The sequence below is a fragment of the Poecilia reticulata genome, chromosome 16 (assembly GCF_904066995.2).
Source record: "Poecilia reticulata chromosome 16, P_reticulata-male-v2, whole genome shotgun sequence".
Classification (NCBI taxonomy): Eukaryota; Metazoa; Chordata; class Actinopteri; order Cyprinodontiformes; family Poeciliidae; genus Poecilia; species Poecilia reticulata.
The window spans coordinates 16,078,638-16,182,496 of record NC_088845.1 but is presented as its reverse complement, the minus strand read 5'-3'; the positions used below and the strand labels follow the sequence as shown (position 1 = coordinate 16,182,496).

Here is a 103,859-nt window from a genome sequence, read left to right as displayed (position 1 = left end):
CCCTTATTAGCTTCCAACCTAAAAATAACTCATGGTCAGAAATATGAAGTACATTCACTGCTACATGCTCCGTCTTGTGAGTTCTTCACTCAAACGCCCATTTGATTCATGATCTATGGTAAGAAAAATGCAGAGTAAGTGAATACAGACCTCTGAGTTTCTAAAAGGCACAGATAGTCATAGAGCACTGCCACTCTGTCTGAGATTTAGCTTTGTGATTTGTGCTGCTAAAGCCACGTTTGAAGTGAAGAAAAGTTTCCTAATTTGGTGCAAAGTCTGCAATAAAATTTCTATTTGCCCCCAGAAATTTAGAGCTGACTCATCATTGTGTGTGTGTGTGTGTGTGTGTGTGTGTGTGTGTGCGTGTGCGTGCGTGTGTGTGTGTGTGTTGTCAGAAGTTTCTCCTTAACCACAAAAGTTCTGCCTGCTTGACTAAAACGCCTTGTGTGAATTTAGGAAACGCTTCAACAAAGATCTGCTTTATTGTCACATGTGAAACATTACACTGAGCATTACTGTTTGTTTGTTTTTTTCTCCTTTTTATTTAACTGGATCAACCCCTGTCTGCTCGGAGCTACAGCCGTCGACTTTTGATGATGTGGAAGTTAAATAAATAAAATCATTTCTCCATGGTAATTTTCGTCAAACCTGCCAAACACAGCCTAAATATTTGACATGGAAGGAGAGAAGATCAGTGAGAAGTGAGATCAAAGGGTGGAGGAGGAGGAGGAGGAGAGGGGGTTGGTGGTGGTGATGGGGCATGCATATGTGCAAAAACGTGAGTGCGTGTGTCTGCGTGTGTGTGCGTGTCTGTGTGTGTCTGTGTGTGTGTGTCGGTTTGGTGCAAGTAGTGATGAAACACATTCTGCAGTGTGATATTTTCAACACTGACGAATTCTGCACAGCTCCGCCACACATGGGAGCAATCTAAACTGAAAGCCCCGCCAGAGTGCCTCTGTATATATCTGTATATATATATATATATATATATATATATATATATATATATATATATATATATATATATATATGCGTGTGTGTGCGTGTACGCGTGTGAATTGCTCTCCAGCCACGGGCTGCTATTCTTCAAATTTCTGTCACCCGCTCTTCTTCTTCTTCCTCTGTTCTCCCAAAACAACGCGCACACACACACACACACACACACACACACACACACACACACACACACACACACACACACACACACACACACACACACACACACACACACACAAAAAAAAAACAATTGTATTTGTCTTTATCAGTCCCTCCATTTTCCGCGCTCCTCCTTGTGTTCGCTCTCCTTCGTTCAATATTTCATGCTGCTGAGAGCATATCTATTCTGAGCTCTCTCTTTCATTCTTTCTTTCTCCACTCTTTATTCTCACTCTTTTCCTCTTCAGGAAGAAAAGAAAGTCTTTCTACCCATCACTCTTGCTGTCCTCCCTCTCCTTTTGCACCTTCATAAATCTCCCCCCCTCTCTCTATATCTCATTGCACTCCTAATGTTCTGTGCCCCCATCGAAGTTTTCCCTCCCAGCCCTCCACTCACAATCTCCTCCATCCTGTCAGTCCCTTCCTCTCTCCATCCACTCTGTTGAATAAGTTTGCGTGACTGTTCAGAAGTATCGGCTCCCTTTCTCCTTCCTGTAACCCCCAGCCTCCCAGACCCAACTCCTTCTTTCTCCCTCTTGGATTCCTCTGCAACCAAAAACACAGAGAAAGCCCTGTTCTCTCTCTTTTTGCACTTCTCTCATTTTTGCATCCCAAGCTTCCCCCCCAAACCCCCACCCAACCTCCTCATCCACAGTCTTAGTGTCACCTCTCCCCCCCTCGTCCTTCCACGCTCATCTCCATCTACCCCCTGCCCCCTCTTTCCTCGCTTTGCCCCGGCCTCCTCCTTGCTCTTAGTCTGTATCGGTGTTGTTTTAGGCACAGCAGTGAAAGGTAAACAGAGAAATTGAAAATTCGTGTCAGTCACTCGGGTGAAAGAGGGACAGGGAGGGAGGGAGAGCAGAGGAGGGAGCCGGCAGAGGCGGGCGGTTGTGGGGCGGGGGGAAGAGTGTCAGTACAATTTACTAACACAACAGTGAACAGTGAAGCAGGCCAGGGAAGAGCGCGAGCATTAGGTGGAGTGAAAGAGAGACTCCTGAATCAAGAAATCCATCGGAATGAGACAGATACAAAGGAAAATGTTTCCCGTTCCATATTTAGGAGTCCCGCTGAGCTCACACGTGCGTTGTTTACTTGCTGAGCACAAAGAGAAGAAGCGGGAGCCCAAATCCAATCATTAGTGCCAAGAGAGAGAGCTCTGATTAGATTCCAAGGTTTCGCTCAGGAGCTCTGGACACATGTGCTGTGTGCCAGCTCTGGGCTGAAAATGTCATGAGCGCTCCAGCGACAACGTATGCAGCCGGACCCGGGGTCATTTCTCATTACAACCCCGATACAGACGGAGGTAATCCAACGGTTCTGCTGTCCAGGCCTCAAAAACTTTTGAGGCCTGGACAAATATCTCTGAGTCATCCTGGAACAATATCTGTGAAGTTAAAATAAAAATGTGTTTCTTACAGTTGAAGCCAGATGTTTGCGTGACCTGCACTAATTAATGGGGTGACCCATTTTTCCACATTTCAATCAAACTGAATTTTTCCCGCTTTAGGTCAGTTGGAATCATTTTTGTTTGCTAAAAACCAGAATAATGAGAACAAGGGAAAAAAAATGTTGTTTGTAAATTTGTACTCATAAAAATTATGTTTTGTTTTCTGTCTTTGAAGTCAGAAGTTTATACATACTGGAATTACCATGATTGTCGATTTCGGAAAGCCCAGTTTTGGCTTTGCATGTTTATTATGGCTTTATTTAGAGCAGCTGGGTACAATGGAGGCTCACTTGTTGACGTGTTTCCAGGCAGCACCTCTTTCTTGAGTGCCATCAAGACAAACACCCAGTCCAGTCGTCATGTTGTTTGGGATGGAGTCAGGTTCTGTGACCCGGAGAAGAACGTGTTTCAGGGTAAAATGTGCGAATCAATCGCAGAACAAAAAAGCAAAAGACGTTGTGAAGATGCTGAGCGAAGGTGATGAGGGAATGTTATTATTCACAGTAAAGCAAGTGTTACGCAGACACCGGATGAAATGCCACTCAGTGAAGGAGAAGCGATTAGTTCAAAAGTGGCAAAAAAAAGAAAGTCAAATGACTGTGTGCAAAGCACCCAAGCACAGATAACTGAATTTCTGGGCATGTCCTAAAATGGAAACAATCTGTTTCTGTGAAGAGTTGGAAAATCATGACTGGATGTTTTTGGGATTTATGCATTTCTCAAGATAAATGCCATTATCCTCAAATGACATCATGTTTAAATAATACTGGAGCAACCTGTAAAGACATCAATCAGAGAGTTCAAGCTCAGGCACACATGTGCATGTCGACAAAAAACATTTATCACGCCTGTTGTTGCTCTCTGTGTGTCTCAATCAGTCGCCACATTCCAAGGTGCCCACGGCCTGTATGCAGCCAATCAGAAAAACTGAATCTACTCCTCTTTTCTCCCACTTTTTTTTTAAATCAGAGACGATCCAGTTGCAAACAAACTGTCCTTGTAGATAACACAATATCCAAGCTGAAGAAAATGGAACCAGTCACAGATAAAAACAATCGATCTTGAACTTTGAACTTCATCAAAATCTTCTTTCGTCTGAGAGGCATTCCTCAGCCGAAAAGTCTGACAGGCAAGAGAAAATCATCAACATGAGAATTTTTAAATTGTTAGTCTGCCATAGAGCCTACAAACATAGTCAGGCCTAACATGGCTTCATCATCCTACATTGAGGGCATTAGATTTTTTACAATTTTTGTATTTGTTTTGAAATCCTCCGGTGGAAATCCGCCTCATTATGCAGAGTTGTGTCGCTCAGCTTTTAGAAAAGAGAAATACACCTCAGCTAAGCTTTAAAATAAGGTAAGTTGAGTCGCCAGCTTGTTTGTAGCCGGGGCGATGTGACTGCGATTGTTGATTCTGAATGTAAGAATTTCATTCACCTCCAGCTTCACTGAACCAAAAAAAAGAGAGACGGAGAGAGAGAGCGAGAGAGAGAGAAATCCATGTTTACGGATTTGCCAAACTGAGGGAATGAATTGTATTTGTATTTCACCCCCTGGCACCTGGCGGTCTCCCGAGATATGTACCTTGGGCAAATAATTTTCTCTGGTCTGCCATATTTGAATCCAAGGAAAAACAGTCGTGGTTGCCTGGAATGCGCAACCCAGTCAAAGAGGAAAGGAATGATGGAGCAGAAATGGCAAGAGGAAAATAAGCCGTGTTCATAAAACTATTCCATTTCTCATGTCCAACACTGAGAGACGGAGAAGCAGAACAGACGCGAAGACCACCAGGGCCCAAACACAGAACCAAACTAGCACAGGCAGAAAGCAGGGATCACAACGGTGGGGAAAGGAAAAAAAAGAAAAAAAGTTTTCACCGAGCCTCCCTGAATAAGGTGAGAGGAGGAGGAATCAGGGCGGGGGGGATTAAATGGACAGCTCATGAGAGGAGAGGAAGGACTGGAGGAGACAAAGGGATTCCCCGATGGCATCTCATCTCATCTCTCTCTCCCTTTCTTTCTAGCTCTTCTTTTCCCTATTTCCCTCCTTTTTTTCTCCCAATAAATCATTCTGACTTCTCCTTAACCAACTCATTCCCAGCAGGCAAAAAAGAAAACTGTAACAATCTCACTTCTTTACACCAGTCCTCTCTTTTTCTATCCCCTCTCCTGTCTCTTTTTATCCAGTCTGGCCTTTCTCTCACAACAAATAATACCCCAGACGTGTGTCGAAGGTGATGGAGGTGCCGGGGCTTCAGCGTTCAGTCAACTCATCAGACATCCGATTCCTGCAAATTAAGACGGATAATGAAGATTTACAGACATGCTACAACAGTCGTCTCTGGAAGGTTTTTTTCGCCCCATTTTGCTACTGATGCAACACTGAAATACAACGACTAAAAGCAGATGTGATTCTCTGAGGACATTAGCCAGCAAACAACATAATGAAGACCAAAGGAACACACAGATCGGTCAGGGAGGAAATGGATGAGTTGTCCATGAAAACTCATGGAGGAAAAATACACAGCTCAGGTTAGAGACACTCTCAACAGAAAAAAAAAAAAAAAAAACATTTGTCAAATACTTTCCACAAATCGAGTCTTTGTGGAAAAGCAACAAGTAGAGGGTCGTCGTTGGAAAAAAAGCCAATAAGAGCTCTTGTTTACAGTCATAGGAGAGAGAAGGCATGGGAGATGGATCCTGTGTCAGATGTGACCAAAAGTTTACTTTTTGGTCAACATGCACAATGTGGAGACATGGTGGTTGAAGCATTATGCTGTGGGGAACCTTTTCTTCAGCAGAGACAGAAAAAAAAATAGCCAAAACACAAAAAAGTCATTGAAAAATACCTGCTGCTATACAAGCTGCAACAAACTGAGGACTGGGGCAGAGCTTCACCTTTGAGCAGGATTCAAAACAGGAAGCTATAAATGGTGTGAGTCTAATTAGATGAGCATCACTTTTTAAACATAAAAAACCAGAAAATAGAGACAGACTAAGAGAAGACATATTTTGCTAAGGGAAGCTCCCACTTAGTAAAAAACACCGGGTCTGGGTTGACGTGGAGGAATGGTTGCTATGCTTCTGCCCACCAGCTGTTCTGTTGAAGCCCACCGACAGAAACAGATGAACACAAATACTTTACATATTTGTATCTGTTAAACACATAAACGTCCAAACCGTATCCCCCCCTCTATCCCCCCTTCAGTTTAACAATCGTTGAGGATTTAGGTTGGAAAAATGACAAATGTGAAAAGGTTCAGTGCGCATAAATTCTTCTCTGCGAGGCAGCAGCTTTCAACGCGGATTACTTACAACAGAAGTACATTTGGTTCAGTTTTGTGGTGAGTCACTTTTTCCCAGAGGGATTTCCCCCCTTTATGAGGAGGACTAAAGATGAATAAAACTAACCTACAGTGTTTGGAGGGGAATCGGGATTTTTTTAAAAAAGAAGTTTTTATTTGTATTTTTTTGTTATTTTTATATGGATGTATGTTTTTTTTTATTTTTATTTTTTTTCATCCCCGTCTTTGCATTAATAAGACAACCGTGCGTGCAGGTGTGCTTCACTGCTGAACGTTGATGGACTAAACTGGTTGCAGATGATCGCTGGGTCGCATCAAGAGCGGGATGTATTTTTGCAGCATCACTGTGAAGCTCAGGTACTGAAGGGAACAAAAAAAACAACAACTAACAAACCTTGAAGTCGCTCCGACGTCCGGCGATGTGCTGCATGCAACTCGGCCACAAATCTTGGAGGAATGCGCCTTTTTTTTTTCCTGTCTGTCGCTCGCAGGGGGGGTGGAGTTAGGAAGTGAACGAGTGCTGCCTACCAAACAGAGAGGAGGAGGAGAAGGAGGAGAGCGACGTGAGGGCAGACTGCTCACCGTGCACGATGGTTGTAGAAGGGAAGAAAGCTTGATTTTGTGTTTTGTTGCTTTGCTGCAGCTTTGAGATCGTCTGCGCATTTATTGGACAAGAAGGAAAATAAGCTGCAACAGTTAAAAAAAAAAAAGCACTTAAAAAGAGGAGGACTTTTTTTATTATTATTATTTATTTATTTTTTACTGTTGATCCCTTTTTTTAAAAAAAAAAAAATTTAATTTTTATTTTATTTAAAACAACCTGCACACAACTCTTTCTCGGACTGCTTTAAAGACCCGGAGGAACACCGACCTCCCGCTTGGACCCAACGCCGACCTGCGACACTTTCTCTGGCGGCCTCAGCAGCAGCAGTTCCCCGGTGAGAGGAAGAGGAGGAGAGGGGGGCGCCTCGGTTATAAACACGGACCATAAACCCCCGTTCTTTGAAGCTCTGGGATCCGCTGGTGGAAGAGGAAGAGGAGGAGGAGGAGGAGGAGGAGGTTCGCACAGTCTGGTGTTACAACAGACTTTTCACAACACTTTCTCACCCAGACAGCATCTCTGAAAGTAGCCCGTTTGAGTGAATGCATGCGTGAAGCTTTTTTTTTTTTTATTTTTTTAAATGTTTTTCATTGTTTTTATTGCCTCCTTCTCGCTTGTTAGGCATTGCTGGGATGTTTGAGCCGCGCTGTTTGGTGGGGTGACCGAGAGAGAGGGAGAGAGAGGGAGAGAGAGAGAGAAAGAGAGAGAGAGAGAGTGGCCGCAGAGACCGAGAGAGGAGCCGGGAGCATGGCTCTGGCAGCGCTGTCTCTTTGGGTGCTTACGAGTCTCACCTGGGGCAGCGTGCTCCAGGTGTCAGCCAACAGGCACTCCGTTTACTGGAACAGCTCCAACATACAGTAAGATCCCCGTCTTTATCTCCGTTATTAATACTGGACGGCTCGTTTTACACTTTTAATGTATTTCCTACTCTCTTTGTATTTCTTTCTTTCTTTCTTTCTTTCTTTCTTTCTTTCTTTCTTTCTTTCTTTCTTTCTTTTTTTTTTTTTTTTTGGTATTGCATGCCCATCAATCCCCCCCCCTCTTGATGGAAAAGGTTGCACAAGCCCAAGAAAGAAATTCAGTGGAGCTATTTTTGAATCCTGCTCTGCCAGACCCCCGCTGTGTGGTCAAGGTGGCTCCAAAACATCTTTTCAACACCCTCTGCTCCACAGCTGCTCAGACATATTTATACTCCTGCTCCTTGTCGTCTGCTTGTAACAGTTTATTCCCTCTAAGTTCATGCATAGAGAGAGAATGTGACTCCTCCATCTCTCGCCTCCTCTGTCTTACTGCCTTCTCTTCTGTGTGATTAAATTAGGAGCACTTCTTCATGCTGACCCCATTGTGTTGCAGCAGTGTCACTCTTCAATCTCTCCCTCTCCAAGTTGCCATCTCTTTCTGTTCCTCCCTAACTCCCCTTTTTCATGTTTACACACAGAGCCTTAGTCGTTTTTTTTATCCTCCTAATCCTTTGCTCCTCAGTTCTGTCTTTTTTTTTTCTCCTCCTCTGTTTTTTATTTCAACATTCTCCTCCTGAGTTCATGTATGGCTCTGTGCCACCGGATTTATGAGGAATGCAGCACCAGTCTGCAGTGGGATAGTAAAAATCGTTCATGCAAATGTACATTTATATAAAATCGAGCCCATTTGGATGCAGTTTGTCTCGGAACCATCGAGATATTTTCTGTGAATCTTGTTTGCAGATTGACTTATTGAGTTCACAAAACAATTCAATTACAAAAATTGCCTTATTTTCTCTTACTGCACCTTTTTTTTCCCTTTTTCTCACCGTGGAGTGAGTCCTGTCTTTGTGAATGGTTTCTGGCACTAGGCATCGCTCAGAATACCTTGTGTTTTGTTCTGCAGCATCTACTATTTCTAAAGCTGAGCATTGAGAAAAACAACGATTCTGTACTATTAAGGGGACAAACATCATGTAAGGCTTGAGAAAATATGCTGTCGTTTTTGGGTGGGGGTATTAGGGGGGACATAAACGATTTTTGTCTGCCGGCGCCAACTCCAAGTGTAGGCCAGCAGTTTCTAGCTTACGGCATGAAATAAAACTATTAGAGGCGAGGGAGATTATTTTATAGCTCATAACTGGAGAGTTGTAAGTAGTGGATAAAGTAACAGAAGCGGAAACCACTAAGGTCTTAGTTTGTGACGTGTTACTGGAAGCTTAATTGTAGGAAAATGCTGCACACTTAGTGCTCAAGTGTTTTAGCTGAAATTTTCTTGCTTTTCTCCTCGTAATTTAACATCTCCCCCAACTCCCTTACTTTGAGCTATAATTTTGGTAATAAATGCAAATGAAATTCCACCTTCAGTTTTTATATCTGAGACAGAAGTTGGTTTTTGCAAGGGAATGCTTAAAGGCATAAAGAAAAAGCAAAGGAGTGGACGATCACACAACCAGCAAGGCGCAACTCGAGCAGCGCTAACCCTGACAAAGCGTGCTTTTAGTTCTGTCGTTTGTCCGTTGATCTCTGCTGCACATTCGCAGCCAGAAGATGTATTTTCTTTCCAAGACAAAGAAATAAAAATAATACGGAGCATGCCTAACCTTTAACCTGATGCTCTTGGACCCGAGTTCTGCAAAGCCCAGCAGTTTTTCCCCCCCTCCCTTTCTACCGCTACTGTTTTCATCCCAGAGGCAGAATATTCTTAGCTGGTGCAGTGTGAGTGTCTTTCACAAAGAAAAAAAGAAAAGAAGAGCTGGTTAATTAAAGAACATTCTGATCTCTGTGGACCTGTCTCATCCTTGATCCTCACATCGCAGCCTTTTTTTTTTCTGTACTCGCTGTGCTCAGACACCATGACAGCGGCCTGAGCAGTAAGAAACAATAACTTTGTTTCCAGAGATGCACCGATCAATCGGTTGGAGGTTGAAGCCTGACAATTTATTCCTGATCAGCTCTGATTAGTGATTGGCAAATCGAATGCTGAGAATTTTTTTTTTCTTTTTCAAATAATGCACTGATGCTAAAAATTACAAATTCTTGGTCTTAGAATGAATCAACAAATAATCAGGATTTCATTACACATTTTAGGATGTAATAAAATGCAGGTTAAGAAGGTGTGCTTTGATGCATGAATTGAGATAATGTTGTAAATCCATAATTTTCTGTTAGATTCAAAATTTCATGTCTGAAAAGCACAATGCAAAATTGTCCTTTGTGTGTCGTTCAGAACAAAAAAAAATCAGAATCGACCCATTTCCCCTTGATTGACTGTGATTGGTGATTATCAGGACAAACATTTTTTTCTGATTGGTTAAACGCATTAGAACTGAAAAGTCCCACTATTTGTATTTTATACATTTATCAATAAAATTGTTTTTCAGTATAATAATTAAAAAAAAATTCATAGGCTTGTATATATTAAGAATAATAATCTCTTCTATCTGTGAAGTGATTTAGTCATGGACACTCAAAACCAAGCTTGATTGTAAACTACCTGCTGCCAAACTAACTATGGTACTTTTCTTCTATTATTCGCGCTATTTTTTATTTTTTCTATTTTATTACTTTAAAATGTTCTATCTATCTATCTATCTATCTATCTATCTATCTATCTATCTATCTATCTATCTATCTATCTATCTATCTATCTATCTATCTATCTATCTATCTATCTATCTATCTATCTATCTATCTATCTATCTATCTATCTATCTATCTATCTATCTATCTATCTATCTATCTATCTATCTATCTATCTATCATTTAAGAAAGAAAACACACTCCAGAAGGGCAGAAATATTCAGTTCCTTTTATTCAGACTACAACATGCATTAGTTTCTTTTGGGGAAAAGTAAAACAGTATCAGTAGGGACACTCGTCCCCCTCATCACCCACCAGTACAATTGCTTCCCTCAAGGGGACGCACCACACTTTGAGAATCTTTGCTGGACAGACAAAAACAAGTTTTGAATCAGAAGGTCAGACTCAAAGAAAACCAAAAATCTGTATCCTGCCTGATGAATGCATCTCTAACACCCAGGCATACCATTCTTAGTTAATTTGCAGGCAAAGAGCCACTGATGCCTACATGCAAAAAGACTAAAAAAAAAAAAAAAACTGTCCAATCGCCTCTTGTGAACACCAGAAATATGTATTTATTTATTTTTTTTCTCTGGTTCAGTTTCCACCATTTATTTTAATCTCTGCCAATAGTTACAGGCTTGGCTGACATGCCTTCCAGCCACTGGCGGTCAGCCTCCCTGGAGTTCCTCTAACTCGCAGCGTAGTGCGGAGGCTTGCAAGGCCAATAATAAGCTGTACTATTGCTGTCAGTCTGAGTGGTAAACACATTGTAAAGCCTCGGGATGCTGCAGCTTACCGAGCAGCTCCCAACCTCGGGCCACTCATCAACCACAAGAAACGGGCTAGCAAGGATTAACAGCCTCATGCACTGACACATGCAAACAGATGCATGAAGCTTGGGAAACTCCAACAAGTTTGCACACACATTTCTGGAGGTTTCTCCCTTATTAGGGCATAAAAGTGTCTTTAGATGTGTGTTTTTTTTCTGTGTGGGAGTAAGTGTTTACTCTGCTACAGATGTCTCTGTTCACTGATGGGTGACGGAAACAGAGACAAATCCATCAGTCCGTTAAATCACACATTATCTTCCACCACCTGGCAATTAACCACCGCTGTGAGCAACCATATACATGTGTACGAGTGTAATTCAATAACACAGCCGTTAACTTGATTAGCAATATCTCTCAATTTATCAGTTGCATATTTTGCAAGCGATTACCTCCTGTGTGTTTTTGTTGTTGTTGTTTCTGCTCGTATCGCGTTCAGGCGTTCGTCCATGACGATGTCACCTCTAAGGCAGGTCGTTGAAACGCGGCCCAGCTGTCGCTCGCGGCGTTTTCTCGTCGTAATATTGAGCTTCCATATGTTTAGTAATTGATCTCGAGCTGGAAATTGTTTTATGTTCATGCCGCTCATTGGAGAGAGCGAGGAGAGTCGCATAGGCTGGGAGGGAGACAGTACCAGAGTGAGTGATGCTGCGAGAGGACAGAGGAGGAAAGTCCAGAAGGGTGCAGATGAATTTTGAGCTGAATGACGAAAGAAAAAGGGGGGAAAGGGTCAACACAATAATAGTAATAATGCTCAGCTCTGGTCAGGTCAGATGTTTTTTTTTCTGTGTGTGTTTTGCAAGAGAGAGAGGCCTGACATTCTACCCCTAGTGTATCATCAAACCCAGTTGTATCCCAGATCCACTTAAGACCAAAGTATGTCTGCTCACAGAAAGTTTTAATCCGAGAGCTCCACCTGTGTGCGAGCCTGACACCTGCATGCCTCGCGTAAGGAAAGCCGCGCCATCCGTCCTAATCACATGACTCGAGGATCAGATAATTCATTAGTGAAGAATAATAAGGCCGTGCCGCGTACATGGGTGAATGGATCCAGGTTGCCGGGTGTGAAGATGTGCGTGCAGATGCTCTGCACTGAGGCCTCATTAATTAAAAGCAATAGGGAAGTCCTGCGTGATGGATCACTGGTGTTTGCATAATATGATTCAATGTTGTTGGCTCTCCCATGCTGCTGCAAGCCTCTTTGTGGAAGTAAATAATATTTTTTTTTTCTGATTGGGAAGGTTTTTTGTCTTGTAAATGAGCGAAGGAATACGGGACATGCATGCTAAAAGGGAGCAGGGGGGGAAATTTCTGTCGCGCCTCATTAATAAGTTGGATTTTTTTAGGACTGTGCTCAGGTTCCTCTCACTTGAAGGCCTCTGTGGGAGGTGGTGCTTTGTGGGGTACCTTAATGGGAAACTGTCACATTAGGTTGGTCGGACTTTCCCTACCACTTTAAAATGTGTTTCCTTGCTTTGAGGTCTTGTTTTTCTTTTCTACGGCTACACTTTATTAATGTTCGCGTTCTTTCAGGTATTGACCAAAGCTCTGTTATGCATTGACCTCACAAGCATGCCTTTTCGCTGAATTGAACCAACACATAAGAGAAAAAAAATGCATTGACCTTGATTTGTTTTAGGAAAACAAACCCAGAAATATTGAGGTGATAAATCTGTCTTGGATGTTTTATTTTTTTCAATAGATTTTACTGTAGTGAATGGCCAATCAGGTGCATCGTTGTGGAAGTGGAAGAGAGATTGAAGCGCCGGCACTGATCTAGTTTTGAGACAGGATAGTGCCATGGTTTAGATTCCAAGTAAAGCAGTGAAGACGCATGTATCGAACGGCCAAAGAGCCACATGAATCAATATTTCTCAATCGGCTCTAATCTGACATTGACAGTTGAGTTTAATTTATTTATTCCTTTCCTGTAAATGGAGCAAAATAAGAAAAAAAATGCATAATTTTCAGTCCACAAATGCATGATCAAGCAGTGTGTTCCTTCAAAATTTGGCAGAAATGTTACTGATCAGGATGTTTTTGTTTTGTTTTCAACAAAACAAAACAAAAATAGCAAACTGAAAATATAGGGTTGAACCAAAATTGGTTATTATTTCAAATTCATACAGTTTATTGCAGAGCCAGTTGGACTAAAGCTGTGAATGGATGATAGTATCTTAGGAACAAAACTAATGCTTTCTATGAACTTATTTTTAGTTTTCAATATTTCAAAAGAGCTGACCGTGCAACGTGGTAAATTTAAAAATTAAGAACTGCACCGACGCAGTGGATTTATGCAGGCTTTGTTCATCCATTGAGTGATCTGCTGAAACAAAAGTAGTGCATGAGGCCTCCTCTCAGCTGTAGCCCCTACAAGTTATTAATGGGCCTTGAGTTGCAATATGGAAAATTAGCTCAAAACAGGAGGAATTGCTATTTATTATTATAAATTGAATAATCGGTAATTGTGATTTTTTTGTGGGGGGGATATCTGAGATCTGGTTTCCATTTAGCTTTCTGAACACGTGCTTGTTATCTGGAACCTCATCAAGACACGTGAACGATTTTACAGGACGGCGTAAATTACTTAAAGGTGTCACTGTGAGGGTGAGTGATTGCTTCTCACACTGTGGTGCTTTCTTAACAGTAGGAGGATGATTAAAAGCTTCTCTCTGCTGCTGTCCATGACGCCCAATTACAGCAACGTTCCTAAACCAACAGTCTGACCGATGCACCTGGGCTCTGGCCAGGTGTGCACAGACGCGAAAACGCAGGGAGTTCAAAATGTGGAGTCTTTCCTTCTGTGTTGTTGGTTCAATTGCTGACCACAATCTGCTGCTCTACTGCACTGATAGCTCCTAATCTGATCGCCAGGGAAATATAACACAGAAGGCTAGAGCCAAAACTGGCATCTAAAACCACTTCAGGGACTGCTGTGTTAATCTACTGTCATGTGTTATATGATGGGGGGGTTAGAATGGAGGTAATTAGGCAAGGCAGCAATTTTACTTGATTAGAGATATACTTTTAAGAAAGCTTCTTAGGAAACACTTGAATTAAAACAAGCAAAACTGGACAAGAATCAGAGTGAGACTTGTTCAATAAAAGCTGCGTGGTTTTAATGTTTAGGAATATATGGAGGCAAAAAAAGTCCAACACAACAATACAACACAACCTGGAGGAAAAAAAGAAAATATACTCGGATATAAAAAAACAAGAACCTAAAGAAGCAAAATCTATTTCCTTCTTCACAGATTTCTTCTGTTATTTCTTTGTTTGCACTCATCATCAAACAACTTTTAATACTAGGCCTGATAGCTTTGGTAAATACAACATACTGTTTTGAAATAATGGTTTATATCAGTAAGGTAAGAAATGTATCTAAACCTGTTAAGTTATGAATTATCTGTGATTATTCACTTTTTTTTTTTGGTTCAGTTGTTTTTTTTGCGCAGGCCTTATTACTGGCTAACCAGTGCAATTATTATAATCATTATTATAATTATTATTGGGATCCTGTTTGACTATCTGAAATGGGCCAAAATATATCAAAAATAAGCAACATTATGCCTCGATCTGAGACATTTTAAGAACAGATGACAAATTGGTCAGTTCGGAAAACGGCTATCCTCTAAAGCAGAGAATGTTGAAATAGCAGTGTACTCATCTTGGAGGTTAGTAAAGAACCAAGAACATAATTTAAAGCACTGCAGCCTCCAGAGGATAAAAACCTGTCTGACATATAACAAAAAACCATCTTGTGGATCCTCAAAAATCTTGTAAAAATATTCATTGGACTCAAGAGACAAAAGTGGAACATTTTGAAAGTTTTGCCTATTGTTACATGTGGCATAAAACTAACATTGACATTTCAGAAAAAGCACATCATACTGACATTTAAAGTTGGAGGTAAGGTAAAGGTAATTTCATTTATATAGCACATTTTCAGCAACAAGGCAATACAAAGTGCTTTATGGGAATTAAAAGGTAGTACAAACAAAATTAAAGTTGTGAAGCATTCAGCTTTTGGCTGTTGTGGAGAATGCTGGATAAGAATATGTTGGGCATATTTTCAATAGTTAAGCAAATGATGCCGAACTGGAACACAAATGGATACTGTTCAATTAGTGACGCTGGCCGTAATGAGAAATTATGACAAGGGTTGAACATATCAACTCTCTAGCCTTTGTTTCAAAAAAGTAAAATCCTGTTTTGCAGTTATTCTATCACACACAGTGTGGCGTCACCTCTGCTACTAATATAAAGAATCAATAATGGCTCAAGGCAGTAAATGTTGAATAAAAATGATTATGTGATATTTCTTAAAGGGAGATTGATTGGCCATGCGTTTTCATCAGTGCCTCTGCTTCAATCCTTTTTGTACTCTAGAAATGTCCAACATGGCGGGTTCTACAAACATCATCCATTTTTTGCAACTTGAAATTTCGTCTCATTGAGTGAAATGACTGCGTGAAAATTGTTCTCTGATTTTCCCTCAGTTATAGTAACAATATGGAAGTTTTCAAATAGCAACGTCTCCCACAGCGACCGTGTTCATGAAAACACGCGTACCGTTTCACACATGAGACGTTGTTGATCTTAGTGCTGCCCTGTAAGCTGATGCCTATAAGCTCCAGGAGCGTAATCAGGTGCTAATAACAAGGCTGTGATGTTTACAAGCTGTTTCAAAGTGGGTCAGGCATTAGCGCGCATGAAGTGTGTGAGCGTTTTCATTGATACCTACTCTATTTCCCACAAGCACTGGGGATTTTGAGGAGGAGGAGGAGGGGGGGGCAACTAATATAGACTCGCACGCACACACACATGCAGATAACAGATGCTCATATGGTGTGTTGATATCATGGCTAATGATAGCAGCGTAGCAGCAGTCTGAGGCCATATGCTGAACCCGATCAGAGCAGAGCGGAGCGGCCTAACACTTATAAACTCTACAGATGAGACAATTAGTGCTCTGCTACATAAAGGCCGAGCAGTTTCATGTTAGATGGCTGCTGTTTTCATCAAAAGCACATGTTGAAATTGATTGCAGGCAGACAGAGCGGCTGCACAGGTTTGCTGTAGTCTTGACAAAAATGGAGAAGCCTAGAATGTAACGGAGCAATGATTGGTTTCCTTTTCTGGAAGTGTATAAAAACAAAATTAGTCTGGAAAACTGTGTCCATCCATCCATCCATCCATCCATCCATCCATCCATCCATCCATCCATCCATCCATCCATCCATCCATCCATCCATCCATCCATCCATCCATCCATCCATCCATCCATCCATCCATCCATCCATCCATCCATCCATCCATGTAACGTAACTCCTCAGTGGGCAGAAATTATTGCTAGTTGTTCAGCCTTGATTATGAATAATGTCCACGGTTTCTCTCAAACAGGTTCCGTAAAAATTTATTATGCGCAGAGATGAGAAAGTTTCACATAGTTTGAAGGTTCGATTTAGCAGCTTAAAATTAAAAAAAAAAGGAGCTGAAGAAGATTCCTCGCTTCACCAAACTGCACAGAATTATGCTTCTTCCATCCACTGAGAGAGCGTGGTAGAGAGCGAGCGAGTCTTTAATTGAGGTTTTATCCATTTAAGCTGTCACTAAGAGGCCAACTCTGAAACCTTTTAACCACTCTCCTCTCAGTAATGACACGAATCAGAGAGGAGATGTGTTTGTGTCGGCGATGTGGTGTGATCGGGTGCGCGCGCGCGTGTGGGGGTGTGTGTGCGTGTGTGTGTTGGCGTTTGCAAAGCGGGAGGGTAATTATGCGGAAATTGGGAAATGGCTAAGTGAATTATGACCTTGTTTCAGCACAAGGTTTTAATCAGGCCCAGCCAGGCCAGAGAGGGAGGCAGAAAATGTTTGGCGCAGAGAGCACTCTGCCGCTGATGGCAACAGCGAGCAGCCGGCGAGGCTGACACTCAGCCTGCCTGATGTGTCAGAGGGAAACTAGTCAATCAACACACAGCTCAGAGAGATACTGTCAAATCAGAAATCCGTTGGTGGAAAGTTTATCCTCGCTGAAGAGGCTGAGTGTATTCTTTAGTGTACGTGGCTGTTGTTTCATTTTTTAGTTTCTTTATAAATCTGCTCAATATTTGGAATTGGGACAGATTACTTCAGTGCTTTCCACATTTTTTTTGGCATCCCTGGTGAGTTTATGTGTGCGAAAGCCTCTAAATAAGTAGTTTTTATGGAGACTTGGAGATCCCAGGATGCCACTGTGGCTGCATTTCTCTTTTGAGATTGTTTTTACAGTCCTCCTTACTGTGGGTGGCAGCAAGATTAACTTGTCCATCACCTGTCCAGTACTTTTAACTTTTTAGTGGTGGCTCCGACTGTAGACATGGCCAAGTGTAAGTCAGTAGTTATTTTGCTTTTAACCTGACCTAACTTTCATGTTTTCCACAGTTTATTATGAGATTGGCTTCTGGTTACATCATATGTTTATTCCAGGGAAACAGGACATTAGATTGTCTGATTAGGACAGAAGATTAAACAAATCTTCTGTTGTTCTTTTCTGCCACATTGATGCGCTTAAATTACTGATTGGATTGTTCAAAGAAGTTCAGTTTGAGATTATGCTGCTGTAATTAAAGATATTGGTTGAAGAGTTCTTAATAAGTTTTTACACGGGGGTGTAATCCTGAAGGATGTTGTTTTTTAATTTTTAAAGTTCTGTATTGAGCTGAGCAATGACTGATAAAGAAGCAGTTTTTTTTTTTTTGTCAAACCGGACAAAAGATTTAATTTTAGCCCTGATTTTGCCCTTAAAATACCTACCTAAATTTACTAGACTAGACTGTATCTCAGTTTGTTTAGTCTTTGTAAGTTAATTTTTACATTCCAGTAATGAATGACAAGTTAGATGCACCATCCATGAACGTCTACTAATCTTAAACTTTTAGAGCAAATTCATCCCGTATTCTGCCTTCAGGATATCTGATTTACTAAATTAAACATCTTTTCTGTCAAAAACCGACCTTTGTTGTGTTGATTTTGGCTTCACTGAATGTTTTCATTGTGTGTTTCAGCTTCAGTGGGAATCAGAGGTGCCAGATTTGATTTGTCAGCTTTTTGAGAGTGCCATAACAGAGTAGCCACCAAAGTCAGCATGTGGTTCACAGATCACTGTTGATGCTAAACCAAAGTATTGCTTCAGTCCAGACTACATTTGATCATCTTTCATCTGAGACACTTGAACTAATTATACCTGAGCTCGGATAGCTGCAAAAATAACTGAGATCTTTAAATCAGTGTTTGGACTTTAGAAACCTGTATTCTGTTTGTGAAAGCATAAAAAGCGAGAATTAATTGTAGCACCACCTTACAATCAGACAAACAATAATACAGCAATAAGTAGGCTGGTCGAACCTGTACTCGATACATAAAGCGGCTATGCACCTTTCAACTGAGTGCAGCTGATTCCCACACAGTTATATTCAGGTTGAAATATTTTGACATGCAGTCTAATTCCATCAAGTTACAATAGAGCAGAGTCCGACTCGGCACATCATGAAAGGCCAGTTGTTTTGATGCTTGTGCCTGAGTAGACAAATGGCTTCGCTGCTTTAAGTTCAGACTAATTGATTAATCCTGCTCTTTAGATGTGTGTGGGGTCAGCAGCTCTGCTGCGTGTCAGCCTGCGATGCTTCTGGTCTGGCTGTCTGCTTCTGCCGGTGTTCGATCGATGGCGTCCTGCAGACAATCCACTCTTCTCCTGAATGTTTCAGCCTGTTTTCTCTCTCCCTCATCCAGCCCTCCCATTCTCCTCTCTGCCTCTCAGTCTTTGCTGTCGGCTCGGCCTCGAGGCATCATTTCCTCTCCTCATCTGCATCAGTGTACGCTCTCCAGGCGCTCTTCACTTCAGACAATGAGCTCTCACCATGTGTGCATATGTTTGGATGTTTTCTGGACAGATTGCTTTATTACAATGAATCCCGTCTGCCTTCCCATCTTGGACAGCATGTGGTCAAGTGCTAAATCTCATCAGAAAGAGAAGCCCTTCACTCGTTTTTAAAGGGCTATTGAGAGTGTTTATGAATATATCTGAATCAATGATTATTTTCTAATGTAGAAAACGTAAATTCCAAAATATTTCATTTTTTTTCTCCATATTTTTTAAATCTGGATCTACTAGAAACCAAATTGTCAATCTTAATGATCATCAGCACAATATCACGGAATTTATAATCTGTGTCGATAATTTAAAGTGCATTGTAGCTACACATTTCCACACCGTTTGTAGTGACAGTACTTGGCTTTCAACCTTCAGCTATAATGAAACATAATATGAATGTTTTTTTGTTTTTTTTGGTCTGATTTTACTTAACATGAATTCTTGTGATGGCATTCTGGACTTTACCTTTGTGGTGGTCAGAAATCTTTGTTCCCAGATTTCTGCATAAACTCATCCAGGAGGAGAAACCTGCTTTAGCTGTTTTATGTTAAGGCTGTTAAAAATGTAGAAAACCTAGACTCAGAGAACTACACAAATTATGAAAGAATTCGGCACAATCTCAATGGCAGAAAAAAGTTTTCTGTCAAAGCATCATAAAATATGCTTGTGGAGATGTGTAAGTAATATTCATAAATAGCTTCGGACCAAGCCTTACTTCCTTTTTTTCTGTTTTCATATAGTAATGTTTTTCTACATATTTTTGTAAAGATAAGTCATAATGGCTTATAATAAATAAGATCTTTTCATATACACTCGGGTTGTGCGAAATGGAGTTCTTTCAGTGCTACTTTCTAACTAAAGACAGAAACCGTACCAAAAATTAAAATGACATTGAAATATTTTGAAGAAAAAAAAAATGAAACCATTGATACAAAATTAGTCATAATAACAAGCACGTGAAACCTTTTTCATTCAATTCAGATGAAGCAAGCCTAATTATTCAGATTACATATACCTGTCACAACTAACAGTGTTTAAAACTTACATTATATTGCTGTAATTACTGTCTTTTGAGGACTGTTCATTTATCAGAAGCACCTGCCAAATAAACAGATTAGTTAGGAGCCCTCAGCCTTTCTCAGATCCATGCAGGATGAAACTATGAAGTGTAGTTGCTAAAATTCACTGGAGGAACCTACAAGAGTAACAGACTAATGTAAAGAAGCTTTTAATTCTCACATAATCAAAACTATAGATGGACAATGTGTAGAATAAGTCAGCAGGCAGAAGTTTCCATTTTCCTTGGAATTCACAGAATAAATGAAATTCCAATATTTTTTGAAAGCATCCTTTAAGGAGTCTCAGTAGAAAAGTGCAGCATCAATTGCCCAATCGTTCAATGCTTTAAATGTTTTATGTTAAGGGTGTTAAAAATGTAAAGAACCTAGACTCAGGGAACCGCACAAACTATGAAACAATTGGGTGTTATCTAAATGCCAGGAAAACATTTTCTGTTGGAGATTGCTGAACATCTCAGGAATCTCAATTCAATCAGGGAAATACTTCTCCCATTGTCAAACTTTAACTGGAACTTTACCATTGCCTGAACTTTAGTCAGTTCAGGCAATGGTAAACTTTTCAGCAACAAACACTCCAGGTGAGTTTGGCCATAAAACAAAGGATGAGTGGAGAAACACTCCATGCCCACTATTGGTTGCAGTGGAGAGCATGGTTTCAATAAAACCTTGAAAAAGCAGCCTTGTTACAGTAAAGCATTTTCTGACAACTGAAAATGTGTTATCAAAAGGTGTTTCGGCAGACATGTTGCCAAATCAACTATTCTTCCATAACCATCTCAGCCTGTAGATGTAAATCTTATACAGAACCTATTGAGTGAGCTGAAAAGAGGACAAAAAGTCTACAAAGCTGCTGTTCTTACCTTGCTATGTATGTTGTAAAGTTGTGTGTTACACTGGTCTAAGCATGAGAATGTAAAGGTGATTTTTATGAAGTATCAAGGTCTATCAGGTGTTGAAAGCCTGCAGGACTCTTTTTCACATGGATTGAGATCAATGGTGCCTAGTTAGAGTTCAACTGAATCCAACAAGAGTTTGATGCTTTTTTTCTTGATGACACTCATCTTTTATGGCTTTTCCATATTTAAGGCTCAGTTGACCATATCGGAATCAAAATTCAATGCTGAGTGATCAGATTGTTATTTAAACTGACTTCATGACCTACTTTCAGAATAAACAAGTAGTGTCAGTCAGTGCAAATGACTGGCAATTAGTTTTCACTGTCAGTTTTAAGAATCCATTATGCGCAGGTTGGCATTGCTGCTTTATCTGTATTGTGGTTGTGTAAATAGTGTGGCAGTGACACACATGGTTAGCATAAAGAGCGTGAGAACTACAGCGTTCACGCCCTTACGTTTTTCAACATTTTCATAAAATATCTTGCAGCCTGGCTTAGCTGATGATTAAATAATATATGATAAAAATGTAATACTGAAGTTTGTAAAAGAGGCACAATTACCCAAGGCTGTTATTGAAAGGAAAGATGTATATGCAGTAGTGTGAATAGGATGCCGAAGAATATCCTGGTTTATCTTGTAAGATTGTTCAAAGCGGAATAGTCAAAAATTCAGGTAGAGAGATTTTGTAAAATGTACTCAACTTAAATGTTGGATTTAAAAAAAAAAAAATCTTCTACAGTAGAAGTTTATTTTAGGGCTTTTTGAACATTTTTTGTCTGGGTTTTATGAGTAACATCCTTATGTTTTCAACGTTCCACGACATGACTATTTTTAGGCTCACGCGTGTTTACGGGAAATGCAGATTCATTGCTCTCTCGAAGTAGGAACGTTCATTAAGGGATGACTGAGAGCTAGCAGTTCTGGCTGGCCCCGGTTCCAACACCCACGCTGTCTGCAGGCTCTGCTCTGTGCTCCTACGCTTTGAGGTGCAGAAATATGCTAGTGCTGCACATGAATGAGCGCGTACGATCTTTTGCAGCCCAATCGTCTCTCCTGTTCGACTAGAATGCTGTTAATTAGAGTGTAAAGTCCAAGACAGCTGCTTGAGGTGGATAGGTACGCTGCCGTCTTATTCTGCTGATAGGATAGAAGGGGAGCTGACTGGAGAAGTGGGGGTGTCCGTGGAGGATGTGGGGGTAGACGGGTTCTTGTAATGAATGTACTGCAGTTAAAAAGGATTCTGTGTCACTTCCCGGGAGAGTGGGAAATAAAGGTGGTGGAGGAGGGAGAGAGGAAAATGTGGGAGGAGATTTAGTAGAATAGGATGCGTTGATGGAGTAGAGTTCTTCACAACCAGGGAAATACTCCTCCCGTTCCACCATGTGCAGACACCAGTGTGTTTGAGTATGAGAACTGGTGCCCACGGCCCACGAGTGTCCCACCCACCCCCATTTATCCACCCATACATATGCACATTTCTTTTTTCTCCACCTTTACATCTGTTTTCATTTCTCCCTCTGTATTTTTCACTTTCACGGACGCACACGCTCACACACACGCATCCTTTTCACTAACATTCTGGCGCATGCATATATGTAGGGAAAACTCATTTCACAGGGACAATCTCTGTCATTACCTCCCACAGGTTCCTCAAGGGAGTTCATTGTTATTTTCTGCTAGCCGCAATCAAATGAAATAGAGCAAAGAGAGAGAACACACTCCTCCGCACATAAACAGATAGAAAAACTCACTCTTTCCAGTGCTGTTTGCTAAAGTGTGATTGAATAAAGCATTGGGATGCCAACTGTACACCCACTTCCTCTACGCGTTATGAATAGCTGCTCATATTACTACTACAATTCCTTTATAAAGTATTCATTGAATTTTTAGACATTTTTGTCATGTTACAACAATAGACATCATTTTAACTTAATGGAATTTTATCCATTAAAGTTGTGCATAATTGTCAAGTGGAAGAAAATAGACACATGATTTTCTACAGTTATTTTATAATTATTTTTTTTACAACAAAACATTTAGAAAGCGTGGCTTGCATTTGTATGTAACCCACACCTCTTCCTCCTGACTAATACCATCTTGTCAATTCAGGTGGAAAGCCTGGATAGGTTTTAGCTGTACCACACTAAGTTATTGTTTTATAACCGTACTCTCCTTTAAATGCTTCCAAGCCTTGATCCTTGGCATGTCTGCTGTACTTGGACTTCATGGTGTTTTTTGTTCAGCAATGTTCTCCGACAAACCTCAGAGGCCTTCACAGAACAGCTGGATTTATACTCAGATTAAATTACACACAGGTGAGATTTATTTACAGATTGGGTGACTTCTGAAGGCAGGTGCTTGGTCCATATTTTATTTTTTAGGTTTTAGATTTTTATTTGGGAAAATATATACATACTAACTATGTTAGTCTACAGCATTAAATCCCAATAAAATACTTGAAGTTTTCGGCTGTAAAATGACAAAATGTAGAAAGTTTCATGGTATAATAATTCCCTATAGCTCGTTTAAAGTAAACACTACAACATCTGTGATGCGCCAGGTGTTGCTGTTTTCTGTAAAATCCTTTGACCCAATCAAAAAGCATTGCCACCATCGTCCTAGACCAGTTTTGCTCAGCGGTGTCTGCTGGTCTTTTTTAAAATAGGACAGAATAAGACCTGGCAGAGAAAAGAAACCTAATGGAGGGTGAAGGGGAAGGACCTAGGGCACCAAAGAATAGAAAAAGAGAGGGCATTGCAGAACAGTGGTGCCAAAACCAGGGACAATTGTAATGAAAATGGCTGTTCACATGACCACAATAGCGCCTGAGTGACAGCACTAAAGCAGCGCGGACGAGCTTATCCCGATCACTCAGGGCCTTGACTGGGGAAATCACAATGCCCTGGAGATCTGTCCTTTTTGGGCTCCAAGGATCACAGAGCGTCCACGGTCCCCCAGCCTTGGCCCTGAAACGTCCCCAGCATTACCATATCAATGGCGTCCCGGCTGTTCCGCCAAGGAGCAGGGCGGCTAGCGATAGTGCTCCCGGTTAGCATCAGGAGCTATTCACTGGGATGTCAATGCTAACTCAATACTCTGTGTGTGTGAATGGAAAGACATGTAAGCTCACTCCTGTAGCGTGAACCCGTGTCTGCAGAGCATTCAGGCCTCTGTCTTTGCCTGTATACGAGTCTGTGGGTGTCTCGCTTTCTTGCTTTATCTCTCTGGCTCACTCTGTCCTCACCTTCTCGCAAGCACTTTCAAGGCTTGGATATTTGTTGAATAGTTTTGTTATGCCAACTGAAATGAGTCCCAAGCGTAACAATTCATACTAATTCTCCAAAGCTGACATCCCGTTTGTTTTAAATCAGAGTTTCTCTTATGCAAGTTCTGATCAGACAGTTTAAACTGCTCATTGCTAAAAGTGGTTCAAGGTCACACATCTTTCTTGTAAGTACTGCTGTTAATAATAATAAAAAAAGCAAAATAGAAAACATTTTCCACCATGAAGTTTGGACAATCATTCTGCTCAGAAAAATATAATAAACCACCTCAGATTAGGTCACACCACTAATCCCATCAGATGAAAAAGGCTCTGTCGATAATATTTTTAAATGCTTCGGCTGGTCAGAATTGCTTATATTGTGAGTCACTCACTTTTGTAAAGCCCTTTCTATTTTGGTGATGCCTAAAGATCATCACTGATATAGTCCTCTTTAAAAACTTCCTGGGTACACCCCTGCCCAGCAGTCTTAAGGAGACGTTCAATATATGCAATAATATTCAAGGATAGGTATGTTTGAAATACTTTGAGTGTAACGCGCTAAATTAAAACTCACTTAAGGGTTATGCGCAGTGGATTTGACGTACGCTAATAGCAATCATTACTAATTGAAACTCCACCTCTGCGGCAGAATCCGCTCAGATGGGATGCCACACTCAAAGTCTGGCTTGATATGAAGCCCAGTAGAAATACAGAAACCTGTTGAGGAAAGTTGTGCCATGAAAACTGATTTAAATGCTAAATGTTTCCGCTCTCACCTGCCACTTAAAGTCTCAAGACTGACTCAGCCACTGCACACCTTAGTCACAACGTTATCGGACATGTGCAACGTCGGCACAATACGCCACATGTGCACCGACGAGTTTTAACTTTTTCACTGAACAATATTCATTAATGTTGGTGATGTCTGACTGTCTGACTTCTTTCTGCAGACACTGCTGCTCTTTTCTAAAACAGTAGGTACCAGAGGGATGGGAAACATTAAATTTCACCTCAAGGTATTATCTCTTTAAAACCTTTTCCAGTATCATAACAGGTCATTCTTTCAGCATTATCAGTTGGTTCAGCCTCTGCAAGTTTGAAACTTGTTCTTGTCCTTGTAAGGACGCAGACTTTGCCTTAATCTTTTAAATATATTGTTGGTCTGTACTTCGGGCTCTTTGCAGTAACTTTAAAGATTTCCCTCGGACTTTATTGGTTTCCCTCATTGTTATTTCTGGCCACTCATTCACAATGAAAAAATTCTGAGTTGTGTGTGTGCTTAAAAGAGAAAGGAGTTGCTGTATTTGTTATTTTTTTATTTTTTTTTTGAGTGTTCAGCTAATAGTGCTTTATTCATCACCATTTAACTTACTATTTCCTGTCAGTTAAATTGGATTACCTTTGGTATTTTCAATAGACTCAACAAATAACATCCAAGTACCTGCAGATCCAGTATAAAGCTGATCTTTTGACACAAAGAGTTAAATTTACTTTGTTAGATTGAGTGGACACCAGATACTTTTAGTGTAGTTTTAATAAGTAGTGCATCTTTTTTACTAGACAGCAACACAGTAGGCAGCATTTAGATATATTCCTAAAGATACTGATATTTATTGCTGCTCTAATGTTGCTAGCTGCTCATAAAATCGTTAAAGCAAAAATGCCAACAATACTTTCAGTTTTCACGATAACGATGATGTGATAAATTCCCATTCCTTCTGGCATCTTGCCAATGTTGTTCCCCACCTCATCGAATCACCACTGGAGTTGGTCAAAGACAACATGAGTTTGTGTAAATATAATATAAGGCTTTATTGCTTGTTGGATAAAAGGACAAGATTTGATACTAATCTTAACCTTCCAAATGTCTTCTGTTGTTTTCTGGTAAAACAACAGTAATAAAATGAACTAAGCAAAGTTTTTATATTAAAACTGGAGATCCACCACAACCATTACATTGTTAAGCCTCTAACTTACTTTGCTCACTCCTATGGTCGTTGGAAATGGGTATCCTGTCGCTTTATACGAGGAAAGCAACTTAGAGCATAATTTAAGATTCTTAAGGAACTCTGCATTGTTTGAAAGTCGGCATTCAGGTACAAAATCTGCTCATTCCTCCTCAGAGAGGGTTTGCTTTCAGCAAAAATGACTGAAAGGGAGCGGTTAAACTGGGTTGGAGATTATGTTGTGAGAGCAGGTTATTCCCTCCATGTGTTGTGAGGATATTGTATCACGGGACTCCAGCAGTATATGGCCTTTTATGTTGTTAAAATTGCATTAGAGATAATAGTCAGTAAGGGTACAAGCCACAAAGTAGTCTTAACCTGATTATTACGCAACAGGGAGGAAATGGATGAGCTGAAGAAGAGGGGCCGCTTTTTAAATGTTGCAGAAGGGACGGAAAATGAGAGAGAGAGAGAGAGAGGGAGAGAGAGAGAGAGAGAGAGAGAGAGAGAGAGAGAGAGAGAGAGAGAGAGAGAGAGAGAGATTGGAAGATGGTCTATTGAGAAGAAAATCAATTCAAGTAAAAGAGGATAAACTAAATGAGTGAGGAAGACAGGTAAGATATTGGCGGTATAGATGTCCTGTTTTGTCATTGGAAATTAGAGCCACAGGGCAGGACGCTGATTTCCAACTCTCGTTTTAATCTGTCTGTCTCCACTTGAGATCTGTCACTGAGTATCGGCAGAGAGCTGAAAGGTTATCATGTGGCGTCAGGTAGCAGGCCGACTCCTGGTAGCGGGTTTGTCATTTGTAATTAGAGAGAAAGGTAGAGCGGCTTGTTTCCCCCTTAGCTCTCCTCTGTTCTCCTGCTGAGGGCTGTCTCCGAGTATCGACAGACAAGCGATGAGGCGGACACTCTCACACAAATACATGCACTGATGGGCCAAGTTTGATTCCATTAAGTGGAGTTTGTCAGTTAGTCGGTGCATCGCCAGGCTGAATGCTGATGGCCGTGTTGCAGAATCCCTCAGAGCTGAACAGGATCTGAAGTGGCTTGTTCCAGACACTTGCAAACTGTCTGTTACTACCCAATAGTAAGTCCCGCCCACTCCTCACAACTCTTCGGACTCACTACTGCCCAGTTCTCTGTCTAACAGGTCCGGAAAACCCCCAGAAACTCGGGTCTTACCCTAGCGATAGTTTGTGGAGAATTATCTGTTTAAACTGGGGTCGGAAAGGACTCGTCTAGCTCTGACTACCTTCGATCCAGAAGTTATGACCTTTTACAGTTGGGGGGCAATCCGCTGAGTAGCCCTCACAGCGACATAACCCCTACAACCACTCCTGTTAACGGTAGCTCCTTTCCTAAAATAACGGCACTTGTTAACGGCTAGATTAAATTTAGTGACTTAGATTTAAGTCCCAAGGTCATTATTTTAGTTTTGGCTAAAAGCAACCTATAAAACATTTCTACTTTTTCCTCCCAGAATCAAACCTCATAGCTATTTCACAACCATCAAAGAACTTTAAGGTGACTCATTAATTGAATGTCCACAACATCTTTTAGATTTTCTTAATGCTAATTATTTTATTAGTAAGGCAATTTTGCAAGGGTCAGTACAGCTTAATTCACTAGCAGAAATAATCAAATAAGTAAAATCAATAATCTAGCCTATCTTTCCCTAATGCTGACACTGAGAACTAAAAAAGGGAAACTTTGAGAGAGACGGACAGAGTTTGGCATTTTGAACCCCAGAACTGGCCTGATGATGAAGAAGGTGTTGCAGCAGCAGGAGGTTCCCAGTACAGGAAGAGTACTGACTTAGAGCAGCAGGTCTCGGGCATCAGGGTGACTTCCTCATGCGCGTAGCGGTCCTCAGCTTCTTGTCTTGCAGCTCTGTAGCTCCCTTCTCCTCGTCTCACGATCTTTCTGGTCCCACGGAAGGAACACACCAGTTCTTCCTCTTTGCCTTTGTTCTTTGCCTTTGTCTTTATCTTCATCTTTGCCTTGTTCTTTGGGGGTCTAAACCCAGCTGTTGAGAGAAGTGCGATTTGAAGCCACATGTTGCGGGGCTAACGGGTTGGTCCCCATGTGCAGAACAGTCTTCGGTTCTGTGGCCCCGGCTCTTCTTCAGCTGCAGAGTTCTTTGTCCATCTCCGTCTTGGCTCGAAGCTGCCTGAAGGATCCAACCAACGATTCCTCTGTTGCACCCACCTTATAAAGGGTTTATCCACCTTTTGGTGCGTTTGCATTGGCTGGCTTTGTTGCTGTGCCTGTCTCATTGGCTGACTGCTTGGACAGATGATCTCATATCCATCACCCTGGAGACCTTATGACCGGATCTCTGTTCTAATGTCCCCAAGTTGCTCAACAGTTCCTCCTACCTCTGTTTCCTGCCCAACCTTTTCTTAGGCAAGTTGAAGTTTAGCAATAAGGCTTTATCTTCTCCGTTCTCCTATCAGTTCCTATTTTTGCCCTGTCCTTCCACCTACCATCTACCTCCTACACAACATCAGTGACCTTTAATTACAGTTACAACATTTTACACCTTTTCAAGTTCAATGTCAAAATCACATTTATAACCTTTTAGTTTATCTGATTCAACATTCATTTATAATGTTATAATAACCATAACTTATTAGTTACTCTTATTATAATCATAAGGTGAGTTATTACAGACATTTCTGAAAAGAACCCAATAATAATCCATTATTCTAATTATCTGATACCAAATTACAGTTACTTGTTTCACCTTTAAGTACTTCCACAAGTGTAAGAGTAAGTGTAAATATTCTTATAATCAAACCAACATCAACCACTGGTTAAACCAATATTAATTATTGGCATAATTATAAGTCATTATTTTAAGTATTTTACTCTGGGTTTTATCCAATCTCTCAAAATGTTTAGATTTTATTCTTTAAAAACCTTTAATGCTTTAAAATAAGGAATGGTCTGAATTATTTTTAGACTGATGCAAGAAAGAAACTTCCCCTTTATTAAGGAAATCAGCTTTTCCTGTTTCATGACTTTCTTTCTGCCTGACTATGATTTTTTATGATTAAATATAAAAAAGTAGAATTAAAGCAAAGTTTGCAGGACACAATAACAACACACACAACCAGATTCATTTTATTACCGTCTGACTCTACTGTTGGGTCTTGATGTCACCTATGTCATTAATTTTAAGGTAATTTTATTTATTATTACTATTAAACTAAAATCTCCAGCATGGGGAAGTGGGATGAGCTCGACTTTTCTCGACACCCCCTCCGCGAGGTCAGACCTTTCACATGCTGGGAACCCAAAATCCTCTTGCAGGTCTGCGTCCTCATCTCCTGGAAAGAGAAGATGGCAGTCTGGGATGTGAAGATGCAGATCCTCCATCGTCACCAAGGCCTCAGCAGCCTGGGATGTGAAGATGCAGATTCTCAGTTGTCACCAAGGGCTCAGCAGTCTTCAAACTCCACTGCTCTATGACACCCCCTCCTTGGAGTTTTGATGTCTCTCAGGAAGTGACGAATGTTGAAGAGAACCCAGGTCGCTCTGATCCTTTAACAGTGACAAAAAATCCTCAGCTGAATGAAGCGTTGGTTCTTCAGGATGTGGAAGATTCCTTAGGGACAGGTTGATGGGCAAAAAGCCTCAAATAAAAATAAAAAAAAAACTCTGGATGTTCAGTAGAGCAAAACAAAAAGCATAAGCAGCATGACGCTTTATCCATAATCATAATCCTTTTCCATCGCTGGGGTCGTTAAAGGGTTACTGGAGTTGTCGGAGGCATCGGGACTCTGTCAGGCAGGACTCTGTGAAGTCCACAGGTTGCTTCCAGGTGTTGGGTGTGATTTCAACACTTTGTTGCAGGATTGATCTTGGTGGTTGTCTATGACGCCACTCCTTCCTCACGACTTCAGTCCCTTTTCCTGTTTAATCCATCCTTTTGTGACAGGAGTTCTTCTTTAGCATAATCCAATTTCTTCAGGGCCCTCCTAGTCCTAAGCCTTGAAGTTGTTCTTTGAATGGCAATCATCCTGTAATAGTAGCCAGTCTAACACAGGATGGCATGATGCTTGATTCTTGCAATGTTCTGGTTCGCTTTAGCTAAGAACTGGCTTGAACACTGACCTCGTGGACCCCTTTCTTCATAAGTAATACTTTTTTACATTGCAGTACTTGCTTCACAAAATTCATTCCATTGAATTTTAACTTGATAACCGTGACTACAGGCCGATCTTGATCTTTAATCCAAACTTTCTGTCCTGTTTTCAATGACACTGTAAACTGCAACTTCCCCTTTCCCTCTCTGGGCAAAAAGGAGAAGTGCCTTCGCCTTCCGGCTTTCTGTGACGTGAACGGAGTTCCTCTGCAGGGGAAGACCTGCTCTTTTTCAGCTGTCACTGTTACACCATGTCCATCAGCACCAAGAGGTACTCCTCACCTCTCTTTTCTGTTATCCATGGGGCCTGCTACATCCATGCAGATTGAACCCCCGGGTAATGTGCTCTTGATGAACAACCCTTCCAACCGCTGCCCTCGGCGGCCTGCGTTGTATTGTCCACATACCTCACAGCCCCGTAGCACGCGTTGGACTTGTTTCACTGGGATCCAAAGCTCATGCTCATCCAGCTCCTTACGGGTGGGTCGTACGCCTGCATGTCCAAGGGCTTCATGCACGCTCCGCACGACCTCATCCACGTACTCTTCTGGGACCTCCCGTCCTCTGGGAGTATTGTCCCACTTCTCGGCTCCGACAAAGACAATTTTTCTCTGTTGGACATAACAGTCCACTTCGTCATTTCCACGCCAATGAGCTCCCTCATGCGTGTGCTCAGATGCTCGACCTTGAGCTCCAGATGCATTTCACCACTTCCTTGTGAAATTACTTACATCTTCTGGACGTACGACCTTGCGTCGTACTCCTCGGTCTCTTTGTCTCCGAGTCGCCTATCCCCCAAAGCCTCTCAGGGTACCTTAGAGCAGGGATGGGTCTAGGCTAGGTTGGCTACTGGCTTCCCTTCTTGATGCAGCTGTTCATCTTAAGCGGAAGCTTTTCCCTCGCCTGCACGCTGTACAGTTACTGCAAGGGTCGCGGCTGATAAGCCTCATCAGTCGCTCCCAACTCTATTTCCTAAGAGCTGGTCTCCCAAGTGAGCTATTCAGACCCTCTCGTCTGTTTTTACTGACTTGGTCAAAGTAAGGCCCTCCTACTCATTAGGGTCGGGCCCACCCAGGGACGCCATGTCTGTTACTACCCAATAGTAAGTCCCGCCCACTCCTCACAACTCTTCGGACTCACTACTGCCCAGTTCTCTGTCTAACAGGTCCGGAAAACCCCCAGAAACTCGGGTCTTACCCTAGCGATAGTTTGTGGAGAATTATCTGTTTAAACTGGGGTCGGAAAGGACTCGTCTAGCTCTGACTACCTTCGATCCAGAAGTTATGACCTTTTACAGTTGGGGGGCAATCCGCTGAGTAGCCCTCACAGCGACATAACCCCTACAACCACTCCTGTTAACGGTAGCTCCTTTCCTAAAATAACGGCACTTGTTAACGGCTAGATTAAATTTAGTGACTTAGATTTAAGTCCCAAGGTCATTATTTTAGTTTTGGCTAAAAGCAACCTATAAAACATTTCTACTTTTTCCTCCCAGAATCAAACCTCATAGCTATTTCACAACCATCAAAGAACTTTAAGGTGACTCATTAATTGAATGTCCACAACATCTTTTAGATTTTCTTAATGCTAATTATTTTATTAGTAAGGCAATTTTGCAAGGGTCAGTACAGCTTAATTCACTAGCAGAAATAATCAAATAAGTAAAATCAATAATCTAGCCTATCTTTCCCTAATGCTGACACTGAGAACTAAAAAGGGAAACTTTGAGAGAGACGGACAGAGTTTGGCATTTTGAACCCCAGAACTGGCCTGATGATGAAGAAGGTGTTGCAGCAGCAGGAGGTTCCCAGTACAGGAAGAGTACTGACTTAGAGCAGCAGGTCTCGGGCATCAGGGTGACTTCCTCATGCGCGTAGCGGTCCTCAGCTTCTTGTCTTGCAGCTCTGTAGCTCCCTTCTCCTCGTCTCACGATCTTTCTGGTCCCACGGAAGGAACACACCAGTTCTTCCTCTTTGCCTTTGTTCTTTGCCTTTGTCTTTATCTTCATCTTTGCCTTGTTCTTTGGGGGTCTAAACCCAGCTGTTGAGAGAAGTGCGATTTGAAGCCACATGTTGCGGGGCTAACGGGTTGGTCCCCATGTGCAGAACAGTCTTCGGTTCTGTGGCCCCGGCTCTTCTTCAGCTGCAGAGTTCTTTGTCCATCTCCGTCTTGGCTCGAAGCTGCCTGAAGGATCCAACCAACGATTCCTCTGTTGCACCCACCTTATAAAGGGTTTATCCACCTTTTGGTGCGTTTGCATTGGCTGGCTTTGTTGCTGTGCCTGTCTCATTGGCTGACTGCTTGGACAGATGATCTCATCTCCATCACCCTGGAGACCTTATGACCGGATCTCTGTTCTAATGTCCCCAAGTTGCTCAACAGTTCCTCCTACCTCTGTTTCCTGCCCAACCTTTTCTTAGGCAAGTTGAAGTTTAGCAATAAGGCTTTATCTTCTCCGTTCTCCTATCAGTTCCTATTTTTGCCCTGTCCTTCCACCTACCATCTACCTCCTACACAACATCAGTGACCTTTAATTACAGTTACAACATTTTACACCTTTTCAAGTTCAATGTCAAAATCACATTTATAACCTTTTAGTTTATCTGATTCAACATTCATTTATAATGTTATAATAACCATAACTTATTAGTTACTCTTATTATAATCATAAGGTGAGTTATTACAGACATTTCTGAAAAGAACCCAATAATAATCCATTATTCTAATTATCTGATACCAAATTACAGTTACTTGTTTCACCTTTAAGTACTTCCACAAGTGTAAGAGTAAGTGTAAATATTCTTATAATCAAACCAACATCAACCACTGGTTAAACCAATATTAATTATTGGCATAATTATAAGTCATTATTTTAAGTATTTTACTCTGGGTTTTATCCAATCTCTCAAAATGTTTAGATTTTATTCTTTAAAAACCTTTAATGCTTTAAAATAAGGAATGGTCTGAATTATTTTTAGACTGATGCAAGAAAGAAACTTCCCCTTTATTAAGGAAATCAGCTTTTCCTGTTTCATGACTTTCTTTCTGCCTGACTATGATTTTTTATGATTAAATATAAAAAAGTAGAATTAAAGCAAAGTTTGCAGGACACAATAACAACACACACAACCAGATTCATTTTATTACCGTCTGACTCTACTGTTGGGTCTTGATGTCACCTATGTCATTAATTTTAAGGTAATTTTATTTATTATTACTATTAAACTAAAATCTCCAGCATGGGGAAGTGGGATGAGCTCGACTTTTCTCGACAAAACATTGAGGGTGATTGAGGATTAAGCAGGCGTTAAGGATACAGTTACAGCACAGACTGGAACAAATATTTAAAAGAAGGAAGTATGAAAATGAGCATGGAAAAATGTCTAACAATTCCATCCATGCTCCATTGATTCTCTGTGTATCAATCAGTTTGCTCAGCCATGAACTTGTCGACCCATCTCTCCATCCCCTGATGGTTTTGCAGGTGCCAATCTTAGAGTTTGACTAGAAATATCTGTTATTTACACATAGAGAACGATGACGTTTGTATTTGCTAATTTGGGAACAAAAACGATACTTGAGTAGAGTAGACCCACAGTATTTGCAGGGATTAGGGACCACAATCACCTGTGAGTCGCCAAAATCTGTGAATACCTGAGAGCCCCAGTTATAGCTGCTTATTTTAATAGTTCAAACACAAAATATTCCCTGACATGCATTATTAGACACAGTGGAAGCCACCTTGATGGACTTTCGTTTCTCTGCTCTTTGGAGCACAGCCAGTCAGTACAAAGAATATAAACGGTGCTTCTGGACTGGTGGCTTTGCAAATGGCAAGTCACGTAGCATTGCAGCTTAACATTCCTGCTTCCTAAGATACATTTTCATTTAAATAGCTCAGATCATCTTTAATAAATAATTTGATTATTGTCAACATTTCTGCAAATAATTTCTGGTTATGTTACACAGAAAAATCTGTCAAATGGTGAATCTGTGGGTTTTAAACCACAAATATGTAGGGATCCACAATATTCTAAAAAAAAACAAAAAAAATGGTCTCAAAAAGTATGGATTTTTAAATGAAAATACTTCAAGAACTCTGCATCACATGTTTCACACATATACAAATTGCTTATCTTGGGTTGTACGGCCATATGTTCATGGTAAATGCACTTCTGAGTCGTGGTCATGGTTAATAAAGATTCCTTCTAGAGAGAAGGGTGAAGGGGTGGGGGTGTCTTTGGAGGTGCAGGAGCGAGAGATAATAGGAACAGGCAAAGAGGAAGGTTGGAGGGCTGGACTGACCAAAAAGAAGAGAATGAAAAGAGGACGATAGATGCTGAAGGTGGGTTCTCTGAGTATGAAAGCCTACGTGCCTCCTTCCCTGCGCCCATTGATGTATTCTAATGCTAAGTGTGTAATGCTGGGCCTCGACTGGTCTCCGGGAGAGACGAGGCTTTGATAGACACAGGCGAGCCCTGGGACAGATCCCTTTGCATGCCATTCATATGCATATCTGTGTTTGGGTGTATGTGCGTGCGTGCATGTACAAACTGTTATTTAAGCAACTGTTTTTAGTTGTTTGTGCCAGGGGTAAATTGCTCTCATTTCCATATCAATGTAAGCAAGTTTTAGGCTGTTTTCAGCATCACACACACACACACACACACACACACACACACACACACACACACACACACACACACACACACACACACACACACACACACACACACACACACACACACACACACACACCCTAATCCCAAATTAGCCCCGAGAAGCATGGTGGATTTCTGGTGTATGTCTTTAAGGTTTAGTAGCCGACAACTCTGCTTGTGTGTGTGTTTGAATTTTCCACGGAGGAAGCATTAAAAAGATATCTAGATTCACGTGTGTCCACGCTGTAATAGGACACATCTGTTCGAGTAATTGAACATCTGCAAAAGAGGGCAAAACATCTCACCAGCCTGTCCAGGACCACCTCTTCAGTGATTCTCAATTACAATCTAATTGCCAGCTCTCCATGACATTTGAATGTCAATTTTGGATGTGGAAAGTTGCATCAGCTCACACTACAAATGATGTTTACTGGCAAAATGTGCACACTGTCAACTGTTTGCAATAAACAAATAAAACAAGGCCAATTTAAACAGCTCATGTCTAATATTACGAGGTTACTTGAAGGTGTACACAAAAAGGTCTCCTTCATAGTCTTTAAATTGTTTAAAGACTACAGTAGTCTCGTGACAAGCATCTTTAGTGCTTAGTAGAGCACCCTTTTGCTGTGCAACCTGCTGCAAACATAATGTATCATCATATATCAGCTTCTGGTAGCGTTCATGACGTATCTGAGCCCATATGGGCAAAATGCATCTGGTTTATTGATATTCTTGGCTTGAGTACTATACCTTCTTTTTTTGAATGTTTGAAATATACCACAACTTTTTAAATCGACTTTTAATAGAATTTGATAATAGATTTAACAGACTGTTAATAATTCAGTCTGCATTAACCTTCTTTTTTCTTCTTTTTTTTTTTTCTTCCCTAGAGCAAATTTTGCTAAGTTCAAACTACTGTTGACCACAGATGGTGGACAATAGTGAGGAGGCTGAGAAATGGCTACAACATCCAGCAAAGCCAGAAAGCTTTGCTGGTGAGCTCATGACAAGAATAACAAATGATTCAAGGAATTGTAATTGGTATGAACACACTGTAAATATGCTTTTATATTGAGAATTATTGTTGTGATGGGGAAAAAGAGCTCATGACACGTCAAACGTAAAAATGTCTGCTTCGAGCCAACATTCGCTTGTTTGGTGCATCTTAAGTTTCAAGTGGTGGGTAAAACTAGACGATCCCCAGAAGCGCCATCTATTTACCATTTCCAAAGTCGGACCATTTGAGCAAGAGGTCAGGTATGAACTGAGTTTGCAGAGGAATAAATATTATTTATCAATTCATGGAAATGAAATATGGTAAACCTGGTGTGGAAGTTAATAACTGTCAGCTGCTGTAGGTATTTCCTTGAATAGAAATGTGCACAATAGGATTTGCACCAGGTGTCATTAAAATAAAATCTATGTTTTATTGTTTGGGTTAAAAAGAAGTAAATGTAAATGGAATTTTAGAAGTATAAAGCAACCCCAAGCAACATATTAGACTGAGACTGTCATAAATGTGATGCGTGGTTGGTCTTTTTGTTTGACTTCCTGTTGTTTTTGGGCGGATTGCTTTGTTTGCCATGTGTTGCGCTTCCTAAACGATTACAGCTTGAAACTTCTCACTGGGGAGTCTCACATGTGGACAGATTGCAGCACTTATTAAGACAGCAAAATGAGGGGTCGGGGTGGGTGCTTAGTGACTGTGGAAGACGGAGAGGTTTGGCTGACTCTAAAATGAATTGTCTTATACTCTCAAGTTTACTTTTATGAAAATGTAACATCAGGTTCTGCAAGACTGCCTTCTTGTCGTTTTCCCATCTCCTTTATATCTCACACATAAAGCAATAACAAATCCCATTTCACACTGATCTACACACTGGCCTTTAACGGCCATTTTATGCCATGTAAAACGCAAGCTTATATAGACATCCAAATGCAACATATTTTTTTTACGATTTGTTCATAAACTCATATATTTAGATATGTTATAAGATACTGTGACTAAAATAAATTTGAGTCTGTTTGCTTGCTTCTCATACACTATATTGCCAAAAGAAGTTGTCGCTTTTACACACATATATAACATTTAATAGGGACTTGGGCCTCTATTTGAGGCTATAATAACTTCAACTCTCCTGGGAAGATTTTCACAAGGTTTGGAGTGTGCTTAAGGAAATATAAGACCATTTTTCAAGAACAGCATTTGTGGGATCTGGCATTAAAGTTGGACAGGAAGATCTGGATTGTAGTCAGTATGAGGTTGATGTCATGGCTTTGTACAAACCAGTCAGATTCATCCACATCAAATTAGCTCAACTTCATATTTATGGAGCTGGAAGGGGATATTCCCAAACTATTGCCACATAGTCGAGAGCAGGTAAATCCGCAGCATAAAGAATTTATTTTACTGGCCCTAAGGGATCAAACTTGACCAATTTATAGCAAATCCAGACCATATATCCTTTCTACCAAGTCTTCATTTGGCACAATGCAGTCAGGCAAGTACTATTCTCCCTGCAACTGCCAAACAAAGGACATCTCCACTGCCCTAGGGCTTAGTGGCTTTAGTGGCTTAGTCCCTTTACACCACTGCTTCTTGTGCTTTGTTGTACACCTCATGATCTAGAGTTTTAATGTGGCCACTTGGCCATGAAAACCCTTCCTTGGAACTCTCTACACACCGTGCTTGAGTTAGGCTGTGTGCATATTTCAAGAACTGTTGATGTACTCAGATTGTCTACAGAAAACCATTTCTCAGGTTTGCAGAGAGATGTCCAAAAGAGAGGAAATATCCGTTGAGCAACAGTTGTGTGGATGAAAAATGCATTATTGGTGTCAGAAATCAGAGGAGAATGAGCAGACTGCTTCAAGACGATGAGACAGCAGTAGTCAAAATATCAGCTTGCTGCAGCCATTGTATGCAGGATATTGTCTCTGAATACACAACCTGTGGCACATCTGCATCAAACTTTGATGCAGATGAGCAACCGCAGCAAAACAACAGGAGGTGTGACTCCCATCAGCGAACAACAGAAAACCGAGACTACAATTTACGTAGTCTCCTCAAGATAGTGGAAACATAATGAAATCGAATCTTAATCTATTTCTGTGTTCTGAACATCAATCCCATCAGTGATGCTCCATCCACCTCAGGTCTTCAGTTTGATCTCCCTGACCTGGATTTTGATCTCCTCCTTTACTGCTTCTTCATCTGGTTTCAGTTCCCCTACACCTGCAGCCTCCCTGAGCTGATGTGCACGGATCTTGGAACATACTTCATGTGTTCCATATCTGTTTTTACAGGAGACAGTGGAGTGCGATGGGAAGGTTGTGAAAGAGTCACTGCCTTTACATTTTTGCTCCTTCTGCCGGAAAGTTTGATGGATCTTTCAAAACAAGGCAAAACCTGAACGTCGGTGCAAACCACTGATGTTGCTTCTTCTTCTGCTTTTGAATGAGGGTGTGCGTGCGTGTGTGTACGTGCGTGCGTGTGTGCGCCTGTGTTTCAGGCACTGGAGGTTATTTGATCTCATTGTGTTGTTGGAGAGGCGACTGTTCTCTTGCTTTATGACCCACCCTGTTGGGAGATATTCAGCTTCACCTGCCTCTCCTCAACTATCCATCATCCGTCTCTCGGCAGACAAACGCACTCCACTCATCTTATTACTTTTCTACACCCTCTCAGAAACATTTTAGACTTTCTCTCGCTGGCTTGCACTTATATGTGCTGTACCATACAACCAATGTATTACAGTCAGTGTGGCTCAGACCTCACAAGCACCAAATTTGATAAAATATGCATTTTCAGGGGCTGAATTCCTGCAAAAGAGTGAGATGCAATATTGAAAGACTTTATTTACGGGCTGTGAATGCTTCTAACAAGTTAACGTAACACAAAATACTAAATCAAATTGTCTAAATGACTTGCCAGCTACAAACTCAGATTTTTATTTCATTTTTTTCCCCCACATATTCAGTGTTATTCCCAAAGCTTTTCCCTCTATGAAAGTCCATAAAACGGCTGTTTCATATTTCTCACGAGGGATTTATAGTGGGGAAACATATTCAAAGTGCTGAGACACATTCACAGTAGAGTACTATGAATTATTAACTATATGGAAGTGAATACACAGATATTATCATATGATTTGCATATGTAATAGATGCTTTTGTGGCAATTTGATTAAAATGATTTAGGATAATCCACAACTGGAAAAGTTGAGGAAAAAAAAGGAGCAGGACTATCTGGAGTGCAATGGTGTTACAGACCATGATTGCATGTGTGTGTGTGTGTGTGTGTGTGTGTGTGTGTGTCTTACAGCCTCATATCATTTCTGTGTGTGATTACAAGCCATCGCTGTGTGAAAGCTACGCTGCTTCTTCGTTAAGATGTTAAGTGTGTGGTAAACTGAACGGTGATGACAACTCCTCTAATGACTGTTTTGCACACTTCATCAGCTCGCTCGCCTGCAATATTGCCTTGTATCGCTCTCTGGCAGCATCGGCACCTAATAGTGTGTATGTGTGCGTGTGTGTGTGCACACTGGAGAGTGTTTGTTCATCGCTTCACGACGTGTATTGCTTTGTAGAGCCATTACGGTTTAATAGGCAGAGTAGAATGAGCGGTGCGTTAATGCTCCGGCAACATGAAGTAATGACACAATAAAACAATTAAATATGGTGGAGGAGAATTACTTTTTGAACAAGAAGCACCTTGAGGCAATTTGGACTGTGAATGAATAAACAAAAAAAAAAAAAGAATAATCAAGCTTATTAAAAGCTCTTTCTTTCTCTCCTTCTTCCTTTCTCTCTTTCTTTTCTGCATCTTTATGTGTAATGCAGTTGTACTGCTTTAATTAGCGAAGCATTTTATTATCTGCTTTTGTCTCTTCAGAAACTGAGTTTAATGCAACTCTTATAAGGTGACGAATAATTTACATTTACAGCATGCATGAACGCTACACTCAGCCAATATCAAAAATTTTTTAACCCATTCGTTTATGTAATTTGTAATAAAATTAGACGTATCTTTTGCCATGTCTAATCAAAAGTCATAAAATGTCGAATTTTCAGATGTTTCCCATAGACATTGTGGAAAACCTTGTAACAGAATCTGACCGGTAAGGTTCATGCCTCCACAAAGATTCAATTTGTCAGTTGCGTATGTACTTCAGCAGCCTCCACATTCATTGGCACCTCTGGTGAAGAATATTTAAGGAATAGCCTTCCACTGATTCCAGTTTTGTCAAAAAACAATTTTTGACAAAAAAGAGTTCTGATTACTCTTTGGGAATGAAGGTATAAGAACCTAGTACCTTAATTACTAGGTAATTAACACACTAATTACCTAGTAATTAATTAGTTCAGTTCATATGTTAATTCATTGAATTAACAGATTTTTTCAAATCCTCACCTTTTGAAATTGATTTCAAGTTTTCCTCACCTTTTAAAATTGATGAAGGAAGGAGGAAGTTTTATTTGATATTTTGCAGCTATAATTTAAAATGGGGGAAAAATAGAGCAACAAAAAAAGGTGACTACAAACTGAAACTGCGATAAACAAGGTTGGACTAGGATCCAAGATTTCAAAGCTCAATTGCATAAGATATTTTTTGGGAGTCTATGCTTCTGTGGAAAAAAATAAGCAAAATAAAAAATCCATTATAGGTCCATTTGCAAATGTTTTTTTGTGTGTTCAAGAGCCGAAGTTAATGTGAAGAATGAAGAATTTTTCAGAAAAATGTAAAAAAAAAATATTTGTTTCATTTTTCACAAGTTTGCTTTAAAACTTTTTCTGCTTCTTTATTTTTCCCCATCTCGAGTTGGTCTGTATGCAAACATTTAAAGGAATTTGCTGTGAATTTAAGATTGAAAACCGATTTACAGAGGTTACCTCTGTGTAGTCACTTTATTTATCTTTTGAGAGATGGAAACTTTACCCTTTACAACCTCCCTCACTTTGCCTGTTTTTATTCTCCCGATCCTTGTAAAATACCTCCCTCAAGCTCCTTTACCTGGAGGGTCACATCTCTTCAACTGAGGAGCGATGAGAGGGGAGATAAAATGACGGGAAAGAAATGAGGGAATGTATTATAGAGTAAATGGAAGGTGTATTGGTTTTACCAAGGAATAAAAACCTTTAAAGTGAAGCCACATGTAATAAAGGAAGAGGGAAGAGCCATGTATGTATAAAAAATTATTTTATTCTGACTTGATGCTTTGTCTGTAAAGTGATACATTACTCCAATCATCAAAGACTAAAGAGTGTTCAGCCTGGCTCTTCATAATAGCACAAGAGGAACACAGAATGGAGCGTTACACCGTTCAAGCTGTTAAATACTCCAGTTTCATGATGATAATGACCCATCACATCTGGTGACCAGTTACCAGTTACACTCTCAAGTAACATAACAGCCTATAGTTTCTCCTTATCCTCCTCTTGTTCACATTCACAGAGCAAATGTTAAGCTCCTGTTACACACTTTTCCATCTTGCCATACTGTGGTACTAAATGCAGTTTTAAATTTGTGAAAAAATTGACATTTTATGGACCACAAGGTGCTGTCAGATCCTTGAAGTTTGTGTGTTGCTTTTGATGAGACACACAAATGCTGCTCCTTTCTGAATAGTTGTACTGTTATGCTGTTGTTTCACGACCAGGTATGTTACTTTCCTGTGACATAGCCGTTTGTTTTATTATTATTTCTTTTTATATTAAAAGGGTAATTGTCTTTTTAGAATGAAGTTACAGTACTCTAGAGTTCTCAAAGTGATTAGCTGAAGTAGGAAATTCAGTCCTGCCAACAGTTTCATTGTCATTTCAAGCATTAGACATGCTGAGGCAAGTAAAGCATCTACCTAACCTGGCATGAAATTAATGGGTTATTGCTGCAATATTTCTGTTGCAGTTGAGCTTATGTGTGTTTTAAGAGAAGCATGCTGCTCATTTTGCCATTTCTAAATGGGTTGTAAAGTTATGTTGGTGCATTATTTCCTATGTCTTCCTACTCCATTGAAACCGAGGGCAAATATGCAGCAGTGTAACAGATGTATTACATTTTAAACATGGTAACTTGACTGACATGAAACAAATTGTGTGACTTGACCTTGGTCCACTGAATAAGGTGCCTTGTACATAAAAAAACTATGTTTTATATATATGGCCAGCTTTTTGTTCTTAATACTTTTATTAAAATTTTTTTGATTTGATTCGGATTGCGTTAGACTTCATAAAGGCTTCACGACCGATCGCTTGCTTGTGCACACACTTTCCTTTCACACACACTCTCTGAGGTGATGAGATTTTTCATCACTTGATTTAATGTTTTTATGATCTATTATAATTAATTCTGCACTTGTTAGCACAATCATACCTTAATTGAGTTGGGATTCTATCCCTGAATATTAAAAGCAGTGAATGACTGATGGCAAAAGCAATTTTGGATAAACATTAGATGAAGATGAAGTCAGCATTCCCTCATGTGCTGCAACGGTGAAGTAACTGATGATTGTGAAAACTTTAATAAATACCACAGCAGGAGAGAGCAAGCATAAATGCCTGCTTATTGTTACTCTCCGGATCATTTATACTCCTAATAATAAACAGATGCTCTATTTGACACATCTTCATATTCCCTCTTGTGGATCATTTCCCATTTCAGCTCATTCTGCTCTGACACACAAGCGCTACTATTGTACCTGGTGCATTATCATTGTGTACTCTGACGAGATAATGGGAGGAACAGGTTGGCATAAACATTCCTTCACATTCTCTCCCTGAATGTTTGAAATGTAATGTTTTTCTTCCAGGAGTCTATGAAATACGTTTTCTTGAACTCCATTTGCACAACACATCTCTGCTCTTTGTTTTCATCCCTGCTGTAGGGCTCAAATATAACCGTCTGCTCTTCACTGTGCAGAATCCTCCTGTAGTGGTTTGCAGTCGAACCTGAATTTTAAGTGTTTCTTTATGGGTCATGTATCTCAGGCTCTCGGTGGGGGTTTGTGAGCTCACAAATGACGGGTCCCTGGTTTTTACCTAGTTTTTTTTTTTTTCAGAATACCATATGAGCAGAGTTAGACCACAAACAGATTTTTTTGTTTGATGTAGTGAATCTATTGAAACAAGTTTGGATCGCCTTTCAGGCAGGGATTCCTAATCTTTCTGTCCAAATATACAAATATAATTCTTATGTAAGGTCTTATGGCCGGTGATGCTGGTGATGAGAAATTCTCTTATGCTTACAAAACGATAAGCAATAGTATCTGCACTTGTATATTGCACTTGTATATATATTTTTTTTAACAGTAAAGTGTCATCAACTCATTATAAAAAAATTACATAGCTACTTTTTATCATACATAGTGGTTTAAGAAACTAAATAAACTATGTTTATTTAGCCAGGTTATTTAGGCGAACACAAACTGTAACCTCAAAACGACTTGGGTAAAACACAAAGACAGATAATATCTAATAATATTTTTAAAAGAAATCTTATGTAGAAAATTACTGCCTTTCACTGAAGATCTTTATAGTTTTTCTCACTTTTTTAATTCACACATTTTATAAAGTAAGCATTCTTTAGCTTTAAAAGTGAAAAAAATTGTATAGCTGCTGTCTAACATTAAAAAAATTCAGTAACATTTTTTGATCAGTAATTTAATAGTTTTGTAAAGTTCTTAGAAAGAGCTTTACTGGGCTTTTTCTCAGTGTCATGAGTTCCTCACTTGCATGCTTATGAAATGATCAGCTTGTTGAGTGGAGTCAATCCATCCGTCCATCTGTCCATCTCTGGAAATCTTTATTTTTTTGTAAGATGTGTTTGTTTCGTAAAGGATCTTGTATTCTTCTGTTTGGTGAAAGTCATGTAGTAGATTATATCTTTGGTGTCACTTTTACTGTGAATCTTACCTGGTCACAGTCTCTGTCAAACATCATTGTCTTGTCCCGTATGAAGGAGTTCAGCTAAAGGTTGTTTAACATCTGATTCAGCTAACATGTGTTTCTTTATGCCTGGCTCCATAAATTCAGAGTCGACATACAGATGTGGAACATTTGTAGACGGTCAGACGGAACAGAAAAAAAAAAATCTTTACCCTGAACAGCATATAGAACATAAACAGCTTTCTTAATCAGTTCTGCATTCCTTACTATAAAACATCCATCCATTTTCTTACACCCTTGTCCCTTAGTGGGGTCGGAAGGGTTGCTGGTGCCTATCTCCAGCTAACGTTCCGGGCGAGAGGCGGGGTCGCCCTGGACAGGTCACCAGTCTGTCGCAGGGCAACACAGAGACAGACAGGACACACAACCATGCACACACACACCTAGGGACAATTTGGAGAGGCCAATTAACCTGACAGTCATGTTTTTGGACTGTGGGAGGAAACCGTAGTGCCCAGAGAAAACCCACGCATGCACAGGGAGAACATGCAAACTCCATGCAGAAAGACCCCAGGCTGGGAATCAAACCCAGAACATTCTTGCTGCAAGGCAATAGATCTACCAACTGCGCCACTGTGCACTTATTTATTTGCAGAAATCTGTCCTAATTTGGATTTGGAAAGATAAAAAAAAACTTGTTGGAAATATATTTGTATCAAAGCAGAATTAATTTAGAGGAGAAAAATTGTAAAATATGATTTGTGATTTGGATTTGGTGTGAGTATGTTATTAAATAATGTGCGGTGACTGATGGGGAGCTTGGCTTGAGGATTTATCGTGAGAAAAAAAGAGCAGGGAATGATGGAAAACAGGATTAGATAGAAAACGCCTCAGGGAAGTGGTTTGGCCCTGTAGTGAGGACAACTGTGTGCGAGTAAAGAGATGGAAAGTGTGTATTTCCGTGTGAAATACAGAAAATGTGGAGAGAGGAGGTATAAATGAGTCGTAGTAGTTATGGACTTGATCCTGTCAAAACAAGAACAAGGATTTTTGTTGGAAAAGCAGTGAAAAGCAGTGAATGAAGAAGGCGGTAGAGGAAGGCAGACAGTCAGTGTATCTGACACAAAGCTCCGACCCAAGCTAATATCTTGACTATTAATATCTCCTGCTAATGACTGCCACCCCATCATGGCGCGGCAGAACACATAATCCTTTTTCATCACTTTCTAACTCAAACTCTGAGTAATGCTCCTAACCAAATTCTTGAAACAAAAAGGGGAAAGGACTGATCTATTGTCAGTAAATAAAAAAAAAACACTGCTTAACCCCAATAGCCTTGACCGCCTGGAAGGCTGCCAGAAATTAAGCTTAAAGGGACATTACTAAGTAAAATTGACTACTTTGAGCTTTACATAATGTTATAATATTACTCCCTCATCAAAAATCATACATACCTGGAGTATAGCCTTGATTCCTTCATGCAATTGTGGGTAGCATAGTTGCTTGATTGTATTATGAAATGGTACTATGTGGCTGGATGAGACTGACCATTTAAAATATTGGAAGAAAACGGTTAACGATCAATATCTTTGGGGATTGTAAGCAGAGGTTATGGGCAGTGAGTACCTTAATTGCAGAAGATAATGCCTCCATTTTTCCATAATAAATTGTCTCTTTTGTCAAAAGTAGTCAGAGATGAGCCACTTCCAAAGCACATTCCACCCAGTCATTGACTTGCAGCATTCAAATCTCCTGAATGAGCATGCAGCGACAGGAGGCAATCGTTTGCTTTGTGTCCTTTACTTTATAGCAACCCCTCAAACTGAACATGCATGTAGTGACAGTGGAGAGGAAAACTCCCTTTTAACTGCAGAACCAGGCTCAATACTTTCTGCCTTCTGCCATGTCTGATGGTGGGTTTGAGAAGACGGAGTATATGCACAAAACAAATAGACATAAGAACTGACGTTGGAGTACTTAAAGAAAAAAATAATAATAGCGGTACTATGTGGATGTTGACTACATGCTGTGGAGGTAATTCAGTCATTCCATTCTGGTGGGCTGGACCAGGATGTTACAACTTTTCTCTGTATTCACCACATATTTGCCTTCATAGCAAGTATTTCAATAACTTTTGAATGAGAATGCAGCTCAGCTGAATGGGCGCTATTAATGTGCAACTGGAGGAGCTTGTTGAGTTTTTTTTAATCTTTCATATGCAATCTATGATAGATTGTATTTCCCATCCCACACCAGACTTTCCATTCCCCTGTTCTGGGATACCTCCGCCATGCTTATTTCTGTATTAACTGTCTCCACTTAATAACCCTCCTAACCTTTTACATAAATACCAAAAAGAACAAAGCAGGTTGAAGGTTATATTTATCAGTCGTTTCAGCAGTATTCCTTTCCCTAAGATAACGTTGCTTCATTTCCAACTTTCTAATGGTTCTTCTGTCTTCATTAATTACTTCCTTAATTAGTTATGTGATTTACCCTTGGCGATTATGAAAGTAGCATTGAAGTTTATTTAATTAAGGAAGACATAAAAAAAACAAAAACATATTTTTATTTATAGATTAAATAAATCTATATTCTTGTTACTGCTTGGATACATGTATGTACAGAACTACAGGAAGAACTGTGCTGTACAGATGTACACCTTCTAGTGAAGACAATCATCTTACACAGAACCCAGCGAACTCTTCTGACTGATCAATCAGCATGGTGATCTTTTCACTCTCCAAACAATGTTTTGATGTAAGACACTTGACGGTTGCCTGGAGGTTTCTACTCATGTTTTACATTTTTGATCCCGTTATTGTTAATTTCGTTTTAACATGCATGGTTAAAGGCAATTTCAAGTATGTCTCGCCTTACCTCTAAGGCTCATTAGTTCCATTTAATTACAAATGGCAGAGAAAACCTCAGAGACCTCTAATTCAGTCATAGAAGCTAATCAGTCAGTCTGAATAAGAAGCTAATTATTGTTTCTTTTAAGAGGAGCATCAGAAGACTGGTAGCAAGATGTAGAGCGCTGCACATTGCAAGGTTATCTTGGCTTGTCTTTGTAATTGAAACCTTCAAAAGGCATATAAAAGCAATCTTGATGTACAGCTTGAATCTCTTTTGCAAGTATTTCCTTTTGAGATAAAAATCTGAGTCAGTGTTTGAGAAGGGAGCACAGTGAATGTGAGATTGCAGAAAAACATTACAAGCAGTCGATTACGCATGCATTATTCGCCTCAAAGCGGCGTTTGTTTGGAAATGGTGCTTGTGTCTGAAAAGAGAATTTTAGAAATGCTAAAAGGGAGCATGTAATTTTAAATGTGCTCACTCGGTTAGTGTTTTTGTCTAAAGTAAATTTTATTTGCTTCACATCAAACGCTAATGCAGTGTACAACCTCTGCGATCGTATTCATGGTACAGCTGCATAAAAAGCAATCAAGTGTGTTAAACCTTTACAGAGCGGGAGTGATAAGAGGCAGAGAGAGGATTTTTAGGTTTAGCTTCAGGTTTTCAGTTTCTCTTCTTGGAGGGTTTCTGGACAGTTTAATGCCAAGATGATGCTTAATTCCACTCAGAACTTGTATGTCTATAAAACTTAACATTCAGAAACTTAACATTGAAAAGTAATTTTGAAAAAGTCTTTAAAGTACAAAAAAAGCCGGAATACATTTAATAAAAATGTTTATCACCATTATAGATCTCTGACATGTTAGCATATTACACTCATTAATAAACCCCAAAGCAAAGGAGCAGTAATCCTAAGTTGACCTGAGCTTGTTATATCAAGTTTCAAGATTTGAAAAAGTTACAGTTTCAACCCTGCTAAAATTTCTTGTCAGCTTACCTGTAGTTTAATGTCATATTAATGAGATGTCTGACGGTTTATCCATTGCTTAGGAAGCCTTTTCATGGTCATGATTTAAAGGTTTTGAACAAGAACAGACAAAAGTGTGCATCCTCTGTCTTCCAACTCAGTCCAGCTCTGCCCTCCTGTCTGTCACCCTTTTCCCATTTAGTCCAGTCTCTCTCTTTCTGCTTGTGTTTTTGACGTTTTACTTGCTCGTGCATGCAGAAAACAAAGAAAAGCTGAAACACATTCAGAAATGTCCAGCTGTCTTTCTCAAGTTTACACCATGGGTTATGTAAAATTGACACTCGTTCACTGTAATCACTTGACATGAAAATTATTGTGGATTAACATTTTTTTTTCTTTTATAAATCAGAATGTTTGATGTGGAGAAGTGAGATGTATTTAGATCCTAAAGGCACAGATAACTTCGCAGGAGACTGACATCATATGCTCCTCCTCAACTGCATGCAGAGAGAGCCGTGGGGCAGCTGGGGAGGATGGGAGGAGGAGTGAGGATGGCAGGAAAGTAAATAAGATGAAAAGAAGATTCAAGAGACATGGAGGTAATAAAGGGAATCTGAGGCATGAAGGCTGACTCAGCACAGTTCTGTTCAGTAGGTGGTGGAGAGATATGTGTTGTTTAAACCAAGCAGAAGTGTTTTGCTTTTTTTCCCCCCTCCAGCCTTTAAATCCAAGTAATGATGAGTGTGTACATATAGATGGACATGTATTTGCACGTTTATCACACTTAAAGCCACGTCCATACTGGACCAAGATTGCACCACAGCGCTAAAACGTGGATTGTCTCTGCCGGGTCTAGGAGACGTCCTCTGGGGTGCGTCAAAAAAAAAATCATCCTCATTGAGTGTGACACATTCGCAGTAGTTGTTGGCTGTTTTCAGAATGGACAACAGAATGTGGTGAGATTGTGGGGTTGCACATAGAGTTTGATATAAGTGATTTTCTGGTGGAATAGGACTCCTGTGTGAGAGTAGCACACACACCTCCAAAATGCGCGTGCAAGCAGGTTGGTGGGAGGACACGATCTTGTCTTTACAATAGTACCAGTAGGACTTTTGTGTTTTTTCTACCACAGTAACACAGGGACACTGAGAGTGGAGGAACTTGTTGTGGTGACATTATTTTAGGAATACAACAGGTACGGTATTATGTAAGTATTTTCAAATTGAAGAGAAATGTAGGTCGTTCATGCTTGCATTTAAACTTAAATTGTGTCTTTGTATCTGCCCACTAAGATCTGCTAGAAGTCTTCTAGACGTCAGTGAGCTGCTTGGAGTCCTGAGCTCGCGGTGACACTGCGCATGTGTAGCAAAAATAGTAGTCAAACTCGAAAGTTGCTGACAAACAGGACAAAAATTTAATGAGACTTCAGATCACAAGTGATTTTCTTCTTTTGTTTTCTTATCTTTTAAGCTCACAGTGTATGAACCACCACAGTATTGTCGGAAAACATTTCTTAAATCAGTGTTGGATGCTTTCGTCTGTGTTTCAGCCAAAACACCTGAGCAGTTACCATTTTAAAACAGTCACCTCTAGTGTTTTCTGATGTAATCCAGATACTTTACGCTCACTTTTTGACAATACCCTTCATTTGGGTGCTGCAGTTCATCAAACAACCCACTCCAGGTCCTCCAACGTCTCCAATTAGTCGAACAAATGTTGCCTTGTTCTGTTTCACTCTTAATATTGAGTGAGGCAGTTGGAAAATAAGCACAAGTAGAATTAACATCTACAGGTCACAAAACATTTCTGTAGCATATTGGACTTGAAAATGCACATCTTTGACTGGCATTATTTTATTCTACTGTAGGAGTCTGTTGTCTGTTACAGATGACATTATGTATTGCTTGCAGGGTCGCCTTACACAGGGGGTGATACCAACACAAATGCATGCTCATATGTTACCTGAGATGCATGTTATGCCTCCATAACCACCGTCTTCACTTTGCTCTTCATTTTCTCTTTGACTTATCTGATCTGTTTTTTTTTTTTTTTGTTTGACTCTGACCAATCTAACCTTTCCCCCCTCTTTTGTTTTCATGCCACTATCTTTTTTTCATTTGAGGACGTGTGTGTTTGGCACCAACCTCAATGCACCAACATAGATCAGTGCACACGTTGACACACAAAACAAACAGGCCTTCAATTTGTGTGTTTATGCAAAGCCAGCATTTGCTGCACGAATCAGCAGACCACAACCAATTACAGCCAATCCAATTACCTTCTAACATGCAACACTTGATATGAAGAAAAGTGTGCCCGGACCTTAAAGAACAAAGCTGTGATTAAAACAAGCAGCCGTTGTTGATTGTATGCGTGCGTGTGTGCGCGTGTGTAAGTGTGTGTTTACTGACCTGCAGGTTATTTCCCGGTTGGCTTGTCGTCATGTCTGATTGGCCGCCTGCCGGTTTCATCACATTGCACCAGAGACAGAAACAGACCTCTGTGGCCTCTCACCCACGGGTCTCCATCCTCCTCTTTCTTTCTCTCCCTCCCTCTTTCTCTCGCTGTTTGTCTCGTTGTCCGATTGAGCCAGGCTTTGAGCCCAGCGTTGGCTGACGCTGGTTTTGTCTGGCAGGCTGAGCTGTGGGGAATCACTTTGATTTAAGTGAAAGACAAAGCTCACGCTGCCATCTTTGAAGCAGCTGTCCTGCACAAGAAAACCTAATGGTTGACACATACACACACATACAAAGTACACAAATACATGAAAATAACTGACTCTCTCTCTCTCTCTCTCTCTCTCTCTCTCTGTCTCTCTCTCTCTCTCACACGCACACACACCCACGCACGGACACACACACGCACACACACACAAGCTTATAAAAGACAGCTGTGACACAACTGAACGTGTGTGCAACCTGTCTTCTGCTTGCACATATTAATAAGAAAATATTTTCTTCTTTGAACTTTTGCACAAACACATGAAAATCAGCCAAGCTGCGTTTTGTTAGTTTTATATACTTTGAAGCCTCAGTTTAAAGTCTTTTTATGCTGAGAATAATGTGATTAATCTTTAACATTTCTTAAAAATGTTTATGAGCACAACATATTCCAATACACAGCTACTTTTTTTTAATCTAGTTTGGTGCCTATCTCCACCATTCATTGGGTGAGAGGCAGAGTGCAGGCGAACAGGTTGCCAGTCCATCGCAGGGAAACACAGGACAAACAACCCTACACACATATACTCACACCTGACCTAGAGACTGATTTACCTAAAAGTTTTGTTGTTTGACTGTAGGAGGAAGTCGGACCACCTGGAGATAATCTATACGAGCAGGGAGAACATGCAAGCTCCATGCAGAAAGACCCCCAGACCAGGATTTGAACCCAGAACCTTTTGACCGACTACTTCACTGTGCAGCCCAGAATATGAAATTTAACTTCCTGTCATCCAAGAATAGGTTAAGACAAATATCCACAATTATAAAAGCTATACTCACTATCAATCAGTTAATCAGTTTTATAAAATAGCCAATGATTTTAAAGGTGTAATGTTTTATTATAATGAGGTTAATAAAGGAGTCAGTGCATACATAACCTGGAAAAGAGTGACATTTGTATGTTCTTCTACCTTAACTGCTGGCAGATCTAAAACCGTGGCTCACAAAACTTATTTCTTCAGGCCAAATAAGGAGCTAAAACACTGTGGAAATAAATGATCAAGACATTTGAGACAGACCTTTAAACAGAGGACGCATTCATTTTGTATAGAATTCTTGTTTGGGACTTTGCATCTCCTTTGCACGCACCAAAGAGTAACACAACTCTTGGGTGCATGAGTCAAGTCAATTAAATGTTAAGTGGGGGTGAAATTGAAAGTATTGATTTTTTTTGCCCATCTCTTACCTTCACTGCCCATCGTCTCCAGTTGCTTTCAGTTTTTAACTTAACTTATTCTGATCACTACATTACTAATATTCTCTTGTTCTGGTTCTTCAATAGATGACAAAAGAAGCAAACAGCAGACCGATAAGGAGAATGTAGTGTTTAATTTAGGAGAGAAACAAACTTAGTTGAGAGTTCAGACAGAAATGTGAGTTCTGACTAACTGCTGGTGGTGTTAGCTCAGGGATAACGATAAACATAGCAAAAATAATGGGCGGGAGACTCTGTTACCGTGGCTTCTGATGTGGCTTTATCGTTTCTCTTAACACCCGACACCAGATTGCTCCCAACCTCTGCAGACTTGGATGGGAACGTGCAGTAAGCAAATCGCTGACCGCACGAGCTGCCGGCGAAGCCCGGGTTTGAATTTCAATCAGCGCACAACCAGGAGGAGGGATGGAAAGATGGTTGGAAGGAGGGGAAAGATGAAGGGGTCAGCTCAATGAGATAAGGAAGGGTGTGGAATGAGAAATGGATTATGAAAGTGGAAGCAGATGGAGATATTTTACATAGAGGCAGATAGATGGATGACAGGGGCGAGGGTGGGAGGCTGCGACAAGGGGACGGAGCAGAGAGATAATTACTAAGATAGAGAAGGAAGTAAACCGCCGAAGAGAAAGAGGGGATTACAACTTTCCACCACGGCGGATAGATTGGCAGTAGCAGACAGGAAGACAGGCAGGACAGAGGTGCAGGAGATGAGAGGAACAGGTGATGCCAAGCAGAGGCAGAAAAGACTTGGATAGAGAGTGTTTGATGGTGAGGGATGACAGTGGGTGAGAGAGAGAGAGAGAGAAAGAGAGAGAGAGAGAGAGAGAGAAAGAGAGAGAGAGAGAGAGAAAAGTCCTTGCCAGAGGGAACAAATATGTCTAAAAGCAAACACCAACGATTCATTTTTCAGTCGATTTTCCCTTGCACTTACTACGTTTTTTTTGTGATATGAGATTTGCTTATTTGTATTCTTAAGCAAGTTTATCATCTCATGCGCAGCACTTAGCTAGATGCACGCGCACAAACATCCGCGTATAAATGCTCAATGGTCTCCCAGACGTCTTTTCGTATTCCTGAAATTGGCTGAATCAAAGTGCTGCTAACAAGACAGGGAGTCGGTTTATCAAAAGAGCTCCTCGGCAGCCGAGGTGAGCGGCTAAAACGTGGTTTCAAAAGAGATATTTTTAAATATCCAACCAGGAGGCAGCGGCGCACCGGCGACGGTTCCAAACTCTTGCTGCATTTACATTTTGACAATGTTCATACGCTTGAGGAGAAGAGTATCCCCAGGTGGGAAGAAGAGGAATCGAGTTTAAAAGTGGGAGGAAGTGTTTTGGGCCTCTAGGCTTCTTCGAGTAAAAGTTTGATTTAGTTTACAAACTAGAATGGTTAGGCATCTGTTACTGTTGATAACATGGATGCTGTTACAAACTTTCTGTTCTAGTCTTTGCATGCCTAACAGCTTCTGAATAGGACTCTCTCTTTTGCTTATAATGCAAAAACACTTACCAGAGATTTGCATTTGTGAAGAATGTTACAATTTTAAATACAGAACTTTTTTCCAGGGTCTCCTAACGTGCTGTCACATTGTTTCCTATCTCTCCACATGTTGGCATATTTACAAAAAATGTGTCACAAAGCTTTTATTTGTGGGCGTGTGGCAGATTATGTAGAACATCCTGTCATATCTTTGGAGTAAGTCTGGATGGGATACATAACTTTCACTACGAACATTAATTTCTCGCTTTATTTTAAATGGAAGTAACATCCATTTATAATTTTTGTGAGCGCCTGCAAGTGATCAAATAATTATTAACCGAATTAATAAGAAAGTAGATTTAGGCATCAGTTTTGCTTTCATGTATCCAGCATATAGAGTTTATAACGAGATTTATTAATTCAGTGAATGAGCACATGGGATGCTGGATGCAGTCCATCTTCTACCAGAAGGAAAAGGTTATTGCATGTTGTCTGGTGAGAGTTTAAATTACAAATAACACTTCCTCTAATGGTTTTACCTCTGCAGAAGCACCAACATCCAAACTATCTTATTTAATTTTACTTTCAGGTGAGATTTGACAGCAGAGACAGTATTGACATAGGAATGCAGACCTCTTCCTCTCTGTCTGGCATAATTCTTTAAGGTTTTTCTGGTGTTAGTGGGCTTTTACTTGCATCAAACAAGACAGGAAACAAGTGTAAAGAACAGGGGGGGAGGAGATGCAGCAAAAGGCCCAGATTTGGGACTCAGACTCTGAGGACTAATGGGGCGGCCGCCCTACTTCTACACCGTGCACCGTCCCGCCCAGCATCATTCTTACACATAAAGAGAAACAGCTTTTTAAAGTAGGCACATAAAGTAACGAGAGTGCAGCACCCATTAGCAGACTGGTGTTATGGGAGCACCACAGCTGACAACTTTTAGGCAAAGTGAGGTGGAGAGAAGAAACGACGACCAGCAGAAAGAGCGGAGAGATGAGATAAAAAGGAAAGTCATTTTGTAGCTGTCCTGTTTGTGCACACCTCCGTTTCTGTCTGCATGGATGATAGAATATGACGCTGACTTAGTGTCAGGCTCTTCGCTGACACCTGCTGTAGGAAAAGATTACAGAGATAGGGTGGTGAAAGAGAGGCGATGAAAGAGGACAGATGGGCAGATTTGGATGCAAAGATACTCACTCAGTGGTCATTTCCTGCAAAATCTGAACGAGACCTTACTCTCTCTCTCCTAGATTTATTTATTTTTTTTAGTTCATCTCCATCTCCCTTATCAAAACCTTTTGTTCTCTTTTGTTCTCCTAATTTGTTGAGAGTTCTTCAACATTATTTTATCCAAGCACTTTGTTTATCTGTCTTTGTCTCTCCTCCCAATGTTAAATGTGAATTCCCGGCAGTGGATGGCCGGAAGACCTGATTTTGACAGAGCCTTACAGAGGTGTGGCGAAAACAATATCAAAAGTGACAGTTTAGAGGGTGTTTGTCTGAAAGGCAGACAGAAACAGGGACTATTTTTCTTTACAAAGACAATTCTGACGCGGCAGCCGTTAACGTGCCAAAATGAACGGAAAGATTCCGAGGTGTCTCAGTTTACTTAAACTAACGTCACATCCCCCTCCTATCTCCTAAATGAGCGTGTGCACACCTTTGCTTTTTTTTACTGCGTGCACGCTGTCAGCAAAAAGTTGGTGCTGAAAACTGATAAACCATTATGCACGACGTGGGAGTGCATGTTTATGTGCCATTTGGTGTGCACTTGTGTGCGCGCGAGCAGGCGAGTGTGTGTTCGGTTTAATGATCTTTTTGATGGTTCGCTGTAGCGGATATTGAGATGGATGGTCCATATGCTCTTTATGGGCCATGCATATTTCATATTCCAGCAGCAAAGCCGAGAGGAGCAGGCATTGCTTATATGGCCAGGATGTTGCACTGGGACGTGGGAAGACTTTATGAGGCCTCAAATGCACATCCCACAGCTTTCCTCCTTTCCCCCCCCCTTTTTTTTTTCCCAGTAAATGCCAGAATACAAATAAATACAGCACATTTCTAAAAGACACCTTAACACCAATAAACCATCATTCTGTTTAACGGTATCTGCTTTCTAATGGACTCAGGTGCCCACCTACTCATTGCTGTCATGAGTTGAACTGTTATTTACGCCAAAGAGCTGAACTTTAGCTCAGAGTTAAGCCAATCACAGCTTTCCTACTTGTGATTAAAATTAAAAATTAAAATTTAAAACTGCAAACTAAAATTGTCAAACAAACACCAGATTACGGAGCTTCCTTATTTAGCTTCACTGAAAATTAAAGATGAATTTAATAAATATGCATATGTGTAAAATGTGTAGCTGCAGTGCACACACGTGTTAAATTGTAATTTTTTTATTTACACTATGTTGAATATCAGCAAATGACAAAACAAAATGCTTATATTAAATATGATGCATTTTTTTAAGTCACCCCCTTTTCCGGTTAATTCCCACATAAATCTTCCAATTTGAAATATTTTATATAAGTTTCAACAACTTACACCGTGCATCAAAAGGACAAATCATATACAGCGTGCTTGACATTCATGCATCTCACTGAAAATAAAACGTCTATTTTATTTGCAACACGTGTTGCCATGTGCTCTAAAATATGATCTCCTCGGCAAATGAGCGCACCTTCTTTTGGAGTTATATGATAATTGACAAGTTGCTGTCGTATATAGAAACAGGAGAGCGAGAAGGAATTGGAGTGACAGATTGACAGCTGGCTGAGGAATATGTCTCTCAGGAAAGGACCGTCAAAGATCGGGCCAGAAATGAGAAAGTAAAAGTTGGACAGATGGAAGGATGCTGATAAGCATGAGGAGACATAAGAGAATGGCTGATAGTGGGGGCAGGGTGGATGGGTGGGACCTGAGAGGACGGATGTTTTACTGATACTCTGATACTTTGACAGAGACTGCTCATGTTCAGTGGAGAGAGTCGACCTCATCATCAAGCACTGACACAAACACCGCCTGACATGCCAACAAATCAAGATCCTTCTCAGTTTGTAATCCCTTCAAACTCTGTCTCTGTCTTTTTTTTTACATTAATATTTCTGCTGCTCCGCCGTCACAGGTTTATATTTTCATTAGACCCTGCATTTGTAAACTTAAAAGTTTTTGCACGGGAGATTTACAGTACAAAAATATATTTCTCCTTACAGATTTCTTCTGTTTTGACTTATTTTTTTTGTGACAGTTAAATGTTTTAGGTCAATAAAGGCATTTTAATATCAGGCAAAGACAGCCTGATTAAACATTATGCAGCTTTCAAAATCTGATTTTATCGTTTGAAAAGATAAAAGATACTGAGTTTCATATCGAAAGTATCTTAAACTTCAGCATATATTCAGGATTTGTGTTTCTTTTTGTTTATCCTGCTGTTTGTTTTTTCAGGTACCTTTCAGTTTTAGTTTCTCTTTTATTAGTTATTGTTTGGTTTGTCTGTATTTAGTACACTGTTGCTGCATCTTTCCAAAAAAAAAAAGCTCGATAAATATATGAGGGCAAAAAGTGGAAAAGAAACAAAAGAATAAAAAGTATGCAATCAATCTTACCCCAGGTGAAAAATACATTTTAGTTGCTTATTAAGACTTGATTAACCTGTGAATAATCAGTTTTTTTTTTTTAATATTAGCGCCCCTTCTCTAGGAACACCTTGGGCTGATTCATAGGCAGGTCTATAGAACCAAGATACTGCTTAGACAGAACCTGTCTCACAACATGAAGAAGGCCAAAGATCCCAGAACACATAATGCCTGACTGTTCCAAAACAGATGAGAAACAGAATTAAAGCACACCTTGGTCACACAAAATTAAGGGTTTTGTAGGACGATGTTGAAGTCTGTACTTAAAATGTTGTGCCATGAACCTAAACAGGCTGTTCGTGTTTGAAACACCTCCAGAATATTGGAATTAAAACAAATGTGCAAAGACGAGTGGCCAAAACCCCATAACAGCGTTTTAAAAGACTCATTGCCATTTACAACAAGTGATTGATGGTCGCTGAAGCTGCCAGGTGTGGCACGGCCAGTTTTTAGGTTATGTGTGCAATCACTTGTTAACACAGAGGCTAAGTCGTTTTGTATTTTCTCAGGTTATCTTTGACATTGAGCTCTTATTTTACACAGAGAAGAAATATATGGGGGAACAAATCCTTTTTTCACAGCACAGTGATGACCTGGCTCTAGAACTGACTGAGCGTAATGAGACAAAGCATATGTATTTGTAAGTACAGACTCCACGTGCTATAGATAGATACAGGCAGTTGTTCTGTTCCTTTATAAGCTGCACAAATTCCGACTCTGTGTTTTATTTGTAGGGCTTTGCTGACTTTTATTTAGGGGTTGAAAAACTTGTTTGCTCATTCATTAGCCAACAAAGCCTTGTGTTTGTGTTGTCGCTTTGGCCTCCATGCTCTCTGGAGTCTCTGTGCAAACACATCAGTATGCTCTCTTTGTCTTTTATGTTCCTCTTTGACAAAGAATAAAAATAGAAACCTCACAATCGGGTATACGCTTGATCATTATTGTTTCCTGGTGAGCAAGCTTTCGTTTTTCTCCGCTCGTTGTTTCACTCCATTGATTCAATTTTTCCTAAACGGGTAATTGAGCTCTCATTGTTTAGATTAGCAATGCGCCTCCATCAGCATGCCTTAATTTCAGGCCTTTGTGACCAAGTATGTTTGAATGCCTTTAATTAATTCTCGATGTCAATGTTCATTAATATAAACGTCAGAGCTCAATGTCATCTGTGTGTGTGTGTGTGTGTGTGTGTGTGTGCCATCACTGTCCATCTTTCTTCCTAAGGCTAAGAGAAGCTGTTGCTGCTCACAGGTGATAACATTTATTGTTCTCTTCACATAACCATCCAATAGCGATGGATATCTCTAACTGTGTTTCACTGACTATATATACAACTGGGCAAATGGCATTAGGAAATAAATTTGCTCAATAGAAACATTTTGATTTTACAAAAATCTCACTTTTTTCATGAAAAGATTTTGCGTTATGATAAGGTGATTTTTTTGTGTGTATTTTGCTGAACCGCAATAAAAACATTCGTGCTCGGGCTGTCCTACTTGTTTAATTAAATTATTTGGTCACTTTGCTTTGAGTATTGCTGTAAATTGTAGGAATCACTGAAATATGTCCTGTCCAAGATGTTCAAAATGTGCACCATCTTTATACAAGGTGAAAACCCCGATTTTTACCTTCTGAATACAATCGCAGAAGAGGAAGTCATTAAGTAAATGCCTTCTGCTCCTGCTGCACACCTTGTTTGATTGTAGCTTGATCGATGACAGCAGATTCAAGCTTCTCTTTTCTTCTTTCAGAAGCAAATGTATACAAATAAAGTATTATATTCAGAAAGAAAAAACCCCCCGAATAATATCACAAAAGAAGTCAGACTATTTCTATGTGGCCATTTCTTTATTGTTGATATAAAACTTTTTTTCTTCAAAACTATTAGTTGCCTTGTTCTTTTGTACTTGCGTGCGGCAGACTACATTACTCAGCGGCTTTTGTAGACTTGCTATTCCTGTGTGTGACACAAGTTGAACGTGTCTTCCTTGTCTTTATTCTTCTGGTAATTACTTTTGCTCTTTGAATCAGCCTAAAAAGCGAGACTTGATGTCTCCCCAAATCATGTTGCAAACCCGTGTAGCTTAGTAACTCTTTCCTCCAGTTTGCCCACTACGCATGAAGCAGGATGCTGCGTCTGCCTCATCATCTCACTGTGATGAGAATATAGAAATACGGTGACTATATGTGCAGTTAATGCCAGTTTCAGTTTTAAGAAAATAGCACATTTCGCATTTAAGAGACAGGATATTTATCACTTTCCTTTAACCTCGTGGCACTATTTGCTTGGTATTTTAGTGATGAGCCTAACCGATTGCAGCGTTTGCTTACATTTTCTTTCTCTCTGCCTCTTTTTGAAAATACAAATATTAAGGAATATGTTTAGAGAAACTCTTTTTTTTTAAAAGAACATAGTCTTTTCTTCTGACCATATTTCATCTTGTGGACGTTTCCCCTGGAGGACAAGTGAAACATATAAAACTGGTTATACGGTAAAACAGATTTAGCAACACTTCTTCTCCACCTCACTGCTTTCAGCCTACTCTTTTTGGACCCAGAAGTAATGAAAAAAAAAAATCCCCACCTTAATTTGCCTTAAAACATGTTTTGGCACAGTAACAGCAGATGATTTGTGATAATACAGAATGATAATAAGTAATGCTTAATTGGCCATTAGAGAGAAAGAGGAGTAAAGGGGGGTGTATTTTAGCACAAACCCCTGATGTCCTCCACACCCTCGTTCTTTCCCCTCTCTTTCTGCTAAAATCGAGGACTTCTTTGGTCGTCATAGAGACTAATGTTGAAAGCCAGCTGAGGTTTTGTCTTGAAAGCCCATTAGGCTGGAGCTTAGTTGGCACTCGCCTCGGTTTTGCTTTTCTTTGCTTCCTTTAGAGCAACAAAGGGGGAAAAAAAATATGCCATGTGTTTAACTGCACTCTAATTTAGTGTGAGGGTTAAATAAAAGTTGCAGTTTCCTCTGAGCTGTTGTCTTGCCTAAAGTGTCCCCCAGGTTTTTGCTAATATGTCGGAAAACTTGACCACAGACGGCTGCACAGTTGGCCACGGCACTAACAAGCAGATCGTGGTGTTAAATATATTCACAAGCCTCAATTTTAGGCTTTTACCAGTGCAATTGTTTTTTCTAGCTTTAAATCTTTTTTTTTAATCTGCTTTAGATTTTATGTATTTATATTTAAACGCATGAGATGGAAGGCAGATTCATTGCTTGAACCTTGAGCAATAAAGCAAATGCTAATGCTAAGAGGTGCAAATAATTTTGAGCTCAACTATAATTGGTTATTTTTACCACTATTCTCTCAATTCTTGCAATCCAAGAATTGAGAGAAGTACAAAAGTATTTTTTCCACATATTGGATTGCAACTGAAAAACCCCCCCAAAAAAACAAAAAACAAATATAATATTAAATCCAATGAACCCTTTGAGTTTTGTGAACCCTGCATTTCGTTTTAAATTGTAAGGATGAGGTTAGACCAGATTTGAGTTAATGTAAAGGTACAGGTCTGACTCACAGGTATGACTCAACACATCCTAGAGTCGTGTCCAAATGAGGTTTCTGTGTTGCCTTAGACCTGAAATGAAATCTATCTCAGTGGGAAATGGCAACCAGTGTGGTCTTCTCCTGCTGTAGCCCATCTGCTTCGAGGCTAGAAGCAGAGAATATCATCTCTGCTGTCAGAGAGACAATGTTCTTCCCGTCTTTGTTGTAATTGTTACTTGAATTATTTTCAGTTTCGGATGAAAAGAACAGAGACAGACAGATAGGTAGGTAGATAGATAGAATTGATTTGCTATTTGGGTTAGCAAGGAATTGAACAGGTGTTCCTAATAAAGTGGCATGTGAGTGGGGTACAGAATCGCTTGTGTTTTATGAGGCAGACTCCTCCCACCCACCCTGTAGTTCAAGTGGGTTAAAACAAGTGCATGCGGAAAAAGAGGTATTTGCAAATTCTCCATGACCCAGGTCTGCCTGATGGATGGCGCCTCGTCCCTCCGCCTGGCGAGCCCCGCTCCTTAACCCAGATCCCTCAGTGAAACGGCTCAGCAGAGGGATCCGAGTAATAAAGCTGCTGTTGTAGGGACTGCAGGCTTATCCCTGCGCCGGAGTGGTCTTGATATCCAAGCCTCCAGAAGCCGGCCCAAACACATCAGTCAGCGGGACACGCACTGCCACGTGATTTTGCCAGGAAGTGAGCCCAAGCGGGCTGGTGGGAATGATTGCAATGCAGCCGATTGATCAGGTTTCTCAGTACGCTGCCAAGCGATCAATGTTGAGTACTGATGTTGGTATGTTTTTTTTTTTTATTTATTTTTTCATTTGTGGGCACAAGGGGAGGTCAGGGCTAGTGTTGTATGTTTGGGACAGTGCATGTAGGAATCAATAGCTGGGTCAGAGGGTAATGTCTCACTGAGAGCTGAGTCTATACAAAGCCATCAGAGAGGATCACCATCAATCACGTAGAAGCTTAGTGAACGTACGCTTTCTTTCTCTTCAGTGCGTTTCTTTACCTCTGATGTCCCGAGCGTCTGAGGGGGATCACTGCTGCTCGTGTAAGGGCTTTGGGAACAGAGACCGAGGGAGATGTAGGGAAGCAGAGGGATATAGGAGCCCACAGATGGTTGATGGGAACAAAGTGGCAGGAGAAGAAGAATGAAAGACGGGTTTGTTTTGCGAATATTAAGTGATCGACACAGTGCCCTGCGAAGGTTTTCATGCCTATTTGAAGTTTTTCCGCATTTTCAAACATCACAACTGCAAACCTCTATTGGGATTTTATGTGACAGACAAACACAAAGTAGTGCATGACTGAAGTGAATTGAAAATAGTGCTTAGTTTCCAGTGTTTTTAAAAACACTACTATGTAAAGTTTGACGAGTATGCTTTAAATATCGCCCCCGTTACTCTGATATCCCAAATTAAAATACAGTGCAGCCAATTTTCTAATTGGTAAATTTAGTCCACTTCTGTGTACACAAAAGTATGTTGTACAAATATATTTATATATCAATTGCAATCATTGAAAATGATGGAAATATCAGGAAATAGAAGCACAAGAAAGTTGAGCTTAGCAAGTGAAAGCAACAGTAGTGCCCATGGTCAGTGACCCACCACGCTAAAGAAATGGCTCCAGCAGATATTTGGAGAAACACAATAGATCTTTGTCCAGGAGATAACGAATTGCAGACCAACACAAAATTCAGGTGTTCTTTATTTTCTTTGACCTGATGTACTCTGACATCTCCATTCCCCTTCCTTCATCTTCTGGTCGTGCTTGTGTTCTGGCCTCGCCTTTCTCCATCTGTTTTCCCCTTCATGCTCATTTCCTCCCTGCCAGCTATCTGCGCGTGCGAGAACGGGAACCCACAATAAAAGCACATGTGATGGATGCCTGTGCGAGGAGAACATGCTTATTACCGAGCATAATCGTGCTGGACAGTATGCTTGTTGAATGTGGCTCCACTTTGGAGCCGGACAGCTCGATCAAAGGAGCCAATAAAGCGGGCCATGAGGTTTTGAGGGGACGTCTGAAGGAATAAGAGAGGAAGAGAGGAAGAGAGAGGAAGTAGAAAGAGCGATGCAATAGTGTGCAAACGGTAGGGCAAGAGCAGAAAAACGAAGCAAATGTGGGAAAAGGACGGAGGAGAGAAAAGACGCCCGTTTAATGGGATCATATGTGAGGGCCCTAATCAAGAATCCCTGTTAGCTCTAATACTTTGATCAATTACCGATGATGAACCAACACCATGCGGGGCTAGACTGCTGTATATGCTTGTTAAAGTGTGGGTTTGTGTGTGGAGAAGGGCGAAAAGTGCACTGCTGTGTCAAGAGGCGCTCTAGAAACGCATCGATTTTAATGGGGAGGATTTAGAATCAAGCCGACCATTACACGGCGTCAGACAAACGTATACAAGTTTTTCATCAGCTCCACATGCTCGCTGTCAGGCAATACCAAACAGAAACAGAGGGAGCAAAGAGAAAAGAAAAGAGGAGCAGGATGCAGCGAGGAAGACTCCTGTCTGTGTTTGATGAGAGCCTCATTGATGCTACAAATCTCTGGGAGTCTCCGTTCAGCAGGGGAGCCATTCAATTATACCTACCGCTCCGCTGACTGATTGGAGTCCTCCCGCAACAGTGTTCGCGTCTCTGTACCAAACTGAGATGCGATTAAGATTTTAGGCCCCAGGAGGCAGAGAGGCTTTTAAAAATCCTGATTGGCAATTTTTTGTTACGCTACTGGACAACTTTTAATCTGTCCCAACCTTATGTCCATCTGTAGCCTTGTTTTATCTTGGCATTTATATTTTTATCTTTTTTTTTTTTGGTAGTTTGCTGACTGTCAAACAGCTTCAAACACCCACTGCAGCCTAATCAGCCCCCTGTAGTGTTGTGCTTTGATGGCCAAGTGCTCAGCAGATAGAAATAGTAAACAGAAAAACTTAGACACGTAAATCCTCAGTGTCTGAATATCACCTACTGGGGTAAACCCACTTATCGGGCACCGTGGTTGAGCAGCCTTCCCCTCCCCTTCAACATGGCGTTGGAACGTATCTGCAGAAAGTTGGCAACTTTTTAAAAGTGGAATTGTGAAATAATGTGTTTCATTTTCAACTAGATTCTTCACAAATAATTTTACGATTTTTCATATTGCTACTAAATCAATTGGAAAAGAAAACATACAGTTTATGCAATACTGCACGTATCTGAAGAACCAAGTAAATATTTAGCAGTACACTCCATTGTTGGCTCTACAAATGCAAAAGAACCTGAAAGAGCTAACTTTCTGGGTAAAACCTTAGATCATGACTATTTAGTCTCTTTTTTTATATTTAAAATGTAGCCAAAATTTGATAATTTATGGCTGAATGGGAAGCAGAAAATCTGATTCATACCTTTGTTTCCTGCTGACCAGATTACTGTAATACACCTTGGACGGGCCTCTCACATAAACTCAAAGTGGTAGTTCAGCTTATTTAGGATTTCGCAGCTGGAACCATAACCGAAACCAGAGGGGAAACTTGTTAATCCATTTTTGGCTCCACTGCCCAGGACTTTTAGAATTGACCTTAAGGTATTTTTTCTTACATTTACAAACTCACATCGGCCAAATTAGCTTGTAAACTCTGTATGCGATCAAAGTCACCTAGAACATTGTGATTACCACTGACGAATAAAATAGAAATATAATATTTGCTAACTGTGACCCAAAGCTGTGGACCTTACTTGTTGATATTAAGGAGAACTATCTTTGACTGAAGTGTTGCTATTTCTGCCTACTTTGTTGAAACATTTTCTGTCAATCTGTTTTTTTTTCAACCTGTTTGCATTAGTCTTACTTAACTTAAGCATTAAACAGATCTGATAATTTTTTTTTTTTTTTAACACAAGTTGTGTTTGTATAAGGTGCTATATAAATCTAACATATACTTACCGAGTTAAAATGACATAATTTGCAAAAGTGATCATAAATTTCTCATGATTAATTTATACTAATATAGATCACGTTTGCACCATTACTGTTTTGTCGTGCAGCCCTAGTTTCACATATGACATTTTTACAAGTCACATTAGGAAGTTAGGCCCAGGATCACAATGCTAATGCTCAACACAAAGTGCCTGCCAGGTGGCTGTTATTTGCTACAAAAGGTCTCATAACTGCAGATAGTTGTGTTATTTTTCTGTCCTGTTTCTGTTTTCATTCCAGTATTGAAAGCTGCTTTAAAAGCCATACCTTCTATATATTTTCTGATTTTCTCTAGGCTTAGGCGGTGCCTCTCATTATAACGCGACTCACCTTAATTAAAAAATAAATAAATAAATGAAATCCTTTTGTTATTCTGCTGTATCTTTTTTTTTATGCTGTAGGGAATGTGCAGCTTCCTCCAATACTATCTTAGCCCCAACAGCCCCGTTTTAATGAACAGCAGGAGAAGTAAGACGGTCCTTGAAGCTCGTGCTACAAAACGGGCTGTTTGCGCTCTCTGTCAAAGTGTTTTATTGATGCACGATACTCCGAGAGGCGAGGCAGATAATAGGCAGGCGGGGGGCAACTCTGTGGCATTATGTTGCCTCTGACTGATTTATATCGGCAACATGCCCTCTGTAAGTCTCCCCCTTCACACCCTCACTGATGTGATTTTTACAGTAGTGACATTGATCCAGGCCCTCTTTGATCTTGCTCTTAGCTGTTGCTATCTCTCGCTGCTCCCCAGTGGCCACACTCTGCTGCTTTTTAACCCCAACTACCCCTTGTCTCATCTTATAAGTCCTCCATCTCTCCTGCCGATCCTTCCATCTCTCCATCTCGCTGGAGGATCTGTTTATATATAAGTGTTTGTTGGATCTTGGAATCTGCTGCTCAGCTCCTCCGAGGTGTACTGCTGAAGAGGTGGCTCGTTGCACTGGACTCTTATCTGCTCTAACTGGGCAGGCAGCACTTCAAAGAGAGAAAATTAGTGGGGATTTTACAGTAAAAGAGTGAAGAAAATTCACAATTTAACAGAACATAATCAAATATACAGTCGCAGTCAAAGAGCAAGAGATAAGTAGTAAGTAGCTGCACGGTGCTTGATAAATTCAACAGAAAGTAAAGAATATCCCCATATCTTTGGCAAAATATGTATCTGGATATTTATTTATATTGAGCTTAGAACATTTACAGGCTAAAAAGTGTCTTTTTTTTTTTTACCTTTGATGCATTTTTGAACATGAAAAAAATTTATTTCCAGTGCTGGAAGTGCCAATCACTCAACTGGCCAAATTGATGAGTCCATCACTCTTAATAGAAAATATGAGAATGAAAACTAAAGTTATGACTGCAGAGATTGGAACAATGTGACACAAAGAAATAATTTAGAAATGAGATTTAGTCATAAATAATTGTGCAATTTTCCCCTGTAGCTTGGAGAAAATTGCAAGAACAGTACAATAGTTTTACCAGACTATGACAACTACACTGTAAAGAAAAGAAAAAAAAAATCTCTAGTTTTCAGTAAAATACCGGCTGCTTTGGTTGCCAGAATTTTACGGTAAAATGTATATGTTAAATTTTACTGTATAAAATGTACCGTATACGAAGATGCACCAACTATTGTTCGACTCCACAGACTCTCATTTGTTTCTCAGCAAAAACCTTCAGGTTGCAGTTTGTATCTTCCTATAGAAAAAGAAAAGTAATTTGGGTAAAGTTGTACAGATTAAATGCAATAAGGCTCTACTCTCAGTCATTACAAAGTCCCTTTTTACATACATGAGAAGCAATTTGTTTAAACATCCTTATGCTTAATAATAGTAGCAGATGTATTTTCCTATGCAGATAAGATTACAGGTTTGATATCTGAAATGATTGTCTGAATACATTTTTCATGCGGCTCCTCTGTCCTGCCATACTCCCTGTTATCTAATCTTGCTATTAAATTGGCCACATCTCATTTTCCGACTACCCTTGACATAAAACTACTTTCGCTTTATGCTGTTCAAGCACTCTGATGAGAGTTTAACATGAAATTTCATCAGGCACTTATTTCTTTCCATGTGCGTGTGTACCGAATATCCCCCTTAGATCTCACTGCATAAAATACGGTGTTTGTTTTGTGCATTGTGCAACATCGCATGTACAGTGGGAATCTTACAGCCAGCTTTTATCTTTTGGAAGTCATTTACTTTCAGATTGCTCCAGGATGATGCCCCCAGATGCCCTCCTCCCCCCATTATCCCTTCATCTCAGTAAACTTGCCTTTGTTTGGGAGCGTAAAACACTCCAACCGCATCTTTTTAAGTCTCTTACGTTCCTGCTCTCGGAGTTCTTTCTCTTAATTTGCATTTACACCTCCCTCGTGGAGCGAAACTCACTCTTGCTCTTTATGTTTTTGTTGTTTTTTTTGTCGTCCTGTTTTATGTCTCCAGGAAACATGAACAAAACGTTTGTTGTTCTTCTAATGTTATATTTAAAAAGTAAAAAGTGTTAGCAAATGACATAATGAGGGAACGTGAAGGAAGGTGAGTGGAGAGCAGAAGGTGAGTTTTTAACTGTCTTTGTTACTAAAAGAAAGACATGGGAAAAAAAACAAAAAACGAAGAACTTTGAGAAAAAGGACAAATCCAGGAAGGGTTTTTAAGTGAGCTGAGAAACACAGCAGCAAGAGAGAGAAAGAAATGGAGAGACAGAGACACTGGGAACAGAGGTTCGATCTTCATTTAATAATTGAATAATAATCTCCCTGGAGACGTGACCTAGAACTGGCAAACAGGGAGAGAGGCTAAAGATTACACTCTGCTGCCCCCTTGTGACTTTATCCTGTCACTGATCTAACTTTTGAGCGAGTGACTTTTGAGCGAGTGTGCACAGATGATCATCGATGTGTGTATGATTTACAACTGCAAACGGTCTGTGTCACACAGATATGGGCCTGTGTATGTGTGATGGGGAGGGAAAGGAAGAGGCCTTTGGGTGACAGGAAGGAATCTATTTTACTTTGTCTCACACACACACATACCCACGCAGCTTCACAATCAGACCTTATCTTTCTGTCAAGCGGAGCCTTTTTTAGGGTTGACGCTGATAAATGAGCTGGGAGGATGGAGAGGAACGTTGCCAGGACTTTGACGGCTGATGCGAGCGCAGCATTTGCGCTCCGGTTGATGTACGAGCGCAGGGGTTAAGGGACAATGCAGCGCTGACACCAGGAGGAGAAGCTTGTGGCCCTGGGCCCTTGAGTCCATCCTGAAGAGGAAGCTCTACGTTCTTTAAATACAATAGCCCGGCAGGAACGCAAACACACACCTGCTTTGTGTTATTAATATCTGGATAAGGTGAAGGCATTCCTGCAGAAAGAATGCAAACACCACATTCTGATGTATTTACATCATGTCTGTGGTATTTTAGCAGCTGACTGCATGGCTAACGTGTGTGTAGCTGAAATTGCGCAAATCTGCTGAGAATTAAAACTTTTGTTACTGGTTCGAAGATTGAAAGATACTACTTAAATTAATTTTTTTTAAAAAGGGTGAAACTTTTCGCTCTGATTCTCCTTTAAGTGTTCATAGTTTCATCAAAAATGCCGCATAATGTTATATAATGTCTCTACGTTTTATGAATATGTGCAGTGCATCAATACTGACAGGTGATTCTGGAGCCTCCATGTTTTACGGTGGGGAAGGGATGTTCAGGGTGATTTTCGGTGTTCATTTTCCTGCACACACTTAGAAGTCAGAAAGTTTCATTTTGGTGTCGTCTGACTAGTTTTATATGTTTGCTGTGTCTCCTTCATGATGGTAAACTATAGTAATAGTAGTAAACTTGATTCCGTATCATTTTCTTTTAATGGTTGCTTACCTTTTAATAGTTGGCCTTCTCAGTAGATTCTCCCACCTCAGATCTGGGTCTCTGCAGCAGCTCCAGAGTTACCACATGCCCCTCAGCTGTCTCTTAATTAAAACTATCCTCCCCATGCCTCCATGTTCAAAGTTTAATATTGTTGTATCATCCATATGTTATTTAAGCTTCTCCATAACTTTCTCCTTGACCTGTCTGGTGTGTGTTTTTCATTATGTTTTTTGTTCACTAATGTTCTCTAACAAACCTCTGAAACCTTCAAATCCTTTAAAAAGATGTTTGCAATACTGGTTTATCGCATAAAACCTGACAATATGTAAATATTTTTAAGATTGTGAATGGTCTAATTTATCATGATCTTTGATAGCATTAGTAGTAGTAGTGCATTGGTTTGTAATTTAAAAGAATGGACTGGACTCGTCGAACATCCTGACTGATTAGTTTATCCAAAATAATAATAATAAAAAAAAGGTCACACCTACATAAACTATGGAATAATTTATGTAAATTGACATAATAATTTTATGTAAATTGTAATTAGTAATTTTTACATAATATAGTCATTTTATGTAAATTGACACAGCTTAATGGTAATGTTAATTTAGAATTTCATACACAGTGTTGTGTTTTTCCTGTTTGCACAGTCTCCGCAGGGAGGGTTACACGATGCAGGTGAACGTCAACGACTACCTGGACATCTACTGCCCTCATTACAACGACACCCAGCGCATGGTGGGCACCGGAGAGCAGTACGTCCTCTACATGGTCAGCTACCGTGGCTACAGGAACTGCGACCCTCAGCTTGGCTTCAAGAGGTGGGAGTGCAACCGGCCCCACGCCCCCCACGCACCCATCAAGTTCTCGGAGAAGTTCCAGCGCTACAGCGCCTTCTCGCTGGGCTACGAGTTCCACGTCGGCCAGGAGTACTACTACATCTGTGAGTGGTGTTGAACTAGCAACCTTCACTGAGAAGTATGTCAGTGTGACTGATGTCCTCGGGGTGTTAAAGGAGAGAAAAAAAATGTATGAATTGCTGAAGGTTTGAAGAGAAAACGGTAAATTGAGAGGAAGCAGTTGACAAACACTTAGTTTTAAGGTTCTTTTTCTGTGTTCCCTGATTGGAAAAAAATATACATATCTGAATTTTAATACATGACCAGATGATTACTGTTTACTAGAATTGCCTGACTAGAATTATATTGTTGCATTACTAACTCACTTAAATGCTCTCAAAATCATAATCTGGCTTAGAAACATGATGTTTCTCACCAAAACCAGCTCCAAAATCCAAAATGGCACGTTGGCATCGTAAGAAAAATATTCTGTTAGATTGAAACAAGTAAAATAAAGACAGGTGTATTTTTCAGGCTGTTATTGCTCATTGTGGTTAGCTTTGTGACTGAGCACCGCAATTAACAAATCCCTCCGGTTTTCCAGCATTCAACTGGAGAATGGCTAAGTCGGATCACACGTAGCTCCCAGATCAGACCAAGCAGAACACTGTGTCGTTTCAGGATAACAAATTACTGCTTCACATCTAATCACATCACCTTGCAGTCAAGCAGCCTCATTCATTTTGTTGACTGCTCATCAAATTAACTGGCTGCACCTTGTGCCGAAATGACACAGTGTGAGTAATGAACTTTGGGTCTCGTCAGCAAACAGTTCGACAACGAATGTCATAAACAAACTCCTATAATCAGCGCGGTGCCCGTTCAGCCCACGATGCTTAATGGGAGATGTCTCCAGAACGTTCTGCTCCGCCGCGCAGCAGGAAGAAAGCTGCTCAGCGCCGTCACAAACAGAAGGATGCCTTGGTCTTTGTTTAGTTTTCCACTGGGCGTTGTTTCCAAAAACTCATAACGGACTTAAAATAATCCGATGAAAGTACTTATTTATATATATTTTTTTGCATTTTTGAATGAGGTATTTGGTTAAATTATTCAAATAAAAAAATGTCTAAGCTTTAAGAGAGTATTTGACCTATTCTTACATTCGAAAAGAGACTTTTAGAACATGTTTTATAGATAATTGTAACAGCAGGCAGTGCTGGTAAAGTGCAGGTGCCTGGATGTTATTAAGAATGGGTCTGTAAGCACTGATGCCTGTCAGCCTGGCATTAAGCAGAAACCAAATGAGCTGAATAGATTTCATTTACAATTATTGTCATTCATGCTTGAATTTTCACATGAAGAAACTGTAAAATAATTTACTTTTCCTATTCTCTTTTTAATTATGTATCTATATTTTATTCCTTATTGTAGACCAACAAAGTTATTTTGATGGTTTTATGACTACAAACATATTTCTTAAACGGAGGTGGTTCTTGCATCAATGGTTTCCTGGGCAACCGCTCCTTCCTCCTCATCCCAGCCAATCAAAATCTAGGAAATCCTCTAAATTCTGTGTCAGAACAAAATGTGCTTGGGTCCCATAACATCCCTTTTCTCTGCAGCATGAACCAACACCCTGGTAATCTCAAATGCATAAAAACTACATGAAACTTTTTTAAAGAAGCAACTAAAAGTTTTTTTTATCTGCTGCTGAAGGTCTCAGTAGAACTCGATGACCTACTGAGGAGGTAAATTAGCTTTAATTCACTGGAGTTGACCAGACTAATTTTAGCATACGGCACACTGAAACCTGAAGGGCCGTCCAGATTTAGCTTTTTACTAATCGAGTCACTACTGGCTCTTTTTGCACGTTGGGTCAAAAAAAGATTTTAAAGCCTCAGTTTTTCCATTTTCACCTTCTAAGCAATGCACCTTGTTTTAATTTTAAATATTTCATCTATATTCTCGTAACTGTTGTACTGATTGTAGCACATTAAGGTTTCTATAAATTTAAAGTGCTTTATACATGAAATTCAGTAGTGTAATTCTTATTAAATAGAGCAGCAGTGAAATATGTGGTTTGTTCCCTTGGTATTAAATTAAAGTGACATTTAAACAAAAGACTACCACATCGTATTAAAACTCTAATAGAGGTACGTTTTACTGCACATGACATCTGCAGCTGACAAGGGGAAACAAACCTGCCTCCTGTGTGTTCACCGTTTTGATCCGCTGTTTGTTTTGCGTTGCGCAGCCACACCCACTCACCACCACGGACGCAGCTGTCTCAGACTACGCGTGTACGTCTGCTGCTCCACAGGTATGACCCCCCGTGTTGTGTCTCTGTTTGTATGCGGTTTGAACTCTGTTGAAACGCTCTGACTTTGCTGCAGATTTTTACCTGTGGACCACCATTTACACCTTTTTCAATCTAAAAAAAAATAAAAAAAACACTGCAGGTTCACACAAGTCCCCTCTCTTTGCTCCTCATTGTCGCCCTTCTTCCCTTTATCCCCCTCTTCCTCCTCCACAGAGAGCAGTTTCTGCTTTAAAGACCCCATCACCTCCGCCTCCTTCCTGTCCTCTTCCCCTCTCATTCCTGCTCTTTCACCCTTCCTCCGCCGCTCCCTGTCAGAATCCATTAATTGCTCTGTTCGGTCAGTGGGTGGCTATGTATACGTACCGTTATGCTCCCCCTCTCTCTCTCTCGCTCTCCCTCTCTTTCTCCGCTGCCACCTTTCAGTTTCTCCGCCCGCTCACACACGCGCTCACACACACTCGTGCTCGTGTACACACAGTCTTTGATCCCTAGCCTGTCCGGTCCTTTTAACTTCCACAGCCCTGTAGTATTAACCTCTCCTCCCTCCTTCAACTCTGCAACTCCATCCCTTTCTTCTCGCACACTGGCCCTCTTCAGTTTTGATCTGCCGTCCCTCACAGCCCTCTTTCTCTCTTTCCCCATCTCTTTGTTGAGAGCTCTGCTGATGTTACAGCTTGTCAGTCTGGTCTGCTCTGGGCTTTTTTAACCTCTGCACCCTTGTCTTGCCACTCTCTTGCATGTTCCCCCTCAAGATGTCAGAATGGATGTAATTAAAATCCTTTAGGCTGGAACAGTAGTTTAAACCCCAGCTCTCTGGTCAGCTGTGATTTAGTTTCACACAATTTCTTCTGTTTTCTCTCTCCCTCCCTCTCTCCGTCCCTGCAAGCCTCTGATGTGGATGATGAGCCAGAGCCCACAGAACCAGACTACACGCTGAGACCAGGCCTAAAAATCGATGATATTGGTAAGTGTTTAAGAGCATACTAATGAAGTTAGGTTAGAGTGTGACATACAGATCTGTACTCAATGGCATCTATGCAATTTGATGAAAAATGTGAGTGTAAATTAAATTTGAGTAACATTTGTAGTCTGTAGCATTATGTATAGAAAGATGGAAAGCATAGGGCGTTACGAAGCATGATGAATGAATAAATACAATTGAACTAGAGACAAGCTTATGGTGTGTACTATTAATACCTATATAAATATTGAAAATATAAGTACTATTACAGAAAATGAATAATGGTTTTGCACACGAGTCTCCAGGGTTGCCTGGATTATTATGAAATAGGTCACTGGTATGAAACATCTGAGTGGCCGCACACATTTACCGAGGGTGAAATGTGCCATTTTCCAAAATGACATTCATCCCATTTAACTTCACAGCACCAGCTGGCTTGTCAGGGAACTGATCCTGCTAAGCAACTGCATGAATATTCATTTTACACCTCTTCTGCAGATTTCCAGACTATTTGCAAAGTACACACAGTTTTGTGATTATCACACCTTGAGAATAGTGTTGAAAGAAATCATTAAGAAAAAAAAAAAGGCTGATTCAGATGTAATGTGTTCATCTTTGGCATCCTAAAACACTTTCCCGTTTAACGTAGCTTGGTTTTAGTCCGTTTTAATTGACGACGATTATAGCAAGCCTGTAATTTACGGCAATCGTGTTTCCACGTGGACTGTTTAAATCAAAGATTCAAGGACTGCGTTTGTCGTTGTATTCCTACAATGTCAATTTGTTGACACTCAAAAAATAAGCCAAAGACAAAACAACAACTATGAATAAGAACTGTGAATAAATAAGCTGCGTGAGTGTCAGATAAGCAACCAAAAACATAATCAATAATGAATTAATCATTAATTAATAAAATGTTGAACAGTTTCTATAAGTGTGTAAGAAACTCTGGCGCCATAGATAATAAGGCTTACCGTTTTTATTATGACAACAGCACCTCAACTGAAACCAACGTGTACACCAAGCCCGGATATTACCCAACCAGAGAGTACAGAAGTAATGCAGCTTGTAAAACATGTTGCTCTGTTGATGTGTGTGTGTCTGTGTGCACATTTGCCTTTGTGTAATAAATCAGTTTGTTCTAATAGCCGTCAGGAGAAAACTCCCGACTAGCTGCGGCAAACAGCTCCAGGTCATGCCAGTTTGATCAAATTCCTCCCCGTCTCCGTTTGTCCTCACATCACTCTTCAATCATGTTTTCCCTCCATCTTTTTTTTTCCTTCTTTTTTTGCCCTCTAATTCCCATCTTACATTTTCCCCCTCTGGAGCACATGTAGTGGTGCAGTGAGGAGGAAAGTCACCTTAAATCGGTTTATTCACCTTCTGATGTGTGAAATTGAGTTTTTCCCTTTTAATACGTATATATATATATATATATATATATATATATATATATATATATATATATATATATATAAATAGATGCCGTTACATTTATAAAAGTTGTTTTTCTTTTTTCACCAAGTATTATGTTGTAGGAAAATTTATTCTCTCAGCAAAGTAAATGTTTTTCTTGATTCATTTGGCAGATCTTTTAAAGGATTGGTATATTTGCAACACAAACTTTTTTTTTTTTTATAATTGTGACAAGTCAACAATTTGACATTCACATTTTAAGTTATTGTAATTTTTCTTGAATCCAAATGGGGTCAGATATATAAATACAGGATAAAATATGTACTTCCACCTTTCTTATTTCGGCTTTCAACTAGTTAAAGAGAAACGAGAAAATAAACTGTGACTCCGATCATCCAGCTGTTTATGGGGGAGGTTGAATTCATAGATAGTCTTTCTTCTTTATTATTTAATGTGTTTTAGGCAATGCATCAGTACTAATGCTAGTGGAAAAGTCCCAAATCATAATAATATCACCACCATGGTTAACAGTGTTCTTTGGCTTGAAAACATCTAAATTAGACCTTAAAACATAATAATGCAATTGTGGCCAACACTACTAAGTTATGCCAAATTTTCAATCATCCGACCCAAATTTAACCTGTGACAAATAATTGAATAATCAGTTACAATTCAGCTACATTTTCTTAACTTTTTCACTTTTCTTTTTCTTTCTTTTTTGCTGATGACCTTTTGGTACAGAATAATAAAACTTCTGAACCTGGACACGTGGACTTACGATATCCATTTCAACAATGAGTGCATGTAAAACTTAGAATGTGCACTTTAATTTCCTTCTAAGGTGTTTTTCCCTGAAATGCTGGAAACTGTTGTAAACTTGAACTGCTGACACAGTAGCTGAGTACAGTTCAACGAGGCTTTTATATGGGTCAGTCTCACCTGAAGTTTTATATCCCTCGTTAAATAAATAGCTTCAGAGGCGTAAGACCAAGTTATAAAACCAGGTGGGCATTTTTGAGTGAACTGTAAACAGAAATGTAGTTGTTTTCCCGTTCTCCATCACAACATCACAACTGGTACTCAGGCAGCCCCAAGCAAACATCCCTGAATGTTGTTAAACTCTTTCCCTCATTCACTGCTCGTGGTTTATTTCCTGGGTGCTCAATCAATGTCCACAGCTCAACCGAGTGCCCCCCCCCCCAGAATATGGCCTGTAGTATTAGATTTCATTTAAATCTCATTTACAACACAGATCGCAGCTCCCTGTGCAGCCATGTGATTACTGATGTCTTTCCGTGGGAGGAGGTTCATTTACACATTGTGTTGGCGGAGGTTACTGCAACCGACGATCGAGTCCGACCATCAAAGGCGAAATCTGAGCTCTTTTCTTTAATTCCCATTTTCTCTGGCAATTACAGTTTCTCTGAGTAATTTTTGTGTTTTGAGGTTGTTAAACATTTACCCGTTATTAATGGGTTTTTTTTTTACAGCTGTACTTATCAAAAGTTTTTAACTCTAGAGAAGCACCAATCAGAGGTTTGTGGACAATTTCTGATTTCTGTATCATTTTTAACTGCTAAGTTATGAACTACTGAAGTTCATAGGAATATATTACTTGTACTGGAGTACCAAAATATTTTTGGTGACCTTCCTGCAATGAGTGACCAGAAATGATTACATTAGAAGCAGAGGAGACATCCCACTGTGCGTGACAGAGAGCAGCTCCTACTGTAATACTACAGTAGCATCAAGTTATTCTGTCTTTAGCATCTTATTTTAGCATTTAACACTAATCGTGCTGCTAGCATCATTAATACAAACATCACTCTTCCTTTGTTTCCTCAAGGCAATGCAGACTTTAGCTTTAAAGGGCAGTTGCACATATCAGCTGCATCAGAAAAATACAACCCCATTATTTTTCTATTAAACCACTCAAGCAGCAACATCTGAGCCGCCGCTACACGGTGATCAGAAAGCTGTGCCTCATCTTTTTACCTTAACTGTGAAATGTCCTCGAGGCTGACAACATTTCTAAATCCATCATGTTCCGTTACAGATGCTAAAAGCTCAAGAGAATAGAAACCTTCTGTTAGCTGCTACACATCTGTTTGCCTCGACCGATTCAACAAAACATCCAAAAGCTGGCTCTGAATCGATGGCAGTTTTTGGGTAGAGTACACAAAAACTGTACACAGGTGTAAAATAATACAAAACAATAAACGAAGGCAGGAAAAAAATCATTTCTTATTGCATCTTTCAAACATTTTTCAAACTGAATAAGTTTCTTTTTACTACATACTCCAAACTGAAGTACTGAAGTCATGACTTTCATGAGTGAAGTCATGAAAAACTGACTTCAGTTTTACATGCTGTCATCTTACGCTCCAATTTATTTGGTTGAATCTCAATACCAAAGATAAGACCGCTTTGGTATTTTTCTTAAATATTATTCTAGCATTGATAAGGTGATTCGTAAAGTTTTCTGTTGCAAACATATTTCACACAGTAGATAATCAAGCGGAAGATAAATGTTTTCCCTCGTTCTGTTTAAGACTGTCGCTTATTTTGCAAGATCAGAAGTTCGGATAGTAAAATTTGCTTTATCCTTTTAGTTTTGACGATGCTTCTTCCTTTCAGAAGCAAGTACTGGAGAGATAATTTGTGAAGAAAAAAAATCTACAAAAGCTGAAACAAAGACTTCAGAAACACTGGAGGACTATTGAAGAAAACACTTTAAAGGATAGCATAAACATGGCTTTAAGGAAATACAGTTTATAGAGTTAATGTAGTGTACATAAGCAGATACCTGAGGAAAATATTGTTTAAAATATTATCTGGTAATTCACCTATGCTCTGGTTAAATTTCGACTTAAAATTTAGAGTGTAGTTAGAGAACAGCTGCCCAATGGAAATTGTTGAGAAAACAAATCCCTGGACATCCAATGCTTGTACGAGACCATCTGTTGAAATGATCTTCAGGAGTTTTTATCAGTTTTAAATTGATATTGGAATAAATATAAACACATCTGAAATCTCTCTTCTGTTTAGCCTGTAATTCAAGATTCAAAAAGCTGCTCAGAATGTTTACCACTTTCCCATTGTGTTACAAATCGTTGAAAATCCGTTCTCTTATTTGGACATTAATTATTCAGAACTCAATTTGCCATTTCTTCGAATTGAGCTTAAAATCACAAACCCTAAACCCTTTCAATATAATATTGAAAGGGTTTAGTCATTTAAGGTGTCGACAGAATGCGTTTAATTTAGCCTATTGTGCCTTTCTTTGAGACTCTTTGTAAACTCAAATCCGTCTCATGAACATAAAACATAATTCATGAGCATTGCACTGGACTGTTCACTCTTGCGCATCCCTTTTTTTTTTTTTAGAAATGTATAAGGTATAGTTTCAATATATATTTATTACTGAGTGCTGAGGCCATTGTAGAGGGAAGAGAAAAAATTTATTTGACATGTTAACAAGAAAAAAAAATATATATTTTTTCAAATTGTAAAGTCATAAATAAAAACCTCAGATTTTTACTGAAATCATTAAAAATGTCAAATTAAAAAAAAGAAAACTACCCATGAAGTTGTCCAAGATGGAAACAATAAAGCTATGAGATGCACATGTGACATAAAATTAATATAGAAATGTCTGATTTTTTATTTTTTATTTTTGGTGATAATTGACTTCTCTGTGGCCATGTCATTCGTTTTTTGTTTTTTTTTTTATCTACAATGGCCCTAAAACTCTGTCATATATTTGCCATAACATTTATCTCATGTTAGGACCAAATTTATCTAATATAATGTGTCGTCTTTATATTGATCTACAGGGTGTTGCTCTAAAAGTGTGGGTATTATATTATCCAGTTGGGTAGCATCACATGAAAGATGCTCTGAAGTGCCTTTCGGCTGTGTTTGTATTTATATCTGTAACTCAATAACTGTGAACGATGCCGGTTTACAGACTGCTCTTTATAAGGTCATTTTTAGCTCCTACTTGAGGGGAAGCATCTGTCTCGTGGCTGCATGGTAATTGATCAACATGACACTCTGTACATCTTTGGTGAATAATTAAACATACAACCGCAACACCAGAGCATGCCCTTAAAATAAACGTGTACACAGCAGAGAAACAACTTTTTCTTTTTTTCTTCTTCTTTTTTTAATAAATGTTGGTCTTAAAAATAAAGAACAACACTGAAGCACAAGGTTGATATTACCGGCATTTCACAGAGGAATTAAAATGTAATTTGGAATTTAACTCCTGTGTTAACGTGACTTCACTCTTCCGGTCTCAACTGTGAATGCAAACAATAAAAAAATATATATATTTTCCAGAAACCATGATGGGTTTTCTGGGGCTACTTTTCGCCTCTTGTTGTTTTCACTGAAGTAACAGTTTTGTTATGGAGGCTGCATTTCATACTGGGTTAGTATTACCAATTTTTATTTATTTTTTTCCATTACTGCATGCAGATTTCAGGCCTGATCAGTGGCTTCTAGCTGTAAAAGTGAAGCTGTGCACTGAATGTTTATTGTTCCTCTTCAGGTCCAAAGATTTAGCTTTGTTTCTATTCGACTGAAGAAGGTTACGGCACAGCCATGCACTGATTTATTCTATGCATCTGCTCAGTCCTTGAATGGGTTCATTGTCAGCTAATGACATCGTAATGTAAAGCTAAGTATCATTTGCAAAGCTATGGGAACTAATCTTGTTACTAGTTATAATTTGAGATAGTGGGACCATATTGGTATTGAATAAGTAGGGTCCCGAAATGGAACTTTAAAGAACTTTAAAGAACTTTTTTTTTTTTGCCAGCTTCGATGAAAAGTATTCACACAAAGACGACCCAAGCAGCACACATTCAGGCTCAATGCTGTTTACATCAACAGCAGATCTTTTCACCATTCCACAAGGTCATACAGTGATGCATAGACAGCTCACAGCACCATCTTCCAGTACTAATTTGTTGCCTGCGACAGACAATATGGGCGTACGTGTCAGTGTAATGAGGCATAGAGCCAGATTTTAGACCAGTTATGCAAGATTCTCTCCAGTCTGCTTGTTGTGTATTTAAAGTCACATTCCTCCGTCGGTCAGCTGCAGAGAAACACAGCGAGGTAACAAGAGTGTCCCGACTCCCTCAGCTGCATGCTTGGACAAAGCGTTTAACCTGAGGGCCACTGCTGCATAGACCTCATTAGACGGCCCCGCCGAGCACACCAGAGCAGGCCGGCTCTGAAACCAGGTGTCAGCCGGTCATTACTGTGCTGTTTGACCCACAGGGCAGCTGGAAATATTCTAGAGCTAAATACAGAGCCGGGTGGAGAACAACGAGAGCGTCACCGCTTTATTTCCTTATCTCTGGTCCGCAAACAACCACTAATCAGCCTCAGATGACTTTTGTGCAGACAAAAAATTGTGCTTCTGTCTCGCCTCCCTGCCCATTAATCAAGTGACTACAGAGGGTGTGTTTGGCTGCACATGTCTCAGAGGTGCTGGCATGCAGCGAGATGTCTGCTTCTGTTTTTTTGTTTTTTGTTTTTTTTTTCCTTTTTGTTCATTGATTACACATCAACGGTTGATGTCTAGTCATGAACAAAAGAATACAAACTATTTTTAGATTATCACCAGGTGTAGAGGCCTGGAGCTGGAAGAGGTTCACTGCACTTATTGTGTCTCTGTCTAAGATTATTATAGAAATGTGTCACTGTATTAAGACAATAAAGCTCTGTAACAGCCGCTATTACATATATGGTCTATCTATTAACGTATTTCTATTTGGCAGAGGTTTTTTTTGCCAAACTAATATATTGTTGTTTTCAGATCTGCAATTCTTGCTGCCAATTTACTTCCATCTGATAACAATAAACAAATCATTTTGCACCTATTTACTTATCATTTTCTGACACACAAATGATAAGTGCAAACTGCGTAATTAAATGGTTCATGTAATTGTTTTTTCTTAAGCTCTTATGCTAAACCCTTCTGACACAAGATCAATTAATTCCTGATCAAACACAGTACAAGGAACCACATTTCCTTGCAGGTGAATAATAGAAAAGTATTATAAACCAGCTGGGAAAGCTTGTATGAAATCTCACCAAAGAAGGTAAGTACTAACACAAGTTTTAACACAAAATGTCGCCTTGCATATGGCTTCCCAATCATGCAACCAAGCCTGCCAAAGTGAGAAATGAAAAAAGATTCAAAATCTTTCCGTCAAATTCCTTCAAAACCTTACGGCGGCGGGGTAAGGTTGTTTCAAGATATCGTTTCTTCTTTTTCTATTTCACAGACGAATACAACCCATTTGTTCCCAAACTGGAGAAGAGTGTCAGCGGCAGCAGTCCGTCCAGGGATCGACTTCTCCTGACCGTGACGATGCTCTTCCTTGCCGCCCTCTTCATCTCCTAGCAGCAGGTGTTGCCGTCAGCGTCGCCATGCCTTTCGGGGAAGACGTTCGCCATCAGCGTGTGGGGGAGCTGGGCCGGAGGGAAAAGCGAGGGCATAAAGGAAGCAGGAGGGAAGAGCAGCAGGGTGTTTTTTTAAGCTATACATTTTTCAATTGTCAAAATGCAAAACGAGTAAGTTTGGACAGCTGTTTTTTTTTTTGTTAGGTTTTTTTTTATGGGAGCACCGAAAGACCTCAAGGGACTCGGTGACACAGACCAAACTGTTAAGTTGTGCTAAACACAGCCTGTTCTTGCAGGCGCAGGTGCCGTTGACTGTGTTTTTGTTTCTGTGTGCATCTGCTTGCCTGTGCGTCTGAGCAGGCCGCAGGGTGAGCTTGTTGAATCACGCTCACCCCTCAAAACATTTATACAAGCAGAGAGGAGGAGCTAAAACCTCCACTTAATGGAAGAACTCCAGCCACCCAATTATAAATGATCTGAAGATTTTTTTTGTTGGACCTGATTGGCTATAACACTTTCTTAGGGCTAGTTGCCATAGTTTCTTGCACCAAGATGAAAGGAGCAAATTTCAGCAGAACTGAACTGATATTGCCTTTTCTTTTCTCGTTCCTAATGCTGGGAGCTTGTCCTAATCTGCAGAGGAAAATATATAGAATCCAACAAATGATCTGCGCTGGGTCTGGTTAGGAAACTAGACAGAGTAGCTAATAGTTTATACACACACACACCCAGAAAAGAACACCGCTGGGCTCAGATGCAAGCGTTTCATCAGCCATCTAAACTGTGTCATCCTACATTTATGTCTGATCAATCTATAGAAGGGAAAAGGAGAAAATACAGAGCATTTAAAAGTTGAATCTTTTACTATATTGTAATTTTTTTGTGGGGGAGAAAAGAAAAAAAAAAGAATTTAAATGTGCCATTTACAGAAACTGCAAGGGTTTGTTAATGTTTTTAATTTTCAGAGTTAGAGATTATTTCCGTCTTGTTCGCTAAAATACTCAGTTATATTCCTCTGACGTCTCTGGGGTTAACAAAGCACATGATGGCGACGGAGCAGCCACTCAGCAATACTGCGCCTCCTCACAGCAGACTGTTCAGACGAGAAGAGGAGGAAGGAGATTTCATTCACACGGCCACAAGCGTCACAAAAGAAACAAGTTCCCCGCTGGTCCAAGATTCCTCCATGTTCTCTGTAAACCTTTACATTAGATGTTCTGGTTGTGTTTGAGTGAGAAAATATGCTTGGCAGTTAAAAGAAGTGTTTTAAATGGTACTAACAAATGAGAATCTATCCACATGTGGGTTGTGTTAAAAGTAATGCAAGCAACAAAAAAACAAAACATGTTATAGAGGCAAACTAAGTGCTACGGTGGGGGAGATACAGCAATTCAATTACATCGTTCAGTCGCATCAGAATATAGCATTTCAATAGTTGCTAGCACCTTATTCACCGCGGTCCCCCATCCCTGATGATCCCCCGTAGAGAGAGTGGCTCACTGTAGTTTCTGGTAACACAGATGGAGGTGATGATTATACTGTTGATTAAAAGAATGATGATGATGATGGTGATGATGATGATGGACTGCGAGCTGACGGCTGGCCCACAAGGTCACTCATCGGCTCACCCACCGGCACATGAGGCATTCAGGTACTCGTGTAAATGTCACAACAGACATAGAATGAAATTTACAAAGTCTTGAAATATACAGAAGTGAAATGTGCTGTAAGAATCATTATAAACTTGAAGTTCTGGGGTTTTTTTCCCGTTTTTTTTTTTTTTTGTGATTTGTGTTTTCTTTTCCATTCTTCTGTAGCTGATTAATGAGGTACAGTTGTAACCAGATATTAACACTGTGTAAAAAAGATGTGTGTCCATTTTTTCCCTCCCTGTCTCACATTAAATCAGACAAAAACATTCCTATTTGGGTCACTTAGGACGAGCAAAGTTCCTTCTATCTACTAAGAACTCATACATTTGGAAGAATTATCTTGACTTGGGTCAAACATTTTGGCCATTCTTCTACTTAAATTTCTCTCAATAATTTTCTGGAAAACAGATCCTGACAGAATCGGTTAGAAGTTAGAACCGAGTTTGGCTGCTTCTTATTTGCAAGTGTTTTAACAGGCAACACCTTTAGTTACATGGGAATCGTACCCAAGGTTTAACCAGACTTGTGGAAGTCCACAGCCATCTATCTTCCTGTTATCTTGACTCCAGATTTTTTTCATGATTTCACACAAGGAAGTTTGTAATTTAAGGTGTTGCCTAAATTTCATCAGCACTTAACTTTGGCTGTTCTAAATGACCTAAAAGAAATCAACTTGGACCGATTTATTGTGAGACTGAGAGGAAAAATGGTGGTCTTTTTTGTTTTTTTTACAGTGTATGTAAATATCTATCTTCAAATGTTTATTTTGGTTATGTTGAGCGGATGATCTGGGGTAAAAATTTGCAAACTAAAATGGAAAGAGCCATATGTAAATGTGGGCTGTGGAATATCTCTTTAACTTATTAATTTTTTTAAATAATTTTTATATTTAACAACAGGCCACGCCTGTGTTGTTTTGATAAGGGGTCATATTATGTCTATTCCTCACAAGTCAACCATGATCAATGAAAGTAAGCTATTACACAACGTACATGTGGGGTATGAATACAAGATTTGACTCTTTACCTCTGTAATTTAAACACTTAAGCACCTGGGAAAATGAACTCGTACACAATAGTTTAAGTACATGGGGTATAAAATAGTTTGTAGAAAATGACATGGGCAACAGGGGCAAGAGAATGAAAAGGATCTGATTGGAAGATAGTGATGAATTTAGCCATCATAAGAAACTTTGTGAAATATTTTTGTTTGCAGTTGCTCTTTATAAACTAAGGAAAGAGAACCAAGACAAACTGCTTGGGCATAATCTTTAAAACAAACTTGGTCTCTCGTATTACCTTTGATGAAGAAAAATGATTTTAGAAAAGGTTTTAGTTAAGCATAGCCTACATCCCACAAAGCTTTCTGATGGTTTTATGTCTGGTCAAATGAGTTATTATAGACCTACACATTTCTTTTAAAGATGTGTAAAAACCCCAAAATAGATATTTAATTGTGGTGGCATAATTTCAGCCTAAAAAAATATGAAAAAATCCAACCTTTAACTTTTTTCTTTGCTTTACAAAGTTAGTAATAGACGCATTTTTTTTTTTACTTGAGTCGTTTCTACAAAAAAAAAATCTGGTTTAAGCATTTTAATTTATATATCTTTTAAAAGTTGACAGTGTCTCAGGATTTTGAATGAGTAATCTGTGACTTTCTGTGTCCCTTGTTCATAAATACAGAGGTCCGTCTCTCTTATCCGCTCTTTGTGAAGACAAGAAAACATGTTACAAGTACGGAAGATGTGTGTCAATTCTCGTAAATCAAGAAATGGAAAAAAGAAACTACTCAGCCAAAATTGACTATATTAACAGTCACAGCAATGACAAAAAAAAACAGAAAATTGGAACTCTGTTAATATAATTCTTTAATCTATCCTCTTTTCTGACGTAATTGTGTGCTTGTAGTTAAAGAGTCCATTATTGTTATGAAAGTTTTAAAATCTCTAAAGTCTTGAATTTCTTACTGACGACTGCAAACAACACGTCTGGAGAATCTTAAGTTAAACAGACAAGAGATTGTGCCTACAAACGAATAACAAACTCGATCACAGTTATGTGATGCAGCCCATGTGTACATATGGCTCTCAGTGGAAGAGTGAGGTATTAAAATGTTGGGGTCGGAGGGTTGAGGATCACCCTGCGAGAGCAAATCACTCTTCTAGAAGTTGCACTTAAGAACTCAAGACATGAGAGCAAGAGAGCGAAAGAGTGAGAGGCAGAACCGATTTCTGTTCATCACTGTAAATGTGCGTGCGCGTGCGTGCGTGTGAGTTTGCGTGCGTATAAGTGAACAGGTAAGAGACTGTGTGAGTCACTGTCTGTGTTTTTTGTTCCTTCGCTGTCAGTGAGAATGTGCGACCAACCGTCTGGCAAAGCAAAAGCATTTAATAGCGTTGGAAACAACATTTACAATCATGTTTACCTTTGACTGGAATGACTTTAAACGAACTTGAAAAATAAAATGTAAACTGAACAAACCATAACAGAGGTTATAACGGTGATCAAGATAACAAAAATAATAAGCTTACAAATGTTACTTTTAAACAAACCGTGTTTGCGTCTTTATTTGTCTCACTTTTTAATCCCTCGTCTCCTTCCACACAGTGTCAGTATTTTCCCAGAATGTTATACCAGGTATGAGGTTGAAGGTGTTCCAAGAAATTCAATTCAGTTTTCCGTCAATGATATTGTTTCCATGTACGGATGTGTGATTTTTCCATGTCAAAGTTGAAGCATCAAGGCTGTCCCACAGCAGTAATACCTTTACCCGCTCTAAATAGGGAAGAGAGTCATTTTAATCGCCAGATCAACATGCGAATAGCAATGGGAAACATTATCACGTAGCATCTGGAGTGTCTGAACTGGATAATGAAGAGATAAAGCTGCTCCTGATATAATATTACGGTAGGAAGGATTGTCTGTAATCTTATGCAACAGGTTTTGTCAAACAGGTGTGAAGTGTCTGAGCCCACAGGAAGACATGAGTACAGCACATACAGGACACCAATAGAACATGATGTTCTGTGTTGAGAAGGTGCAGATTAAAAAAACTACAGTTGGAGACAAATTGATGCTCCGGTCAGAAGATTATAAACACACTCCATTGATCCAAATGTCATAATTATTTGAGACTTTTACAGCTTTACTTATTATTATTTTGGTTTTCAAACATAGATAAATGGCTAAATATATGCATGTAGTTCCACCAACATTTAGTTAAATCTCTCTATGAAATAATTTGCACATGATTGCATGTTTTATTACTTTGCAGAGTGAGTGTTTAATTTAGATGGTTTTCTGTCGTGGACCCAGGTTTTAAAAGTTCACAGTTTTTCAATATATTTGAGTTCAGGGCTTTGGGAAGGCCTTTCCAGAAGCCTAAGGTTAGCATGCTTATTTCAATCTAAAACCAGTTGAGATGCGTTTGAGATATTTGTCTTCCTGGAAAACCCACATCTATGGGTTTTATTGTTAAGTTTATGATCCTGGAGGTCATTCTCGTTCATTATTATTCGCCATTTGCTCATTATTGATCATTGCAATACGCCAATGTTGCTGTCAGTGAAACAGTCGATGATGATGTCATCATCACCGTCCTTGACAGTTGATACAATGTACCTAAATTTAAAGCCTCACCTTATCCACTCCACAACATACATTTTGGAGTTATGTCTAAATAGCTCAATCTTCTCAAATCAACTTAAAAGTTTCCTTCAGAAGGCGTTTGGCCAAGCCAGTATTGGCAGCTGCACATTTCAGCTGAGGTAAAGGTGTCAGGCACGTCTTTATCACTCAGTTCTCTCTCGGCTCTTGATGTATCGATGTTCCAGCAGTTTGTTCCTGTAGTCTCTCAGGATTTTATTCAAACTGGTGACATATCTGCATAACTTGGACCCTAGATCTTGACTGAGCTCCACTGACGTTGCTTTTTCAACGAATGTTTGACAATGACTGCTGTCAAAGCAAGTAGTTTATGTGATTCTACCAGCTGCTCTCAGTCGTGATTCTGAAATCAGAAATGATTTAAATGGATGAATTTCTTGTGAATGTGAAGCTCTGAGAGTTAAGTGGAGAAAGAGCTCAGCTGAAGCAGCAGGGTATTATGAAGAAGGTGGGGTGGACTGTCCATGATGGAGAGTCGTTTGAGTCAAAGTTCAGGTTTATTTTCAATTTTCATTTTTAATGAGGTGGAACGGTCTGCTCCCGCATCTGGCGCCGATGCTGCTTTCCCAGCACACTGCACCTGTGCTTCCTCAGATGCTCAGTCGCTTCTTGTCCAAGTTGCTGTTTACTTGCTGCTTGAAATTTTTCAAAACCATTACATCAGATTGCGATGAAACCACAGGTGTATCTTGCTTCTTATTTTTAAGCGAGAATTATAAACAAACAACTCAAAAGCTTCCAATACAAATTTCTGAAATTTACAAAAGTGAATCCATCACCAATGTAGCCAGCCTTCTTTTAACAGGGTTCACCCGTCTATTCGTGAAATCTGACCGTCTCTTGATCAACTTTTTGTGCACTTTCTGATAGTGTTGACCTTCTTAGACCTCACCCTCCCTAATTACACAGATGTACATAACCTGCTAAATCTATTAAACATTCATCCAGCGTGGAGTTAGAAAATATACCTAAAAATGATATGATTAAAATATTCACTTGCTTAATAATTATTAGATAAGATTGAGCCACGCATTGTGTTTTTTTAGTCAGGCATCCTTTTAATTCCCAGTGTAATACTGACGAATGACCACATGGTGCCACTATTCAGTCATAGCTTCAGCTATTAAGAGCTGTTCCTTTCTGAGTGCTTGCCCTCTTTTGGAAAACAAAAAGGCATTAGACCAACAATGGCAGTTGTGTAACTGGAGCTGTTAGATTAAACAGAGATTTATTAAGCTCTGATGATATAACAGTTTGGTTTTGCACATGATGATAAGAGCAAAGCGTTTGGTTTTGTTTCAGCTCCTTCAGAAGTGGAAGTGTTTGTGTGCAGACTGTTAACTTCCACCCTCACAGAGTGAGCGGAAAAAAACAGTGCAATGAATACACATCCAAGGTCTGCAAATGACTGTGTAAACTCAAGGTCTTTCAGTCACGGACTTGAAAGCAGCCTTTCTTGCTGCATTCATTTATCACAATGAGTCAGGCGGAGAAGGAACAGCATTTACGTCTTCTGAGCATCTTTGTACAGAGGGACCAATGTTATGCATGGACAAACTTGTGAATGTGAAGCTGTCGACTGTAGGATTGTTCTGTAGGGGTTGAAAATACATTCACAGGATGTTTTGGAATCTCAAGCATAACAGTTATTGTCAAAAAACTGGAAGTTTTGTACATTTATGCTTTGCAAAAACAACAAAGTCACTTTAGTTGTGCTGAAAAAATGTGGTGTAAGTAAGAATGTATGAAATATAATGAACATTTGCTAAATGAGAGAAAAGGCACTAAAAGGAGTCTGAAAGTGAACCTTAATGATGTTGAAAAAGGCAAGGTAAAAGGGATAGTAATGGTAAGGGAAATCACAAAATATAAACTCGAATACTAATGTGACAGCAGAGAAAAGAAAATGTGGAAACATTTGAAAGCTGGTCCGTGGGAAACTGAAAACAAAACCAATCAGGAAAAACTGATATTCATAGAAATGAAACCAAAATGAGAAAGTGAATATAGCACAATTGCTGATAAAGTTTTGTCACAATCATTCAACACTTTGTGTTGGACTACTATATACGGAACCTAAATAAAACTGGGGTTGAGAAGTATTTGAAAGTTACACATATCAGTAGTTCTGGAAGATATTGTATGATAATATTACGTCAAAAATAAGCTTATTGTTCCTGTTGAGAAAACTGTGTGCAATAAATGTATTAGTTAATTCAAGGTGAAGCCACATGTTAATGCACATTATACAGGCTGGGTTCAATATGTCTTGAAGGTTGAAACTCAGCTCATCACACCTGAGTGATTCCCTGGTAGCATGTAGGGAATATAATTGGGTTTTGTAATTGTTGTGGGGAGGTGCTACGGCAACAGCTAATTGTAATGCAAGCCAATAGCAATATACTTCTCTCTTTTTATTGCATCTAAATACTAAAAGATGTCCAGTTTTAGTTTTAAAGCACAGAGAGTACCTTGTGTGCTGCCTGTTTAATGCTATACAGATGGCCTAAAATAAAAATAAACTTCATTCCGGGAACTTGGATTACATTTTATATGCTTGGCAGAAATTATGAATTTTCAACTGTAGGGGACTTCTTCCCTTTCAAGTTATAGCTCTGTTCCATTTCTAAGCAGTTTTCAACAACGTGGAAACGGAAAGTATATCGGTCTTCTCCAAATGATTAACATTTGGACTCCAAAAACCACGTGAAGTCACTGCCTGAAACAGGTCATCACACAACCTGTAAGATCCAGCTTGTAATCATATAATTTTCTCTCCTGCATCTTGAGACCTCATACACGATGACACACCCCGCTCCCCGTGTTCCCACAAACCCGCCTGTCAGGTGTCGAGCTGTGTGATTTGTGCTAACCACGAGGCCAGGAGAGAGCTCGTACTCAGCCTTGTGCTCCCCCTGCCTAAAAAACCTGCTGCCTGACTCAAGTGAGAACATGCCTCGCTGTATGGCTACCGCGTGTGTCTGTTCGACATAAGGGCCACCCCGTTAATACGCATCACTACTGGCTATGTAACATGCATAGACCCAAATAATAAACGCACGTTTGAGTGTGGATCTCTGAGCATACGTTTGTGCGTGTGCAGGGTGACGCAGTATCTCTGAAAAACCTTTCCAGAAGGTGAGTGCTACTGAGTCACTAATGTCATGTTGCGTCCCCTATAACCAAAAACCGTCAGCCTACCTCATCACCAGCGTGATGTAATTATCAGTCATGTGTTGCAGTTGGAGGCACCAAGGTGAAATTTGTTCTGCTTTCTCAAGAAATAAGTAGAGTAAACCAGACACTCCTGCTCAGCCTCCATCAGTATTATTCACCTATGTATGCATTTTGTTTACCCGTTTAATACTGGCAGAGTTTTGGATATTGGAAACCATCTCCAGTGGTCAACGGGCAGGAAGTGTAGTACGTATTAGGCAGGTCACCAGTCCTTCAAAGTGCAGCGTAGAGACACACAAGTCATACAACCATGCAGACATTTATGTCTAACAGCAATGAAATGAAGCCAGTGTTTCCAAAGTGAACAGACACATTCAGATGGTTTGTATACAGCATGATAAAATTGCAGACTGTGGATAAAAGAATAACCACTGATTTGGTTACAAATTATTTAAAGAAACTAAAATCAATAACCTGATCTGCCATTTGGAACGTGCCTAATTCAAAGTGTTTATTTAGTCATTTATGGCCACTTTAATTTGCATTATTCAGATATGTGTAGCTTAATAAAAACCATTTCTGGTAAAACCAATGTTATGGTCAAGGCTGATCTTTTTAAAGGAATATTCCTGAGTGCCGCTGAGCATTTAACAACTTGGCTGTACATCTTCAACCTCTCTGGAAGTTCAGGCTGGCAGAAATAGCCAGAGGTGTACTTTGATCGGCCATCGTTTCAGTGATACTTCTCAAACACTTGTATTTGCTGCCTCTGGGTGAAAATAAAAGTTTATTCAAAGTTCAAATCAATGGCTCCTACCAGCTTCAGGGGAAGTTACAGTGGACAGAGAAGCATCCTTGTGACTCTTGAGATTGACAGCATGTAGGCGAAACTCTCAAGGAAAGAGCACAAACTAAGAAAGCTGGAAAATTTCAGAAGTTGGTGTAATTTTAATTAAACTAGAAAATGATAGGAGAGAAGTGGATGATGAAAAAATACTTTGGTAAGGATAAAATCTAGTCAGGTCAAGAATAGCAATCAAAAAGGAATACGTTTTTTTTTCTTAAAACTTTCACTCCCAGATGCCAAGACTGATAACCTTTAAGAATACAAAAAAAAAAAAAAACAGTTTGGGTTAAAATTCTTTGTACAGATAAAAACTTTGGGCTAGTAAGTTTTACAACAACATTAACTCAATGATCAGTTTTATAAGGTACACCTCGTCTTTTTAACCGCTCTAATCCTTCATGGCAAGAGTCCAATAAGGTGTTGGAAACATTCCTCTGCTGCTTTATGAGAATCTCAAATGTGACTGTGGAAGCCAATGGCGTACAGTGAACTCACTGTCATGATCAAAAAATGAGTTTGAGAGGATTTTTGCTTGAAGACACGACGTTCGATCCTGCTTGACGTAGCCATTGGAAGACAGGTACACTGGGGTTATTATGGGTTGTATATGCTCAGTAACAACACTGAGGTAGACTGATTTGGTGCTGATACTGAAAGGTCCAAAGTGTCCTAATGAAATATTCCTGTCCTCATTGCACCACAAACCTAAAATTTTACACAGGATTTTTTTCATGCTTTCATGCTGTGCATTCTTGTTTCTGACACTAAAACCTGAATGTTGCAGGTTAAATCCAGACTCATTGAACCGGGTAATGTCTTCATAAGCAGTTACTGTCTAATTGTGGTGACCCTGTGGAAGTTGTATTTTGTGAGTTCAGAGATGACATTAAGCATATACCTTAGTCGTGAGGAGTAGTTATTTACTGCTGCATTTCTTTAATCTAAAACCAATCTGTCTGTTCTCCTCTGAAGTCTAAAATCAACAAAACTCACTCATTATATGTTTTGTTTTCTTGGACTATTGTCTGTGAACCTGGGAAATAACTGTAGTCCCGTCTGCCACTGAAAACCATTGTATGCTGAAAGTTTGAGATATCGGTTTTATTTTTAATTTAAATTTCTTCACTTTGACATATTTTTTTGACCATTGCAAACAGATGATTTTCTTACTGTTCGAGTGTCACTCAGAACCCGATAATGTGCTCCATCTAGCTGTTCATGTTTTTCCATTTCAGGGTTGTTTTTTTTGTTTTGTTTTCTTTTAGCTTGGCTATACCAAGTGAAAATATACCCAAGTACTGTTGTGTGAAGTAAAGGAACAAAGTAAATGTCAGGTTAAGTAGAAGAAGAAAAGCACTTTAGTTATTTTGTATGGACTGGGCATATTTAGTTAATTGTGCACGAAGCATTAAAGCTACAGAGATAATTTGATCTCCTCTTTATTTTGCAATTTTCTTTAATTGGGCATTTTCCTAACCCTAATTCTGCATCCCTAGCTCCCTACTTTAACATCCTCCATCTTTTCTCTCATCCTCCCTCTAAACAGCTGCCAGGCTTTAATCAATCGCCCCCTTTTGTTAGTCACTGCCTGGCCTCTCCCTCATCCGCTCATCATCACGTACCCCCTGCGCTCTCTCTCTGTCTCTCCATCTCTCTGATTCTCTATCTCCAACTTTAGCCCTAATCTACTGTTTTTCAGACAGCATCTATACAGACCCAACAGATAAGGACAATGACATTTACATTGTCTGGTGACTTCACAGCACACATGAAAACAGAAACGCCAAGGTGAAAGACATATCGTGTTCACTTTTCTGTGTAGATGTTTTCCATTTGTTCCTGTGGACCTGAAATGCTCCCACCATTACTTAAGGCCTGACTTGAACTTGCCTGTGTGGAAAATGTCTTTAAATGGATAGGACTTTGGGACCAAGATTCAGATTGACTTAATTAATTTAGACCTAATGGGTTAATCTGATCTTCAATGTTGTAATTGGACCGCTAACAAGCCATGTTCTCCCCTTGCATCCTCTTATCGCCAGATTATCTGCGCTTTGATAAGATTTCCGGTGTGCCAATCTAGTCTCTTTTCTTTTGTTGGTCCCAACAACAACAACACCAACGTATTCTTCTGGTTCAGATGATGAATAGGTGTCAACAAAGTACTAAACCAAAACCTCACATTGTTTACAGATTTTAAATTTAAAAAGCTGATAACTAGCGCAATTGGTAAATGACAGAAAAAAAGTCTAGTGTGAAGGAAAATGTTCAGCTTACTACTAAAATTTAGCCATTAGAGTCCTTACAAAGTATTTGACTGTGTTTTAAATCATTATGTTAAAGACAGATTTAGATTTAAAATCAAACTTATTTCTCTTTTAAATTATCTGAAATGCTTAAATAAATTATGAGCTCCAGGCCTCTACTACTGCCTTCAAACCAGCTCACATGGCTCCCAACTTCAGCTTCTGCCCTTGCTTATTGGGCTCATGATGAGGGAGCCTCCAAAAGCGGCTAAGGCGATCTGCTCCGCATGCCATCAGGACCCGCAGTCTGACTCTGAAGGACAACTGGGAGAGAAACTCTGTTGTCATAAGGGTACTCTAACCCCTCCACCGTGTTAAAGTGGGCATACTGTGGAGGGGAATTCAAGTGGATGAAATTAACCCAAGTCCTGCTGCCCCTGGGCCAGCTGAATTCAGCTGTTTAAATTGAGATGAAGCGCTGCGTAATTATGGAACGGTTTAAAGAATAGCCTCTGCTCTTCTGCATTAAATTAACTCGCTGGAGTAACTAAATATCCCTTCTGGCCTGGGAATGCCTTGGGATTCCCCCCAAATGAGCCTCTACTGGAGAGAGGTGTGTTTGGTTTTCCATCTGGATCTGAAGGATGGATGGATGGATGCTAACATGCACATAAAATATATAACTAAGAGATAAACTGATCATATGTAATTTTGGAATAACTTTGGAAAAAAATATTGCTTTTAATTTTGTCTTTGGCAATTTGTTAGTAAAATCTTTTGATTCTTCTGATTAAGTTCAGTTAAACACTGCTTGTACTCCCTGGACATGGTCTGTGTGCAAATTTGACCACGTACACAATATATATCCAGTGCTAAAGCTGCTAATTTAGTTGACAATAAAAATACAGTTTATTTCTTTTTCAAAAGGCAAACCGTTGCATGCACTTAGGGGGAAACTACTCCCACTTTAGCCATGAAAATTATAGGTGAAAATTTTTTAGAATTCTCAAAGACCAAATAAAAATACCGTCTGCTGAAAGCTGGTGCAACAAGTGAAGATGGACGTAAAAAAAAAAGTGAACCAACTGTGCTTGTGCATACATATGGATGTATGTATATGTATAGATGACGACTAGGCTCAAAGTAAGAAATATGACAATAAAACTGTTTTCCATTAAGAAGTTAGAGCATTTAAATCAGCTTTTAATAGTCACTGCTTTTTATGTCTGAGTTACTTGCTCAGCTAAACCCCTTTTTGATAAAAAAAAGCCTAGTTCAACTAGATCTAAGAAATTATTAGACAGTGTAAAACTAACTGTGTGTCCTGATGAGGACACTGAGGACAGGGGAGGGCAACAAATCTGTCATTCCAGGTCAGAAATAACCTCACTTCAAATGTAGACCAGTGACATTGTTCTTTTTTTTTTTTTTTTTCTTGTAAACTTTTCGATTGTAACATTGTATTTTGCATGTTGATCAAGTTGAACACATTCATTTTGGGAGTTAATCCTTAAACTTCAGCCAGGTTCAGACTCTTTCCCAGAATTTCTGCTAAACTTATGTCACAGCTGAAGATTAAACTCTGCTGTTTTCCAAAAATTGCTGAACAATTCCTTTAAAAAAACAAAAGGATGTTTTAATCCTCAGGATTAGCGGTCGACAATCAAAGATACATTTGGGTAAGTATTTATCTCGGAATGATTTTCTGTGAATTTTACTGTTAAAAAGGAAAATCTCCTGTTTTTCGTCAATCCCCTTTCTAGTAACTTGTTTATTATTAAATGATAAACAGCCCCCCCAAAATGGTTAAATGCTCTACTTTTTTAGTTGCCGTTCTTTGAATAGCCTTTAAAATCCATGACATTTATAAAAGCGAGTTACAGTGAAGTGTTTGGTAATGGACCATGGAGCATATGGCGCCCTCTTTTCCCCCGCTAGATTTCCTCTAAATCTCTCCTGAGTCTCATTTTGTCCAACAACTGTTTTTATTTTTTATTTTCCTTGTTCTGCAAATGAAAAACAACAACAACAACAAAAAAAAAGGACAGGCTTTTTTTTTTACTGCTAGAGCTCTAACCCCAAAGAAGTCGCTCAACAACTTTGAAGCAAACAGCTGAACCATCTGGCCTGCGCACACACTTATAGAAGCTGCTGGGCATGACTGAAGCTGTGAGCACGTTGGAACGTGATAAGTGCTGCTCCGGCCAAATTGAGGATTTAATGAGAAAAATAAATAAATAACAGGATGGCCTGGTGGGACAATGTGTCTGTGAGAGTGAATAGCAGAATCTGATCTCAAATGGCTCTGATATGATGAGCAGTGTGTACTGATGCACAAGACCTTTTATAAATCTTTTTTTTTTTGTCGTTTCTTACAGATCGTGTCGGTTTTGGTTTCTGACAATTGATGATGTTGATCCTTTTCTGAAACTGGGCCATAAAGCAATCCCAAGAAAAATAGCTCTGGTTTCCCAAATCTCTCTAAAGAACTTTAGTAACAAACCTGAAACCCTGAAATGACTCATTGCAGGTGCAATAGACACTTTCCGTTGTTTTACACAAGGGGGGGTGAAGCTACATCAGATTACAAGAGACATGATACATGGTGCTGAGTTTACAAAATAAGAGTTTGGAAAAACTCAAAACTGTCCTCTTTAAAAAAAAAATAAAATAAAATAAAATAAAATTAAGGTCACACAAAATCATGTTGTTTTAAAGCCTTTGTAATGACAACAGATTTCAGGTCTCGGTTTGACCAGCCCCCTTCAGTTTTATGACTGGCTGGTTTTAATGTCAAAGAAGCAACAATTATTATTAAATTAGAAAGTAGGTTCCAACGGGGAGCCACATGGCTCTCTACATACAGCAGTACTTTACATCAACTGCTGAGAAAAGGTCACTACTGCCACAAAAACCTTAAAAAAATGGAGGGGTTTAAAACGTTTGTGCAAAATTTCTCCTTTCAGATATTTTTCTTTATGCATTTGTAGGGTTAGGGACTTCAGCAACTCAATACCCGGGACCCCCTCTAAAACACTTAGCCGCTATCAGAGAAGCTAATTTCTACAGTCTTTTTTTCCACAGAAAAACAATTGCAAATAGGTGATTCTGCAAATATTGAACCACAATTAGGCAAGAGTCTAGTGTACCTCAATTTGTAAAACAGTTTTCCCCTCCTATTTCATCAATCCCAGCAGATATGTTACACCCATGTCCGTGTCAGGTTTTCTGTAAATTAATCTCCATTTGCGAAAAATTTCATGGAACCTCCCACAAAATTTGTTATCGCCAATGAGAGACTTAATAAAAAAAACTGAATTTATTGCAAAAAACATACATTTAGCCTTTTATGACATCTCTGACCTATTCATGTGACATCAACAGCGTAACAGATCAGTTTTACCCCTTTTGTCTCAAGCAAAATAAAGAATAGTTCTCAGTGAATTTTACTTCTCCACAAAATTGCAAAAACGTAACTTTGAGAATGTTAAGTAATTTGTTCTAGCTGTAATTAGCATGGACATTAATATATTAATCATTATTACTATGTACAAAATGCCCAATTCAACTGAGAGCAAACTGTATCACAGGAGTTTCTGAATTACAAGTAGGCATAAACGAAGGTTTGCTCACATTTAGCAACTGCAAATGTCTTCATGAATACGTCTCTAAATATTTTAGATTGAACTGGAAAATGTCAAATGGATTCCTGACTTTTACCACACAAAAAAAAAAAAAAAAAAACGACATTTCATTGTAACAGGGCAACTCGAGAAATGAGATAATTGTTTCAAACTTCGGTCATCAAGCTGAAAGCAGACACCTTCTGACACCCAATATAAGTCGCGCGCTGACAGCGGTACACAAGACATCGTTCACAATGACGCGAAGTGTTGTGTTGATATTGTGATATCTTGTGCCATCAGATCTTGTTACATCCTTATTTTACGCAGTTACTCAGACACCGATCACCAGGCTGTCAGCCGCATAGCTCGGTGAAGGCGAGGACATGTTTGCATGACACAGGAAATGGAAAACAGGAAAAACATTTCATAAAATTAGCACCCACATGTGAGCACGAGCGCATGGTTGGGTTTCGTCCTGCGTCTAATTATTACACGTGTGTTTGTACATGGAAGAAAGAAGACGACGTCAATCTGCGGAGCCACTCCCAGAGTAAGCAGTGCACCGGCTTAAATCATCCTACTGCCTCCTGGACCTCAAATAACCTCTCTCATTTTGTCAAGACATGTGCTAAACCTCAGCTCTTCTTCTTAGCTCGTGTAATTACACTCCAGCATTGGCTTAATGCTGCAAGAGGTTCATGTTTAGCTTTTTTTTTTTTCCAGCGTTGTTCTCATGTCTTAAACTTCTTCTTCTTTTTTTTTTCTATGTGGGTAATTTACCTCAAGTAACCTGTTTGAGTCTAAAATTAAAATTCCAAGTAGGATTTTAGGTTTATCTTTATCTATGCCCACAATCTGAACAGTTTGTACAGTGTATACAGAAAAAAAAGTTTGAGAATAAATGCCAGATGGTATATTATAAACTAATACAAACCGGTTTAAGCCTTCATGCTTTTGTATTTCGTTTCTTTTTGGTAATGTCAACATTATTCTATTAATCTGCACAAATAAGCTGATGCAAGTTCTTTCTTCAAAATGAGATTTCATTTCAAACTTCCTGCTCATTATTTGCTCTGGTTTCATAACCTAATCTATTGACTTTTTCCTTTGCTCCGCCATGACATGCCCTCATCCGGCCTGACCCCGGGCCCTGGCCTCCACCAGATGCCCGACACAAACCAACTGTTTTCATAATGACAATGAAAACTTGGGTATTATGACGACAATTGTATTACACAATTATGGCCATTACTGTGACAAATCTATGTATAAGCTGATGCTTTGAAATGGGAAATTTTGTAATATGGATTGAGTCATTTCGGTTAATATCGGTGATGTCCCATTAAAACAGTGGACTGCAATCTAAGTCCAGTGACCCTGAGGTCAAGTGTATTAGAGGCATCATTTTGTAGGAAAAAATATGTTTTTAATGACCCTCATGACACAGTTGAGTGTTATCTAATTCAAAGTTATGTTATCTAATATTTCAATCTGTCCAATGTAATCACTGCACTGATCCACTGCAGTCAGGGAAGGTCTTAAACTGTGTCAATGCTCATTTCGCTGTACGTCTCACGCAATGTTTGCTCATTAAAAAGTCATTTGTTTCTCAACAATCACAGTTGTGTACTTTTTGCCTGTAATCTGTAACCGTGAGCTGTGTTGTTGAGAGGATGTTGAAAAAAAATGCTGTGGTGTGCGTTGCTTTCCGCTGTGTGTTCTAGATTCATCAGTGTGTAAATCAGAAATCATCAACAGTTCTCTTTCATGAGCCAAAAACCAGAGTATTTGTGCCCGAACACGTTACAGAGACACTGTACCAGTGCTGCTCACACCCTCGGTGTAACTGACATCCTAAAAAAAGCTTGTTTCTTCTCCTCAGATGGTGAGGACCTGGGGCTTTGGGCCAGAAGAAAAACAAAGCACATCGTGTCTTGTGAGCTCTTCGAGTTATGGCATAAGTTTTCACAGCTTTATTTTTTTGTGCTATCCAAACTTGTCGACCCCTTTAAGGTGAGCAGATAACTCTTACATACACGATTGATCCACAAATGGGTCAAAAATTACCTGCATTAGAATCAATGTGGGTGTCATTTCCTTCGTAACGTATTCTGTATTATATTTGTGTCCATGTAAGAATGATTTCAAGGTTCAAAATGATTTTATCTTTAACATTTTTAACATTTTCAAAACGCCTGAAACATTTTGAAAATATTAATTAAAATGATTTTTAAAAAAAATGAAATAGAGATCTTTTCCTGCAGTGGCGTAGTTTAATACTGACGAGTTTAGAAAAATCCAACTCTTCATTTGAATACATTTATTCAGTGAAGGAAAAACATCTCGTTAAGAAATAATTAAAATCACTGATGCCACATTTCTTGAAAAATAAAACTGAAGCATTAGTCAATACTTCACTTTTGAGCTAATCAGAGTGGAATATGTAATTAATAACCTATGACAGGGCCGTTCATTCAGGTATCGGCCACTAGGCTGGATGAGAACCCAAGATTTTATGACCAGAAAAAAACATGAATATAAATCTGTTTAAATGAATTGGTGTCGTTTAGAGAAAACCGTTCTACAGTAAACTATGGTTGCCAAAAAATGAAGTATTCACTGCATTCATCAGCCCAGTTTAACCCCAAGATCCTCTGGATTTATATACAATTAAAGATTTTTCAATCAGATGGAAACTATATTGTCTCGTTTTCTTATAAAAGGTATCTGTTAGTGAACAGAAGTATTACTACAGCAATAAATTTTTTTCAATAGCATTCAATAAAAGTGTAACCATGTCACAAAGAGTAATACTTCTGTATAAGTAAAACATTTAGGCAGAAAAAAAACTGCTGACTGGAATATTTGTGTTTAGAATCGTCCCAGTTTAAATCTCCTCATTTCAAAAACTTCCAACATTTAACCCAGCTGTATATTATTTATTCTTTATTTAAATTTTTGCATCATATTTCATTCTAGGTTATTATGTAAAGCATAATTAAGCACCCCATAAAAAGCTTTATAAATACATGTTTTATTGTCACCATTATGATTATCATCATTATATAAGCTCTCTGGGGCTTGTTCAGATCTACACACCCGTCTGGGGTATGCATGCAGAACAAAATGTCCAAATCAACCCATTCCTTATGGACACTTAACTTGATTCTTCAACATTTTCGTCAATTAGCATATATATCGCTAAGGGTTTAATCCTGGTTTTTATCTAAAACTCAGGATTGTCATTTAAAACCCCACATTTAGGGCTGTTTGTGATAAAAATGACTATGTGTAGGAGTGATGTAATGCATTAGAGACGATTTGATCCGATGTTCCCCGGGTCTTTGCTCAGGATGATCATATTTGGAAGAGCACTCCAGTAAAAAGAGGAACAAGCTCATATGCACAAACAGCAGTGGACACATAATACAGTACGTAACCCACTTAATCCAAGTACAGTAACGGGAAAAGTAAAAGGTATTAAAAATTCAGTTCTTTGTCATGAAAGGCTCACATGTCAGTGTGTAATTTTATTTTATTTTTTTCTGTTATATGTGACTTCATTACAGCTGAAAAACGTTTTTAAGTCATGAATTAAAAAATGTCACCAAACATTGGATTTCAACAAGGCTTATGAGATCCCCTGATGTTATGTTTTATACCTATTTATATTTATTATCTTACAGGATTCAGTTCTTTTTCTGAATGCCAACAATATCATCGGTTCTGGTGTCCCAATACTACAATTTTAAAAAGTTCACACTTGAAAATCTGCCATCTCTTTCCGTTTTTATAGTCATGCAGTGTTGTATTAATAGAAGTAATCTGCTGTATGTCTGAGGAGGTCATTTTAAGTTTTTTTTTTGGAGACTTCTAGCATCTTGCGGTCCACTATAATGGATGAACTTTCTCAGATGACCAGACCTGGGCATGTTGGAGTTGTTTGAAAGTTTCTCAACTTGTTGAGTCTCGTTCAGGATCACATCACTGGAAATGTCTGAGCTGTAGAAGGAGCAAACCTCCCGTTTGCCCGATGTGACACACCAGTTTGTGATTCTGGCCAAAATGGGAATAAGTGTCCTAATTTATTCCTCACCGGAACTTGCATTTTACCATTTGTTTAATACATTAATCTTTTAATTTTTTTGTTAAATTCATCTCAAATACAAGTGTTTTTTAAAATATCATTCATATGATTCCACATTAACAGCACATACACGCATTTGTTTATCGAAGCTTTTCTGTACTCTCCCTCTCCGGTTTATAGGCCAATCTCGAAAGTGGTTATACAAGACATGTCCAAAAATAAAACTTGAATTAGAGAAAAGATTAAAAGGAAATGACTGATGGACAGACAAATACATGACGACGTGGCTATGGGTAGAAGCGAAAAAAGGAGATAAAAGAGGGGATTACACATATCAGCAGCACTAAGTCAGTGGGACGTCACAGAAGGGGGAGGGAGGGATGATGGATGATGGAGAAATAATCTGGGAACATCTGGACACGCCGTCTCCGAGGTGGTGTCTTACACTGGAAAATGTCTGTTCGTGTGCTCTTCCCTTTTCTCATAGGCTGACAGAACGAAAATGTGGCCACAAATAGTTTATTGTTAATCCCCTGCTTAAAGCACAACATTGTGTCCCGTTTCCTTCGCTGCTTCTTTATTCATCGGCTCTCGGTTAAAACGCTGCGTGGCAACCTCATTTCCAGCACTCCACGTCTATCCATGATGATTTCCTGTAACATCTCTCACAGAGCCGTTCACGTCCAGGTGCAGATCTCAGCAGTGACAGCAACGATAACAGACAGCAAGAGTCCTGAGGTGGAAGGACGTGGGAGTTGGTGTGTCCTTTGTAGAAACACAAAATGTTTTTGACCGTGTTATATTTGGATCCACTCACTCTTCCATCTGGAAGGTTGTTGCTAGTTTTTGACCCTCCTACTCGATCAATCGCAATGTAAAACATGCACAAAACTAAGTTTATTACTGGCACCTAACAGGTAAAAATTTTACACATCGTGTTCTTTTTAGGAAATGATCATGAGACACTTAGCATACTATAATAGCCAGAGGTATGCAAAAATAAGAAAATCAAAATTGTAGAGCCATGTATTTAGATGCTAGAATCACTTTATAATTGTAATCGTGATTTTTGGCTGCTGTTGTATCTCATAACTGTAATGTTTACTACTGAGCACCCACAGTAATTAGATATCTGTGCCAACAAATACAATTTTAAGATACAACTGTTATAAACAAAAACTATGGTTATCTTTTGCCTATAATGGTTATTTTTTAACCAGGACACTGCATGTCATAAGTTTGACTCAAACTTCTTCTGTCTTGTTATGTTGACATACAAGATTCATGTTGTCATATTGTCTTTTCGAGCTATGCTGTCGTTTGTGGAATGTAAATGTTTCATATAAATGTTTAAATGCATCATTCTAGGGAACTACTAAACAAAGTCACAAAACTCCTGGATAAAATAGCCACTCGACATCAAGGATTGCTTGCATTTCTTCAAACAAGATGGGCGATCTGGCACCAATTGGCATCCCTGCTGGGTTTTTTATGCCATGGCTTGATTAGTTGATGACATGCAGGTGGGAGAGCTACACAACCTGTAAGTGATCAGCTCCACTTGAAGGTAGGAAGAAATAAAAAAAAGAAAAAAGCATCCATGGAAAACACAGAGCACACACAATAACTCAAGGACTGACAGGAGTACTCAGGTGAAATGAGCGCATGTTAAGATCTTGTTTTATTTTTGAGATTTTTTGTTGTCTCATCATGATCAAGCAGGTTTTAAATTTTTTTTTTCTTTGAACAAGCTCATTTTGACCAATGCATTCTTAAAATTTGATCTTAAATCTCACAAAAACAAAAAAATGCTTTCCATCGGATATCGGGACTTTCATGTTTGCAAGTAATTCAAAATAAAATAGTCTCATGGAGGAACAAGACTATTTTTGATCATCATCGATGGCATAAATCATTGAGTGTCATATCAGAGAAATTGAATGTTTAAACTGGGTGTGAACCGAAACATTTTAGCATCTTATTTAGCTTGTGGTCTGAAAAAATAAAGCCTATGTTCTACAGATGCATCAATTAATTGGCCAGAAATGTATTGACCGGCTGTTAGGGCTGATTCCGGCTGATTCCGGCTGATTGCATGTCTAATGGTGAAAAATCAGATTTTTGGTCTATTAACCAAGTTTACAAAGTAAGATCTTCTTTTTTTAGCTTGATAAGAAACAGATAATAACTAAGTACATATGAATTAATGTATAAATGTGCTGTCATCTTATAAGTCCATTATCTTGTGTATTTGTAACCAGTACCTTTATGAAGTAACATGCAGTTCATTGTCTTCTCTTTCACATAATAATGTCCTTTAAATACAGATGTACCGGTCAACACTAAAGAGAATCATAATGCAATATCATCTATGAAAGCACTATTTTCACATTGTATTGGACAGCTTACATTGAGGTGATTGCTCAAAATATTTGTGATTCTGAATTAATCACATTAAAATAATAACAGTAAGAGGAGTACATTATTGAATATAGTAATATGGTAATAAAGCAATGTTTGTTGCATAAGAGAAATACAAATTATCTGTCGATAAATGTGCAGCGAGTGTTTTACCTCAAGATTAGACCCAAGTACTACAAGTACTATAGTTAAAATAATATATACCGGTAGTCTCTATTTATTCGATGTAGTCATTTTGAAATTGCAGCCATGAACCCAGTAGTGAAAACATTTTAAACTAAACAAGTTCTTGTTATTCCAATGCGCGTCATCTTGTCCTTCACTGATAAGAAACAGGTGCATAACAAGGCCATTTTCAATCACAGGAGTCAAACATGTGTTGTTGCAGGAATAACAAGTACATATATAGATATATATATGAAATAATTATTGAACAAGGATGCTTTGAAGGAATGTGACTGAATTTAATGAACATAATAAAACTGAACTCTGTGGGGGATTAACGTTTGTAATCAGTTTCTATATCCACAAATGATTCTTTATGACACACTATGCAGTAATGCTCAAGTACACCAATTGTTTTTTTGTTTTTTTTTATCATAAAGCCCACATCACAATTTCTGGTTTGCTTCATTTTTCGGTTTCATATTTCCATTAGCTTTGACATCATAGCTGCATTATGTAGCTCGCTTTCCTTCCCATGAATTCAAATGCTTGTTTGTCTTCACACTGAGGTTTTGCTTAGAAAGTTGCTTTTCACCTGCATTGCATTTATAGGTTGCCCATCTCTGCATGCTGCTTTGTTTTCATATAATGTCCCAGCTTGTGTCTGTATTTGGTGTCATGCCTTTCAACCTTTTAGATCGTCATCATTCCCATTCATTAATTACAGCGCTCTCATGTTTAGAATTGTTTGGAGGGCGATTAAAAAGGCTTGATGACCAACAAATAAACAAAAGTGGGTCTACGGGAATGTGCGTGGTTTTATTACTCATGTGTGATTTACCAGAATATGTCAATGCATAAAGAACTGATCAGAAATGTTCATTTTTTTCCTTCCCAGAAAAAAAACTAAGGATGGCTTCTTATGAAAAACCTGGCCTTGTTCTCTTTGAGTCTTTCACATTAGTCAGAAAAGGGTCTCAAAATTATAGAAAAAAGTCATTCACTTTCAAGGTTTTACCTGCTGTATTAAGTTTTGCCTCTTTTATAATGGTTTTGAGAAGTGATGAAGTCAAAGTAAAATGAAACAAGTGAATAGAATTGCATGTTGAATGTTAGTAAAGATGATTAGACATTTTCTTTTTTTTTGGAAGAAAATGTCCAAAAAAATCTTTCAAAATTCTTCCAAAGTTTTCTGGCCTTGCAAACTTCTGGTTTCGATATATTGGCACTTGAAGACCATACTTTGGATACAGGTAGAAAATTACCTTCACAGCAACTGCACAACCACATGCATTGCTAAAGCTTAACTGGAGAGCTGCCAATGAGACATGCGTGATGGGCATTTGGCCACTTTTGCTTGTGCATGTGGGGGGCCACACCCCGACCCGACATATTCCACCAAAGACTCCAATATCCTGATACCGCAACTGTCGACAATCACAAAATTGGTACATGAGTTCTGTGTGTGCTCATAACCCTCTGTGGCCTATTACGCATAATGGTTACCATGCTGTGCTCTTCATAGGCTGCTGAAAACCTCCAAAATTTGCAAAGACAATGCATGTTCTAGCAATTTTATTTATGCCACAGCGGGATCTTAATCTTACTTAGGCATGCTTCAGCATTTCATGGAAAAAAAACAAAAAAAAACAGACCAAATCAAATAGAACTTCTGTCTGTTAAGTGCGCCAAAGCTCATTAATGATCCTAAACCCATTTTAGGTCTAACAGTCCCATTATGGTGCTGAAGCATGAAATCCCACGAAAGGTTTGTGCAAGATGACACCAAAGTAGGAGGATTTCCATAATGAGAAAGTAACTAAAAATTGACCGTGTTTGAACTCGTCTTTTTTTTTTTTTTATTTGTACGACTTTTAACGTCGAAAACAAACGTCGCGTTTATTGAGAACCCAGAATCCGATCTGTGGGTGTTTCAGCACCGACTGCCATGGCTGACTCAAAAGAGAGGGATTTTCAGATTGACCGAGACGATTAGCAAATGTTACATAATCATTAAGCCTGAACAAACTCTCTCCCTCTGCCACAAATTCAATTCTCTCTCTTCTCCTTCATTAATCCCCAAATTCCTTCTATTTTCCTCTTT

At 39.4% G+C, this 103,859-nt stretch overlaps 1 protein-coding gene and 1 long non-coding RNA gene across 3 annotated transcripts; one reads left to right on the top strand and one right to left on the bottom strand.

Annotated features, from left to right (window-relative positions):
• Positions 1 to 5,536: 5,536 nt before the first annotated feature.
• efna3b (ephrin-A3b) lies at positions 5,537 to 84,071 on the top strand. 2 transcript variants are annotated; one of them, XM_008431729.3, is made up of 6 exons: positions 5,537 to 6,967; positions 7,131 to 7,366; positions 68,558 to 68,850; positions 71,001 to 71,066; positions 71,953 to 72,030; positions 79,749 to 84,071. In XM_008431729.3, exons 2-6 carry the CDS (start codon positions 7,257 to 7,259, stop codon positions 79,865 to 79,867), a joined length of 666 nt encoding a protein of 221 aa, XP_008429951.1. In that variant the 5' UTR covers positions 5,537 to 6,967; positions 7,131 to 7,256; the 3' UTR covers positions 79,868 to 84,071. The 2 variants fall into 2 exon arrangements, with proteins under 2 accessions (XP_008429951.1, XP_008429950.1); XM_008431728.3 differs by having other exon boundaries at positions 5,537 to 7,034.
• LOC145555275 (uncharacterized) lies at positions 29,085 to 33,410 on the bottom strand. The gene is made up of 2 exons (XR_014091380.1): positions 30,689 to 33,410; positions 29,085 to 30,441 (listed from the first exon to the last, which is right to left on the bottom strand). It is a non-coding gene; the product is annotated as an uncharacterized LOC145555275 (long non-coding RNA).
• Positions 84,072 to 103,859: the final 19,788 nt, after the last annotated feature.

Excerpts from the sequence above, each read along its gene's own strand:
- efna3b (XM_008431729.3), top strand. The coding sequence starts at position 7,257 with ATGGCTCTGGCAGCGCTGTCTCTTTGGGTGCTTACGAGTCTCACCTGG. Across the intron at positions 7,367-68,557 it reads TGGAACAGCTCCAACATACA|TCTCCGCAGGGAGGGTTACA; the intron begins GTAAGATCCCCG and ends CTGTTTGCACAG. Across the intron at positions 71,067-71,952 it reads GTACGTCTGCTGCTCCACAG|CCTCTGATGTGGATGATGAG; the intron begins GTATGACCCCCC and ends CGTCCCTGCAAG.